Source organism: Eulemur rufifrons, chromosome 7 (assembly GCF_041146395.1).
Source record: "Eulemur rufifrons isolate Redbay chromosome 7, OSU_ERuf_1, whole genome shotgun sequence".
NCBI lineage: Eukaryota > Metazoa > Chordata > Mammalia > Primates > Lemuridae > Eulemur > Eulemur rufifrons.
In genome coordinates this window covers 128,946,742-129,068,637 of record NC_090989.1, presented here as the reverse complement: position 1 = coordinate 129,068,637, position 121,896 = coordinate 128,946,742, and the positions used below count along the sequence as shown (strand labels likewise).

At 38.0% G+C, this 121,896-nt stretch overlaps 3 protein-coding genes and 2 pseudogenes across 3 annotated transcripts; 3 read left to right on the top strand and 2 right to left on the bottom strand.

Annotated features, from left to right (window-relative positions):
• The first annotated feature begins 618 nt into the window (after positions 1-618).
• On the top strand, positions 619-23,389 carry PP2D1 (protein phosphatase 2C like domain containing 1). The gene is made up of 3 exons (XM_069473289.1): positions 619-833; positions 7,037-8,106; positions 22,558-23,389. The coding sequence occupies exons 1-3, from the start codon at positions 811-813 to the stop codon at positions 23,340-23,342; spliced, it is 1,878 nt and encodes a 625-aa protein (XP_069329390.1). The 5' UTR covers positions 619-810; the 3' UTR covers positions 23,343-23,389.
• Positions 13,567-14,349, bottom strand: LOC138386714 (large ribosomal subunit protein uL23-like; annotated as a pseudogene).
• A 106-nt stretch (positions 23,390-23,495) lies between the features above and the next one.
• On the bottom strand, positions 23,496-53,609 carry RAB5A (RAB5A, member RAS oncogene family). The gene is made up of 6 exons (XM_069473288.1): positions 53,203-53,609; positions 49,912-50,167; positions 30,217-30,368; positions 29,815-29,937; positions 28,252-28,345; positions 23,496-24,988 (listed from the first exon to the last, which is right to left on the bottom strand). Exons 2-6 carry the CDS (start codon positions 50,072-50,074, stop codon positions 24,873-24,875), a joined length of 648 nt encoding a protein of 215 aa, XP_069329389.1. The 5' UTR covers positions 50,075-50,167; positions 53,203-53,609; the 3' UTR covers positions 23,496-24,872.
• Positions 53,610-59,118: 5,509 nt separating this feature from the next.
• On the top strand, positions 59,119-109,179 carry EFHB (EF-hand domain family member B). The gene is made up of 13 exons (XM_069473286.1): positions 59,119-60,057; positions 73,200-73,262; positions 74,052-74,195; positions 74,952-75,132; positions 77,446-77,556; positions 82,051-82,180; positions 86,534-86,617; positions 87,205-87,272; positions 90,792-90,946; positions 98,383-98,590; positions 102,326-102,538; positions 104,920-105,101; positions 109,006-109,179. Exons 1-13 carry the CDS (start codon positions 59,119-59,121, stop codon positions 109,177-109,179), a joined length of 2,652 nt encoding a protein of 883 aa, XP_069329387.1.
• LOC138386711 (small ribosomal subunit protein uS2-like) lies at positions 69,294-70,170 on the top strand (annotated as a pseudogene).
• Positions 109,180-121,896: the final 12,717 nt, after the last annotated feature.

Below are 121,896 nucleotides of genomic sequence, written 5' to 3'. Positions count from 1 at the left end.
GTACAGTAAGGATAGTCTGCTACAATCACTAGTCTGAAAGTGACACAACTTATCAAAAAAAATATTACTTGATAGTCACAGCCGGGTGCAGTGGCTCACACCTGTAATCCTAGCACTCTGGGAGGCCGAGGTGGGAGGATCACTCAAGGTCAGGAGTTCGAGACCAGCCTGAGCAAGAGCAAGACCCTGTCTCTACTAAAAATAGAAAGAAATTATCTGGCCAACTAAAAATATATATAGAAAAAATTAGCCGGGCATGGTGGCGCATGCCTGTAGTCCCAGCTACTCAGGAGGCTGAGGCAGGAGGATTGCTTGAGGCCAGGAGTTTGAGGTTGCTGTGAGCTAGGCTGACACCACGGCATTCACTCTAGCCCAGGCAACAGAGCGAGACTCTGTCTCAGAAAAACAAAAAACAAAAAACTTGATAGCTTGATAGTCACTTCTCATACATTTTTATCCAACTACATGGGCATAAGACTATATATTTAATGAATGATCCTTCTTTCAGAAATTCCAAAAGCAAGTTTGTTACGTCATACAACTTGTGACCTTATTGCTTTACAGTCCTTCTGAATCATAAAGTGAGTTCTGACTGAGGTTCCAGGTGACATGGTAAACATTCCACACAGGGAGTTCTACCACCAAGTCAGGGGAACCCCCAACCTCCGTCGTCACCGTCACCACTGCCTCTGCCACAGCGGTCACAACGACCTCTACCTCCACCATAACCATCACTACTGAAGGTGGAGGGACAGTGGCTGGGGAAAGGGGTAAAGGGAGGGCAAAGAACGGTAACGGTTCCAAAGGAATATGGAACTTAATGGTGCTTTAAGGTAAATTCTCTTAATTTCTGTTGGATAACAAATGTACTTGATGAACATTATATCTACAGTGTTTTTTGTCCTTCACTTTCTTTGTAAACAAATGAAACCATGGCTTCCTGTTAGGCTATGTACACTGAGGACTGATATTCCTCCACCTTTAGAAAAGAGGATTTCTCTTTCTCTCTATGCTCTTATTCAGTTATATTTGTATTTATTATGAATGAATGATGAATGAAAGAACATCTGAATGATGCATTACATCCTAAGAATGGCCCGTGTATGAGAGAGCTGTATTACGGCTATCCACGAAATACAGAAAAATGAAGTTTTGATGTAAGGGATTGACTTCAGGTCAAATCATAGTATTACTGTGCCTTTTTTTTTTTTTTTTTTTTTTTTGAGACAGAGTCTCACTTTGTTGCCCAGGCTAGAGTGAATGCCGTGGCGTCAGCCTAGCTCACAGCAACCTCAAACTCCTGGCCTCAAGCGATCCTCCTGCCTCAGTCTCCCGAGTAGCTGGGACTACAGGCATGCGCCACTATGCCCGGCTAATTTTTCTATATATATATTTTTAGTTGTCCATATAATTTCTTTCTATTTTTTTAGTAGAGATGGGGTCTCGCTCTTGCTCAGGCTGGTCTCGAACTCCTGACCTTGAGCGATCCACCCGCCTCGGCCTCCCAGAGTGCTAGGATTACAGGTGTGAGCCACCACACCTGGCCTTACTGTGCCTTTTATACTGTCCCAACAGTCCATCAAAGATCATGAAAACTGCATCTTTTACATGAATATTACCAAAAATTAGCAATTACAAATCTTTATATACATTTTGGTCAAAAGCACTTGAAAGGTTTGACAGTATCCAGTTTCCCCTCCTACCTCTCTGCTTGCCTATCCATTTCCTGTGCTGGGTCCTCTTCTTCCTTCTGCCTGCTAACTGGTCCTTCCCTTGGATTTTGCCTTGGACCCTTTGGTGGTATCTCTCAACTGTGAGTTTTTCTAGGTCAGTTTCTTAGGTCTCATGATGCCATTCCTAGCCAGATGAAGAGCTAGGTCCCTTGTTGGGCACTGTAATGGGGCTCTGTCCTTGGCTCCATCTGACCTGTTTAATCCTTTTATTAATGACCTGGATGAGCATATGGACGGCACTGTGAACTTTTCCCCTCATAGCTTCAAGGGCAGGATGCAATCCTCATCCATCTGTGCATCTCAGCACCTTGCACAATAGCTGGCCTATTGTAGGTACTGAAGAAGTGCTTGGATGCTGGTCAAATTTGTTGATGAGACTGAAGTATTTATGGGTGAGTAGATATGATTCGGGGATTGGCATTAAAATACACCAGCAAAAAATGTAACAAACTAAAATAACAAAATGAAGTAGATGGAGATACAGATGAAACAAGACTGAAAAAATGTTGATAATGGTTGAAGCTGGTTAATGAGTACATGAGGACTCATTATACTCTTCTACTTTTGTGTAATTTTTAAATTTTCCATTAAAAAAAAGAAACAAAAATCTGTTGGTGAGGTAAAGCCAGGAAGGCTTGTGAATATGCAAATAGTTATAGAAGCATTTATGAAGTGGAAATTTGTAAATAAATTTTACTCCAGGGATAAAAATACAAACAAAAAAGTGGCAAAACACTTTAAACTTATCAGAGTTTTGCTTGTCTCTTTAATTTTTAATTATATTGCCATGTGTAAACCATATATGAAGGTTGCTAAAGACTTTTTGCCTATCACAAATAAATAAAATAGTGTATCACTTTATTTATCATTTATCCTAGAAGACTGTCCTTTCTAGAAATAAGATTTTTGCATAATTTAGAGGATGCAAATTCTACTGGCAAGAATCTTAAAGATATGTATCTATTTTCTTATCGTCATTATTTTACTTATTAGTTCTTTTTTTTCCCCCCTTGAGACAGAATCTTCTCTGTTGCCCAGACTAGAGTGTAGTGGTGTCATCATAGCTCACTGCAACCTCAAACTCCTGGGCTCAAGTGATCCTCCTGCCTCAGCCTCCCGAGTAACTGGGACTACAGGCATGTGCCACCACCTCTCTTTTTGTAGAGAGGCAGTCTCACTTTTGTTCAGGCAGATCTCGAACTTCTGGCCTCAAGGGATCCTCCTGCCTCAGCCTCCCAAAGTGTTAGGATTGCAGGCATGAGACACCACATCTGGACTTATTCATGCATTTTTATTTTATTTTATTTTTCCCAAGACAGAGTCTCACTCTGTTGCCCTGGCTAGAGTGCTGTGGTGTCAGCCTGGCTCACAGCAACCTCAACCTCCTGGGTTGCTGGGCTCAAGTGATCCTCCTGCCTCCTGTCTGGCTCACAGCAACCTCAACCTCCTGAGTAGCTGGGCTCATGTGATCCTCCTGCCTCAGCCTCCCGAGTAGCTGGGACTACAAGCATGGGCCACAATGCTCAGTTAATTTTTTCTATATATTTTTAGTTGTCCAGATAATTTCTTTCTATTTTTAGTAGAGATGGGGTCTCACTCTTGCTCAGGCTGGGCTCAAACTCCTGACCTTTCGCCTTGGCCTCCCAGAGTGCTAGGATTACAGACATGAGCCACCACGCCCGGCCCATGCATTTTTAATTTACATATATTTTCCAAAATTGTGCTGTACTTTATTTGTCCAGTTTATTATTTATTAAACTGTGTAACATAGCTGTAATTAAGTGATAAGGTAAACAACTTAACTACAACATACTAATAAATATACATTATGCAATTCTGAAATATTCACATTTGGGTTCTGTTGTTAAAACAATTTGCTCCCATTGATCTCCTAATTTTTTTCTTAAATTGGTTTCACGTAAAACACATTTATCTCTAAGCATTGCAATTTCATGCCATTACGTAATATGTTTTCATTTTGTATCTTTCTTAGTGTCCTTTTCACTTAGGGTGGAAAGAGCAGACATTTTTTGAGTGTCCCCAATGTGCCAACTGCATCACCATTTATCTCATTTGATGCTGAAAGCAACCCTGTGCACTTTAAAGATAAGAAAGCAGATGCTCAGAGAGATTAAATGATTTGACTAAGTTTATACAGTTAGTAAGTGAAGACAGTTTTTTTAAAAATCCAAAGTCTACATTTTTCACAGTAGAGTTGGGCCTCCTTATCCTTGAGTTCTGCATCCATGGATTCAACCAAATTTAGATAGAAAATATTCAAACCCCCCCAAACAGCAAAAAATATGATATGATAACTAAAAACAATACAGATTTTAAAAATACACTATAAGAACTATTTACATAGCATTTACAATTATATTATATATTGTAAATAATCAAGAGATGATTTAAGGTATATGGGAGGAAGTGCATAGGCTATATGCAAATACTACGCCATTTTATTTTATTTTATTTATTTATTTTTTGAGACAGAGTCTCACTCTGTTGCCTGGGCTAGAGTGAGTGCCATGACGTCAGCCTAGCTCACAGCAACCTCAAACTCCTGGCCTCAAGGAATCCTCCTGCCTCAGACTCCCAAAGTGCTAAGATTACAGGCATGAGCCAATGAGCCCAGCCAAAGATATTTTCATTATTATTATTGTCATTATTACTAAATGAGCTCATTTCTTGTTTTTTTTTTCTTTTCTTTTTTCTTTTTTCTTTTCCTCATTGATTTGGTGAAATATAAATGAGCTCATTTCTTATCTCAACAATCACCAACATTCTTGGGTGTTTATTATATACCTGAGATGTTTTAGGTATTTATAGGCTCTAGGTATTACAGTAGCCCTCACCCAGTCATTACAGCTAACACATTAAAATGCACCCATATCAAATACAATTTATATATGAATTGAGCTGAAGTTGAATAGTTTTCAAAATGTCACATTTCATAAACATTTAAAGTTACTACTTTAATATTTTTCAGGTTTTAAAATATTTTATAACTAAAGCATTTCTTTTCAGGTCTCTAATGTTTCACAGGCCCTTGAAAAGATCTCATGCTCCAGAAATCATGCAGAAAATGAGATAAAAATGGCCCCACGTGCTGAATACTGTGCTAGATGCCTCTGATAAGAAGTGGTATAGAAAAGGGTGCCTGTTCTCCAGAGATGTCTCTTCCAACTCCATATCTTTTCTTTCCTGTCCTTGGCGCACCCCTGGGGACAGGAAAGAAAAGATGTAGTTTTTGTACTCATTGTAGTCTTAAAAAATTCTGCCCTTACTATCAGTTCTTTTCATTGTTCTGCTTAGTTATGGCATGGCCCATTCATTTTCTTGTGAACCCTTTAATTAGGACAAAAGTGTTTTAAGCCAGACAAAATGGAGTACAAAGGTAATTACAGCCATGCTGCAACGATGGGGATACGTTCTGAGAGATGTGTTGTTAGGCTATTTCGTTATGCGAACATTGGAAGGTACTTATGCAAACCTACATGGTATAGCGTACTACACACATAGGCTTTATAGTAGAGCCTATTATTCCTAGGCTACAGACCTGTACAGCATGTTACTGTACTGAATACTGTAAGCAACTGTAACACAATGGTAAGTATTCGTGTATATAAACATTGACACATTTAAAAAGGTACAGTAAAAATATGGTATAAAAAATATACAAAATGGTACACCTGTATTGGGTGCTTACCATGAATGGAGCTTGCAGGACTGGAAGTTGCTCTGGGTGAGTCAGTGAGTGAGTGGTGAGTGAGTGTGGAGGCCTAAGACATTAGTGTCCACTACTGTGGACTTTATAAACATTTTATATTTATATTACACTAAGTTTTAAAAGGTTTGTTTCTTCAATATTAAGTTAACCTTAGCTTACTGTAACATTTTTACTTTATAAACTTTAAAACTTTTTTTAGTTTTTTTGTCTCTTTTGTAATAATACTTAGCTTAAAACACAAACACAATGCGCAGCTATACGAAAATATTTTCTTTCTTCATATCCTTATTTGATAAGCTTTTTTTCTATTTTAAAATTTTTAATTTTTTTCTTTTTAACCTTTTTTGTTAAAAAGTAATACACAAACACACACAGTTGCCTAGGCCTACGCAGAGTCAGGATTATCAATCAATATAACTGTCTTCCACCTCCACATCTTGTCCCACTGGATGGTCTTCAGGGGCAATAACATGTATGGAGCTGTCATCTCCTATGATAACAATGCCTTATCCTGGAATACCTCCTGCAGGACCTGCCTCAGGCCCTTTTAAAGTTAGCTTTGGTTTGTTTGTTTGTTTGTAAATAAGTAGAAGGAGTACACTCTAAAATACTGATAAAAAGTATAGTAAAGACATAAAGCGGCCGGGCGCAGTGGCTCATGCCTGTAATCCTAGCACTCTGGGAGGCCGAGGCGGGTGGATCGCTCGAGGTCAGGAGTTCGAGGCCAGCCTGAGCAAGAGCAAGACCCCGTCTCTACTAAAAATAGAAAGAAATTATATGGACAGCTACAAATATATATAGAAAAAATTAGCCGGACATGGTGGCGCATGCCTGTAGTCCCAGCTACTCAGGAGGCTGAGGCAGTAGGATCGCTTAAGCCCAGGAGTTGGAGGTTGCTGTGAGCTAGGCTGATGCCACGGCACTCACTCTAGTCCGGGCAACAGAGTGAGACTCTGTCTCAAAAAAAAAAAAAAAAAAAAAAGAAGACATAAACTATTAACAGTCATTTATTATCAAGTATTATATACATAACTGTATGTGCTATGCTTTTATATGACTGGCAGCACAGGTTTGTTTACACCAGCATCACCACAAACACGAGTAACGTGTTGACTATGACATTAAGACAGCAACATCACTAGGCAATAGGAATTTTTCAGCTCCATTATAATCTTATGGGATCACTGTCGTATATGTGGTCTGACATTAACTGAAACTTTGTTATGCAACTCATGACTGTATGTTCATGTTAGAAATCAAAATCCTAGGTCTCAAACATATACTTTCACATGCCTGGGACATAATATTTTGCTAATTTCTCTGAGTATTTGTTTAGATGTCTAGCTGACTTTGTGGAGATTTTGCCTAATTACTTTCAGGTAGACACAGGTCAATTTATTGAGTACTTAATATGTGTTTTTTGGGAAATCATGGAAAGGTGAATGAGAATGTTCAATTCTAGGCCTATTCTAGACTGTGAGGAGCCAAAGCAAACTGCAATGATACAAGCCTTCTTGAAGAGGTTTTCATTGCATCATTCCTGGCATGTAAATATCTCTCATCCTGTTTGCAGAACGTTGTGGAAATCAAGAGAATGGAGTAGGAAAAAATCAACGTTTGATTCAGATGAGGAAATTCCAGTTTCATTCAGAAGAAAGCATGTTAGAAAGAAAAAGATAAGACCATTGAAAAGTGCTGGAAACCCTGAGGAGCAACAGGTCTTAGAGCAAATGATCACATTACCCTGTTCCATATGCAAGAATGAAATTCACATAACTGATATTTTTCTCCATAAAAAGGAACATGTAGCTCTAGCCACATTGGGTTTCCAGTGGATGGCTGGAAAGAAACCACAGCCCTTAATACTTGCTGTTCAGAGACAGTATATAATTTCTAAACTATTGTCATCCTTTATGTTCAATGAAAAAATCCTACAGAGCATTAATAATGCCTTTGAGCTGATTTGGAAGAAAGAAATACCAGCATACTATAAGATTTTTCATAACATTGACAGGAGTTCCATATATTCTCAAAAAATCAATCATCTGTTAATTAAAGGAGTATCCATTTGTGAAGACAGGAATTCTACATGGAAAGCTGACATGAATGATAAATTCACTGTAGTGAATAATTTTGGCAACAGACCCAATGTGTGCTTTTTTGGTTTGTTTGATGGACATCATGGTGCCTCAGCAGCAGAGTTGACATCAATGGAACTCCCAGTTTTACTTCTCCACCAACTTTCCAAATTTGATCCTTCCTACCAAATGACACTTGAAGAGAAACAAATAATTAATTCCTTTCATACTGTGTTTAGAGAAGAATACATAGCAATAGAAGACCTCTTTTCTTCCATAAACAAAAAGACAAGAGCAATGAGGAGTGAGTATGAGAACATACACAAGGCCTTTGCAAAAGCATTTTGGAGAATGGATAGGCTCTTACGTCTTGGAAGGAAAGAAGTGTCCAGGGTTCGATGGAGTGGCTGCTCTGCAGTTACTTGTGTATTAGAAGGCAGCATTAAAAGTCCTTACCCTCCTAAGAATTGGAGGAAAACTAATAACTATGACAGATTGGCAGAGAGCTCTCCTTCTCAGAAGATGCCAGAAATAATTTCTGGAATATTACATGTTGCAAACACTGGTATGTACATTGAATAGCACCAAATAACACCTTTACATTTTTGATTACTGGCAGCAAAACCTCCCAGGCTTCCAGAATTTTTTAGTATCCTAATATTTAGTGACTTAATAGTGCCTAGCAATCATATTGACCAATTTAAGAAACAACAAATAACCACAGTTTAATTGCAGATTGCAGGCACAATAATAATCATATTTATTTTTCAAGGAGGCACAGATATGAAGTAATGTGACAAAAACATTAAATTTTCCAAGAGGGATAGCAATAGAGTTGCTTATAAAGATAAAAAGCAAATATACCACATATGCTTAGATTTGAACAAAATGAAAAACGTATTACACACTTCCTTTTTTCAAAAGAATGGAAAGTTGTTTGATTATTGTTAGTATAGTTGTTGAAACTGGTAAGTTGTTCTGATAACTAATACATTTGCAATAGGTCTTTCTCATGCTCACTAGCCAAGTAGCATCAGTTTCATCTCAGAGAGAATGATAATTCATGCCTCAGTTTTATGGGCAAGTATTCCCTTCTCCAAAAAGGTGGTTGTATTCTTTTAACTTTATTTCAAGAAGCAATTCTTCTGACCTTAAGTGCTTGAAGTCTTGGCTTAGGAGCTTGCCAAAATGGAAAGCCCAGAGATAAAACTGTTTTAGCAAAGTTAACCTGAGTTCCATGATGCTTTTCTAGGGTTCTACTACCCCTTTCTTGTATAGAATTATTATTCATGATAGTGTCCACTTATTGAATATTGAACACAGAGTAATTTCCTCATTTAGTCTTATAAGAATTCTGATATCTAATGTTAACTAAGTATTGTTAACTCAATGTTTCATATGAGAAATGGAAGCTTGGAAATGTGAGATAATTTGTTCAAGGTCTCAGAGGTAATAGGAATTGAAGCCGGAAATCAGTCCCACTATATAATGCTACCTTTTAAGAAGATTGCTTCCAGAGCCTGAGGAGGCTGGGCCTCAGTGAGTGGGATATTGTGGCAGAGATGATATTGCAAGAGCCAGATAATCACAAAGACCATTTCAACGTCAAGGCCCCTGAAAGTCAGCTTGTTTCTGATCGAGCTTTGATTATCAGCCCAAAATAAGGAGGACTCCAGACTAAGCAATACCAAGAAGCTAAGCAATGTCAATTACCTCAGAGTCATTGTCATTTTTCTCAGACTCTGTGCTGAGGCTACAAATCCTTCATGGACATATTCATTTTGGATTTCAGGTCAATTTGGGACTGATCTATATTGTTGGAATTGCAATCCCTATGGAAAATACCATTAGATCTCAGAGTCCCTGTAAAGTTAAATGACAAATGATGAGATATTCATTATTCAGTAAGTGGCCACTATCGTTAATGTCTACACTCTCTCCTGTTTGTTTAGTTCTGATCTCCAGGTCTAATCTCCTGCCTCAGCCTCCCAAAGCACTGGGATTATAGGCATGAGCCACTGCACCTGGCCTCTTAGAACATTCTAATTCCGTTCACTTTCTTAACTTGTATTCTATTGTTGTATATTTTAATTCCACTTAAGCAATTTTACAAAACATTATTATTGGTTTATACATTTTATATTTGTTTATCTTGATTCACATGTTTACTGTTACTTGTATTCTTTCTTCTCTCATGTGGAATATTTTCTCTTCTGCCGGAAAGACATCCTGTAGAGTTTTTGTTAGTGATGGTTTGCTGGTGACAAATTCAGACTTTGTGTGAAATTTTCTCAAATGACATTTTTGTTTGGTAAAAATTCTAGTATGGCAGCTATTTTTTCTCAGCATTTTGAAGATATCTTTCCACTCTCTTTTGGCTTCTATCGTTGCTGATAAAAAGTAAACCCTTTGAAGGTAATCATTTTTTTTTCTTTTTTGTTGCTTTTAAAATATCTTTGTCTTTAACGTTGCACAATTTCCTTATGATGTGTTTACAAGCACATTTTTCAAAAATTCCATTTGGGATTATTTTGGCTTCTTGACTTTGTGAATTGGTGTCTGCCACTATTTTGTCAAATTTTGCCTCTGCTCATTCTTTCTTTTCATTCTAGTGTTGTGATAAGGCTTATCTTAGACCTTCTTACTCTAAGTTAAATTCTCTTATTTTTCCATGTTTGTGCTGCCTTTTAGACCATTGCTTAATATCACTTTTCCAGTTCACTAATTTTCTCTTCATATATTGAAGTCATTTTATTTTCCTAAACTTTTAAGATTTTTTAAATTTGTTGCATTTGGTTCTTTTGTTGGTTGTTGTTAAATCTTTTGGTCATTTTCCTGGTTTCTTGCTCCCTGCATACTTTTTTTTTTTTTTTTTTTTTTTTTTTTGAGACAGAGTCTCACTCTGTTGCCCAGGCTAGAGTGCCATGGCGTCAGCCTAATTCACAGCAACCTCAAACTCCTGGGCTCAAGCAATCCAGCTGCCTCAGACTCCCGAGTAGCTGGGACTACAGGCATGCGCCACCATGCCTGGCTAATTTTTTCTATGTATATTTTTAGCTGTCCATATAATTTCTTTCTATTTTTAATAGAGACGGGGTCTCACTCTTGCTCAGGCTGGTTGAGCTCAAACAATCCACCCACCTCGGCCTTCCAGGGTGCTAGGATTACAGGCGTGAGCCACCACGCCAGGCCCACTAATATCCTTGTAGGTCTGTTTCTGCTATCTGTTTTCTGCTGGTTCTTGCTCATTGTGTTTAGTTTCATTCTGTTAATTCATTTTTATAAATGTATATATTTCTGTGCCCAAAAAAAAATTTAGTTTTTTATTGGGCACAGAACATATATGACTTTAATTCTAAATTTATTGAGACTTTTATGGTCCAGATTATGGTCTACCTGCTAAATGTTTGTGTGCACTTAGAAAAAAATGTGTACTTTGCTATTGTTGGTGGAGTGTTCTATGAATATAAATTAGGCCATGTTGTTTTCATTATTATTCAAGTCCTCAATGTTCTTATTGATTTCCTTCTATGTTATTACTAACTTCTTGGTCTACTGGTTATTATTATTGTTACTATTTTTGAGACAGGGTCCTGCTCTGTTGCCTGGGCTACAATGTAGTGGCATTATCATAGCTCACTGCAACCTCAAACTCCTGACCTCTAATGATTCTCCTGCCTCAGCCTCCTGAGTAGGTGGGACTAGAGGCATGTACCACCATGCCTGGCTGGCCTATCAATTATTGCAAAAGTGCTACTAAAATCTTGACTATAATTATGAATTCTTTTTCCTGTTGAAGTACTATGAGGTTTTACTTTCAGTATTTTGAGGCCTTGCTTTAAATACATACATGTTTAGAATTATGTTCACTTGTTGGATTGGCCCTTTATCATTATAATATATCCTTCTTTATTGCTGACAATTTTTCTTGTTTATTTTTTATTTATTTATTTTTTTTGAGATAGAGTCTTGCTTTGTTGCCCGGGCTAGAGTGAGTGCTGTGGCGTCAGCCTAGCTCACAGCAACCTCAAACTCCTGGGCTTAAGCGATCCTACTGCCTCAGCCTCCCGAGTAGCTGGGACTACAGGCATGTGCCACCATGCCCGGCTAATTTTTTGTATATATATATTTTAGTTGTCCATATAATTTCTTTCTATTTTTTAGTAGAGACGGGGTCTCACTCTTGCTCAGGCTGGTCTCGAACTCCTTTTTTTTTTTTTTTTTTTTTTTGAGACAGAGTCTCACTCTGTTGCCCAGGCTAGAGTGAGTGCCGTGGCGTCAGCCTAGCTCACAGCAACCTCAAACTCCTGAGCTCAAGCGATCCTCCTGTCTCAGCCTCCCGAGTAGCTGGGACTACAGGCATGCGCCACCATGCCCGGCTAATTTTTTCTATATATATTTTTAGCTGTCCATATAATTTCTTTCTATTTTTAGTAGAGGTGGGGTCTCGCTCTTGCTCAGGCTGGTGGTCTCGAACTCCTGACCTCGAGCGATCCGCCCGCCTCGGCCTCCCAGAGTGCTAGGATTACAGGCGTGAGCCACCTCGCCCGGCCAATTTTTCTTGTTTAAATGTTAACTTTGTCCAGGATTACTATAGTCACTCTAGCTCTTATCACATTATCATGTTATATCTTCTCCCATTCCTTTACTTTTAACATACATTTGTCTTTATATTTAAAATGCATTTATTGTAAGCAGCATATATTTGGGTCTTGTTTTTTATTCACCCTGAAAAGTCTCTGCTTTTTAATTGGGTGCTTTTTCCCTTTATATTTAAAGTGATTGTTGATATAGTTAGGTGTACATTTATCTTGAAATTCTTTTTCTATATGTTTCACCTGTTTCTTCTTTTACTACCTTCCTTTGAGTTAGTTTTTTGTGATTCCATTCTATCTCCTTTGTTGGGTTATTATCTATAAATACTATGTTATTTAATGGTTTCTTTGGGATTTATGTTATACATATTTAACTTCTCCCATTCTACTTTAAGTGATATAATATTGTTTTACATATAGAATTCTCACAACAGTATACTTTTATACTGTTCCATCCCAGACTATTTTGATCACACATTTTACATATGTAATATATAATATATAGTGTATAATAAACAAACATATATAATAAATATAAATATAATGTATATTATATTACATAAAATGTGTATATATATTCTCTCTATATCACTGTTTTTTGTTTAAATATTCCATTATTTTTTAAATAGCTTTAAGGAAGAAAAAATGATACATTTACCCATGTAGTAAAATTTCTGGTAGCCTTTATTCCTTTGTGTAGATCTGTGTTTTTCTAGTATCATTTTTCGTCTGCCTGCTCTAGCCCAGGCAACAGAGCAAGACTCTGACTCAAAAAAAAAAAAAAAACATTTTTCTTCTGCCTGAAAAACTTCCTTGGTTTTTGTAAAATGGGTTTTCTTATGATAAATTCTTAAGAATTTATTTATGCCTGTTTTTTAAAAAATACATTCATTTACTATATATACATATATACACATTTTTCCTTTCAGTAATTAAAAATGTTTCTTCCTTGTCTTCTTGCTTGCATTTTTTATGAGGAGAAATCTGCTATCACCATTATCTCTGTTACTCTACATGTAATATAGTTTTTCCTATGTGGCTAGTTTGAAGATTTTCTCTTTATCATTAGTTTTAAGCAATTTGATTTTGATGTACTACATTTTTTCCCTCCTTACCCTCTCTTCTATCCCTAAGACACTCCAATTACGTACTTTAGGCACTTGAATTGTGCTATGGCTCTCTAAAGCTCTTTTCATTTAAAACTTTTTTTCTATGCTTTGTTTTATACAGTTTCTATTGCTTTGTCTTCAAGTTCACTAATCTTTTCTTCTGTAATGTCTAATCTGCCATTAATCACAGTGTATTTTTCATTTCAGATATTGTAATTTTCATCTCTAGTTTTTTTTTAAGTCTTCCATGTCTCCACTTAACTTTTTTTTTTTTTTTAAGGTGAAAAGATATATATTTATAATTAGCCAGCTGGACTCAGTTTAAATGATCCCAATTTTTTTGGCAACGTCCAAAGCATCATAATCAGGAGCCAGTCGAACATATGCCTTCTTCTCTCCATCAGGCCTGATCAGGGTGTTGATCTTGGCCACATCAATGTCATAGAGCTGCTTCACAGCCTATTTGATCTGGTGCTTATTGGCTTTTGTTTGAGACAGAGTCTCACTTTGTTGCCCAGGCTAGAGTGCCGTGGCGTCAGCCTAGCTCACAGCAACCTCAAACTCCTGGGTTCAAGCCATCCTCCTGCCTCAGCCTCCTGAGTAGCTGGGACTACAGGCATGCGCCACCATGCCTCGCTAATTTTTTTCTATGTATTTTTAGTTGTCCAAATCATTTCTTTCTATTTTTGGTAGAGACGGGGTCTCGCTCTTGTTCAGGCTGGTCTCGAACTCGTGTGCTGAAACAATCCACCCGCCTCGGTCTCCCAGAGTGCTAGGATTACAGGCGTGAGCCACTGCGCCCCGCCTGCTTATTGGCTTTGACATCCACAATGAACACAAGTGTGTTGTTGTCTTCTATCTCCTTCATGGCAGACTCAATGGTCAAGGGGAACTTGATGATGGCATAGTGATCAAGCTGTTTCTCCTGGGGAGCGCTCTTCCAAAGCGCAGTGCCTTTGGCTGCCAGAAGGTGGGTGATACACGGATCTTCTTTTTTTTGTGGCGGTGGACGCCTTTTAGCACTGCCTTCTTGGCCTTCAAAGCCTTTGCTTTGGCTTTGCCTTTGGGAGGGGCAGGAGCTTCCTTCTTCGCCTTCAGCACCATCTTGTCTCCACTTAATTTTTGAACACACAGAATGCAGTTATAACCTTTTATGTTCTCACCTATTAATTTGACATCTGTATCATTTGGAGGTTGGTTTTAATTCATTGACTTTTCACTTATCATGGGTAGTATTTTTCTGCTTATTTGCATGCCTGGTGGACTAGTTTTCTAAGGCTGCTATTACAAATTACCAGAAACTTTGTGGCTTAAAACAACAAAAAGTTACTCTCTCATGGTTCTGGAGGCCAGAAGCCTGAAGTTAACGTGTTAGCAGGGCCATGCTTCTTATGAAGTCCCTAGGGGAAAATCCTTTCTTGCCTCTTCTAATTTATGGTGGCTCCAGGCATTCCCTTGCCTGTGGCTGCATAATTCCAATCTCTCTCTTGATCTTTAAAAAAATTTTTTAATTTTTAAACCTGTTGCCCAGGTTGGAGTTCAGTGGTCCAATCATAGCTCATTGTAACCTTGAACTCCTGGGTTCAAGTGATCCTCCTGGGTTCATGTGAGATTACTGAGTATTTAGGACTATAGGCATACACTACCACACTCAGATAATTAAAAAAAAAAAAAAAATTTTTTTTTTTTTTTTTGGTAGAGATGGGTCTTGCTATGTTGTCTAGGCTGACTGGTCTCAAACTCTTGGGCTCAAGCAATCTTCTTGCCTCAGCTTCCCACAGCACTGAGATTATAGCCATGAGCCACTGTGCTCGGCCTCTGCCTGAATCTTCAAATGGCTTTTTTTCTGTTTTCCCCATGTCTCTACTCTGTGTGTCTCTTATATGGAGATTTCTAATCAGATTTACTGTCCACTTGGATAATCCAGGATGATCTCATTTTAAGATCCTTAATTACAACTGCAAAGACCATTTTTCAAAATGAAGTTATATTCAGATTCTGAGGGTTAGGACATAAAGGTATGTTTTTGGACATACTGTCTTGAGCTTTGTTCTGGGATAAAATTACCCAGATAACAGTTTGATTCTTTCAGATCTTGCTTTTATATGAATAATTTGCCAGGCAGGTCCTGAGCAGGGCACAATTTAGTCTAATTATTCCTCTCTACTGAGGCAAGATCTTCCTAAGTAAGCTACCCAATGATTCATGAATTATGTATTTTTTCAGACTGGCTGGTTGGGACAGGAATTGTTCCCATCCCTGGGTGATATTCCCTCTAATCCTTTTCAAATCTTGCCCCAGTGTTGAGGATTTTCCTTACACAGACACTGATCAGGACCCTTCTGAACACTTGAGGAAGACCTCTGGAGATCTCTGGGATTCTCTGTGCAGTTCTTTTCTCTCTAGTATTCTGTCCTAGGTAAACCCTGGACTCTCAGCTATCTTTCGAACACAGATGAAAGTGGAAATCCACTCACTGTTACTGTATCTTGACCAAAAGGGTAAGAAATTTCATAGATTGATGTTTTGGGGTATTACTTGAGGGTTTGGTGTCCAGAGTACTGAATTTGCTCCTGACTGGTATCTGCCTGTTGACACTATCAAGATGAACATGATGATCCATTTGAAGTTTTCAGACTACAAATACATGAAGGTTGGTGGTTTCAAGTTGTGTGGCTTCCTTTTTTTCCGCCTTCTTCCAACGGATCATGTTTATCTTGATAGTTCAGCATCAGAATTTGTAATAGTCCATTTTTTCTGTCATCTGAGTAATAGTAAGGGCATAGGTTTATTTTTGGTTCACTGTTTCAGTGAGGCCATGGTCCTTTGGGGTACCATCTTTGTTGAGGAGAGCCAATTAGTTTCCCCACCGTGGACAAGCTCTAGGTTTTGTCTCCTGTCCAAAAACCCTGTGAAAATTCAATGTTTTGTATATTCAGCTCAATACATCCTCTCAGGTAAAAGGTGGTTTTTGCTTTTGTATACCTGGATTCAGTCATTGCTCTTTTTACTTTACAATTTTGTACTTTCTGGTATATTACCTAGGGTATTTACTTGTTCTCAGTGGGAGAGTCAATCCAAGACCTCAGACTCCTCCATTACGGTTAGTTTTTAAATATGAATGTTTTAGTTTATCTGCTATTCCAAGATCTTTGTCTAGATTATACGTTTTTCTTTTCTTTTCTTTTCTTTTTTTTTTTTTTGAGACAGAGTCTCGCTCTGTTGCCCAGGCTATAGTGAGTGCCGTGGCATCAGCCTAGCTCACAGCAACCTCAAACTCCTGGGCTCAAGCAATCCTCCTGCCTCAGCCTCTCAAGTAGCTAGGACTACAGGCATGTGCCACCATGCCTGGCTAATTTTTTCTATATGTATTTTTAGTTGGCCAGATCATTTCTTTCTATTTTTTTTAGTAGAGACGGGGTCTCGCTCTTGCTCAGGCTGGTCTCAAATTCCTGACCTCGAGCGATCCACCCGCCTTGGCCTCCCAGAGTGCTAGGATTACAGGCGTGAGCTACCGCGCCTGGCCACATTTTTCTTAATAATTTCTTTAAATAAGGCTCCATAAACTATATTTATTTACTAGTGTCCTAGCTTTCTGTCTGTGAACTCACACTAGATGGAGAGACCAGGCACAACTTTACCCACTACTTCTCTATTATTCACAAATTTTTTTTTTTTTTGGCTGGTCAAGTGGAGCAGTGGGAGTGGAGAAGGAACAAAGGAATCTGTAACTGGTTGTGATCAATTAGTTGTAAACACCACTGCACTCGGACCAACCGATTCACAAATTTTTAATTAGTGGCCACCTTAAGCCCCCTTCCTTCTCTTCTCAAGTTCACCAAGTCACTCCTTTCATCTAATCCTCACAAGCTATAAGGATAATCACATTTTTAATATATGAGTGAGGCTCATCAAAGCATTATATAAGCTTACACAACCAGTAAGTGAGCCAAGACTCAAGTCTGAAAAACTTGAAGTCTGGTTACTTCAAATGAACAATATGAGCTTTCTACCGTTTTTTTTTGTTGTTGTTGTTGAGGCAGAGTCCCACTCTGTCACCCTGGCTAGAGTGCCATGGTGTCAGCGTAGCTCACAGCAACCTCAAACTCTTGGGCTCAAGCAATCCTTCTGCTTCAGCCTCTCAAGTAGCTGGGACTACAGGCATGTGCCACCATGCTCAGCTGATTTTTTCTGTATATTTTTAGTTGTCCAGCTAATTTCTTTCTATTTTTTTTAGTAGAGACAGGGTCTCGCTCTTGCTCAGGCTGGTCTCGAACTCTTGAGCTCAAACGATCTGCCCACCTCGGCTTCCCAGAGTGCTAGGATTACAGGCGTGAGCCACCATGCCCGGCCTCTACAGTTTTTAGTGTGTCTTCATTCCTGTGTGGTCTTCTTTCATTTATTACTGCTGCATATTTACAGACTTCATTTAATTGTTTCATTTTCCTGTGTAGATGTGATTGTCTCTATAGATTTGAAAAATTTCTGTTCATTCACACTGGTTTAATAAGTTGCTTTTAAATTTATTTACATCCCTACTCCTTTTCCCTAAAACCTAATTTAACTGCAGAATCTCCCTCATTTTATGCAGGAAAGAAACCATATATTTAAAATAACACTGACCTTTTTATATACCTCCCTTCCCCCTTCTCCCTTTTTCTGGTGGTGGTGGTGGGACTTACATGTGTTATCAACCTGATTCTGAGAACACATTTAAAAAATATTTTACAAACAGTTGAGACCCATGTGTAAAATACTGTTAGGCATTAGGTGTACAATGGTGAGCAATGTACAATGACCATGAGTTTCATGATTACACATCTTACAAAATAAACAAAATAATCTTTCAAACATCCAATGAAAACTAGTTCCATATTAGTGAGGCTCTCTTATGCTAATCATTAGCTGAAAGAGGCACAAAGCTGCTATCCATGCTTATGATTAAACAAATTCAGCCTCTTTTGCCTAAATTACAGCCCTGAATAAAAACTGGACATAGGCTGTTTCCCTAACCTTATTTAAATGCACGTTTACATTTACTTATGATCCTTTGTGACTGCTCCTTTTCTCTTCCCGATTAACTATTTCCTCTTTTCACAAGATCCAAGTTACCGCTACCTATTCTCTTGTAATTTTACTGCATAAAGATTTTCTTATAATTCCATTATAAATGGGTCTGAAATGTTTCCCTTCAGTTTCTCTTAGTTGCCTCTCTCTGCCTGCTCTCCCTTTCTTGGAACACTAAATAACTTTTCTAAGTGTCTGCCTACTATATTACCTTCTTGAAGTCTCACAATAACCTTAACAAGTAACACTGCAGATGAAAAACTGTTACTTAGGGAAATAAAGTAACTTAATGAAGGTCACACAGACAAAATGTTGGGATTAAAGTCTAACTGTCGGACTATTAAGTCTGTCTTTCCACTCTCCCAAGCTGTTCTTCCACCCCAAACCCTCTATTACACCATAGCAATCCTGTCCATCCTAGGTATCTTTTTTCTTACCAACACATAAAACTTCTCTTCCTCTTCCCTCATTCTTAAAAATTCCCTCTTCTAATCAACACTAAGCTTTCTGATTTTATCTGAGAAAAATCTTGATCTTGCCCACTCAGTTCTAGAATTCCCTGCTTGGGATTCTAGAGCTCACTTTCAAGTTTACTGGACTCTTCCTTCTCACACAAGTTGGAGATGACCAGTAATTGCGGGAGGAAATTGTATCATTGTCCTCCACATAAGAAATGGACTATGCCACTTTAAAAGGTTTAAGCATCTCGCGAAAGCAGCTTTTTAGTCCTCAGGATTACTATTCCTGAACTTGTTGCTCTTCCAGTAATCCTGTTCCATTTTCATTCTGATAATATTTTCTGAAGAGCACAATCTCTCCAACTACTAAAAGTTGTTACCTTTGTGTCTAGGAATTGAATTCGCTTATGCTCAGATTAAAATTTTTATGTAATGGTCTTCATCACATAGTTCACTGCTTGGTTAGCTATTCTCATTTCCTCCAAACAGATGTTACAGAAACCTTTCTTTAAAGCCAAACTGTCCTCTCTTTTAAACTGTCAGACTTGCTCCTCTCTCTTCCACTCTTCAGGCTACATTGACATAACACTGATCTTTTAAAACGTTCCTCCAATTTCCCATCTTCATGGGGGCCTTTTGTTCATCATCCCATTCAAGCTTTCAGCTTAATGGATGACTTCAACAACCTCATTTGCAGCTGACGGCATGCCACCCCATGTTCAGGTAATCAAGACTATTGACTCTGCACACCTGATTTTCTAAAAATCTCTGTTCCATTAGTACTCTTCCAGAGCCTGAATCTTATTTACCTTCTATTTTCTGGGTTACATGCATGAATAGTTGAGAAACACTAGCTATCTCTCCTTTACTTTTTCTTTCCTTCATACACCATTCATATAAGGATGTGAACCACGCAGAAGGCAGTATTTCTCTTTAACAGGATGGATATACTGTCGATTAAGTAACTTGCTTTAAGTCTTGACAGCAAGCCACTGTCAGAGCAACAACTGCAACAAGAGTTTAATGACTCTTCTAGGAAATTTTGTGTTGAACCTAAGGGATGTTCACAAGTAGTAAAATGAGCCAAAATGGCATTTCCTACTCTAGCACAGGGGTAAAAAAGGCAAATAGTGGATAAGATTACATTTATCAAGCTCTCTGCAGAGGCAACTAAAATCAAAATACCCATTTACCACCCTTCCACTTTAAGTTCATATTTTTTTTTTTTTTTTTTGGAGACAAGAGTCTCGCTCATTTGCCCTGGCTAGAGTGCCATGGTGTCAGCCTAGCTCACAGCAACCTCAAACTCCGGGGCTCAAGCAATCCTTCTGTCTCAGCCTCTCGAGTAGCTAGGACTAAAGGCATGCGGCACCATGCCCGGCTAATTTTTCTATATATTTTTAGTTATCCAGAGAAGTTCTTTCTATTTTTTTTTTTTTTAGTAAAGACAGGGTCTCGCTCTTGCTCAGGCTGATCTCGAACTCCTGACCTCGAGCGATCCTCCCGCCCCGCCTCGGCCTCCCAGAGTGCCAGGATTACAGGCGTGAGCTACCGTGCCTGGCCTAAGTTCATATTTCTTTTAAATTCTTTTCAAATTACATAGGAAGGAACCAATGTTTTTTCTTTTTGCTGAATGGGTTTTGGCTTCCTACATGCGAACATTTAGGAAATCAATGGATTTGACTATTCTGAGTTCAATTATGTCCACTGTGTTTTCAGAGCTAGCGCCACACTATTCATACGTATATACTCACACACATAAAAATTTTCCTACTTTAAAAGATGTAGTAAACTGTTATGTCCTCCTAACAGAACAATTATTTTTACTCAGTTGACATGCTAAATACTATTCCATGCCACTCTGCAGATACAGCAATAATTTACAGTCCATTAAAAGATTTTACTGATTTAGCTTCTTCAGAATGTTAAGAATGACCAGCAGTAATGACAAGTTAACACAAAACATTAATAAATGGAATATATTTCTTTAAATGAGGGGTTGTGTAGTTTTTAGAACTACCATTTATACAGTTCTCAAGTTTCACATACATCATCTTTTAGTCCCAATCCAGTAGCTCAGCCATTAATAATTCCCATTATGTAAATGAGCTAAGTCTCTGTCTACACCTGACACTAATGCTTTAACAACTTAGGCTTTCAAATTATACTAGTTGCATGGACCTCAGCCTTCTAAGCCCAAATTCCTTCACCTAAAAAAATTGAAGGCCCCAGGAACAAAATTCTGATCCTAGGTATAGCATCATGTTTAAAATCAGAATCTTTTTTTTTTTTTTTTTTTTTTTTTGAGACAGAGTCTCACTGTGTTGCCCTGGCTAGAGTGAGTGCCGTGGCAACAGCCTAGCTCACAGCAACCTCAAACTCCTGGGCTCAAGTGATCCTCCTGCCTCAGCCTTCCAAGTAGCTGGGAATACAGGCATGTGCCACCACGTCTGGCTTATTTTTTTCCCCATTTTTAGTAGAGATGGAGTCTTACTCTTGCCGAGGCTGGTCTCAAACACCTGACCTCAAGCAATCCTCCTACCTCGGCCTCCCGGAGCACTACGGATGATAGGCGTGAGCCACCACACCCGGCCAAAACCAGAATATTCTACCTAAAGTAAATTGGGCATAATATTCCAGGAATTTTAATTCTCAGAGATAATATTCAAACATCACTAACCCCATCTCAAAACAATTTACCTAACATTTTATAAATCATAAATGATTTGATATCAAGAAAAACTACTGCCTATGGTAAATATGTAATTATGTTCCTAACAACTTCGGGAAATTACATTTTTCCTAACAAACCAAAGACAGTTTTAGTAAACAACTATCCTCCAGTCTGTTTAGGGCATGTTTAGATTTTAAGATTTCAATGAAGCCAGGTGCACTTGCAGTCCTCCCGCTATTTGGGAAGCTGAGGCAGGAGGATCACTTGAGCCCAGGAGTCTGAGGCCGCAGGAAACTATGATTATGTCACGTCACTGTACTTCCACCTAGGCTACACAGCGAGATACCATCTCAAAGAAAAAGAAAAATATTTCAATGAAGCACACATCAAAGATTCATCTGAACCATGAATAAACTACAACCAACTTTTAAGATTTCAGTTTCCAACCAAAGGGTTTAATTTAATGTTGGCTGCCTATTATCCATTTAACACATGAATAATACATATTTTTCATTCACAGGACTAATTGACTTAATTTTTTTTTAAACCACACATTACAGGAACCTAGTAAGACTAACATTAATGGTGGCATTCTAATTTTTTCATTACTCGTGAGCTAAGTATGTTCAGGTTTTAACTTTTACCAGTTACAAAACTGTCAAATCCTATGCTTTATAACTGTTTCTAATTGAAAAAGCATGTATTTAAAAACATTTTAAAAATCTGCTATATTGACTATATATGTTGGCTATAAAAAAAAGTTCAAGTCTTGACTCTCCAATGTAAGTAATATTCTGATGCTGTTTGATATAAAATTTAGAAGTCATTTTTCATTATTTGTGGTTTTAATACTAAATGCAGTAATTTTAAACACTAAAAGTTGCTTAACAATGAGAGATAAATTCTTCTCAGTTTGAAATCTAAATTACTGTAAACTATCCAGTAGTGATAACAGTATTACACATATTTTTAAAATAGTTTTTCATGGCCTGTTTTTGTTTAGCATTGATTAATAAACACAGGATTATTAAAGTTATTAAAGTTAACAGTAGATTTTGATACAAGTGGTTATTTCTACGATAAAAAATAATTTTTTTTAAAATAATCTTTTAGGTAATGTGCAAGCAGTTTTATGCAGAAATGGGAGAGGTTTTTGCCTAACCAAAGAACACACTACACGAAACATAAATGAAAGACGACGAGTACTTCAGAACGGAGCAGGGATCAGTTCACATGAACCATATGGGCTCCTAGAAGGGCAAATAAAAACCACACGAGGACTTGGATTTCATGGAAATCTCAAACTGAAAAAATTCATAATCCCAGCACCTCAAACTATTTCTGTCCCTATAGATGACTTATGTCAATTCCTCATTTTAGCCACTAATGGTCTTTGGGAAGTTCTGGATACAAAGGAAGTCACTGCACTGGCAATGACAACGTTTCAGGTGTATAAGCAAATACACAATTCTATCATACGAAACAAATCTTCACCAGCAAACAGTGAAACAAACATTACTGAATCAGAAAGTGATATTCACGTATTGTTTCAGTATAAACCTGAATCCAAAGAATGTCTGTCAACTGCAAATTCAAAGGAAAATTCGTCCAATTCAAAATATTCTAATAATTTCATTTATAATCCTGAAAATATAGAAAGAGTTCCACCAGAAACGACTCATCATGTACCTTGCAGTGAGAAAGAAACTTACAGACCACACAGCATAAATGGGGTGCCAAAAAGTGAGAAAAAATCAGGCACTAAGAGTTTCTATGAAGGTGCAGCTGAGTATGTTAGCCATGAACTTGTAAATGCTGCTTTAGAGGCTGGCTCCAGAGACAACATTACAGTTATGGTAATACTTCTCAATGGAAGTGAATATCAGTTTCTGATGTAAAAAATAAAGTTCCAATTATCCAGGGCACCATAAAGACAATTCTTCAATAGGCCAGATTATTGGGATAATTCATCCTACCATGCAAATAATTTTTTAGAACATAGTAAAGAAAATATAAAAGCAGTTATTAGGTTAGATGCCATTTATGTATGTTTACTGTTTTATGTCAAAAAAGAGGAAAAAAAAAAAACAATACTTGCTTTTTATACCACTTTATTCCAACCTGAGCACCTCAATATAAAACTAAACACTGGTGAACCGTTTTCCTTACTAATTCTGCATTATCATAAATGTACAAGTTCTCCTAGCAGTCCAACACTTAAATAGATTAAATCATCTCTGACACATGGTCGATTTCATATAATGAAAATACCTAAAATAATTAGTGCAATATACCGAACCAATCAAAATAAAATGAACTTTGGAAAACAAGGCTGCAAGATTGTTACTAACATATTGTAATACTTATGTTACAAATTACGGGTACATTGTTTATTATGGTTCTAACCATGTTAAGAACTGAATCCCCTTCCGTTCAAAGGGGGGAAAGAGAATTAGCTGTTTTAGTAACTGTACATTTTGTATACTTTTAAGCAACTCTTAAATATTACAGTAAAGTAATACATATATGGAGACTACAATGGAGTACCCTATTTACAGTACAGCTGAAGATCAAATTTAAAATAATCAAGTTTGAGTATACATAATTGTTAGTGCATTGACTATATTATGTCAAAAGGGAACAAAAGCCCCCTCCCTGCCCCCAAACAACAAAACCTATGTAATGGCCAGCAGTGATTAAATAGAAATCACAGACACCTGGTTTGTTTCATTTTTGTTGAAGAGCTCACATGTTTGAAGGGAACACTATCCATTAAGATGCATTTATCAGTTTTCATATTCCTAAAACAAGATGGGGTTACATGTGACTTTTTTACCCCATTTAAAAAACAACAGGACTGGCTATTATTTTAGGTGCCACTAATGTTCATTTCCACCCCCTCTCCCCCCCGGAGATGTGGGACTGTTTTCCTATCATTAAATTTATTAAAATGTGGAATGTACACTTTAAATATAAGATACCATGAGAAATTATGACTTGCCTCAATACTGTAGCTAAGCATAAATATCTTTAGAATCTCTTTCTAAAAAATGAATTTTTGAAAATCCCAAATTAATAAGTTGCAAATCTTTTTCATAGTTGACTACTGTACTAGTGGAGAAACTGGATAGTTAACCATTTGTCTATATTCCTAGTGATGAGGAATGATTCCTCCAACCTTCCAATGAAACAAGTGTACATATAGTTCTCATTTTCCCTTTCTATTGCTGAAACATTAGTCAGAGGGACACATGCATGTTATTAAAAATTAAGTTCAAAACACTTAAAATAATTCTGTATTAGAAACTCGACTCTATCGTTAAGTCTCTTCTTTTTGGAAGTCATACTGGGCTGGTTAAATGCTCCAATTCCACTGTTATTAACATTTAGGAAGCAGAAGAATATTCCAGCTAGTTCAAACTGGAGATTTAGTTACTACAACACTGACTCCTGGTTGGTTGTGTGGGTTCGGTAAGGTCTACTCCTCTTCCTCTGGCAGAATTTGCTCCTGGATTCTGTGGTTCATTCTTTGGCAACTTTTTAGCTGAGAGATAAATTATCAAAATAAACAGAATTAGAACATATTAAAATTACTTCCATCTGCTTATTTATAATCTTTCTTTCCAGTTAGGTTACCCCCAAAATATCACATGACCATGTATTCATTCTTTCAAAGGTTCACTGAGACTTGAACTTTTGTATCCCCCATAATAAGCTGAAATAAAAAACAAACAAACAACAACAACAACAACAACAACAAAAAACAAAGGTTCACTGAGAATCTATTAAATACCAAAACATTGGTTGCTGTCTTAAGGGAGTTTAATTTCTTTGAGAGTTGTGTTGACGAGGAGTAGATGGAGACCTCTTGTAGACAAACAAAACTTCAATTTGACTTGAGCTATACATAATTCTTTACACAGATTGACTTAGTAATACCAGAAAAGTTGTACTTTATTTGCCACAGGCACTTTTTGGAACAAGTCAGGACAAAAGTATCACCCCAACAAAACTTGTCCTCTACTGTGCAATCTAAATATCACCCAAAATTATGACAGATCACATCTCCTATTTCCTTCCTCGTTTGCACAGCCTTCAACCTTCAAACACTCACATTTTCTCCTTTCATGGACTGATAAAGAACCCTAATCTGATTCACCAGAAGATGTCTCTAATATAAATGGAATTGTTCCTGAAACACCTCTCTTCAAAAAACTGTTTCCCAATTTGAGTCAGATGAGTATGGCTTGTCAGATTCAAACAAAGCCCCTCAACCGGCAGTTATGTCTTTAGCCCAAAAGCTCTATAGACTAATGGTTGTTCTCTGGAGTATGCGTCCCACTGATTAAAATTTACCTGTTAGATGTACAGATGCTCCTCGACTTACAATGGGGCTACATCCCAATAAACCCATTCTAAGTTGAATGTGCATTTTGACTCTTGATATCTTTTCCATTTACAATGGGTTCGTCCAGACATAATCTCATGAAAGTTGAATAGCATACTGAATGCACATCACTTTCGTGCCATCATAATGTTGAAAACATAAGTCAAACCATCATAAATTGGAGATCAACTATAGTTTTTTTTAATACATACCTGAGATCTTTGATGTATCAAATACATTTTTTTTTTGAAGGGAGCAGTAGTAATAGTAAATATGTCTTAGAGTACTGACTGTAAGAGTGGCTGGACACACTGGTCTCTAACAACCTTGGGGATGGACTACTATGGTTAAGAGTTTAATTTTACCATACCCTTGACTCAGGTTACTCAGTTGACAGTGTTCTACTTTGAAATCTGAATGCCTAGTTGCAGCGTGCATCTTTTATCCTTTATTTTTTCTAGACATTCCACTCCACATCAGCATTAACCATCTTTAGAATCCTAGCTGCTAGGTTGGGCAATGAGTCTGGGAGCCAGGAACACTGAAGTTTGGAAAGAAAGCCTTCACTTGGGCCACTTCTCTAGGACTGGCTTTAGGGATGGTACAATAAATGGTAATACGATGGTAAATCTCCAGTCAGATGTATTTACAAGCAAAGCCCTGCAAGTGCTGAACACTGGTACCTGGGACACAAAATAGGCTAGCATTATAAACTGTATGATAATTAATAACAATTCAGGTTCTGAATTGAGTGACTATTTCTCCCTTTAGCATACTTCTCTAAGGGTTTCCTGTATTTAGATCTGCGTGAGATTAAGAGGCTGAAGGAATTAAACCAGAATGAGGAACTTTTTAGTTGCTGAATTGTTATGAGTGCCCCGTGTGATTTGATTTAAGTTACTAATCTTGTGAAGGAAATAGAAAGACCACAATTCTATTTATACTCCTTTCAAGAAAGGAAACATTCTGATTTCAGAAAAAAAAAACTAAAAACTAATATGTAGGTTACTTTCTGACTGGAAAAATGACCTTATTCACACATCTGAATAAAAGGTACAAATTAAAGCCCAAGTGGTGAAGCCTCAATACCATAAGAAATGTTTAAATTCCAGTTTGATTTGAGGAACATATTACCCCCTTGCTTCCTGTTATTAACTTTCCAGATGCAATTCTGGGTATAATCTGTACCATTTGTAAAAAGAGTATATTGTCACATAATCCTTCACAACTGTGTTATTATTTCCTCAGCAAACTAAAAGCCTGGGTTTTTCAAGAAAACATTTTACACAAGTAGACAAGTTTTTTTCACTTCAAATGAACCATTATTAAGTTCTGTCACCTAATTAAAAATAATAGAAGAGTACTTGCAGTTTTTACTGGGTTTTCTTTAGCCTATGATTCAGCTATTGGTTAATTTGTATAAGTTCAATTTAAGAGTATTTATTATTTGGGGTTAGGATTGTGGACATCCCCGTTAAGTATCAGTGCTGTATAATAAAAGATGTTATAGAATGAGAAGAGTGCTGGGCATGTGAAAACTGTAGCGGCAGTAAACTACAAGAACCACCAAAGTAGATCCTGTAGGTAGAACCTGTACCTTAAAACCACTGGAAGATGATCAGGGTCAAAGAAATACCTTCACTTTTGTTAAAGGAAAAAGGCCTACTACTACTCCAACTTCATTACCTATAATCAAAAACTGTGAAATAGCAATTACCATCAATTAAAAGTAACTTACAGCAAAGGTAAGAGCACTGTGTAAGATCAAATGACCATCTGAGGTAATATATGGCATGGATGTTGTTTTGCTTCCCCTCTTTCTCCCCATGCCTCAGTGCTCTGAAATCTCCCTTACAACGTTCACATTAAAAGGATTTGCCATTCTGTATACTTATGTATCATGTACTTCTCTCAGTTATAATTATTAGTGATCTGACTTAAAAAGAACTTGAAAAAACCAAAAACAGTGCTCTGTTCAGGGCAAAGGAAATAGGTATTGATTAGCAAGAAAGAAATCTTATGCCTGAATGTTGTATAAATATTAGTGATCTCCCTTTTAATAAAAAGTATAATTTAACAGAAAAATATACATTTATCCAAAATTTTCAGTGAAATCTTTGGAAAATCTTTCTACTTGAACTGTCAAGTCAAAGCCCAGGCTTAACTCACCAGGAATAAACTTACCTAAACAGATAGTATTACAACCTAATAGACAATAATCTTTCAAATTTAACAGTATTACCAGCAAAGTATTGCTTGGTACAAGGGACCTAGAAAAGTAGTATACAAAAAAAAAAAAAAAACAAAAAAAACAAATAAACAAACACAAACACATTTTCTATTAAAGAGACCATCAAACCAAATATGCTCCACACTTGTTTTTCCTATATTTATCACTTGAAAAAATATATTAATCTTACCTATTGCCATGAATATTTCATTCACATTCATTGATGTTTTGGCGGATGTCTCCATGAATAATAAACTGTTATCATCTGCATAGGATTGTGCTTCCTGTTCATAGAACAAAAAATGACATATATTCCTTAGACATATACTATACCTGCTTTAGTTTTGTTATAGAAAAATGAAGGCTTACTTATTGCTACTCCAACTTGATTGTACTACAAAGGTAAGGGCACAGTGTAAGATAATTTTATAATGGAATACTTTCTTTTTTGCCTTAACTTCTTACACTATCCACCCTAATTCATCTGCTTTTACATTAAATCTGCTTTCAAATAATGAGTTCCAGGAGGGGGAAATTATCCTATTTTAAATATAAAACTATCTTTGATCTCAATGGCAATTTTTACTTATGCTTATTATCTGCAATGAAGACTAAAGGAAACCAAATATCTAACACTGACTTCAACCACTAAATGACACCCTCATATTTAATTGTGAATAACTTCTATAGCACCATTACAATTTTGAATCTCATGAATCATTCCTTTGAAAATTACATTACTGCCCTACATTTTTGTCATGCCTTTACAGTTTACATATATTATTACCTTTGTTCCTCACAGCTGTTGCGAGGAGCAATCAATTATCTTTCCCATTTGACAAAGAAATAATTGAGGTTCCTTTGAACTGATATGTGACAGGGCCCCTTTTGACTATATTTGCTCTACCACTCTATGCGGGGGAGATAACTATCTTGGAAAAAGTAACAGATGATACTACACCTCACATAGTTTTTACAAGAATTAAATGAAACTACTTGTCCAGTGTGCTTAGCTTAATACCTAATGGTACAAGAAACACTAGTTTCCTTTCTCTCAGTGCATGTACTCCCTCCTGCATTCCTTCTATTGCCACCACCATAAAACAAAATTATTGCATCACTGATATTATTATATACATTATGGCCACAACCAAACTTCTCTGACAGAGAAGTCAAAGAGCAAGAGATCAGGTGCAGTATTAAAAGATTTCCTTTATTTTTACATGATCACACTTGCTCTTTTTTGCACCAGGGAAAATTCTGAATTAGTTATTGTAGATGACATACAGACACAAATTGGATTTTTCACATCTTTATTTTTGAATGCCCTTTTAAGAATAATCACGAGTGTGGGTGTATGTATACATGTGGGCATGCATTTGTGTTGATATATATTTGTAAATGAGTAGAAAAAGGTTAGGAAAGACACTAGTTGAAGTACATGTCAGGTGGAGGATTAGGGCAGGGGGCAATCATTTTTTGCTTTATATATTTTTGCACTGTGAACAATTACTTCTTTTGTAATTGTTTAGATCTTCAAACCTTTGAATCAATTTACACATTATAATAATAGAAAGATATTTAAAAATTCAAGTTTATTGGAGGAACCATTACATGTAATACTTGACATTTGTTTTAAAAATCTGCATTTTCTATTATTTGCATGGCTTTAAAATTATAACTAATTCAGTGTTGACACAATAAAAAGACTTACAAAATATGTGCCTTTAAGTGCAAGTTAAATTCAACATACCTGAAAATCTACAGCTCTTTTATTTGCTAGGTCAGCCTTGTTTCCTGATAAAGCTATTACAATGTTAGGACTTGCTTGCCTCTGAAGTTCTTTAACCCAATTTTTTGCTCTTGCAAAGGACTCCTGTTAAACAAAGAAATAGCTATTTGGCATACGCTCAAAAAATGGCTAAGAAGCATCTTTGTGATACAAGGCTTTAAAAGACTGTCCAATGTAGCTCTGTGGGAAAGAAATTCTTAGGACTATTGTATTACTTAAGACACTTTCATCTTATTTTTTTAAAATCAGATTTTCTAACTCACAAAAGCTTCAGTAGAAAGGTGAAGATTGGCTACCAAAAATATTTTTTTTAATTTTTTATCTAATCAAAATTCTGAATAACAAAAATGCATTTGTACTTACCTCATTTGTGATATCATATACAACTATGGCTGCTTGTGCTCCTCTGTAGTACATTGGTGCTAGGCTATGGTATCGTTCTTGACCAGCTGTATCCCATATTTCAAATTTTACTGTAGTGTCATCAAGACACACAGTTTGGGTTAGAAAAGCAGCTGAAAGAAGAAAATGCCTGGAATAAGTTTGTCATTTTCCTTCAAATGTTTTCATAATATAGAAAACACCTGGTTATATACATTTATCAAAATACCACACTGTACCCCATCAATATGTACAATAATTATGCATTAATTAAAAACAGTAACACCAAAAAAAAAAAAGAAAAAAAAAAACAACCGGAAACCTGATACATTGCATACCCACAGTTATTAATGGCTTTAAATACTTGAAAAATCTGTGTTTCAAAGCTATATAAGATCTTTGTAGAAAAATCACAGATTATACTTGTAACTACCATTTACACCGTCAACACCATGTCCTGTTTAATTCTCCTTGTTTTTATTGCCACACTATGGTGATTTAGTCCTAGACCATTACTACCAAATTGACATTTGTTATATTATCTTTTAAAACATTATGATACTTTATTTGGTAATCATTCTTACCTTAACCTAGATTTGTTGAATGGATTCATTATTCATTTTCTACCCCTTTCATTCCTTGCCATAAGCATTATTTGTATCTGTACTTTTTCATCTGTGCTTTTCTCTGATTCTAATTTTAACATTAAGAAAGTACCATTATAAAATGATACCTTATTGTTAAAATTAAAAAAGCCCACACACAGTCACTTTTAGCAGTATGCTGGCTGACGGTCACTACACCTTGCGATTCCTCTCCTCTAATTAACTTTGGTACTTAGAAACCTGGTGCTGCTCTATCACAAATTTATCTACTGTAAACTGGCACGCTCTTCCCTTCTACTTTCACTTGAAGGTGTGATATTCAAACCCATTTTCCAAGTTGATACGAACTCAAATTACAAAATTTTCTAAAACTGTCACATCATGCAAAAGAATTATGGTCTATTTCTCTGAATTGTAGCAGTTTATCCAGTGATGTCGATCTTTCATGAGAGATTTGCCAATTAATATCAAATGTGCTAAATAAGCCAAGTCTAATCAGATATATCTTTTATATTAGATAAAATTTATTTTTCATGGTATTTTAGGTTAACTGATTAGTGACTTTAGTACCAGCAACTAAATTCTTCCGAGTCTTGCTAATATTATAACTGGACATATCTTTATTTTGGTCTAGATTCCAATTAACAATTCTGTGAATTCTCACAAGTAGACAGCCATACTTTACATATATTCTAATTCGGTTCAAATTTCTTTAGCAAAAACAATTAGCAGAACTATCCATTTTCTAAAATCCTGTATTTGTGGTAAAGGATATTTCAGAAAGCACTGTCACTTTTTCACTGTTGTGAAAAGTTCTCCTACAGCATCAAAAAAATTTTAAACACCTAAAATTAATCCCTTAAGGAAATTTATTCCTCTATGAATAAAAAGGAAAATGGGTAACAAAAATAAGCCTTTTCTCAAATATAGTTTGATGCAAACTTACAAAAAAAATGGAATTAAAGTTTGCATACACTTTTGTTTTCTCTTTTAAACATACTATGATCACAAAGTACAATAATATAAAAACATTTATACTTCCATAAATCAACTCTGGGTAAAGAGAAATAAATATAGTCACCTCTCAGTATCCATGGGGAACTGGTTCCAGGACGTTCTGCCATACCAAAATCCGAGGATGCTCAAGCACCGCATTTAAAATGACGAACTATTCGCACATCACCTATGCATATCCACCCCTCATACTTTAAATCATCTTTAAATTACTTACAATCCCTAATACAATGCCTACACATCACTTCATGTGGAGTCAGCATAGTACTTGGCACGAGACAAATTCAAGTCTTTCTTTTTGGAACCATGTGGATTTTTCTTTCCAGAATATTTTTGACCCACAGTTGGTTGCACCCACAGATGTGGAACCCCTGGATATGGAGGGCTGACTGTATTAGTGATGCTGCCTTAACGGAAACATGACTTGATTTTCAAACCAGTTAAAGATGTCACAAAAAGCCACCAATCTTTCTTATGAATATACGTACAAAAATGCCAAATAAAATACAGGCAAAGAAATTCCCACAAATACATTAAAAGAACAATAGCCTATGACCAAGTAGATTCTTTCAGAAATATACTATTACAGTAATAGCCTAATGAAATCATTTCTATTTAAAGTACAAAAGAGCATTTGAGTAAATATTCATTCCTAGTAAGCACATAGGATTCTTCCTTAAAATTTAGCAAGCGTCCCATCTTTACACCTGAAATCAGCATTATGCTTAACAGCATAGCTCTTAGGCATTCTCTCTAAATCTAAGAACAAGAGTATTTAACAGTTTCATATATCCTCATTATAATAAATTATTGGAAATTGACATTATTTGAAGGAGGCTAGACTGTCATGAAAACTCAAAGGCATGAGCTAAAATAAAACAAGTAATAATGAGTTCTTTAATTTGGCTGGAACAGACCTATGTCAACAGCCTTACACTATACCGGCAACGACCAGGTAAAAATATGCTGGAAAGGGAATGAATCCCAATCACATTAACAAAGACCATAAACAATTCATTCCTCAACTCTGCTTAGAAATCCTCCTTCATGCTACTCTAGTTAGTATCTCCTACATCTGTACTCCTAGAGTTCCCCGTGTAATAATATGTTTCACACTTTTTATAACCACTGGTTTATATGTATTTTGCTGCTTCTTGACTGGAAGTTCCTTGAGAAATGACTACAGGTTGAGTACCCCTTATCCAAAATGCTTGGAACCAGAAGTGTTTTGAATTTCAGGTTTTGGAATGTTTCCATATACATAATGAGATATGGGGAAGGGACCCAAGCATAGACATGAAATTCATTCATGTTTCAAATAAACCTTACAAACATAGCCTGAGCTAATTTTATATGATATTTTAAAATAATTTTGTACATGAAACAAAGTTTGTGTACACTGAATCATCAGAAAGCAAGGATGTCAGGTGTGGAATTTTCCACTTGTGGCGTCATGTTGGTACTCAAAAAGTTTTGGATTTTGGAGCACTTCAGATTTCAGATTAGGAATGCTCAGCCTGTATTAACTCTTCTCTATACCTAGCATATAATATAAATCCCAGTTCACACAGATGTTCAAAAACATTTACCAAAAGAATGCAGTCCATAAAAGCTAAGTAGAAACATTTAGGGGCTATTTTAGATAACATCCGAATAGAAAGAGAAAGTTCCCAAATGTGAAAAAATAGACCAAAAGGCCTCTACTCAAGTTGTAACTAACACGGTCTCAAAAATACCATATCAAGATATTTCTAACTTGGTAACACTGCATTATTATTCATCTCATACAATAAAGCATAATTTGAGGGAGGAGAAAAAGACCAATATTAGAGGCCTGGGGAAATCAGTTTTATAATATATCAAAAACAATGAAAAGTGTTACAGTGCCTCAAGGACAGAAATATTATTAGAGGGCCGGGCCAAGTGGCTCACACCTATAATCCCAGCACTTTGGGAGGTGGAAGGGCCGCTTGAGGCCAGAAATTTGAGACAAGCAAAAAGTTAAAAACAAACAAACAAACAAACAAAAACTTAGCCAGGCATGGTGGTGTGCACCTATATTTCCAGCTACTTGAGAGGCTGAGGCACGAGGACTGCTTAAGCCCAGGAGTTCAAGGTTGCAGTGAGCTATGATTGCGCCACTGCACCCCAGCCTGGGTAACAGAGCAAGACCCTATTTAAACTAAAAAAAAGAAAATAAAAGAAATATTACCAGAATAGGAAAGACCGTAATTATAATAAACTCTTGATATACACAATATACCCCAAGACTTTCATGGCTTCCCAAAGTTCTCAAGTTTTTACTATTAACTTCCTCCATAAAATTTGGTGCAGTATAAACTGACATTTAAGTGACATCTTCAAATCCTCAGTCCTCCTAAAAATAAATTACTAATCATTTATAAAATTATATAAATTCTGCCACTGAAAATATAAACTACTACATCAATACTGTAGCAACATTAACCAACCACAAACTTACCTGAATCTGCAAAACCACTTTAATTTATCCAAAACGTCTATTTTCTGGCTAAGAACCATCACTTTCTTAGACCTCTTCATTTTCTCTTCACTTCCATCACCAGCACTAGCAGTTGGTTTTCTTTTCGGGCCCACATTTCACAAAGAAACAGCTTTTACCACTTCGAGAGTTACTGCGTACGCGACGACAAGTAGAGAAAAACAAAGCTGCGTTGAGATGCGGGTGCTGGCCTGTCTGATAGGCTCTCTTTGAGCTACATGAACAGCTCCTGTTTGCACGCCTGGCAGCAAGCAACATTTCAGCCTCAGCAAAACTAAAAATTACTTTATCATAGACCTTGGGGTCAGTTGAGAATACCTGAAACTTTAAATGTTAAATCTGCAAATGCTAAAGCCCTACAACATGTAATACCCTAACAAATAATAATGAGAAGACACTGCAGTACAATGGGCAAGGTAAAGAATATCCAAACTGATGGCATTAAACCAAAGATTAACAATTAAAAACAAAGTTAATCCCTCCTACAACTAAAATGATTCTACATAAATTAAACAGGAGGAGGAAAAAATAGAAAAACTGAAGAACCAATACCACTCCCCCAAATTTTTATTAAATTTGATAGGAAAGAATTACTATACTAGAACTGACAAAAAATCCTATGGAAGACTATAGGTTTGATATGATCACACCAAAATTTGAGACTTCAGGTTTGCAAAACATGTGTCATACATATACAACACAGGGGCAAACAGAAAAATTTCTACAGTGAATGCTAGAGGATTAACATTTTTGATATGTGGAAAGCTCATAAATCTTAAAAACATTAGAAGCTTCAAGGATAAATGTGTAAAGACAATTCACAAAAGGAATAAAATAGAAAAGTGGTCAACATTACTAGTAATCAACAAAATCATCTACCTTCCAAAAATAATTATCTCCTAAATTAGTAAAATGAAAAAAATAAAAAGAGGACAAGGCAAAAACACAAGCACTGCCAGTGATACCATACAACTCTTCTGTAAAGAATTTTGGCAACAGGAAGGAAAAGCATGAAAATGCTGATACTTAGATGGGAGAGGGGAGGAAGGGATGGGTATATACACATGTAATGGGTGCGGTACGCACCGTCTGGGGGATGGACACGCTGGGGGCTCTGACTCGGGTGGGGCAAGGGCAATATATGTGACCTGGACATTTCTATCACCGTAATATGCCGAAATAAAAAAAAAAATTAAAAAAAAAAAAGAAAATGCTGATACTTAACCCAATAATCTCACAAAAATCTCTAAAAGATGGTGTAGGGGCAGGAGAGTAGGGAGAACAAGAATTTAAAAATATTTAACAGGCAGGGTACGGTGGCTCACGTCTGTAATCCTAGCACTCTGGGAGGCCAAGGTGGGAGGATGGCTCGAGGTCAGGAGTTCGAGACCAGCCTGAGCAAGAGCGAGACCCCACCTCTACTAAAAATAGAAAGAAATGATTTGGACAGCTAAAGAATATATATATAGAAAAAATTAGCCAGGCATGGTGGTGCATGCCTGTAGTCCCAGCTACTTGGGAGGCTGAGGCAGGAGGATCGCTTGAGCCCAGGAGTTTGAGGTTGCTCTGAGCTAGGCAGACGCCATGGCACTCTCGCTAGGGTGACAGAGTGAGACTCTGTCAAAAAAAAAAAAAAAAATTAACTATTAAAAACAATCTAAGTGTATAAATGAAAAATACTAGTAGTTACTTACGTATTAAGTAGGAATTAAATTAAAACTGTCTATAAAATGACCTATGACCAAAAGTAAAATATATATAAAAATTCCTGGTAAGAATAAAGTACATGTATGCAAAAAACATGAATAGAAAAGCATAGACAACAAGAAACTAAAACCGAATGGAAAGAAGGGAAGGGCCTTGTTCAAGATCTCAGAAGTAAACTAGGGGCTTGTGATCATAGAATTCAAGTTAGAGATTGTGTGGAAGTGATGTGTAGGGGAAGCAAAGGCTTTAGAGCCCAGGAATTCAATGAATGAGTTCAGTGGATCTGAATGGCAGGAACTGGTCAAACAGCATCAAGAACCAGGTACCAAAGTTAACAGCAAAAATCGAAATTGGTTTGTTGTGAAAATGAGTACTAACAGCAGGCATCTAACCTAACAGATTTTCTCAGATGACCACTAACTTCAGATGATAAAATTGTACATACAAAAGAATATATGGATGGTCTAGAACCAACAACAGGTGAAATAAAAACCGAGACCATTTTTATTTCCCATAAAACTGTATGTGCGCACAGGGAAAGCACTCAGTGGATAATGGCAGGAGAGATGATCATGTATGTAGTCAAGGAATAGTTACATTTCAATTAATGTATGGAGGAAGAGAAGAAATGCGATAAAAATAGAGTAGGGCAGAGAGTAAAGCATACACATTGTGCCTAAACACAAATAGCAAAAATTCCGAAATCCTGGCAACAAGGTAAAAAAATTGCTATACAGATAATGTATAAGAAAGCAATCTTCCCAAATGTAAATGCATCTTAAAAGGTGATCTATAGACACTAATTTATCTAGGATTCATTCTTAAAACTCAATGAGCATCTGGTAAGGGATTGGTATCTACAATATAAGGAACTCTTGCAACTCAGCAACAACAAAACCTGATTAGAAAATGTACAAACGATTGAATAGACATTTCTTCAAAGAATATATACAAATGGCCAAGAAGCACATGAAAAGATGCATAGTATCACTAATCATTAGGGAAATGCAAATCAAAACCATGAGTTATTACTTTACTGCCATTAGAATAGCTATTATCAAAACAAGAGAAAATAAGTGTTGGTGAGTATGTGGAGAAACTGAACTGCCATGCAGCTGCTGTGGAAAACTGTATGGAAATTCCTCAAAAACATTAAAGAGAATTACCACATGATCCTGTAATCCCATTTCTGGGTATATGCCCAAAAGAAGCAAAAGCAGGGCAACGAACAATATTTGTACACCAATGTTTACAGGAGCATTATTCACAATAGCTAAAAGATAGAAGCAACCCAAGTATCCAATGATGGAGGGAGGAAGAGATGAACAAAATGTAGCATATACATACAATGGAATATTATACAGCCTTAAAAAGGAAATTCTGACACATGCTACAATATGGATGCACTTTGAAGACACTATGCTAAATGAAATAAGTTAGTCACAAAAGTACAAACACTGTATGATTCTACTTACATGAGATACCCAGAGTAGTCAAATTCAGACAAAGAAAATAGAATAATGGTTACCAGGGGCAGCAGGGGTGAGTTGGTGTAGTTATTGTTTAATGGATAGAGTTTCACTTATAGAAGATTAGAAAGCTCTGGATGGACAATAAAGTCAAAGTACTTAATACCACTGAACTATACACTTACAATGATAAATTTTGTGTTATTTTACCATAATTAAAAAAAATCAACGAGCAACATCTAAAGGTCATAGTTGCCAAATGCCAATTTGAAAAATATACACAGGGAAGAGTCTGCATGAAGAAAAATGAGGTAAAGAATAAAAATTAACTAGTATCGCTACAACATTGTCGAGGAGAAAGGATACTATTAAAAGTCTAATTCATATAAATTTTTCAGAAATAATCCAAGAGCAAGGGAAGACAATGCTTTTTACCATCACAGCTTGACAGCTACTCTTAAGGGACATCCAAATCTAAGTGACTTCACTAACCAGAACATAAGCTAATCACATGTGATCAGCTAGGTATTTCTGATAGCACAGTGGCATTTTGTTTCAAAATTAGTCTTAGGAGTTTGGTTAGTACTAAGTTAGTGCCCCAAACCTGATCACTCTGGAATGAACTGATAAAACCAGTATTTGAACCTAACAGCCTGTGGTTACTTCACCAAAGGGCATAATCTTAATAAAGTCTCTGCTTAGTAGATTGGATTTATACAATAGGAATGTATCAGAACTTAACTAGGAAGCAGAATGAAGGCACCTATTACAAAGAGGAAAGGTAAAGAAATGAGAGAAAGAGAAGAGGTTGTTATAAGTTACTAACTAGTATTAGACAAAGGCTCCCAAATCCCAACAGAGAAAAAGCTAATGAATTTAGCTTTAGGGCAGAGGTCTTCAACCTTTGTGGCACCAGGGACTGGTTTCAGGGAAGAGAATTTTTCCACGGACGGGAGGGTGGGGGATGGTTTTGGGATGATTCAAGAGCATTACATTTATTGTGCATTTTATTTCTATTATTACATTTTAATATATAAAGAAATAATTATACAACTCACCATAATGCAGGAGGCGGAACTCAGGTGGTGATGCAAGCAATGGGGAGCGGCTGTAAATACAGATGAAGCTTCACTCCCTCATCGCTGCTCACCTCCTATTGTGCACGTGTGGCCCGGTTCCCAACAGGTACGGACCACTACTGGTCAGCGGCCTGGGGGTTGGGAACCACAGCTTTAAGGGATATATATAAAAATTGTCTATGAAAAACACTATCTACAGACAACAGATACTTTACTAAACAGTTCAACAGTACTCATCAAAACCCTAAAATGTGCAAGGACAGAGCCCACGCTATTTGCAAAGGAGGACTCCTTCTCCCTTCTTCTTGGTAATACATCTTTCTCCTAGTTCAAGAACCTAGCACATAATGCTTCCCAGCCCTGAAGTGCATCTTCTAGACCTTTAAAACATTACTGGCCTTCAAAGTGATTCTTTCCTGCTTAGAAATGACCCTATTTATTATGTGAGTTTAAAATTTCTAATATATGAGACGTTTACAACATAGGAAAAGAGTTTAGAGGAGGAAGATATAAGGAAAACTTTAAAACCCAGATTAACATTTACAAAAAACCTATAAACCCAGAACCTAATTATTAATATTTATGCCAAGCAACTCCCAAAGAAATCTGGAGTATCACTTAGGGAGAAAAAATTGATGCAGACTGGAATCCTTTTGATCTCATAATCACTAGATAAAATTCCTTTTGGTTTAGTACCCACCTCTGGAAATCGATCTTACATAAATCCGGGGGAGAAAAAAATTCCAAGAGGATATCCCCTATGAGATGATTACCTAAAATGTCAAACAAAACTGCAAACATTAAATGCCCAATGATAAGGGAATGGCTAAAAAATAATAAAAAGGCCAAGCGAGGTGGCTCACACCTGTAATCCTAGCACTTTGGGAGGACAAGGCGGGAGGACTGCTTGAGGCCAGGAGTTCAGACCAGCCTGAACAAGAGTGAGAACCTGTCTCTACTAAAAATAGAAAAAATTAGCCGAGCAACTAAACATAGAAACAAAAAATTAGCTGGGCATGGTGGCGAGCACCTATAGTCCCAGCTATTTGGGAGGCTGAGGCAGGAGGATCACTTGAGCCCAGGAGTTTGAGGTTGCTGTGAGCTATGATGATGCCACTGCACTCGAGCCAGGGCAACAGAGCAAGATCCTGTCTCAAAATAAATAAATAAACAAAATAAATAAAAATAATAAAAAGGTGAGAGTACCAGATATTAAAACAAGTATGAATGTAATACAGATATAATGAGAATTATCATTAACAAGTAAAATGGGACACAACTGTATGACTATTATAAAGGAATCTATATAAAGATATGAAGTTACATACAGCTAACAAAAAAACTAAACACAGTTGGCTCTAAAATTATGAAAACATTTCTGACCTCAATTATTGGTAAAAAATGCAATTTCACCTACAGGGATAGCAAAGATCTAAAAAGTATAACACTTAGAGTTGGTAAAGTAAGGTAATAGGCATTTTGTGCATTGCTAGTTGAACAGTAATTTGGAAAATTTATCAGAATACAATCTCTGACACAACAATCCACTTCGGGGTATTTATACTGCAAACATACTTGGAATATGTGAGAAATGGCAATATCCTATGCCCTGTTATTCACTGTAGCGCTGTAATAGTCAAAGATACAAAACAATGTACACATTTAAAACTAGAGGACTGATTAAATATATATTAATAGGATCCACGCAAGGGAATATCGTTACAACCAAGAATAATGAGGAAGCTCTTTTGATACGGATGGATCTTGTGGCAGATTGTGTTTTCCAAGGGGGCTGCAACATGATTTCCCATACCACATTCTTCTTACAATGTGATATTGACACTCTTCCCTTGAACCTGTACAAGCCTGTGACTAGAACAGAACTGACACTATCTATGTGACTTTTGGGGCTATGTCATAAAAGGCCACCCAGCTTCCATCCGGTACTTTTGGGACACTCATTCTTGAACCCAGCCAGCATGCTGTGAGGAAAAACCCAGGCCAGGTGTCAAGGCCCAATGTTGATGTTCTAGCTGACAGCCCCAGCTGAGGTCCCAACAAAAAGCCAGCACCAACCACCAGGTATGTTAAGATGATTCCAGCCCAGGCACTAACTGCAAAAGCACAAGAGATTAGAGTGACAACTACGTACTAAGCCCACTCACCAGAACCATGAGACAATCAAATGATTTTAAGTCCCAAAGTTTTGAAGTCATTTGTTTCTTGGCAATAGATAACTAGGATAGTATAAAAGTAAAAAATACAAAGTATTTTACAGTCGATCTGGTATGTTTCAAATTTTGTAAAAAGGAAGACAGAAGAATATATAGGTTTGAGTGTAACAGCAACTTTGCAAGGATATACAACAAAGTGACAAATTCTTTGGAGAAAAGAACTGAGTAGACTAGAAGATGAGAGGGAGACTTTTCACAATAAACCTTTTTTAAATCTCTGGAATTTTGATTCACATGAACAAATTAATGAAATTAAAAGGTGTGATGCATGAGGATGGCAAAAAAATGAAAACAGTGGTACCAATTCAGTAATATGGACAATTTAAATTTTTATCTAATATTCTTTTAATTTTTTTCCAAAATAGTTTCACAGTATTTTCATTGTGATATATGAGGGCCCATATTTGTCAAATACTATATATTATAAAACAGAATGCTTGTCATGTGTACCCTAAGATTTTTTAAAGACTCAGCCCATAGAAACTAACTCTGAATCAGATTTTCTAGTTTTATAATTTCTTGCAAGAAAACATACACTCGATTCCAGAACATAAATGGCACTTTAGAAAGATCTATCATTAATGCCAGCTACCACCAAGTTGCAAAACCTCACGCAAACTCCTTAAGCTTTACTGTCTGTTTCATCATCTATAAAATTAGTACTTCCACATATAGCCTTGATAAGGTATAGCTGAGACTTGTGAAAATGCTATTTAAGTTCTAAGAATATCTCACATAACATGTAACCATTTTAAGTATCCTATCTTAAAATTACTGTATTTCCTAGAATTCACATTTTTCTAGAACTTACAAATTACTTATGAATGCAACAGGAGAAAGAATTCATGTTACACCGCAAACAGAACTGATAGTAAATAAGTGGAACATATTCTACTGGCTCTAGTTTTATGCAAAGATACAGAACAATTTTTTTCCTTTTTTGGAATATGAAGGGGGGAGGGTTGTGAGGAGGGTTCTTCAGTTTCCTTCTTTTTTTTGGTGGTGATTGTTGAGACAGAGTCTCACTCTGTTGCTCTAAGTGGTGTCACTGCAGCTTACTGCAACCTCCAACTCCTAGACTCAAGCGATCCTTCTACCTCAGAGCAGCTCTGACTACAGGTGTGCGCCACAACGCCTGGCTCATTTTTTTCTCGTTGGTAGAGATGGGGTTTCACTCTTGCTCAGGATGGTCTTGAACTCCTGAGCTCAAGCAATCTTCCCACCTTAGCCTCCAGAGGGCTAGGATTATAGGCGTGAGCCACCTCACCCAGCCCAGAACAATTTTTTTAACTGAGAAAAGCCAAAGGTATCTGATAATTATGCAGTGACTGGAGTCACATATCAGATTATCTTCTTCTTTGAAGTCCAAAGAGTATGTGCTATCATCCTCAACTGTGGAAAATGAGGCCAGGAAATCTTCAGTGACTGGTTCCTCATCCTGCTTTTCTACCCTTTCCTCACCTATATTACCTTGAAAAGAGGATGAATGCTGTTCAGAGATCCTTCAAATATTGTTTTGCAACATTTGTAAAGCACTAAGTATTATTTCTTATTTTCAAAGTCCAATATGTGACTTCAATAACACTAACTTTCATCTTGAGGAATTTAGTAATTAGGTAACTAGAGTTTACATTTTTAACAAGGTGGTCAACAATTTAAAACAACAAAAAATGAAAACCTCTGGAATTACTCCTGCTGTTTTTCTTGCTCTTACATATCCCCATTCTCCTCCACAAAGAGGCTTACTGAAAACGCTCTCAATATAACACCAAATGGTGATATCCTATCATAATTTAACTCAATGTGCTTCATAAGCAGGATTATGTACATGTGACATCAGATTATTAAGGCATAAGACATAAAAAAGGTAAAGGAACAGTTCCTCAGAATTTCCATGTTTTTGTCAAGTAGAAATCTTATTTACTCCATATTAAAAGCAAATTAAAAAAAAAAAAAACTTCCCACCCCATACAGAGAACCAGAAAGCTAGTAAATATGGACGAAATGCATCCAGGATAGATCGCACAAAGTCCACGCACCAAAGCTTATGCAAATTTACAGATTTCTTCAGAGTGTAACTGTGAATACACTTTCTTTTTTATGTATATCCTCTTTTGGGGAGATATATATATATATATATATATATATCTCTCTCTCCAATAAATGACAAGATGGTAAGTTGCAGATTTAGGCTTAATTTAAAAAGTGGTATGTCATACCAGTTTTACAAACCTTTACTTTAAATACTTTAGATTATGTTGTAGAGTTTACTTAATCTGTCTCTCACACTAAACCAAGAGGTCATCTTTGATTTCTAGTACTTCATACAGTGTTAACAGCTCAGCAAATTTGTTGAGCAAAACAATTTTAGACAATATTATTTCCCACATACATAATAGAATAAAAGCAGCAAATTAGTGATTCAATATAGGCAATTCACTAAGTTAGAGCTCTCTGGCAAAATCATTCTACCAAACAACTCTGAACACTTCAACAGCACCAGAGAGCACTGACAAATTAAGCAAGGCAGGGCAAAAACTGATGCCCATAACTACTTCAAATCTTGAAATAAATTTTAAAAGGAAAAAATGGTTAAATCGAGGAGGAGAGTACACACTTTACAACAACATCTGCTCTACAAGGATCCTGACCTAGTTCAATACTCACATTTTGTAAATGTGAAATCGGGGTTCACGTAAGTGCTTATAAAAGGGTAAGGATTAGAACCAAGCATAATGACTTTCAACTCACAGGAATGTTTAAGTAGCCACATATGATAACTTTTTAAACTAAGACAGCCAGGCATGGTGGCACGTGTCTGTGGTCCCAGCTACTTGGGAGGCTGAGGCAGGAAGATCGCTTGAGGCCAGGAGTTTGAGGTTGCTGGGAGCTAAGCTAATGCATGGCACCCTACCCAGGGTAAAAAAGTGAGACTCTATCTCAAAAAAACAAAAAACAAAACCTCACAAACCAAAAAACAAAACAAACAAAAGAAACACAGAAAAGAAAAGGAAAGAAAGAAAGAAAGAAAAAGTAAGACATTGGAGGATAACTGATATTAAGACTACTGAAAGGTCATTTTTTTAAGGTTGTAAGTGGTAAAAACTGATACAAAATATCAAATCTTTACCAATCTTTTTTTTTTTTTTTTTTTTTCTGGAGACAGAGTCTCGCTCTGTTGCCCAGGCTAGAGTGCTGTGGCGTAAGCCTAGCTCACAGCAACCTCAAACTCCTGGGCTCAAGCGATCCTCCTGCCTCAGCCTCCCGGGTAGCTGGGACTACAGGCACGCGCCACCATGCCTGGCTAATTTTTTCTATTTTTAGTTGTTTGGCTAATTTCTATTTTTAGTAGAGACAGGGTCTCACTCTTGCTCAGGCTGGTCTCGAACTCCTGACCTCGAGCAATCCTCCCGCCTCGGCCTCCCAGAGTGCTAGGATTATAGGCGTGAACCACTGCACCCGGCCTTCTACCAATTTCTGAATCACATAACCTGTCAAACTCTGAATATGTACTTTCTAGGTGGAAAATAGTATCAAGTATTTTTTCACTTGAAACCAAATTATTTTCTACAAATTTTAACTATCAATGTATCAGAAAATACAACAAATAGTTCAAAAACCATTTTTCTCATGAACCAAAAAGCATATATGCTGGTGGTTTGGTCTCTGGGTCTTTTGTACTTTCTCTAAAATACTTTTAACAATGTGCAGATACAAAAGGATAAAGGCACATTAAATAAATGAACAGATTACAATTACACAAAGAAGTTGTTCTGAAGGCTAAGTGAAGGGCAATAGTAAAAAGCCTTCTACTAGGAACACATGAGTTATTCAGGCGAATATATTCTAGTTTGCTTTTATTTAGGAAGCAATGTTATTTCTCCCCACCCCAGCTTAAGGCATTATCAACAAATATGTATGCATTTGATATACAATGTGTTTTGAGTATATCAAGCTAATTAGTTACCCATTGCCTCACAAACATATTTTTTTCTTATGTTGTCTTGGGTAGGGTGCAGTGAGATCATCACAGCTCACTGCAACCTCAAACTCCTGGGCTCAAGTGCTCCTCCTGCCTCGGCCTCCCAGAGTGGATAACAGGTGTGAGCCACTGAGCCTGGCCTCAAATTTTCTAAGTCCCAAATTAAATGCTATGCACCAGGTATAATAGTCACCATTCCAAAATAATGCTGTCATGACAATACAACACAAATAGGGAGTGATAAAGATGACTCGGCAAAAAGTAATGGTGGTGGCTGTTGTTGTAATAGGTAAGATTGAGTAAACATTTTCCTCTGTGCCAGGCATTGTGGCAAGGACCTTACAGGCATTATTTAATTTAGTCCTCACCAAAAACCTTTCAAGTTAGGTACTGTTACTTCCATTTCAAATAAGAGTAAAATAAATTTGAGTGTCACTTGCCTAAGATCAAGCAGCTGGTGTGTGATGGAGCTAGAATTTAAAATCAATGTGGATACAAGCTGGGTAAGATGGCTCATGCCTGTAATCCTAGCACTCTGGGAGGCCGAGGTGGGAGGATCACTTGAGCTCAGGAGTTGGAGAACAGCTAGAGCAAGAGCAAGATACCATCTCTACTAAAAATAGAAAAGTTAGCCAGGCACAGTGGCAAATGCCTGTAGTCCCAGCTACTCGGAAGGCTGAGGCAGCAGGATCACCTGAGCCCAGGAGTTTGAGGTTTCAGTGAGCTATGATGATGCCCTTGCACTCTTAACAAGGCCAACACAGTGAAACTCTGTCTCAAAAAAAAAAAAAAAAAATCAATCTGGATACACAATCTGCTCTTTTAACAATAAGGCTTTGTTCTTGAGGAAGACCTGACCATAAATTGTTAAGGTAAAATACTCTGCTAATAATAACTTTGGAATAAGCCTTGTTTTTCTTAATTATAACAATAATTTTTTTCCTTGTTACATGTTTTAAAAGAAAAACAATTGGTTAGTTGCACCAACTAATTAAATGGATGTTAACTGTAGAAGTTGAAGCAGTACTCACCTTAACGGTTAATAATTGCTGATAATACCTTAAAAAGAAGGCACCTAATTTTTTAAATTAATTTTGAGTATTATCAGTCCTTGATTATTTGTGGCAATAAGGGAGAGCAGCATTGGTATAGATGACTGAAAACTAATGATACTCCCTAAGTAGAGAAAAAGCAAAGTATTTTTGATGGGACAAAAAATGGGGCCATTGCTCTCTTAGAGATGCCTAGTAGAAGACTAACAGATTAGTAGTAGGAAAGGGTTCTCATATAAAGAGATACAGATAATACGTGATGTGAGCAGTACACACTACTTGTAATCAAACTAGAGTACCTGCATGAAAAATATTTTTTAAAAACCAGTTAAAAAAAAAAAGAAAAGCAATTATTCCATTTGTGGGAGAACCAACTTTAGTATAAACAAAATTGACCACTCAGGACACACAAAACAGTGGTTCTCAAACTTTAGCATGCATCAGACCCATCTGCAGGACTTATTAAAACCTAAATTGTTGGCCTCACCCCATATATTCGTTCAAATGAGAATCTGCATGTTAACAAATTCCCAGGATGCAGATTCTTCTGGAACAGGGAACAATCTTTGAGAACCGATGCTCTAAAATAAAGCTCAAAAATCACAGCACCAGCAAGAGTAATGTTGTTTATATTCTCATGTACAGTTCCATCACCTAAACTTTACAGTCTGTAAGACATTTCTTTTTTGATTAGCGCAGACAAAATTAAAACTGCAGTATAAGCATCTCTCTGAAAAGGAAAAAAGGTCTGACTACATGCTATTTCACTGTATATTCTAATCTATACTTAGGATTCATTCATTTATAAATATCACATAAATGTCTTCTTAAAAACAAATATTGTTTTTTGACAAGAGAAACTCACGATAAATCTTTGAAGTTTTTTCAGGTATTCAAGGTGTTAAGTGAAAGATGGCCAGCCCTATCATCCAACAAGTATTTACTGAAGAGCTGCTGAGCCTGGAATAGCAAGTGAAGAAGACGACCCTCTGAGCCCAATGCTCCTTGCTAACCTCTGGGCTAATTTTAGACAAACAATAAGAACATAAATGTCACGCAAACTTTAAGCCCCTATGAAACAAGCTAGAACTCTCCAAATTGCTAAAGCTGTTACATCTAACCTCATCAAGAGTGCTATGGAGTCATGAGATATGAGGTATGGTGAGGCAACAAGGAGTCTTAAGTTATTTTTAGAAAGAACCACACAAACTATAGAAGTCGTCTTGATATTCCTGACGAATACAGAATCCACAAATTCAAGAGTGTGACATATGATTTCCACCTTAGAACACAATCAAATAGGTATGAAAATTTTAAGTAAGCTTTTCAGAATGGTAACTCATGTTACTAGATATAAACAGTCAAGTAAATAAACCACTGAAATGCAAAAGATTTGGTCAGGTTCATTAGTCAGATAACTTCTACCAAACATGAGCCAAAACAAAAATACATATTACCTACACATTATGGACCTTTGAGGTTGATCATTAAATAAATAGCTCAAACCTTGAAATCCTTAAATGCTTAAGTCTACCATAGTTCTTCCTCAAACTCCTGGGCTCAAGTGATTCTCCTGTTTCAGTCTCCCGAGTAGCTGGGCCTATAGGTATGGGCCATCATACCTGGCTAATTTTTCTAGTTTTTGTAGCGACTGGGTCTCGCTCTTGCTCAGGCTGGTGTTGAATTCCTGGCCTCAAGTGATCCTCCCATCTCGTCCTCCCAAAGTGCTAGGATTACAGGCATAAGCTCTGAGCCCGGCTTATTATAATTCTTAAGGGTGAAGGGCTCTTATTAAAGAGCATAAAAGAACAGTGTAATCATAATGGTACTGTATATTTATATGTATATTTATGATCTGAGATATGTATATTTATGATCACTGATAGGAGATTAAATTTTTCTTTTAAACATTCTTCTTGAGATGTCATAAAAAAAAAACTTAGAAGTGGATTATCCAAAATAAAATAAAAATTCTAGTCTTAGGCTCTTGCAAAGCTTCCCAGGAATTAAGCTGGGTTTTTCTGTTTGTTTAACTGAGACAGGATCTTCTCTGTTGCCCACGCTGGAGTGTACTGGCACTAACATAGTACACTGTAGCCTTGAACCTCCCAGCCTCAACTGATTCTTTCCAGTAGCTGGAACTACAGGTGTGTGCCACCAGGCCTGGCTAATTTTTAAATTATTTTTTGTAGAGAGGGGGTCTTGCTATGTTGCCCAGGCTGATCTTGAATTCCTGTCCTCAAGCAATTCTCCCACCTCCCAAAGTGCTAGGATTACAGGCATGAGCCACCACATCCGGCCACCAGGAATTAGGTTCTCTACTTCGGTATTTGTTTTATTATTTTAATATGTACTGCAAAGGAGAGGGAGGGTAATAGATAGCAAGTCCCAAACCTATTTGGTGCAGGTAAGTAACCCAGAATACATATATACTTTGGGAAGTGTTGCCATTGACAGTCACATGGTTTAAAGTGGGTGGACACGACCTAGCAGCCTTTAAAACTCTTCCTACTAGATAGCCCAGTTAGCTTTGCCCCAAGTTGCTTCTCAAGGAGGCTAAACCTTCTTGAGAGAGGTAGTATTTCATTATTAAACCAATATACTAAAGAAATCACAAAGGATGTTTGTGCATTAAAATCTTTTTAGATGACAAGATTTCCAACTCAAAAGTTCCATGATATGGACTGCTTTCTGATGCTCAGCCATTATAAAAAACATAAAACATTCAAACAATGCAACACTGTAACATGATATACAAAGGTGTATCAAGGCTGACAATCACCATTATACTGCTGAAACTATTAGAGTGGAAATACCACTTTCCTAGTATATTTCCTACATGTAGGAAAAGGAAGCAGTTGAGTTTTTAAATTTATCTTACTAGAAGGGTCTGAGATTATGAATAAAAATCTCAAGTGTATTTGCTTAAGAACACCCATTAAACACACAATATATGAAGTTTTGCTTCTGAAAGATGGATTCTAAGAAGTTGCCACTTGCCAGTGTGTATCTATGGTCTTATGTATTTTAAGAGTTTGACTTTTTAAAAGTATGGGGTTAAAATATATTCATGAGTACCTTAGAAAACACAGTACTGCTCTATAGACCACTTACAAAATATTGTGCATCTTAAAGCCATGTGGTTTCTCTGACATCTAATTTAATAGCATAATTTCACAGATGAAACAGTGGCCCAAAAGAAGCTGTTTTGTCCCTCTGCTATACATGTGTGTGTGGTGTGTTTTTAAAGAGACAGGGTCTGGCTGTGTTGCCCAGGCTGGACTCTGGACTTGAACCTCTAGGCTGGATCGATCCTTCTACCTTGGCCAGTCTTCTTTCAACAACACTGTATTGTTAGTTGTCTACTTTTTGTTCTGCATCTTATATTCCCCTCATCTCTGTCCCACCACAACCACCTCAGGCAGTGCTTATTCTATCTCTTCTTTCATCTTCTGCTCCAGGTCTCATTTTCCTATCATGTCCCTTTCCATTAATCATTCACTTTTTCTCTTCCCTTATCCTAGGAGCATTCTTAGATGTATATCCTAGTAGCATTTAACTAAATTTAACTAATTTTATAAATTGGTATAAATTAATTTACAAATAGTTGTTATATAGAATTAGAATTTAAGGTTAACTCTTTTACTACTCATCCTAAAGAAAACATAATTGAGCACAAGCACATACTGAATTAATCTGAAGAAGTTTCTAGTCCTTATCAAGAAACAGATACTAGATCAAACCTTATTAATTGATACACTGATTTTACTCAGGTTTGTATCTGTACTTTTGCTACAATACAACCATACTGGTGTTTAACCAGGAAATCAAAATGTAAAAAGATGTCACTCTAAAAAGAATAAAGATAGGTTTTAAAGTTTGAGGTCTGCTGAACAGCTCTTTTCTTTACTCCATGATATATTTAGTTATTCATAATCACGCAATTAGAAAGTGAAATATTTTTTGTCAATGTATGATTCAATTAAATGAAGCAGGGAAAAAAGAAAATCTCACCCCCAATGGTACTTTCTTGAAATTCATGAAATTGGCCTTTCACAAAACGAAGCACTAGGCTTGATTTACCAACAGCAGACTCTCCCAGAAGTACTAGTTTGAACTGGCATATTTTATTTCCAGTATTTGGCCCGTTGGGTCTTGTTGCACCTCGATTAGCCATGTCCAAATTTGAAAGAAGTCCCTAATTTCAGATTCTTAAATGATCTTCCAGGATGCAAGGGGTCAATTTTTTTCTTTCTGGAGGTAAAGAAACCTGTAAAGAAACAAATATGGATATATTTATAGGCCTTCTCGTGGAGGAAAAAAAAAAACAAATATGAATGAAATATACAAATCAGTAAAACAAAGCAAATCCAATATTAATCACTTTAAATTTTGCCTATATTATTATATGATAACTATAAGCTCTGCTAGACATTCAACGGCACTGAGTTTATTTTACTACCTTTTAAAAGAAATAATTTAAAGGGAATAAGATTGGAGCCTAAAATCACTTTGCAATTTTCAGGGTTTTTCCCCCCAATACTTCAGTTGCCTTTATTATTATTTTTTTAAAGCTAACCTTTATTAAAACCTCAACTTTGCATCATGCAGTGCTTTAAGTACTTAACCACTCAACAATCATACAAAGTTAGATATTATTTACAATCCTTATAAATGAGGAAACAGGCATAGAGAGATTAAGTAACTTGGTTGAAGCCACATAGTTACTGTGACAGAGGTGACACAGAGCTGAGTTTCAAACCCAGACAACCTAAGAGGTGACTCAAGAGTTCAGGTTCTGGAGCCCAACTACCTGGGTTAAAATTGTTTTGAGGAAAATTAAGTTAGTAAGCTCTTAGAACAGATCCTAGAATTTATTATTATTTGAAACCTCTGTTAAATGGCACGTGTTTCATTTAACTTATGGTTAATTATGCAGCAACAAATATTTTAAGGCTCCTAGGTTTATGTGCCTAGTGGCTGAAAGATTTAAAACTGTTTCCTCATCTGCTTAAGAACACCACACAGAAATGCTAGTAATTGTTCTCTATGTTGTGGGATTATTAGTGACTTATTTACTTATAGTGTAATTTACACTAATTGTAACTTTCTGGTAGTTTTTGGGCTAACAATATGAATGCCACTGTTTTCTATTTAACAACACATTTGGAAAAAAATAGCCTGAATGGCAGCTTCAGTGTCTTATCTTATTTTCTAATAATGCTAATTTTTAGTTTCAAAGGAGTTAGAGAATATTTGAAGAACCCTTTTTCAATCTATTCAAAAATCAATCCTAATAGTTTACTTCCATCTTTAATCAAAATCTGATTATATGTTGATACATTAAACCTGATGATACCCTCCCTAAAAACTCTGCTCTATTTAATTTAGCTATCTCATATAGGAAATACGCCTTCCCCATAGAATTTCAGTTTATTTAAGAAATATTCTTGATAATGAACTCATTAATAAACATATCCACAAGAGCTTAGTTGTCAAAAGCAATAAAATCACCTCTTTGCCTTATTTAAACACCATCTTTTTAGACCTTATCTTTTACCAATACATACTGAAATATTTACAGATTGATATGATGTGTGAGCTGCTTCCAAATAATAGGGTATAAATAAAATTACCCTCCCACCCCTTCCAAAACCACACCAGGTTTGGGGGTCTAATCCTGGCAGTACCAATTCCTACCTGAGCAAATGCTTTAATTTCCAAGTCTCTATTTCCATAATGTCTAACTTGTATAGCTGTTGTGAGAATTAGTTCCATAGTATCTAATTTGCATAGCTGCTGTGACAATTAAATGAGACAACGTATGTAAATAATCTCTAATACGGTGCCCACCACACAGTCGGGATTGAAATTGGCAATTAAAGTGGCCCTTTGATGAGATAAAGATTAAGTATTAACAGATCATCATATAGACTGAAAATGTACCAACACATCTTCAGATTATTACACACACAGTATCAACTGAAACACTAATTGTCTTTCATCTATAAAACAGCAAATTACTTATCAAGGACAATATGCTCTGAATTTCTACAGTACTTCCAAAATTTCAGGGAAAACATCAGATTATCATTTAAAAAAACCAAACAAGATTCTGATTTAGCTTTGCCTTTTATGGTTTAAAGCTATTGAATCATAGTTACTCTAAGGATCTCAAACAGGAAATAACTAAATTTAATTTTAAATATACAGTTAGCATAACATTACGGTTAAAAACTATGTGCATTCATTTGTATTTACTACTTACTGAAACTTTTGTTATGCAAAAGAATTTTGCATAATATACATTTTCACTCTTTTGAAAATAACTTGTATTCTATAGTTGAAGTCCTTCTAAGGGCTCTTTGATCAAAAAATTTACCGGGCACTTATTTTATGCCAAGTACTGCTCCACTTACTTTGCTTACAACCCTATTAGTTCATATTACCTCTATTTTACATTAAGAATAAAGTTTATTAGCAGATGTGATTATTTCCAGAGGTGTACACGTTTCTTCCTTATTAGTTATGTGAAAGACAACTGATTTAACATTTTGATTCCACTTAAGCAAAGACAAAAATCATGCATGTGAACTATGGCGTTCAGAGCTTAAAAGTTTCAAAGTCTGAGAATCAGCTTCCAGGGACGAGAACACCAGAGCAGGTTTCACGGTCTCTACCCACTGAGGAAGTTCAGCTGTCCTGTTATCTTGAATTTCTTTAAGGCTGCAGTTCGCTACCTTCTACAGATGAGACAAAGTTTCTAGACAGCCTATTTTGACGAGCCTCCCACCCCTTCTAGTCTTTGTAAGTTGAGGGTAGGCGGAGCTCCTCAAATTCACACCTGCAGTAGGCCCGGGCTCCTCCTTGGAGAGCACCTGGGTAGCTGTTAGCCAATTCCGTATCGCCTCAATAAGCAGTATACGCCGGGTTCCTAGGCCTTTCCATCCTCCTCCCCCGACCCAGCTGGCTTTGACTGAGACCCCCAAGACCGTCAGGACCAGGGCAAGGGCCGGGCGGAACCACGGCCTCCAGTACTCTTTCCACGGCGCCATCTTGAGAAGGGAAGAGGGTGACACCCGTCGCTCCCTCAGTTAGTCCCCAAATCCCGGTCTCCAGAGCCCCTTGGGGGATGAGTCACCGGGCCGGCAGGACAAGAAGCTGGGTTCGACAGCTCTCTGGTCCAGAACACTGGCGCGCGCGAGGGATAAGGGGCGGGGGACTCAGGGCCGCGGACAGGTTGGGGACCGCGGATAACCTGGGGTCCAGGCCCGCACTGCTCAGGGGGAGGAGCGGTTTGGTTACCTGTGACCGAAGCAAGCTGAGCCGGGGGGCCGAGGCTTCCTGGCAGCAAGGCCCAGCGTGGGGGCCCGAAAGACTAGAGTGAATCTGTGTCGGTGGCAGCGGCGGTGTCTCCTCCTCGCGCCGCTCCCCTCACACTGGACTGTGCGGGACTCGTGCCTTGGTGCCGCCCCTGTCGGGATCCGTCTCCGCCTCCCGCCGCTCCGCCTTCTTCTTTCCTATCTCCTCCTCCGCCGCCGCCCGCGCTCGAGTTCCGACTAATTCTTCCTCCTCCTCCCTCCTCTGCCTCCTCCCCTCAGGCCGGCCGCCGGCTCCTTCACTAACCAAAACACAAACACTCAAGTCCCAGCGCTGGAGCCACTTCCGCTGCCCGGCGCCGACCCCGCCGCCACGTCGCTGCACGCAGCGAATTACGCCCCTTCGTCACTTCCCGTCTTCGCCAGTCCGCCCGCTCCATCTACTCCCCCGCCCCCTCCCAAAACCCTCCCAGCCCTGGCAGGTTCGCCGGGGCGGGGCGATGCGGGTGTCACGTGACCCCTCGAGCGGCGGGCGTCGGTTCTGGCCGCCGCCCTCCCCCCCTCCCACACCATCGGCGCGCGCGGCCCCGCCCCTGCGAGCACCATTGTTATCTGGGCGGGGTCGCTGGGTGCTTGGTGTCCGGGAGCGGGGAAAACTCTCACTACTTTGGGGCAAGACCGAAAGAACATGGTTTTGATGTGCCCAGCCCCTCTGAGGCGGCGAGGTTCCCTCTGTGAATATTAGCTCATAATGCCCTTACCCTACCCCTCAACACCCCAGTCCTGGCAACCTGGTCAAAGGGATTTAGAGAGGGAACTTGTCTGATAAGAGAGACTGTCTCTAAACATGTGCCTGGGCATCGGTGGGTGGGTAAAGGGTGTGGGTCGCCTTTGCACCAAGGAGGCAAAAGCTGTCTTAGGCGGCTAACTTAAATAACTTGCTTTTATTGAGAGTTTACCTGGTTTTGGTAGGGAAAGGCACATCCTAAAATAATAGCTAGCTTTTATTCCGAATTTCCCTTCTCAAGTTACCGTACCAAACGCTTCACAGGAATTAACCCACTGAATTCTTAAACTAGAAGTCTTTCATTTTGAAACTAACTTGTTTATTGTCAGTTTCCCTACATTAGGATATTAACTTTCCATAGTGGTCCTTACCCCTAAAAACCTGTGTCTAGCACAGCGTCTGGCAGGCAGGAGTCTTAAGTAATAGCTGTGGAATTAATGCATGAGGTGTGCCTGCTTTACAGGTAAAGAATTTGAGGCACAAAAGATTGAGTAACTTGTCAAAGATCACTGCCTGTTTAGTGATGAAGCTGGATTCTAACCTGCAGGCTGGCTCCAGAACGTGAGCTCTTAAACATAATTAGGGTGAAAGGACAACCGAACACATTCATTACCCTCCACAGCAGACCTACTTCGTGGGTTGAATCCCATGCTATAGACCGTCTCCGACGAGGCATGTGAAACAACAACTACCCGTGCCCAAAATTCTTTTAGTAATTTGGTAGAATAATGTTAAATTGATTTTCTCTCAGAATAAGGGCTACTTTTCAATTTGCAGTTTATAATTTATAACCCTATTGTGAGGGCATGAATATTGTCTTTGAAGCATACCGGCTGAGGTATCCTGTAGGTGCTCAGTCAACATTGTACAACGAAGATGATTTGAGCCTTTGAGTAGCCAATCTTTCAGATCAACTCTGCAATTGCCAGAGGAGCAAATGTGTCATATGTAAATGGTATCTGTGGCAATTTATCCTCAAGGGGTTGTTCCAGTATGAAATATTAGTCATGGTAATAGCTCTTGGATAATCCCAGGAGGAATCAGGAAATAGAATATATGACATCAGTTTTGTCATGTCAACAGCCTGTCCAAAACCAAACTGATTCCACTCCAAACCTGCTTCTGCTTAGTGACTGGCGTTAGCAGCCTCCCAGTCAGCCATACTTGGAATTTCAGAATCATCTTGAACACTTCCTTCTTTTCCTCATAAACCATTGTTCATTTTATCACCAAGTTCTCTAATCCCCAAATTTGGGTCTAATCCCAATACCTGGTCCATGGTAGTATTCATACAAACTGGAATTAATATATACTTCTGGCTGGGCGCGGTGGCTCATGCCTGTAATCCTAGCACTCTGGGAGGCCGAGGCGGGTGGATCGCTCAAGGTCAGGAGTTCGAGACCAGCCTGAGCAAGAGTGAGACCCCGTCTCTACTAAAAATAGAAAGAAATTATCTGGCCAGCTAAAATATATATAGAAAAAATTAGCCGGGCATGGTGGCGCATGCCTGTAGTTCCAGCTACTCGGGAGGCTGAGGCAGGAGGATCGCTTAAGCCCAGGAATTTGAGGTTGCTGTGAGCTAAGCTGACGCCACGGCACTCACTCTAGCCCGGGCAACAAAGCGAGACTGTGTCTCAAAAAAAAAAATATGTATATATACTTCTGCCCTCTCAATACATTCTTCACCTTTTAGCCAGCCATTGTTCTACTCAAAAATATTCAATGATATTTCATTACTTGCTAAGTAGAGTCCTAAGTTCTTCAACTCTAGTCCCAACTCATGTTTCTTTCATTCTATTTCTATAGTCTCCCTGTCCTCAAACTCTTGCTTTGTTCTCTAACCACAGGTGTCTATTTTGTGTTCCCATCTTGGTATCTTTGGTCACTTTGTTTTCTTGACTGCTAATTCCTCAGGACAACATCTGTGGATACTTCTACTGGATTTAATTTTTTTTCTGTAGTTTCACAATACTTTGCTTTACTCTCTATCTATAATGGGTCTCCTAAAATCTGCCTTATTTTGTAGTTTCTTCTCAGCTTTTTCTTCTGAACTTTTCTTCTCAGCTTTTCATTCCTCTTAGAATTATAAAGTTTTTGAGGGTTAGGACCATCATCAATCATTTCATTTTCTCTTGTTGTTGTTGTTACTTTCAGTTTCATTCCACAAATGAATAACCATTTCAGTTCTTCACAGAAGAACTCTGATTGCTGTAATAGAGACCCTCAAAATATTTGTGAACTTAATTATGTTTAGAATGAACAATTGACACAAGAACTCAAAACTATTAATAAAACATGAGATGCTGAAATTTATAAATTGCTAGCAACACCCCATTTCATCATTCTAGTATATTGCTTCCTCATTTATTTCTGTCTACTGATTTTGCCTTTTAATTCACCTCCTTCATGAATACATTTCACAATATTTTACAGTTTAGTCATAATGTTTTCCTGGGAGAGTGCTGCCTTAGTGGCTGGCACCATCTAAAGATCCAGTAGTAATTTTAGAAAAATTGAAATGCCACAGTAAAGCTTTGCTGTTGTATTGCCAGTCACAATATGCCCGTTTTCTTTTTCATAACCCCAGATAACTGAGGACTGATAATTGTATACATTTTAGTGTCAAATGTGGGATTCTACTACTTGATAGAATTTGTTTAAGAAGGTACAAAATGAATAAATAAAGTCATAAAGACTAAACACTGCCCTTATTGCTTATATTGCCCTCAAATCTCCAAATGCCCAATTACAAATTCGCAGCACCTGGCCCCTCTCCACTACTCACAGCGTCCCATATAATCTTCCCTCTCTTCCAGGAAATCTTTCCTCCCTTATGTAGTTGAAGAGTGAATTTTTGTGTAGATAGTAATGAATGGTTACATTTACTTTTAACTGGGACGATCTGGAGACGATTCAAATTTTTTTCTGGAGACAAACCAGTGGTAATTCTAATGTAAGGCATAGTGGCAAGGCAGTGAGAAAAAGTCTGTAGAGGCTGGGCGCGGTTGTTCACACCAGTAATCCTATACTCTGGGAGGCCGAGGAGGGAGGATAGCTTGAGCTCAGGAGTTTTAGACCAGCCTGAGCAAGAGCGAAACCCCTTCTCTACTAAAAATAGAAAAAATTAGCCAGGTGTGGTGGCACACGACTGTAGACCCAGCTACTTGGGAGCCTGAGGCAGGTGGATCACTTGAGCCCAGGAGTTTGACTTTGTTGTGAGCTAGGCTGACGCCATGGCACTCTAGCCCAGGCAACAGAATGAGACTCTGTCTCCAAAAAAAAAGAAAGAGAGAAAAAGTCTGTAGAAACTTGAGCTAGTCAAGTTTAAAAAGCTTGTGTCTTTGGAGGATATCATTCAGGCCTCAGCTTGAATGTCACCTAGCTAAGGGACTTCTAAGCCCACCAATTCTAAACTTCTTTCTTATACATCAAAGTGTTCTGTTTTCTTCATAACACTTACCACTATCCGAAATGATTTTATTTCTTATTTCACTTAATGGTTATCTATCTTCACTAGAACTAGAATATAAGTTCCATGACTATACAATCATCCCATCTGTTAGGGATTGGTCTCCAGGACCCCAACTGCCACCCCCCCAGCCCACACCCACCCTCCACCATGGATACCAAAATCTTCAGATACTCAAGTCTCATATAAAATGGCATGGTATTTGCATATAACCTATCCCTTTTACTTTGTCTTCTTTAGATTACTCATAACATGAAATACAATGTAAATGCTAGTAAATTGTTGTTACACTGTATTGTTTTAAAATTTGTATTATTTTTTATTTATTTTTTTCTCAAATATTTTCCACTGAATATAGAGAGCCAACATATTCCATTGCATTCCCACCACTGACACAAAGTAGGGAGGGACTCAATAATATTTGTAGAATGAATGAATTGAATGAGCCCTTATACAAATATACCTTGATTTTGGTTTCCACACTAAGTCATTTAAAGAACTTAAGAGGTGGAGAATATTTATATTAACCATTTAGAAAGTTATAATAAACAATTTTTACAAATGTGAAGTAGTATCCCCTATTCACTTTTTTTAAAATTTGATTTTAAGAGGTTTTCATAGAGTTGTTGTAGACTGGAATGCTGTAAATTCGATTCAAATTCTAAGATAGGTGTTTTATATCCCTATGTGTATAAACGTGACAAATATTCACCAGATATACTTTCATTAAAATCTGACATATGTAAACCCAATTTAAAGAAAATCTACTTAAAAACAATAAAGTTTGAGTTTGCCACAATATTTTCTTTTCTTCCTTTCTTTTTTCTTTTTTTTTAAGACATGGTCTTGCTCTTTTGCCTAGGCTGGAGTGCAGTGGTACAGTCATACTTCACTGCATCCTTGAACCCCTGGGCTCAAGCCCTCCTCCTGCCTCTGCCTCCGCCTCCAGGGTAGCTGGGACTATGGGTGCACGGGCACCATGCCAGGCAATATGCATTATTGTGTGACATATCTCAAACTTTAATATATTCACTTTAAGTGCAATTTAAAGTCTAGTTATGAAAGTGTGTGTTCTCAAGGACTCTTAGGATGTTTCTGTACCACAACTGTTCAACATAACTCTCCAGAATTTAAAGTAGTTTTTTAGCGCTAAAGTAACTATATGCAGTGCAGAGGTACTTGGGCAAGGAAGGACCTAAAAAAAGTAGTCACCACCAGAAAGTTTATTAGTTCATCACCAGTAAAATTAGAAGGCCAGTGGCCAGGAAGAAGCCAATGGTTGAAACCATCCTAAAAGGACTGCGTTGCTTGGGAAACCAAAGAATGAGAAGTTGGTAAACATTTGCTCTAATGCCTAAGGCCACATCACTCAAGTTTTCTTGCCCTCCAAATCTAGTAAAGAAAGAGAAGAGGGGGCAGGGGGCGGGAAGGGAGGATGGGAGAGAGAGAAGGGGGGGCAGAGAGAGGGAGGGAGGGGGGAGGGAGAGAGGGAGGGGCAACGATTTGCCCAAGGGGGAATTGCGCGCCAAGCCCCGCCCCTGTTTCCTAGGTAACCGGGTAAACAGACTCCATCTCCTGTTCCTCTGTGAGCTCTGCTAAGTGTTAAGAGGCAGGCAGGAAGCAGTGGGCAAGCAGTCCGAGTGGGGATGTGTTCTTCCGTGAGAGTGGGGTCCCCCAAAGTGCCAGGGCCCTCCAGGGGATTGGAAACTTCCCTCGAGCCAGGTACAGTTTTCCCCGTAGAGATGAGTGCCCTTGGAGGACTGAAGGTGTCTGGGGGGAAATCTCCCCTAAGTATGGAGGAGGCACTCACCCAGGAACGAAAGGATGATTTAGGAGACAAGAGGGTCTTCATGGGAACACGATCTCCAATAGAATTGGGGCTCCGAGTGGGATTAGGAAAAGAAGATTCCCCATGGGGGGAGAGGCCTGTGGTTAGTAATAAATACGAGGACACGAGGGCATCACCAGAAACAAAATCTCCATTGAGGAAGGAACTTGAAGTGCGATTAGAAAGACAGAACATTTCTAGGACCCGCACGGAGAGAGGTAATTTCGGAGTCAACAGGGTCTCAACCTCACAGGGAACAAAACCTTATCTGGATATATTGCCAGGAAGAATGGGGTTAGGAAATGAGTGTCTTCTGGCAGGGTGTAACCATGGAAGGATAATACAGCCTCCCTTGGGCATGGTGTGTGGAAGTCCACAGGATGTAGGGACCAGAAGAGGTCCTGTGGCTAGTGGCCCTGAAGGGATAGAGGCATCAGTGGAAAAGCAGCATGCTTTGGATGTGGAACCAAGACAGGAACTAGAAAAAGAGTCTACCTGTGTTGTGATGAAACCAAGCACAGAGATGAGGCCTCCTGTGGGGGTGGACATTGGACTACCCCAAACAGAGGAGCCAGATGAAACTAAGAATACAGAGCCCCAGATGGGCTTGGTAATAGAACCTCCCCAGTGCCAGTTTGCCCAACATCCTGAAGAGAAAAAGGAAGCTGGAAATATTGAACCAGGAGTGGAACCTCCAGATCGCATCAGACCCATATACTCTGGGAAATTTTTTGATCGGACACCTTGCTGGCCAAGCGTAAGTTTTTTTTTTTTTTCCTAGTACTTTCCTAGGAACTGAACTATGTATAGTCATGTCTTTATTGAAATGATAAAGCGATGAGACTTTTTTGGTTTGTGGAGACCAATCATAAAGATTTCATTGGGGCCGGGCGCAGTGGCTCACACCTATAATCCTAGCACTCTGGGAAGCCAAGGCAAGTGGATTGTTTGAGCTCAGGAGTTCGAGACCAGCCTGAGCAAGAGCAAGACCCTGTCTCTACTAAAAATAGAAAGAAATTATATGGACAACTAAAAATATATATAGAAAAAATTAGCCGGGCATGGTGGTACATGCCTGTAGTCCCAGCTACTCGGGAGGCTGAGGCAGAAGATTGCTTGAGCTCAGGAGTTTGAGGTTGCTGTGAGCTAGGCTGATGCCACAGCACTCTAGCCTGAGCAACAGAGTGAGACTCTGTCTCAAAAACAACAAAAAGAAGATTTCACTGGGAGTCTGATATTCCTTGCTCCTCTAGACACTTCCCAGATGTTCCTTTCATTTCTGATTCTTTGCATCCTTTCCTAGACATCAGCTTTGTTTTTTGTGCACACCAGTGGTTCCTCTTGATTTTTGTCTCTTTCCTCTTTTAACCTTCATTTTGTTCTCCAATCTTCATTTTCTCAACCCTCTCACATGTTTACATACATGGAGATACATGTGTCCTAATATTCATGCTATGAATGGAAAAAGAAATGCTGTTTTTTTCCATTCATTTTTTATTCTGTGAGTTATTCATTCTTTTAGCAAAGTCTGTAGTGCCTGTTGTGCTGGGTATAGGGCAATATAAAATAAAAAGTATATGGTCCCTACTAAAGCAATATTATATAGATATCTAAATGAATAGAAAACAAGTGTGATTCTTCCTTCATAGAAGTATTCTCTAAATGGAGAGCTCATAAGGAAGTGAGTGTGTGTGTGAAAAAAAAAAAAATAAATGCAGAGCTCAGTGGAAAGATTGTACAACTCTGTTTGGAGGAGATGGGAAAGGCTTAACAGAGGACCTAATATTTGAGCTAACATTGAGAAGTGTCAGTATTTGTCAGATGGAAGAATGAGGTTAGAGCATTTTGGACAAAGAACGGCACAGAGTATGACCACAGCTTCTTATTTCTGGAAGTTGTAAGCAATTCTGTTTAGCCAGTAGAATGTTGAGAGATGAAAATGAAGAAAAAATATGTAGGAAAAATCTAAAGGTCCAAAATCCAGGTGTAAAACATATGGATACAGGATCAACGGTGGATCTTAATAAGGGTAGAAATAAATAAAATTTGCCTTTTGGAAAGGTAATTCTGATATCAGTAGTAATGATGGACTGGAAGGGGGAGATATTGAATGACAAGTAGGAAGTTGGAATGGATAACTTAGGAGTTTCTACGTTGATAATGATCTCTTTGGGTTTGGTGGCTAAAGAATATCCAGTGTTGGCTATCTCAAGTTTGAGATATCAGGTGAAGAAGCCAGGAGACAACTGGTAATATGAGACAGTTGAAGCCATGAAAAGTCTAGGCAAGAGCTTTGGGAAACACTAACATTTATGAGATAGTCAGTGAAAAAGATGTCAATAAGATGAGTTCTTGAGATCAAGGATTATATCTTGCTTATTGTTTACCTTCATGGCATATCACAATACTTTGCATATGGTGCTCATGTCCCATAGTAAATATATGTTTGATAAATGGAAGGCTGGATGGTTAAATGGGAGAAAGAACAGTCAGAGAAGAAAGAAGTAATCTGAGAGGGTGATATTGAAAAACATAAAGGAAGCATCCTTAAGATATTCTGGGAATAAAAGATTCCACACATTGAGATTTAAGAGTAAAATTCAACTGAAGAGGTCACAGGGCTTCTGCAGAATTTTGTCTGGGTTTGCAGACTCTTGTTCCCCTTAAGACTCAGGGTGTTCTTTGTCTTTGTCCCACTTTGCTTTCTGGTTCCCTCATTGGATTTCTCCAGACACTGTCTTTATACTTGGCCACACCTGCTTCTCATTTCTGAATTGTTTCTGCACTTTATGGGTTCTGATCTGATCTCACACACATGCAGACACCAGCTTTCGGTTTTCAACATAGGCAACTCCAAAAAGTCTTCCCTCCACGTCTCACATCCTCCTTTCTAAATGTGATTGGACAAGGAAGAGAGTGTCAAGGAGAGAGTGACCAGCAGTGTTAAAGCATCTCTGATAGGGAAAATAGAATGAAGATTAGTTAACTTTGGACATTAAGGAAATCACCAACATCGTTAGAATGACACAGTGGAAGGAGAATTCAGATTACAGTATACTGAAGAGCAAATGGGATATTAGAATTGGAGAAAGCTACTGTGAAATTTTTTTTCCTTAAGAAATGTGACAGTGAAGAGAAGGGCGTAAAGATTGCATTTAGGAATCATTACTTATTTAGTGAACCAGTGGAGGAGTTTGAGATAACACAAAGGAGAAAATGGGTGGAACCAGATCCTAGATAAGCAGGCAAGAATGGAATTAGGATGATAGGCAAGAGGAGGGCTTAGACTTGATTAGAAACAAGGCTTCCTTTTAAAATAGTTTTTTAAATGTTAAAATATTTAGTTTCATTATAAAACAAGAATAATAACATTATAGAAAATTTAGAAAACGGATGAAAATACCCACAATCTTATCATCCTAATACAATGCCTATTAGCACTTTACTGCATTCACATTAATTAACACTCACTACATTAACAACATTATTCATAGACCTTTGCAGGTGTTAATTCATTTGTTCTCATAACAGCTCTATGGGGCATCTATTATTATGAAATCCCATTTTACAGGTAAGGAAGCTGAAGCAAATTTGACAATTTGGCCAAAATCATACAGCTAGAAAGTAGTAGGATTTAAAGTCATATATTCCTACTTGAGAGTCTGAGTTCTTGATTACACTACACTTCCTGTGACACTTTTCTCCAAATGCATTTTTACACAGTTGTTATTATATTTAGCATAAAAATTATCTTGATTTTCATGTATTTTTTAATAAGCATTTCACTGTTTTTTTTTTGCATTTCACTGTTATTACAGACTTCATAAAGCTCTTATAATGATAAAAATACTTCTTTAAACCAATATATGATTCTTAAGTTAACTCATTCCCTCTATTATTGGGAATTTAGTTTTTTTCTGGAATTTTCTATAAAAAAATAATTTGTCTAATTTTTATTCATATGTCTTTTTATATGTATTGGAATATTTCTTTAGGATAGAGTTTAGCAGAAGCCAAAGGTATGGATCTCTTTCCAGTTCCCATTGCCAAATTTCTTCCTAAAAGATTGTACCAATAAATTTTTAAAAATCATATCTTGGATCAGAATTTGGGCTGGAGTGAATATAAAGAAAAAAATAAAAAATGATAATGATTTGTTAGGCATTAATTCACATTTCTTTGATTTAAAATAAGATTGGAAATTGCTCCATATGTTTTTTTTTATTGTTTGTCCTCATATCTGGTCACCTTGCTGAATTTTTAAGTCATAATTGCTTAGTATTACTATTTCCTTTAGATTTTCTAGGTAGACAATCCTATTGACACTTTTGTCTTTCCCTCTTTAGTATGAGTACCTCTCATCTTTATTTCCTATCCCATTGCATTGGCCATGATCAAAAATATAATATGAAAAATAAGGTCTCTTTTCTGATTTTAATGGAAATGATTCTCATGTTTTACTCTTGAGTATGGTTTTTGTGGAAGAGTTCTGATATATCAAGTTAAGAACACTTCTTAGCATGCAATAAGTTTATTAGAAAAAAAAAGTTAAGAACACTTCTATCCATTCTTAGTTTGCTAAGAGTGTTTAAAATCAGTAATAAACTTGAATTGTGAAAAACTTTCACTCTATTTGCTGAAATATGTTTTTTTCTGAACTAAAATGGTAAATTTTCTAAGGATAAACCATCTTCATATTTTTGGGCTAAGCTCTACTTGGTTGTGATATATTATTTTTTAGAATATATTCCTGGATTTGATTTGCCAGGATTTTACTAGGAATTTTGCATCTATGATTCTATGTAAGTTTAGACAGTAGTTTTTCTTATTTATTTATTTAAATTTTTTTTATTTTGAAAAAATAACTTTTTTTTTTTTCAGTGATCCACTATCATTCCCAAAGTAGTTTTTCTTTTTATGTTATCTTTCTCTGAGTTTGGTATTAGTTTTAGCATTAGCTAGTATGTAAAAAAAATTGAGAAGCCTTCCATCTTTTCAGTTGTCTTTATGCTTTGTTTATATATTATGTGTGTTATCAACTTCTTGTAGGCCTGGTAAAACTCACGCAGCTGAAAGGGGAAGGCTGACTCATTCCCTCTACTGTTAACTCATCTCTGGCCAAGAGATGGGATGGTAAAATATTTGATGTCCTCAAGTTCATCCAGTCTCAGAGTAGGAAGAAAGTGCATTTGGGTGAGGTTAAAACACAGTGTCAGGCTTGGCTGTGATGAGATTTTGCATGGAAATCCTATTGTGAATGGCCTGTAAAGATCAATCCCTGAGGACAATCGTTTTGCATCAGGATACATTCAGGGAACTGAGAAAGCTCATCTCAATGAGAGGACTTTCCGTTGTTGGGGGAGGGAAAGTAGATACATCACATTGTAGGGACACTCATCCTGTGGTTTAAAGTTGCTGTCCAGAGTTGGTGTTGAGTTGCAAGTGCAGATTTACTCTGATGGATTTATGAGACCCATTAGGCAAGTTCTTCTAATAAAACAACCATGGGTATGAAACCAGTGCAGCAAGAAAGAAGTTCCAAGAAATGGTAGCCTGAGGAGAGATTTTCTGGATGTCCTTCAAAAACCAAAAAGATTCTGGTAAAAACATGTTCTCTCTGTGTAGAAGCCTGGTAGCCCTTTGAAAGGGTACTTGGCTCTTGGAAACACTCTGTCAGAGATCAAAATCTCTATGATGGTCATTTCCCTAAGACATCCTGAGACTGTCCCTCGATTTCCATCAATGCACTGACTATGGTAGAAATTCTGAGGTTATTAAGACAAAACAACTGACCCATGCAAACTGCACTGGTAAATTATATTGAGCCCTGGAGTAGAAAGAGGAAGAAGGAAGGAAAGCTTCAAAGGAAGGTCAAAAAAAATATAGTGTCTACGATGACAATGGGGGTAAACAAATGAAAAATTACACAGTACCTGCATTCAAAGAGATTAGAGTCTAAAGACTTGAGACCAATAGACAAATTATTTTATAATATGGTACATGGCACACAAAGTGGTGCCTTATTTTTCCCTGTTCTATACTACTAGAACCTGATAGCTATTTTGGGAATAGGTAAAGGAAAAGGGGCCACCTTATTTATGAATCTTGTAGTTATGCAGGTCCTAGTATTGGAGAAAAATTCCAGGTACAAAGATTTGTTTTGTATCAATTTGCAAAGCTAATCTCTGCAGAATTCTGGGAAGTGGTTGGTTTCATTTGCATAATGGGTTCAGAGTCTTCTGAGGAAAAAGGAATGGGTACGGTCACTTTTAATTCTCCCTGAGGTATTCAGAATTGAGGTTCTCTATGAGTAGAACAGAGTGATATTGCCCAAGGACCAGAGGGAGAGATGGGACCATTATGCTAACCCTCATTGAATTTGGAAGGTGGCATGATGATTATGGGTCTGTGAATTTTCAGCAACTGAAAATGGTCTTATATCAACCTTCCTGAGTTGACTTCAGCCTTGGGAATCAGATGAATGAGAAGTGAAAGAGCTACTTGATCACTGAAAGCTGTAATACTGGGAGGCTGAGTGAGGAGGTGGCCAAGTAAGGTGGCAGTGGTGTGATTAGGGACTGAGCAAAGAAGTGGGTGGTGCAGTTGGGAGTTGGGTTGTAAACAAAGGGCCTGAGTAGATAAATAAATATATTTGGGACAATAGTGCTAAATTTTTCACTGATGGAAATAAGTGTTATAAATAAGAAAAGGAGAAGGATAGAATGAATCCTGTTGTGTTGGATTATATTAGAGGTATTGGTGGAAATTCATGGCCGAGTGCGGTGGCTCACACCTGTCATCCTAGCACTCTGGGAGGCCGAGGCAGGTGGATCATTTGATCTCAGGAGTTTGAGACCAGCCTGAGCAAGAGCGAGACCCCGTCTCTACTAAAAATAGAAAGAAAATTAACAGGACAACTAAAAAATATATAGAAAAAATTAGCTGGGCATGGTGGTGCATGCCTGTAGTTCCAGCTACTCGGAAGGCTGAGGCAGAAGGATTGCTTGAGCCCAGGAGTTTGAGGTTGCTGTGAGCTAAGCTGACACCACGGCACTCTAGCCTGGGCAACAGAGTGAGACGCTGTCTCAAAAAAAAAAAAAAAAACTTCCTTGCCAGTATAATGTCAATTAATAAATGTAGAAAGAATATTGGAATTAGAAAGTCACCACTTGGTAGCCATTATAATAATAATGATTTAGGCAAGAATAATCAGTAGATATTAAAACATTAGGTGAAATTTTGGTGAGGAACTGGATATTTACGTAGAATATTTATTAATTATTTACATAGAATAATTATTAATTATAAAGGAAAAATAGCTTTATAATGGAGAAACTTAGCAGACATCTACAGTGTATGCTCCTTGATAGAACACAACACTGTTTTTGTGATATCCCTGCCAAAAATGTATAATATGAATCTAATCAAAAGAAAACATTAGTCAAACCCAAACTGAGAAATATTTTACAAAATAATTGGCCTATACTCTTGACAAAATGTCAAGGTCATGAAGGACAAGGAAGATTAGGAACTATTCCAGACTGAAGGAGATAAAAGAGGCATGACAATTAAATGCCATGTATGTGTGGTGGCCATGGAAGTGCTTGGCTCAGATCTCTCTTCAAGAGGACCTGCTGTGGGGAGCACAGCTGACTGACAGCCTCCACCTGCTGACCTCATGGATCTACTGCAAAGTTCACCACTTCACACTCCCAGTGACTGAGCACTGTAGGGATACTAGAACTAGATTTTTTTTTTTCCCAACATGGGATTCCTGTGATGGAAACCTTAGTCTCAGAGAACACACATTAGCCTGACTTAGATCTTCTCAGAGCTATGCTTTAGTGAGAAACTCTTCCTTTTAAATACTTCCTTCCTTCTCTCCTTTTATAGGAGAACTTACCACGGTCTTAAAGTTTTCCCTGACTACTCCTCCTTTATCTTTCCCAGGTATTTTTCTTAATAAATCTCTTACATGTCTAATCATATCAGGATGCCTGCTTCTTGGAGGACCCAGACACAGTGTAATCTTGGATTTACTGATTTTGCTGTAAAGGTCATTATTGGACAACTGTGGAATTTGAATGGAGTCCTTACATTAGATGCTAGTATTGTATCAATACTAATTTCCTGATTTTTGAGGCCTGTAATAGATTGTTTTAAAGATGACAAACCATGAGAAAAAAATAGGAGACAATAGCCGTTAATAAATTTCAAGAAATTTCAGAAAATAGGAAGATAGGCCGGGCATAGTGGCTCACACCTGTAATCCCCGCACTTTGGGAGGCTGAGGTGGGAAGATCGCTTGAGGCCAGGAGTTTGAGACCAGCCTGGGCAGCACAATGAAACCCCATCTCTACAAAAAATAGAAAAATTAGCTGTGCATGGTGGTGCACACCTGTGGTCCTAGCTACTCAGGAGGCTGAGGCAGGAGAATTGTTTGAGCCCAGGAGTTCAAGGCTACAGTGAGCTATGATCACACCACTGCACCCCAGCCTGGGTGACAGAGACCCTGTGAAAGAAAAAAGAAAAGGAAAGAAAGAAAGAAAGAAAGAAAGAAAGAAAGAAAGAGGAAGGGGAGGGGAGGGGGAAAGAAGAAGGGAGGGGAAGGGAGGGGAGGGGAAGGGGAAGGGAGAAAATAGGAAGATGGAGATATGGCAACTGGTTTAGCAGAGGAGGAAAACAATAAAATTTGAGGGAAATCAGATGGCAATTCCCACCCAAAATGATCCAGTTTGCCTGGAATAATTCCTAAGAAGCTCAGCACTTAGAAGGTGTGGTAAAGCTTGGGTTGGAAAATAGGATTGGTTGAAAGTTCAGGGCAGTTGAATATCCAGTTGTTCTCTTTCCTATATTTTTCCACACCAGCTTCCAACTCCTTTCACCAAAACTGTGGATTTATTTTCCCAAAGAGGTTTTTAGAGTTATCAAGCCCAAGGTCAAGCAGAGGTGCAGTTCCAGGCTGGAAATAGGGACATTAATAAGTAAAAGTATACTTTCTGTAAGGCAGTTCCCCTAGCTTCCTCTCTCACGAGGCCCTTGGGGAGCCAGCAGCCAGGAGTCAAGCCAGCCCTCTAGACAATGGGCAATGCTTAGAGAGGTAGTAGAACATCATAAATAAGAATAGAGATTTGGAAGCCAGACTACTTGAATTCAAATATCTGCCAATAAATTAGCTATGTCAACCTGTTCCTCAACCTCTTTATGTCTCCCTTTGCTCACAATGGAGATGGTGATGATATCAGTATCAACCACATGGAGATCATTATGAGTATTAAATGAGTTAATGCATATAAAATGCTTGGAACAATGTCTAGCACATGCTGTGTGCTTTATAAGTGTCAGCTGTTGTTACCATTCTCTGGAAGTCTGAACAGCCTAAAGGCAAAAAAAAAAAAAATGATATTGGGGACCCTTCCCAAACAAAGGCTGCCTCATCATCTGATCACGCTATAGCAAAGCCAAAGAATAAACAAGCCTTACAACACACAACACACACAGCAACACACAACATACTAATTACCTTTGTAGTGTCTAATGTTTTAATACGAATTACGAGACTCCAGTTTGAAAGAGAAGGGCACAACAAGCTAACAGAGAATATATGGACAGCTTTCCGTGATACCAAGGGGTAAGCAGGCTGGGAGCGGTGGCTCACGCCTGTAATCCTAGCACTCTGGGAGGCCAAGGTGAGTGGATCGTTTGAGCTCAGGAGTTTGAGACCAGCCTGAGCAAGAGCGAGACCCCGTCTCTACTAAAAATAGAAAGAAATTATATGGACAACTAAAAATATGTAGAAAAAATTAGCCAGGCATGGTGGTGCATGCCTGTAGTTCCAGCTACTCGGGAGGCTGAGGCAGGAGGATTGCTTGAACCCAGGAGTTTGAGGTTGCTGTGAGCTAGGTTGATGCCACAGCACTCTAGCCTGGGCAACAGAGTGAGACTCTGTCTCAAAAAAAAAAAAAAAAAAAAAACAAGGGGTGAGCTTTCATAATGTCTGGAGCCCTTGATGTCCTGCAAATGAAGGAGAAGTATGTCCTCAAATTTCTTACAGCAGGAATCTACTTAGGTGGCACCAACCTCAACTTCCAAATGGAAATGTACACCTACAAAAGGAAAAGTGATGGTACCTACGTCTTAGATTTTAAGAGGACCTGGGAGAAGCCTCTACTGGCAGCTCATGCCACTGTTGCCATTGAAAACCTTGCTGATGGCAGTGTCATATCCTCTGGGAACACTGTTTGGTAAGCTGTGCTGAAGTTTGCCTTTGCCACTGGCGCCACTTCTATTGCTGGTCACTGCACTCCTGGAATCTTCACTAACCAGATCCAGGCAGCCTTTCAGGAGCCGCATCTTCTGGTGGCTACTGATCCCAGAGCTGACCTCCAGCCTCTCACAGAGGTGTCTTATGTTAACCTTCCTAAAATTGCTCTGTGCAACACAGATTCTCCTCTGCCTTATGTGGACATTACCATTTCATGCAACAACAAGGGAGCTCCCTCAGTGGGTCTGATGTGGATGCTGGCCTGGTGCATGCATGGAACCATCTCCCATAAACACCTGTCGGAGGTCATGCCTGATCTCGACTTCTGCAGAGATTCTGATGAGAGTGAAAAGAAAGAGCATGCAGCTGCTAAAAAGGCTGTGACCAAGGAGGAATTTCAGAATCAATAGACTGCTCCAGCTCCTGAGTTTACTGCTACCTAGCCTAAAAATTGCCGACTGGTCTGAAGGTGTGCAGGTGCCTTCTATGCCTATCCAACAGTTCTCTACGGAAGACTGGAGTGCTCAGCCTGCCAGGAAAGACTTGTCTGCAACTTCCATTGCTCAGGCCACTGAATGAGTAGGAACAATCACTGAGGGGTCTTAAGCTGCTCTTCCACAGGCTCTTAAACAAGATGGAAATAAAGTTGATTGGAAATCTGATGAACATCAGTTTATGAAAAAAAAAAGAAAAGAAAAAGAAAAAGAAAACATACACACAGACATACACAGAGGGAACAGGAAAATGTAAACAAACAAAAGAGATTACCTGAGAGATATGAGATGTTGCATCTGTACAACAAGATTGGACCTTTTAAAAGAACAATCAGAGAAGAAGGAAGAACTTTTTAGAACTTAAATATGATAATCTAAATAAAAATCCCATAGAGGACTGGAAGATAAAATCAGAGGGACCCATGACTGGGTTAAAAGGGAGAGAGACTTTTCAAACATATTAAGACACTATAGACAGAAAACAGACATAAATGGCTTCTGTGCATGTGTCTCCAATAAAAACATGACAGCATAGAAACCTAATCACAACGACTGATTTGCAATCAAACTGCTTTTCATTGGGGCATCTCTATGTTGAATACCAAGACATTGCTGTCTAGTAGAATATTTGCTATGATGGAGATATAGGATGTCCATTGGCAAACAATTAGAAGGGAAGCTAGCCAGGAACAAATAAAATTATCTGTCAGGCCATGGATTTATCGATCCATCAATCAATCTATCCTTTCTTCTATCTATTTAACCATCTATCACCCAGATGGTATCTGCCTGGGTATCCCCAAGTTCTTCAGCCTTATGAAATTACCTTTCCATTGAATTGTTAGGGAGAAAACACATTTCCTCTACCCACTTTTGTTCAATTACTGGGGGCCTGTGAATTAAACTAACAAAAAACAGATTAACAGGAGAAAAGGCACATTTTTATTAATATTTACATGCAGAGGAGTTAACAGAAAATAAGTGAAACTCAAACCTACTTAAATGATTGACCTCAGGGACTTATATACCCCTTTAACAAAGGAAAGAGTGTTTGAGATTCAAGGGAAGTGAATAGGAAATATATAAGGGAACTAATGGAAGAGAAGGGTTATTTTAGGCCAGGGGCAGTGGCTTATGCCTGTAATCCTAGCTCTCTGGGAGGCCAAGATGGGAGGATAACTTGAGGTCAGTTCAAGACCAGTGTGAGCCAAAAGCAAGACCCCATCTCTACTAAAAATAGAAAAAATTAGCCAGGCATGGTGGTGCGAACCTGTAGTCCCAGCTACTTGGGAGGTTGAGGCAGGAGGATTGCTTGAGCCCAGGAGTTTGAGGTTGCCATGAGCTATAATGATCCACTGAACTCCAGCCCAGGCAACAGAGCAAGACTCTGTCTCAGAAAAAAAAAAAAAAAAAAGATAAGGGATATGAATATTTTGGTAAGGTCTGTTTATGCAAACTCATCTAGGTCAACTCTCCCTCTCAGATGATAAGAGTTGCTTTTCTCTTCCTGGTTTTTGGTGGGTAGAGTCACTTTCACAAAAGGAAATTTATTCTCTACTTTTAAGCACAATAAGGGGAAGCCAGAGAACTCTTCCAGCACCTGTTGATTCTCAGTTGCTTTCAGCTCAAAATAGTCCTTATGCCAAAATGGCATATTTTGGGATGGCATATTTTGATCCCTTTCAGAATATTTTAAAAAATGACTTGAGTTTCTATCCCAAGTATAGTGAGAGAGACATTCCCTGGTATCGTTGAGCTTTCTTATAATTTCTAGCCAAATTAAAAAAAAAAAAATCTCACTGTATCCCTGCCCCCTCTTCTCTGTCCTGCTTTAGCCCAAGTTATTCCTTTTACACACAAAGTTCTCACATAATGTAATTATGTGAGTAGAATTTACTCTCAGTCTGACATTATATCTAGGCTGCTTCTCACTGGCCAATTTCCCACCTCAGGCCCCCTGGCCTGTCACCCTGTTACTAGATATGGCCTCCCCTCACCTTCTCAATTTATCTGCCATATCCTGAATCCTTCCTTCTTAAGCTACCCCATCAGAAGTTCATATTTTCTTCCATTTTTTAGCAAAACAATTCAGTTCTCTGCCTGGTCATGTCTGAGGGCTTCCTCTTTTATACCCACAGATGTCATCAAGATACTATCTTAAACCCTGATGGCTCTCTCCCTAAGAAGAATTCTATACTCAATACTTAACATAACAAACCTTTCACCTACTCAGATAGATCCATTTGTTTGTATGTTCATTCATTCGTCCTTCCGTTTATCTAATCTATTCATTCCTTGCCAACCCACATCTACACATTCGTCCATCTGTTCCACTCAACTCTCAGTTTCTCTGCTTTTGTCTGCTTTCCGCCCCCTCTTTCTCTCTCCAGAGACCCAGAACACTATGGGAAGTTTCTTTCTCTTAGTTTTTTCAAAAGAAACTTACACATTGCAAAAGTAACTATCAGCTGTCTTGAAACAGATAAGGGAGAAATAGGTAACAGTTGCATTTCTGGGACTGAATAATTATAATCTTTGCCTTGGGCAAAGGAAGGACAGATAAGACCCAAGTTAGAATCAAGTGGACGAGGCCAAGTGAGATTTGGGGCATTCACTGAAGGGTCTGGGCTGGTACTGAGATGCCTGCACATGCAAAAGTTAATGTGTTGGTGGAAATACATCCACTTACAAGTACACCTGCACACATTCAGGCATACTGAACACTTTCTCTTGATCTTAGCTTGAATGTGGCCATACTTCCATTTCACTATTGATATAGGACAGTAAATAATTAACCTGTGAACTATGACAAGATTGTTTCTGAAAATTGAATTCCTCAACATGTCACAGAGGTCCTATAATTGGAATAATCACTAACATTGCCAGTACTATAAAAAAGTATGCTTACAATTATATGTATATTCAATATTTACTGTTATATGTTATGTTATATATGAAGATTGCTTGAGATTTACTATTTGTTCTTTCTTTTTTCTTGTATTAAGTAGTTGAAAGTAACTTTGTAGTATCAGAAGCATATGACCAGTTTGAAATAAATGTCATTCTTCAAAATGTTCCTCTTCTACCCTGAGAGTGATCAACTATTGTTTTTTGTTTTTTGTGGTTTTTTTTCCCCCTTAGGCAGGGAAAGTTATTCCAGTTGGTTACAGAGTTGCAACATGCTTGACTGAAAAACTTCCCAGGGTAAGCACATTCAATATGCTTTTATGTTTCTATGTTTACCTTGCATATGAACATCAAGATATAGGCAACTTTTAACATTCATTATGAAAGCAGTCAATTGGCCAATTTGGGTTTTTTACTGTATTTTGAGGCTTTCTATTGCTTTTGTCCAAGGAAGTGAAAATTCCAGGCTTGTAAGTTCTAGCTTTACAAAAACTACAAGGACAACTGGGCACGGTGGCTCTCACCTGTAATCCTAGCATTCTGGGAGACCAGAGCGGGAGGATAGCTTGAGCTCAGGCATTGGGAACCAGCCTGAGCAAGAGTGAGACCTCTTCTCTACTAAAAATAGAAAAAATTAGCCGGGTGTGGTGGTGCATGCCTGTAGTCCTAGCTACTAGGGCAGCTGAGGCAGGAAGGTTGCTTGAGCCCAGGCGGTTGAGGTTGCTGTGAGCTAGGTTGATGCCACGGCACTCTAGCCAGGGCCGAGGAGCGGAGAATCTGTCTCAAAAACAAACAAACAAACAAAAACTATAAGGGATTCAATTTATTTCAACAGGAATAATAGTATGCTTTCTAACCTGGATACTTCCTGGTTGTTTTCTAAATATAACATTTAAAATATGTTGTTTACTTCCATTAATAAACAAATAAATTTTAGGGGAATTTTCATTATTTATGGATAGTAGTTCCCCATGCATTTACTACACACATAAAATTAAGGGTGTTCATTGATTGGTATAGACCAGTCCTGTTAATATTTTAAAAACTATACTTAATAATTCTATTTTCTTGCCTCACTCTTTGTAGCTAATTACTCCACCCGAGGCAAAAAAGTATTTCAACTTCAGATATCCACCTGCCGGAGCAGAAAGAGTATTTTATGGCAGAGCAAATGATCCCCAAGTCTCACGTTATTTGACACACGGAATAAGATCTAAGATTTCATTATCGGTAACTTCTTTTCTTTGTTTTTTGCCTGTCTATTATTAATTTACCAAGATGAAAATACACAAATGAGGTATTAATGAAATGCATCAGTTCCAATATCCTTCCCACTTGTATTTTTACCAGCCTTTCCTCAATCTGTCCTTTAAAAGCGCTAATCTTGAGTAGTAAAAAAATCCAAGCAGCGGCAGCCAAGAGAGTGTGAAGAAATTAATGGTTTAAGCCACAAACTATTCTCCCTTCAGATGATAAAAGCTGAGTTGCATTCCATTTTCTCACAATAAAGAGAAATGCCGTCACACTTTGTTAGACTCTAAGGAGGACAGTCTTGGTGACTCTTGCCTAGAGCACTACAGAGTACTGAAATATACGTTAAGTAGAGATGGGGTCAGAATGAGTGGATAGTCTAGATTCAGAAGACCTAATCTATATATCTGGAGAGAACTTTTGGAATTACTTGGTTCTTGTGCTTGTCATTTTCACTTTTCTTGAATATTTGAGTCAGGTAACCTGGGAGCTCCTCTCATAGACCTTTTAGTACCATTGAAACCTTTTAAATCCTTTGAAAGTTCTTGTTTAGGCATGTTTAAACTTCATAATCCCAATTCCAACAGTTCATTTGAAGGTAAGCAAAGCCAATGATGATAATGCAATGTTTTTCCACAATCATAGTCTCCTCTCCCCAGTTATTGATTAGGGTTTCAGTTTTCAGATTCACACTTTTTTTTGTTGATGCATCTGTGCATTGTATGATTTCTTTAGGCAAAAACATTGATAAACCCACAGCCTATTACCACATTTCAACAGAAAATTAAAGATAAAAAAGAATCTATATATTTTAGCAATCAACGAGCACCATTAGGAAAATCTCATGATCAAGCACCAGGATTACCCAAAGGAATGGATATAATCAATACGACATTTGGGACAGCAGTCATCAGAGGTAGTAAAAAACATAAGGGGTGGGAGAGGGTGGTAAACTAAGTCTTCTTGGAAAATAGGATTAAATATCCCTTTGGTGTTGTGTTTGGTGATGGTATAAATGATGATCCAAGAATGGAAGATTAGATTATAGCAAGAAAGTTACCCTCAGAACCAAAATCCAGCTGGGCGTGGTGGCTCACGCTTGTAATCCTAGCACTTTGGGAGGCTGAGGCAGAAGGATCGCTTGAGGCCAGGATTTCGAGGTTGCAGTGAGCTATGATAAAGCCATTGTACTCCAGTGTGGGTTATAGAGTGAGACCTTGTCTCAAAAAATAAAAAAAAAAATCCTTAGAGATTATGTGTGCCAAGGCACGATGAATTCAGGTATTAGAATGAGACACAGTGAGCATAGTAGACAAGGTATAAAGACAGGACAGAGACTCAGAAAAGTTGGCTTTGGGACCAGCTGTGAGGGCCCTAATCCCTTCTCCCTGTACATTCATCTGTATGTTTTATTTCCACCAATGCATCTGATGTTTTCATGACTCCTAACTCTTTATGAAACAGAGTTTCATGACACAGATCAGTTTGGTAAATACTGTACACCACGCTCCATTCAGGCAGATCCGTGATGTACACTTGCATATTAACCAAACACAGGGCCAAGTGTATAGTTGATCTCCACTCTGATTTTGAGAGTGAGGAGGGGACATCGTTCAACAGATAACAACTTATCTTGGAATTGGTCACAGGCCATTCTTTCTTTTGTAGGCCCAGCTTCCTGCCATGGTGTTGGATGCCTTTCCTTACACCTTTTGAGCATTTCTCCTCAGGTCTCTTACGCCTTCCTCCAGGGGTGTCAGGAGATCTCAAATTTCATTTTTCTTTATCCTGCAGAGAAATTCAGTTCTCTCATTGTCTTTCTGTGTCAGTTAAGGCTCTACTCCAGGAACCCTATCTTCATTCACCAAAAGGCTCATTAAATTATTTTCCTTAAGGTAGTGACATCTACTCTGGAGATAAATTATGCTTTGGAATTCAAAATCTGCAGTTGTACCTTACTGCATCAGATCTAAAGTTAAAACTTGTACCATGAAAAATGTATTTTTTTTTAACTCCTGCTGTTTTGTTTTGTTTTGTTTTGTGTGGAGATAGGGTCTCGCAAGTACAGTGGTGTCATCATAGCTCTCTGCAACCTCAAACTCCTGAGCTCAAGCCATCCTCCTGCCTCAGTCTCCCAAGTAGTTGTGACTACAGGCATGAGGCCACCATGCCCTGCTAAAAAATGTATTTTAAAACAGATAAAATATCTTTTTCTTTTTTTAAATAGGACTAAAATATTCTATTTATGAAATGTTAGTAGCTATGGCATTACAGTAATTATATCATAACTACTTCCTAGTATTAGTTTATTTAATGTGGAAAGTATTCTCTAGATATACCTCATTTAAGTATATAAAAGAAGCAATTTTCAAAACATGTGTAAGTTTATTGGTAGGCGTAATGGTTTGTATATCAAAAAGAAGTACTGCTTGGCAGGATTATTTTGAGTGGGATTACCTTCTGGTGTAAAAACTATTAGTTTATAGACCTCAATTCTTGGCAGAAAGACCAAAAGAAAAGAAATACCTTAATCTATGTTGTTAGGTTGAAAGGGAAGAGTGAAATTGTAAATGGAGTTACATTTAGACATTATCATGTCACACGATTAAAATCAAAGTTATTAACTGTACACAAAACTGGCGCCTACCAGTCATGGGAAAGTATCTGTTAAATAAACATCTTATCTAGGTTTAGGACCAATCAGGAAATTCTTCTTCCTGATTCCAGTGATTTCCCTGTTACCTCTGGCTACACTGAGAATGGAGATTCAGATTTAAACAGACTCAAGGTGTGTGGTTCACTCTACAGTTGCCAAAATTTGCACCATGGCTGCCTCATAGGGCATCAGGGTTTCAAATTTGTGATTCAGATTTGCTTAGATCATCTTGAGAAGTCTGGCACAAACTAAAATAAAAATTGTACAGAAATTCTTAGGATCAGGAATTTAACTGGGCTTGGAACACGGCTCCTGAAGACTAAACACTTAACACATACGGAGTTCTAATGTTCTTCAGAGTTCTGGGGCATGAGCCAAATCAAGCACAGTAACACGGAGGCTATGTTTTGTCTTTCTTGATAAATCTTCTTTTGTGTTGGTTTTGTGATCTCCCAGATCTATGTAGCTTATGCAGTGAGCATACTTCATTTGTCATTTGTTCTAGTCAATATGAATACATTGTAAATAGATGAAAAAAAATCTTAAAACTGATTTTATTAATTCTTCCTTCAGAATTCTCTGCCAAAGATGTGGTGAATCCACCAAAACCCTATGAAGAAGTATTTAAAGAAGGAAAGGAAGGACATGATTTGTATGTTGTTTCTCACAATGATTATTATGTGGGTAAGTGTCCTCCAATGCAAAATGGGCCTGAGGATATAGGACTCGCAGATTTGTGAATTTGTGAGGAGGAATAAATGAGATAATGTGCATAAAGTTAAATGCCTGGCATGTAACAGGTGATCAGTACATGGTAATTTATTGTTATTCATAAGGTCATAAACCCTGATAGCTGGGAACATGTATACTGATGCATTTTGTATGTAAAATATAGAAACATATATCTTTAAAATGAAAAAGCAGCCAAGAAAGGTGAAATGTTACATAGTCTTGTTTTGCTTTAGTGATTTTAAGTTTGAAATTACTGTTCATATTCAAATGTCAGGCTTATTCTAAATGCTTAGTTTTGTATGAAGAATACTGGGTGATGGTCAGGTGCACACATTTTTGAATCTGATAGATCAGGTTCCAAACCTACCTCATTCATTTACTATCTTTTAAAACTTGGGCAATTTACTTATCTGATCGTTATCCGTTCTTATCTCTTAAATGGGCATAGTAATATTGTGAAGATCGAGTGCATACAAATGCTTAGTGTAGTGCCTAGAACATAGTAAATGTTCGTAACAATTAGCTATTATTAAGTGAGCTTGTCTACTAGTAGCATATTACTAGAATTATTCTGTAGTACAACTAAAAGGCATTAGATGTTTACAGTGCTGAAAATTACAACTAATTGCCAATATGCTGATGCTAAGTAGAATCTTGATATAATCAAGGATTGAGAATTAGACTCTGATAAATGGTCTGAGGAAACCCATGAGCTTCCCTTCACTGCAGTGTAACACTCCCTTTTTCTTGCTCTTTCTTTCTTATTTCTTTACTTTTTCTCCTCCACTGCTCTCTAACAGCATACTCCCTTTGTGTGCTCTTCCTCCCACTCTTCTGTTTATAGCTGAGGCTTATCTCCTACTCCCATTGCTTCCCTATTTGGTCGGCCATTCTTTTCTTTCATAGCCAATCTCTGCGGGTTCCCTATACTCCCTAATGTGTTCCCAGACCTGAGATTGTCTTTACCCTTCCATTCAGACCGTCCCTGTTTCTCCCCACTCCAACACCACATTCCTTCCCACAACCTTGACTTGTCTCCGTATCTTTACCCCTTCTACTTCCCTGGACCCCTCCAGCCCTTCCTCCATCCTTCCCTCCCTTTCTTCCTTCCTTTCTTGTTCACTCCCTCCTTCCTTGTCTTCTGAAAATATTTTATTTGTGTTTTGAAGAAGTTTAGCATCCAAAGCCTTTTTTTTTTTTTTTTTTTTTGAGACAGAGTCTCACTCTGTTGCCCAGGCTAGAGTGAGTGCCGTGGCATCAGCCTAGCTCACAGCAACCTCAAACTCCCAAACTCAAGCGATCCTCCTGTCTCAGCCTCCCGAGTAGCTGGGACTACAGGCATGCGCCACCATGCCCGGCTAATTTTTTCTATATATATTTTTAGTAGAGATGGGGTCTCGCTCTTGCTCAGGCTGGTCTCGAACTCCTGAGCTCAAATGATCCGCCCACCTCGGCCTCCCAGAGTGCTAGGATTACAGGCGTGAGCTACCACGCCCGGCCTCCAATGCCTTTTAATTGTTTTAAAAAGAACTATGTTAATGAATGTATATACCATATAGACCACCTATAATGAGATACTTTATAAGCATTTAGCAGTCTGAGGAAAATTAGAGTAGTTTTGTTATATTTAGAAGAGCTCAAATGGACCATGACATGACTGAAATTACCTTCATTTGCTGTTTTTTTCCCTTCCTTCCTGAGATGAAAATTTGCTGGTTTTTATGGAAGTTTCATTAGCCTCTTGAAAAATAATAAAATCTAATCTTTTTAATATTGCCTTTATTTTTTCTTATAGGGAAATTATGTTTATTTTTTATTATAAAAATACATAATAATTGTAGGGAATTTAAATATCATTAAAAAATGAAGAAAAAGTAAATGTAACCTAGAAATCACATTAGCCAGAGATAACAGTGGTTGAAAAATTAAACATTTTTTTCTAATCCCATTTATTGAGCCATCGAGCCATCAATGTTTAAATAAATAGGATAATATTCTCCATGCTTTAGGGGAACTTGCTATACACATTTTAGTTTTCTTTACTTAAAATAATATATCAACAACACCATTCAATAACAATAAACGTAGATCTGTAACATCTTTAACATAAAATTGGTTTTAATCATTACTAAAGCGATGAGTACATCTTTGATAAAATGTAAGCTATATAGAAAGTGTGTGATATACAAAAAAACTCCCACAATTCCCAATCCCCTACAGATGATACTTTCTTAGGTGCTTTTCTTTGCACATTGTGCATAAGTGTATGTGTGTGTTTTGTTTCACATCACCATATACTTTTTTGGAATATATTTTCATGTCAGTGTCTATATTGTATTTTTCACTATTACAAATATGTTTATCGTTTATGTAGTTTCGTAAATGTGATCTGTTCTTGCCTTAGGTTACATTTCTAGATTTCTGAGCATTTGAAAATTTCACTCTTAGAGCCAAACTGTCAGCTCGAATAACTGCCCCAATTTGTCTTCACACCCAGTGTATGAGAATTTCCATTTCCCCACACTTTTCCCAATGGTGGGCTTAGCCTATCTTCTTTATTTTCGCTTAACCGAGAGACAATTACAATTTCTCATTACTGTTTTTGTTTACATGTGGGTTACTAGTGAGGCTGAATATCTTTTCTCCATGAGTTTTTTACCCTCTCAGTTGTTCTCTAGTTTCAGTCCTGCTCTCTTATCTAGAAATAGAACACTAGTACCACATCAAGACTTGAAAAGAAAAAATCACAGTATTCGATCTTAAATAAAAGGATCTCTCTTTTGGGTTCTCAGCCCTCAATCACCCTTTGAGTGTTGCTAATATGAGGTAAATAATTACAATGAAATATGAGGGTTGTAATGTTCTGATAGTATCACTGAATCTCAGTGAGAACAAGTACAAAACGCCAGCCTCTCAAATCTTAGCATAGTGGAAAGTACTGCTGGGGTCCCAAAGCATTGCCAGACCTCGCCTGACTTTTGTAACAGCGGTGGGGCCTGCATTTTTCATTGTTAATATCTTTCTCCCACATCATTTCCCTTCTTATTCCCCAAATATTAAGGACCTTTGCCCATTTTTAAATTGACTTATATGTTTTCTTGCTGTAAAGTTGTATGACTTCGTTTTGGATGTTAACCTCCTATCAAATACATGGTTTGGAAATATTTTTCCCCAATCTGTAGATTGCTTTATCATTGTGTTGATGGTCTCCTTTGCTGTTCAGCAGCTTTTTAGTTTGATATAGTCCCATTTATTTATTTTTGCTTTTGTAGCCTGAGTTTTTGGCATGCTATCCAAGAGATCATTGCCAAGGCCAATGTTAAAGAGCCTTTCCCCTGTGTTTTCTTCTAGGAGTTTTATGGTTTCAGGTCTTAAGTTTAGGTCTTTTATCTATTTTGAGTTAATTTTTGTGTATGGTGTAAGATAAGGGTCTAATTTCATTCTTTTGCATGTGGAAATCAAATTTCCCTAGCACTGTTTATTGAAGAGATCATTATTTCCCCATTGTGTCTTCTTGGTGCCCTTGTCAAAAATTAATTGATTGTATATGTTTGGATTTATTTCTGGGCTCTCTGTACTGTTCCACTGATCTATGGATCTGTTTTTAAAAATTTTTCTGTTGCCTTTTGTTTGTTTGTTTTTTTTACTGTGTTTATTTTTATGCCAGTACCATACTGTTTTGATTACTATAACTTTGTAATGTAATTTTAAATCAGGAAGTGTGTTGCCTCCAACTTTGTTTTTCTTTCTCAGAATTGCTTTGGCTATTCAGAGTCTTTTGTGGTTCCATATGAATTTTAGGATTCTCTAAGATTGTGAAGAATGCCATTGGGATTTTGATAGTGATTGTGATGAATCTGTATGTTTCTTTGGGTAGTATGGACATTACAAGAATATTAATTCTTTCAATCCATGACCATGTAATATCTTTCCATTTATTTGTGTTCTCTTCAATTTCTTTCATCAGCGTTTTATAGTTTTCAGTGTGCAGATCGGTCATCTCCTTGGTTAAATTTATTCTTAAGTATTTTCTTTTGGATTCTATTGTAAATGGGATTATTTTCTTGATTTGTTTTTTGGCTAGGTCACTATTTTTGTATAAAAATGCCATGTATTTTTGTATGCTGATTTTGTATCCTACAAATTTACTGAATTCATTTATTAGTTCTAACATTTTTTTTAGTGGAGTCTTTGGGGTTCTTCCATATAGCTTTCCTAATATTGACACAAGGAATTCTTGTATGTAGCACCCCACCAGTCTCCCAACTCACATAGGGGAATGCTTCTGTCATCTGTACCCAAACCCATGTAATTCCTGCACTGCTACAATCTCATTCTCTGTCCCACTTTCATTTTCAATGTCAATGAGAACATAATGTGCTTCTTGAAAGATAAGGTTATTTGTGTTACTTAAGTCAGAAGTTTTCCTTTTCTACCCCCCGACAGGAGAAGCAAAGAATAGAAACTATAATCCATCAAGTTTCCATAGGTTTAACTTATATGGAGTCCCAACACCACATTTTAATGATGGACGAACCATGGCAAAAACTTTATATTGGCTTCATGAACTACAAATGTAAGTTTAATTGTACTGTGTCCAGGAACAAGTGTTCAGATATTTGACATTTGGACTTAAAATTTATTTTTTGAAGAGGTGATACATTGATATGGTTCAAATATAAAATTAATAGAAAAAATATACAATGAAATATCTTCCACTTCTGAAACCCATTGTGTCCAGTTACTCCAGACGTAATCATGATACTGTTTTTTACTGTTATCACTCTAAAGTTACAAGCAAATATAAATACATGTATTGATGTTTTAAATGTATGGGATCAACTCTATATGTTTCTTAAACATAATAGGCTTGCAAAACTCTACCAAGATGGTTATAATTGACCTGTCATTTATTATTCACCTTTTTAAATAGTTATTTGGGCACATGAGCATCTAACTCAACTTTTGCTAATTGTAACCTTTTTGTGTTTTCATTCCATATATAACTAGTTTCCTAGAAAATTAAAACGGGGTCCTTAGTTTTTCATTTCTTGCATTATATATCTGAGCCAACACTTAAACATTGGGAGATTGCTCATAAAAACCTAGATTTTCTGTAATGCTTAAAACATCAGAAGATTGTAAATACTGGTGTCCCCCAAAACTCCCTAAAAAAGATTGTCCATGTCCTAATTCCAGACCTTTGAATGTTACTTCATGTGGAATATGGGTCTTTGCAAATGTAATTAAGTTAAGGATTTTGAGATGAAGAGATTATTCTGGATTATCTGGTTGAGTCCTAAATCCAACGATAAGTATCCTCAGAAGGGCAGAAGGAGATTTGAGTCAAAAGAGGAAAAGGTATAAAGAAGAGAAGGATATGTGGAGATGGAGGCAGAGATTGGCATGATGTGCCTATAAACCAAGGAACACCAAGTAATGCCAACAGCCACCAGACACTGAAAGAAAAAGAAATGGTCTGGGCTAGGTGGTGTGCACCTGTATTCTTAGCTACTTGGGAGGGTGAGGAAGTGGGATTGCTTGAGCCCAGGAATTTGAGGGCAACCTGGGCAACATAGCAAGACCCTGTCTCTAGGAGGGGGAAAAAAAACGTAAGGAATGGATTTTCCCTAGAGCCTTTGGAGAGAATGTGGCCTTGCTGATACCTCCATTTCAGACACTGGTCTCCAGAATGTGAGCGAATACATTTCTGTTGTTTTAAGCCACCAGTTTGTGGTAGTCTCTTTATAGCAAACTCATGAAACTAATGCACTGGGGCTGCATTCCTGTATGTCAATGGTAGGGGTAGATTTGTTGTGCCCTCTATCCTTTATTATTTTTTTCCTTAGAGACAGAGTCATAGCTCACTGCAGCCTGGAACTCCTGTCCTCAAGTGATCCTCCCGCCTCAGCCTACCCAAGTGTTGGGATTACAGGCACGAGCCACCGCACTTGGCCTCTCTACCCTTTTTAAAGGAGACACTGGCCCTCTGGGTTTCCACAGACTTCACTGTGCACTCAAGGTGCACATTCCCACAGATATCCAACCTGTCTCACTCTTTTGCCTATTTTGTCCCCTAATAACAATGGCTCTTAATTATAGAGGCAAAGTTCTAAGCACTTTATATATTATTAATTTAATCTACCAAGAACTTCATGAAGTAGTATACTATGCTTTTTGTCCTTACCATTTTACAGATGAAAAACCTGAGGTACAAAATGGTTAAATCATTTGCCCAAGATCATGCAGCTCAGAAGTATGGGGCTAGGAATGAAACCCAGGCAGTGTGGCTCCAGGGGTTGCCCCTAACCACTACGCCAGGTTTATGGGCACTTGATTCTTGATCCCCTGTTTACAGTCTTCAAAAATGATTTCCATTCCTCTTCTACTCCTTTAATGTATGAGTTCTGATACTTGAATTATTCACAATAAGGATGGTAAAACACACATACAGAAGAAATTCTTATCATTTTATAGTAACCCTACATGAGATAGTTTTTATTTAGGATATGGAAGAAGCACTCGCGTAACAAATATTTCTTAATTTATCATTATTAAAATGGTGAAACCATGCATAAAGGAAAGCACGAAGATATGATTTAACTATTTAAAGACTATAGAGATTTATAATTAAATTTAATACATAAATTTCTCCCCCTCATGCCTTTCCAGCGTCCTCCACAACATAATACATAAATAGATACTTAAAGGGAGATGACAGAGATGGTTCATCTATTTTTGAAGGATTGGAAATATAAATGTGCTGTCAATTTATAAAAGATGATATAGACACATTAACAACAGCATGGTCCTCAAGAACATCCTAAGAGCAGAACAAATGTCAATGGTTTGGGATAGTCATAGAAAAATACACTAATTTTACAAGGGCAGGCAATATGTGGGACATGTTTCCCTTTAAATTGTCTACCTCCACAGAAACATCGTTTATAGAACAGTGTTTTATTGGATCATACTTCTTGTACTTTGAAAATTAATTGGAATATTATTGCTAAAGGAGTAGAGGAATTCTTTATTCCTTTGGTTTGTCAGATTTTAAAAAAGAACTCACTACTTCATCCTTCTGTGTGATTTCTTTTATAAACTTGGAGTCAAGCAGGTTTGTTTACAGTATAAAGGCATCTAATTTTCTATGCACTATTTAATGTAAATTTAGTGTACTCTCAACTTTTAAGTTTTCCTCTGTAAAACTATGTCTATTGACATTCTGTTTATGAACGATCAGTTTGAGTCATCACATGATAGACGTGTGTGGTGAGTGCATGTGTGTGTGCATGAATGAATGAACTCACTGGCACCCACGGTGCTTTGTCTGAGTTGGCCAGTGAATGCTGTGAGGTTGTGTAATGACGTTGCAGTTCCTGATTTTCCGACGTATATGGTGACCCACAGATACTTCCTGTCTCTGCCAGAAACATAATCCAGGCACTTTTAGACTAAAAAGAGTTGGATCTGTGTGTTACAACCTTATTCTTACCATCTCTGCATGTTCCTAATTATGCCCCTTGGAGCTGATTTTTAGATTGTCAACTCTGTTTGTTCAAGTTATGGCCCTTAAACTGCCATTGATTTATTCTGACTTTACCCACGCTCTTTTTTTCCCCCTAACAAATGGGAAGGAAATGAAAAAATAAGAGATTAATTACTTATATTTCTTTTTTGTTTCTCCACAGAGTGTCACTCTTCTCCAGAAATTTTTTCAGCTGCTCAGTAGCTCAATAGCACAGGAAATACTTTTAAGAGCAAATGGAATTTAAAAATTTAATGTTCATTGTTTTTAGTCTTAGTGAAAACAATAGAGAATTTATTAATTTTAATGTTATTAAACAGTAGTGTTGTAATTTTAGTTCTCAAAATAAATTTTATTGAATTAATCACAACAGTAGAAGTAACAAAATTATATTACAGAAAATTGGCAAAATAAAATCACTCGTAATTCTGTCACTTTAATTCAACCATTATTATCATTTTAACATTTTTCTTTCTAGTGTGGCTTCCTATGTAGATCTTTACATAGTTTTCACCACAGTATAATAGCATTTTATATCCTGCTTTCTCACCTAACATAAAACAATTATATATTGCAGTGTACTCTTCATAACCAACATTGAAAGTGCATGCAGAGTGTATCCTTGTTAATGTGACATAATTTAATCACCCCCATGATGGAACGTTTTGATTCTTTTCTTATTTTCATTATACTCAATGAGCCTACAAACCTATCTATCTATCTATCTATCTATATATATATAAAACTTTTTCACATTTTTAATTGTTTCGTGGATTATCTCCTTATTATTGGTTCCCAGATATGTAAGAAAAGGCATAGACATTTTTATGCTTTTAGATGAATATCGTCCAATTATTTCCAAAAGGATTGAATTTGTACCAGCAATCTACAAGTGTTTTACCTTTTTTGCCAATTTAGACATTCTCTCTCTGTCTATATATATATATATATATATATTAATATTTGCTTGGTTACTAGGTTAGAAGTGGCACTTTATTATTCCTTTATTTTTATAATTTATTACTGGAGAGTATGATAATTTCTCCAAATATTTGCTTACTAGGTATGAGTTATTGGTTTATGTCCGTTGGTTATTTATTTATTTGATGCTTAATTTTCTTTTAGCAATTTTAGGAGTTATAATAGGGATATTAATACATTGTTTTTATTTACTAAAATATTTTTGTTTGCTTACCTTATTCGTTAATCAAAATTTATTTTTATTATATAAATGATAGAAAAATGAACACATAAAGCTTTCTTTTTAGCATAGGATTTTTTCTGGAACAGATTTGTTCTCTGAATTCTCAATGATACCATAGTATTCCTTACCACATGTATATCTGGCAGCCCAAAATACTTTAGGTAATAGAGATACCTGACAATTTTCTAATTTTGCAGGAAAAGAGGAACTAAGGTTGTATCTAAGAGAGTTGATGATTTCAAAGAAAAGTTTCAACATAAACTTGGAAGAGTTTTAGATCCGTAAGTCAATGATTACCTTTAAATTGATAGCATCTTTGCATCAAGTTAAAAAAGTACTCTTGTGATAACTGTTGGTTTGTGTTCCATTAGATTCTATTAAATGAGAAAAGCATTCTTTTGCTGTTAATCAGAGGAACTCTGTTAGTGTCTGTAGAACTTGGGGTTGCAGGAAGGTGGTGACTTCTTCAAGATGGAGAGGGCATTTGGAGAAAAGAGAGGGAGAATTTTGCATGAAGTTTTATTTTGGGGATATCAAAAATTTAACTTACTGGGCTTACATTTTTCTCTGTCTTCCCAGTCTCTCTCTCTCTCTCTTGCTCTTTATTTATACTTCAGTAATTTTGCTTTGAATGTGTTCTGTTTTTCCTTTGTGAATCTCTGCTACTGAAAGGCAGCGAAAGCATTCAGCCATTGTTAATGCAAGTTGAAGATCATACAAAAGATCTGTTGGAGAACTTTTGTTTGATTTTCATAGTTTGGCTATAAGAAAAAATATAGGTCACTAGGAACATATGGCAAACATATTTTAAATTCCAGGGATGCCATTTGGTGGGTATTTTAACTAAAGGATTTGTTTTCTTTGATAGCATTGCAGAAACAATGAATGTTTCCCCAGACCACACATTTGGAGCTTATCTCCGTCCTGAGGAGTATGGTAAATATACAAACTTTCTCCTTAAAAAACAATCAAATAAACAACAAAAGCCCCACAAAGTTATGCAGTTTCCACCAGCTCCTTTCAATGCTTCTAATTTTAAAAGCTTAATATGTTGCATTAACATTACTGAGAAAAATATGTAGCACAGAAAGAAAAATTTTTTCAGATTATATTTGAAATAGATACAGTTTAAAGCCCTTGTAATGAATACCTGAAGTGTAGTTTAAGGCTATGAATTTTATTTAAGAAATAAATATGGCCTGTATTAAACAAGCCAAAGTGAATTTTGGCAGCTTTTTAAATGAATTCAAATATCGTCCTGGGCCCTTGCTACTCAAAGCGTGGACTGCAGTCTGCAACTAGCTTTCTCTGGGAGCTTCTTAGAAATGCAGACTCTCAGCCCTCACCCCAGACCTATTGAATCAGATATTGCATTTTATTAATATTCCCAGATGAATTGTAAGCACATTCGTATTTGAAAAGCACTGTATTCTGCAACCACATAATTATTAATAAGACTTACTCTTTCCTCCCGAGCCAGCCAATCAATCAATCCATAAAGTGATAAAAGAAACTTAATAGAATTTTATCTTTATTTCTAGGCAATCTAAACAGCAGATGTCCAAAAGCAAAAAATGTGCTACAGTTTATCAGGATTAGGCTGTATATCAGCGGTTTTCAACACCTGGGCTGCAGGCTACCTGTGTTAATATCATCCAGGGAGTTTATTATTAATAAGTATGCAGTTTCCTGAGACCCAGGCCCAGATATTGATTCATTAGGTTCTTAGGTATGCTGAAGTTTAAGAACCACTATTAAAAATGTTTTAGAGAAATTCCATTCACTGACAATTAAAATAAATATTTATTGAGTTTATGCAAGATGGTGTTTTGGAACATCATTAATCACTACATTAGGAGATTGTATTTTGGTTCTGTTTTTAGATGAACTGAATGTTTAGTGGATGCCTGTCTATCTTAGAGGCTCTTAATGTCTTTTGGAGCGGGTAAGGGATGATTAGGAAACTCATCAATTAGCCTTTAAAGCAAATAGGTAATCATGGTCAATTCTGCCTATTTGAGGGCAAGCTTCATGTTTGTGGGTGCTCTGCCTTGCTGTTTGTTGTTCAGCACATGATACCAATATTTATAGCATGAATTGATGAATTCAATGCACAGTTTATCATTTTGACAATTTAGCAACATTGACAAATTTCTTGACGATTTAGTGACATTATCTCTTTAGTTGAATGACAAGTGAAAAGTCTTATAAAATGAAAAGAAAGGACACTGACATTAACATTTTTAAAACTATGTAAGTGTAAGCCTTGGTGCTATGTGCTATAGCTGTGAAAAGGGAATAAGTCTTCTCTGAACTATTTTTGGAATTCATGGATGGACCCGGATTAACTCTACTCTGAGTTCTAGCCTTTTATAGATGCCATGTCAACTAATGGCATCTATTCTGTGGGAAGCTTTAGGGTTTGCCTGCTTCCCAGAGACATGCTGGGCCTGGATTTCTTTCCTATCCTTACATAGAAAAATAAAGGCAGCTGCACAAGGAACACCTCATCCCCAGGGTCTGGAGTTACTGATTACAGATGGCTCCAGGAAGAGTGCAAGGTCTGTGCCCAGCTCCCAGAATGTACCAGGGCAGAAGCAAAGTGAAGGAGAATCCAGGGCAGGTGGACAGTGATGCATCATGGGAGTTGGTTGCAGGTAGAGTACAATTGTGGAGCCCACTCCATTTTTCTGACTGACATGGTGTGGTAGCTAAATCATGGATCTCTCTTAGGACCAGAACTTATACTTCTGATTTCAGCTCTTTAGAAATGGCTCTTGAGTATTTGCAAGTGATTTTATATCAGCTTCATAAATATTCTCTCAGGCCAGGCCAGAAGAAGGTACTGACATAGGTTTCACCTACCAGGCAGTTAAACCTGGTGGAGTTGTGGTGAGAAAACCATATAGAGTTGAAAAAAACAACAACTCAAATGATTATTTTTGGATGTTAATGGAGAAGAGAGGCCTCTAAAGATAAAAAATACTCATCCAAGAGGCATCTCATAGAATAAGGAAGACCTTCATTACAAAAGATAGCCACACAAAGGGTTTATATCTGAGGAAGGAGAAAAAGAGAGGTCATGTTTGTCAGAAATCATCTCCTAGCAGTTTTGAATTCCACTCCCAGAGCCTGTCTTGTGTCCTGTACACTTTAGGATGGTCTGATAGTAGCTGACCCCATTTGATGGCCTTGGCCTGAGGTACTTGCCCTGTCCCTGAAACCAGCATTAGTTGTGGGCTTTTCACCCATATTCAGGGTCTGTCTTTATTTTATTTATTTATTTATTTATTTATTTATTTTTTGAGACAGAGTGTCGCTTTGTTGCCCAGGCTAAAGTGAGTGCCGTGGCGTCAGCCTAGCTCACAGCAACCTCAAACGCCTGGGTTTAAGCAATCCTACTGCCTCAGCCTCCCGAGTAGCTGGGACTACAGGCATGCGCCACCATGCCCGGCTAATTTTTTTTTTTATATATATATTTTAGTTGGCCTGGGTCTGTCTTTAGAAACAAGATTTTTATTAGCATGTGCATGATTAGCTCCTGATTTTATAATAAATAAGCAACTTACAGGTGCTATGAGTACCGACGAAGAGACCCTTGACTGAGCCTAATATCATGCCTTACTCAGAGTAGGTGTAAATATTAGTTGCCTTGAACTGAAACCAATGTTGCAATTTAAATTAATCCATCCAAGGTATCACAGTCAACCGCCAGCATGACCTTTCTCCAAGAAAGCTGAGAGTCCTGGCAGGAAGAGGGGGTACGTAGGCCAGAGGAAAAAGGTCTCCTCGGTGACATCCACCAAGTCACTGCATCCGAAGCAGCATGGTCCACTCTAGCTGGGTTTGTGGACTTTAAGTTCACGGAGCTGTGGATGGAGGCAGGCCTGCGGTGCAAGCGGTGGTACAGGGGAAGCAGGGCTGAGAAACGAGAACTAGGTGCAGACTGAAGGCCAACTGGAAACTCATGTTAGAAGGGATTAGGGAATTTGAGTTTAATTTTTACAAGTCTCTCTCAGAGGTTCAGTCAACGCTGAGGGACAATGAGTGGCGCCTGCCCGGAATCAGCCCCAGCTTTCAGATGCTCAGTGTTGTAGACAAATGTCATCCAAGAAGTAGTCAAGCAAGGGCTTCACTGTCTTAGGAAAAGACTTGATAGCTGGGTAAGGCTGGTGATGCCCAGAGGAAATTCATTTTCTTTTTTTTTAGATTTTTTATTCTTGAGCAGAGAAGTAACATAAAACAGAAAAATTAATTTTTATTAATTAGTATACTTTATGTACTTTTTTATACACAAGGATTTTCTGACATGGTGCATAATAGTGTCAGAGTTAAATGTGAGTTTTTTCTCATTCACAGAGGTTGCTAGATCTCTCTCTCTCTTTTTTTAAAAAGATAGAAATAACATGGACAGACTTTAAATTCAAATAAAAGACTTTTTTCTCTCTTCGATAGGAGTCAGTGATCTCATCCATAATAGACGTCCGGGTGAATATCTTCGAGGCAAGGATAGACAGCGAGCCCTGATCGCCGCAGTTCGACATCACTTGAAGAAAGTTAATTACGAAAACTTTGACACTTTGTTGGCAGCCTTCGGGCACTATGACAAGGTCAGTAGTAGAACAGACCTTTTTGCTAATGTGTGGGCTTACATATCCCAGCAGGCTGGTGTAGATCAGGGGTCAGCAAACTATGGCCTGTGGGCCAAATCCGGCCCATCACTTGCTTTTGTAAGTAAAATTTTGCCAGAACACAACCATGCTTGTATTGTTTTAAGTATTGTCTATGGCTGCTTCTGTACTACAGATGCAGAGTTAAATAGTAGCAACAGAGACTATATGGCCTGCAAAACCTAAAATAGATAGCCCTTAATAGAAACAGTTTCCTAATCCCTGGTGTAAATTAGTGGTTGTCAAAATGTGTTCTTCTACAACCATCAACATCGCTTGGGAACTTGTTAGAAATGCACGTTCCAAGGCCCGCCCTGAGATACACTGAATTAGGAACTCTGGGATGGAGCCCAGCAATTCTAACAAGCACTCCAGATGACTCTGATGTGCATTCAAGTTTGAGAGCCACTGCCATGGATTATTAAACTGCAGTGTGCTGGAAGCAAGGGGGTGGGGGCAGGAGAAGACTCAACAACAATCTATGCCTAAATCTGAATATGTACCCACGTACCTTCATTCTAGGTCCAAGTTAAGCTTAAAATATCTTTCCCCTGGGGAGCAGGGTGTGGTTTCAGTTTTAAAAGTGTAACATCATTCAATTTTCAAGCTTCTCTAAATTTTATCCTTTGAAAAAGTCAGATCAATCTTCGGCTACATAATTGCCTTACGTCATTTTAGGCCACCACAGAATTGCTTTTACCAGGCTACACAGCCTTTAGCTTACACCAAGGAGCAGTATAAGAAACTGCCATTGAAACATGGCATATTTTTTGTCAGTATACCCATGAGGCTTTTATTTTTGTTACACACACCCTGTTTACTAGAAACTCAGTCTAACTGAAGGAAATAACTGTACTTCATCTAAGTATCTGGTTTGTTTCTATCTCATGGAAAGCATGAATTTTGTATTCATTGTGCATACCTTTTTTGCGTTGGTTGCCAGGAAACTCAAGTCAATTCAACAAAACACATCTATATTGTGAACATGATCTTATAGCATACATTTTGTGTGCCCTCTCCCCTCCCCCCTTTTTTTTTGAGACAGGGTCTTGCTCTGTTGCTTGGGCTAGAGTGCAGTGGCATCATCATGGCTCACTGCAACCTCAAAGTCCTGGGCTCAAGTGATCCTCCTGCCTCAGCCTCCCAAGTAGCTGGGACTACAGGCATATACCACCATGCCTGGCTGTTTTTTCCTATCTTTAGTAGAGACAGGGTCTGGCTGTTGCTCATACTGGTCTTAAACTACTGACCTCAATTGATCCTCCTGCCTTGGCCTCCTAGAGTGCTAGGATTATAGGCGTGAGCCACCTTGCCCCACCTGAGCATTGTCTTGAAAGAGAATTGGCCTGTCCGTATTGACCAATCTTGGCCGCTTAATTGCAGGCATCCTCATCATTTCATCCAGTTGGTTGCAGTAGACATCTGCTGTAATCGATTGTCCAGTTTTCATGAGGCTGGAGTGGATAATACCAGCGCTGGACCACCAAACAGACACCATTAGGTTTTGTTGTGGTTTTGGACTGTGTTTCGGCAGTTCATCTTTATCCAACCATTGTGCCCAACAGTTGAGACTGTCAAAAAGAACACATTTTTCATCACACATAACAATACAGTGTAGAAATAATTCGCCTCTATGTAGTGACAGCAAAGAAAGACAAGCTTTGAGATGATTTCTCTTAAATCTGATGCTCGTTTAATTCATGCAGAACCCATCTATCCAACTTCTTTAGTCTGCTGATTTGTTTCAAATGGTCCAATATTGTTGGAACAGTAACGGCAAACCTTGCTGCTAATTCACATGTAGGTTGAGGTGGATTCGCTTCCACTACAGCTTTCAGCTCATTATCCACCTTGGTCTCAGGTTGCTCACGTAGCTCATTTTCAAGATTAAAATCATCAGAATGGAATTTCTTGAACCATTGACGTACCGTGAGTTCATGAGCCACATCCTTCCCAAACACTTCGTATTTTGAGCTGTCTGTGCTGCATTGTTTCCATGATGGAACTCGTATTTGAAAATAGTTCAAATTTTTGACTTATCCATGGTTTCACAAAAATTGCTCTAAAAAAAAATTTGAAAGATAATCACAAGCCACAACATGCATTTGAAAGACTGAGGATGTACCTTCACAGTAAACATAAAACAAATGTCAAAGTGAAATGTTAAAGATATTAACTGTCAAACCTAGTACTTAAGGAAATCGGACATTTCTTTCTTCTTCTTTTTTTTAAATGAAGGGGTGGAGGGTTATGAGGAGGGGTGTTCAGTTGTCTTGCTTGTTTTTGTTGAGACAAAGTCTCATTCTGTTGCCTGGGTAGAGTGCGGTGGTGTCATTGTAGCTCACTGCTACCTCCAACTCCTGGGCTCAAGCCATCCTTCTACCTTAGCCTCCCAGGGAGCTGGGAATATAGGCATGTGCCACAACGCACAGCTGGGTTTTCTTTTTCCCCTTTCTTTTTGGTAGAGACGGGGGTGGGAGGGAGTGGGGGGGTTTCTCTTTCTCAGGCTAGTCTCAAACTGCTAAGCTCAAGCGATCCTCCCCTCTCAGCCTCCCAGAGTGCTAGGATTACAGGCATGAGCCATTGAGCCTGGCTGAAATTGGACATTTCATATTTAATAATCTAATACATAGTGCTCTGCTTTTAAATATTCTTCATTTTAAATGTAATTGTAGGGGAGATGATCATCTTAATAGCTCTTGATTACTTAAGTAAACCACCAGGCACATTCCTTATGATAAAATTAAATTAAACAGGGAGGAAATTACAAAGAATTATTTAATGCTGATATACCTTTTAAATGGTTAATTTTTAATATGCACAATGTAGTGCTCAGTGTCCTTAAGGAGCTTTTTTTCTGAGAGGATAATAAGATGTGGGTCTAGTACAGCTGTACGATAATTTTTGATTATTTGAATCTTACATTATTGAATGCCCAGATTTAATTTAATGGAAAAACAAAACAAAACAAAGCAAATTTCCTAAATGAATGATTTCCTAATGAATCTTCTTGGCTTATAAAATTAATTCTATTGTTTATTGAACACTCATAATATATCAACCATTACTCCAGATAATGTGTAGACCTTCTTCTTAGAGAACTTAAAATCTACAGGAGGAGTTATACATAAATTACAGTAGCAGTGGTGTGTGAGAGCTGGCTTGAGAGAGCCTACTGTTGAGTTTTCAGGGAGCTCACAAGTCATTTTACAGCACAATGGTAGCCAGAAATTGTCCACGATGACAGAATTTATACCATGGAAAGTAGTAACTGCTACAAATCAGGGCTTCCTCCCCCCACACTGCCCAAAGAGCCAGTTGTTAAACATACACAGCACACCCCGGGGCGGAGTGAGGGCCAAGTGCTATGAGAAATTCAGAGCTGCAAGCAGGGATTTTGGCTCTTTGCTATCATAGACTATGTAATTCATGACAGATGTTCTTAGCAGTGCAAGTCAGCTGATGATTTTCTCTTTTAATTAATTGTCTAATTAAGCATGTGTAGAGCTCAGTAATTTGTGCTTGCTTAAGGAGCACATTTGTTGCCAATCTGTAAATATTGTAAACTTAAAACTACAATAGTTTCCTAAAATAAATTTTCCTCATAGGTCTTAGAGTTCTCAGTTAAGTTCAATAATTATATCTTAGTCTTTGTTTTTGGAGGGGCTGCATGAAAGCTGTCAGTCCATCCTGTTTGTCCACGCCACCAGCCGATGGTATTTGCTCACCTCATGGAATGACTGAAAATGAAGGTGGGAAAGACATCCGAAGGTGTTCAGTGTGGGAGGTGCAATAACAGGGTCATTCTCCGCTGTTTCTAATAGATTTCTCCGAAAAGTTGAAGAGAATGGCTTTCAAATGGTGGTCAGAACTGCCAGGCAGTCAGTTAAACTGAAGGTGCCTCCAACAGTTTGGGAGAGCTGCACCACGGTATTTTCCTTCCTGATGCAGTCTCCAGGGACAAACTGAAAGACAAACTATCGTAATGTCCCTCACTCCCCTGAACATCCTAGGACTAAGATGTTCTCTCCCCAAGAGCTTGTTTGCTGCTCTTCCTCCATTGCCACAAAGTCAGTGTGTCCTCTTCCAGAAGCTATAACTTCACCCTTTTCCTAGTCATCTCCTATTTTCACCTATACCTTTTGTCTGAAAGGTCAGGTGTAAGAAGAACAAAGGAATTCTTTAAAAAGTTCCAGAGACCTATTTATTCCCTACTTTGGCTACTACAGGAGGTCTTGGTGAGCAGTGTACTCAACCAAGTGGTTATTAACCTTATGGTCTAGGACCATGTCAACCCAGTAAGAGAATTGGGTGGCTGAAATGGAATTAAGTCCGAATTCCCTAGAATCCTTTTTGTGCCTAGTTGCTACCACGAAGGTGGACCAACTGTGTTGGCCTGGGTTGCTGTGAGGGGGAAAAAAGATGCATTATTTCTGGGAATGATCATGGCCGCTGAATTACCTACCTTCCTTCCTTCGTTTCTTCCTTCTTTCCTTCCTTCCTAGACAGGGTCTTGCTCTGTTGCCCAGGCTGGAGGGCAGTGGCACAATCATAGCTCACTGTAGCCTCAAACTCTCAGGCTCAAATTATCCTCCTGCCTTAGCCTTCCAAGTAGCTAGGACTATAGGTGTGCACCACTGTACTGTGCTCAGCTAATTTTTTTATTTTTATATAAATAAAACACAGTCTCACTATATTGCCCAGGCTGGTCTTGAATTCCTGGGCTCAAGTGATCCTCTCACCTCAGCCTCCCAAAGTGCTGGGATTTCAGGCATGAATCACCATGCCTGGCCCTGAATTTTCAAAATAGGTTTTTATAACCCCTGCCCCTTTTATTCTGATTACTATCCAGGAAGCAGCTGAGATGGGATGATTCTTTTCTGGGGGCAGCTGCATTGGATGACCAAACTGCTTTTCTAAGGTGTGTGGACCAGGAGCTGGTGTGGAAAGTACAGGATTTTTGAGGAGGCCATTTCAATGCTCAATAATACCATATAGCAATGAATGGTAGGGAGTGAGAAAGGTTCATTGAATACCTTGACTAACAGCTCATTGTCCAGTAGCTTTTGTGCTATGAAGTGTACCACTGTCAGATTAAAAGTGGTCCAGAAAGCAAACAAAACTCAAATTAATTTCATGGACCATACTGTTGTGATTGGAGCCAGATGATTGGTCTAGAACAGCAATTCCATAACTTGAAAGGTGTCAACATTGGTGAGGCACCACCAATAACTCTGAGAGGGGGGTCAAAGGTTCAATGTAGTCAGTCTGTCAAGAGCATGAGGGAAATCCTTATGTGTGTGACATGTCCCCCTCACCATGAGACAAGTGCGTCAAATTTTGGCAGGGGTCACAAGTTTGGCATGCAGTGGAACCAATGCCAAATCCTAATGCTTTGGCCTTAGGAGCATGGAGTCCTTTCCTTTGTGCTCTGTGTGTAGTGGTGGGTGTGTTGCCGTGTCTGGTACAGGGATGGTCCAGGTGGCAATGGTGACAATCTGGATGGTTCAGGCTCTATCAGCAGCTTGATTCCAATCATTCCCATCAGAGAATGGACCTGTATTGTATCTACGTGAATTACCCAGATGGTTCAATCAGCAACCATAATTTGTTTCCATAGTTTGCAGTCCCAAAACGGGGTGTCTTTAATCTGCTTCTCTGTAGTTTTCCAAGTGGCAAACCAAACAGGTAGGCCATTGGCTAGAGTCTGTAAAAATATAACTGGTTTATCAAGAGGAATATTGGCCACAGCCATGTGAATGGCCTTTAGTTGTGCCCAATGAGCAGAGGGACTACATCCATTTTTGGTGTTTCACATCTCACGCCGAGTTTGACAGTCACAGTAGCCTAGGGCAGAGTACTGGGTTTCAGCTCAGCCAAACTGTCAGAGAGCCAGGCCCAGGCATTTAGGGGAGCCTCCGTGAATTGAGGGTCCTCTTGAGCCAGTGGCTTTGCTTCCGGTGGCAAAGTGTTGAATAAAACTTTTCTCTAAAGGACAGCTATCCCTTTTCATGTAAAGCTGAGATGTTCCTGGGGCCAGGTTAGCTGCATTCTTGAATATACCATTTCCATTGCACAAATGAGCCTTGTTTGTTCCTTTTTACGTTGTTAGTCGTTGAGTCCAAGTTGGCCCACCTCAACGTGGTTATCAGGCTGGAGAGTCACAAGGCCTCCATGGGTCTAGTGTTCGGTTTCAACAAGAGTTCAGTAACACCATGATAGCTGCTTTTCAGAAGCCATTTGCAGCTCCACTGTCAAGATTATATGTTTTAAGTTCTCATTCTGTTTGAACATAAGGGTGAGGGAAATTTTCCAGAGCTGCAAGTCTGACTGCAGGAATTTATCTAGAATTCACTGGGTCAGTTTCTCATTCTCCAGGGGATCACTTCCAACAGCATTATAAATCTAATCCTGGACAGAAAGAGCCTAAGTACTACTCAATGACTCATTTATGATTTCTCTTGGGAGGTTTTCTTAGAACTTGGCTTGTAGCAGCCAGGATCCACTGCAAAAACAAACAATCAAACTCAGACCTTTACTATCATTTCTGAACGGATAAGGTTGGCTTGATAGACTGCAAGAGGGGCTGAGTGGGAAGATGTTCCAGCTGTCGCACTTCATTCTTAACTAGCAATAGTTGCTCTGCCCCCTCAAGGGAATCAGCCGAAGTTTCTGCTCCCTTATAAATTCCCCTCTGTTCATACTCTGTGTAGGTATTTCTGTCTTTACCTGTTGTTTGAAAGGAGGTGAGACTTTTCCCCTCCTCCGGTATCAGGATGAATCTTAGTGCTACTTGTCACAGTGGGGGCTGACCATCAGAGTTGTAGCACGTCTCTCTTGCTCACAGGTGTGTTATCAAAACCAAGCAACTGTCTCCGAATCCACATCCCTATACTTGTGGTGCAACTACCTCCTCCATTTCTTCTCACTAACAGGTGATGAAGTGAAGGACCATTTATTGCCCAGTTGAAACACAGAAGCTGTTAAAAAGACTTTATAAGCAAGGAAAATTGTAGAGAGCTGTCAAAAGTACACAACGTTGGTCAAATGAAATGTCAAGCCCACATTGTGGGTGTAGCTGCTCTATCACAGGGTAAACAGCATGGTTTAAATAAAATGATTAACATACAATGAACAGAGATTCTGAGCCATGCCCTGCTCCAACCAGTGTTTGAAATTACTGTGTGTGTATCAGGTTGACACAATGAGGATCAATCTCACTTAATATTTGACTTCTCTTATGTGAAAATTGAGACACATTCTTTGAACTTTTGTGATGGAGCTATTTCTTTTTTCTTAATCTAAATAATAGATGTTGCCTACTCTGCTCTTAAACACAATGTTCATTTCATCTTTTTTTGCCTCATGTCTAACAGAAGGGAGATGGGATGATAGATAAAGCCGAACTGCGGGAAGCTTGTGAGCAGGCCAACTTGCATTTAGATGAGAAGCTCCTGGACCAGCTATTTGACTACTGTGATGTGGATAATGATGGCCTGATTAACTTTGTAGAATTTGCAAATTTTCTTAACTGGAAAGACAAAATGCTTCTTAAAGAGTATGAAGAAAGGGTCATTATTAAAGGTATTTAATTTTTGTAGATTTGCTGAATTCTTTTTATTTTATCTTATTTTTTAATTTTTTTTTAAAGGGGAGAGTGAAGAGGGAGGTTCAATTTCCTTTTTTTTTTTTTTTTCCTTGAGACAGGGTCTTGCCCTGTCACCCTGAGTAGAGTGCAGTGGCATCAGCCTAGCTCACAACAACCTCAAACTCCTGGGCACAAGTGATCCTCCTGCCTCAGCTTCCCAAGTAGCTGGGACTACAGGCGTGTGCCACCATGGCGGTTAATTTTTCTATTTTTAGTAGAGACAGGGTCTTACTCTCACTCAGGCTGGTCTCGAACTCCTGAGCTCAAGCGATCCTCCCAACTCAGTCTCCCAGAGTGCTAGGATTACAGGCCGTGAGCCACTGCGCACGGCCTGGGTTTGCTGAATTCTTAAATGGACTTTTATATTTTCATCTTTATAGAATCGCTCAACTCTTGTAAACTTTAATGTTATATAAAAAAGAAAAAATGCACATACATATATAGTTATTTATTTGGTTGTTTATGCATAGAATATCTGTGGAAGGATAGGAAAGAATCTGACAACATTACTATTTCCAGAGAGAAGCAACTGGGTGGCTGAGAGCCAGGGTGGCAATGAGACTTACTTCTTTTTTTTTTTTTTGAGACAGAGTCTCACTCTGTTGCCCAGGCTAGAGTGAGTGCCGTGGCGTCAGCCTAGCTCACAGCAACCTCAAACTCCTGAGCTCAAGCGATCCTCCTGTCTCAGCCTCCCGAGTAGCTGGGACTACAGGCATGCACCACCATGCCCGGCTAATTTTTCCTATATATATTTTTAGCTGTCCATATAATTTCTTTCTATTTTTAGTAGAGATGGGGTCTCGCTCTTGCTTAGGCTGGTCTCGAACTCCTGAGCTCAAACGATCCGCCCACCTCGGCCTCCCAGAGTGCTAGGATTACAGGCGTGAGCCACCGCGCCCGGCCGAGACTTACTTCTTAATCTATGTTTTTGTATCTTTTGAGTTTGGAACCATGCATTATCCATTAAAAAAAATTAAAAGCAAAAAATATTTACACAGAAGCTGAAAATATGAAAGACATTTCCTCAGAAAGCTGTTTGAAAACCATTATGTGAGTAATTAGCTCCCTGCCCCAGGAATAGTCAATAGTAAAATAGAATTTGACATAAGAAAATTTGATTTTAAAAATTCTGTACACAAAAGAGGCCCAGCACAGTGGCTAACCTCTGTAATCCCAGCAATTTTGGAGTCCAGGATGGGAGGATCACTTGAGGTCAGGAGTTCGAGACCAGCCTAGGCAACCAAGTGATAGCCCATCTCTATTAAAAATAGAAAAATTAGCCGGCATGGTGGCACACGCCTGTAGTCCCAGCTACCTGGGATGCTGAGGCAGGAAGATCACTTGTACCCAAGAGTTTGAGGTTGTTGTGAGCGAGGCTAATGCCACTGCACTCTACCCAGGGTGACAGGGCAAGACCCTGTCTCAAAAAAAAAAAAAAAAAATTGTACAGAAAGGAAAAACACCATAATCTTAACTTTTGACTCAAATCTTTTTATGTCTACATATTATCTTTCCATATTATTTACCACATATAGATATATACATATGTGTATGTCTATATTTTAAACATTTATAATAACAATGAACATATTTTTATTTGGCTTTTTAAAATTTGGCTTTCAGATTTCTAAGGAGTGAAGAGATATTTTTATGGTTCCTGTGAACTACATTTTCAGTTCTCTCATGCTCATATAGTATGATTTACTAAACCATTTCTTCACCTTTTGAAACTTAGGTTGTTCCAGATATTTTTAAGGTAATACAAGTAATGGTGTAATGATTATCACCTCTCAAAAAGCTTTCTGTTTCTAATTATATCTCATTTCTTAGCAATGTTGATATTGTCCCAGAAGTAACTCTATTTTCATTTTCTTTTCTAAATGATTGTACCAATTTGCAATTTTATCAGCCAATGCTGTGAAGTTTTACTCCAGCCTTGCTACCATTGAGTGTTATTTCAAACATTCTTGTAATTTAGTTGGTATATAATGATACCTCATTTGCTTTACTTTTTTTATCTTGATTATTAAAGGATCAACTTTTTAAAATGATTGTTTACATTTTTTATTTCCTCTTGGAATGTCTCACCTCTAAAAAGCAAAGATACTACTGTTTCCACTTTTATTCCTGGGTCATGCCTTTCTAGAAGGTCAAAACCACATTTTGATTTTTACTGATGATGTGAGCCTTACCCAGCAGGTCTGGGACAGCTTTTCAATTTTGCCCACTAGGAAAGCATTAGAATCTTCTCTACCTAATGAAGCTTTTTATAGAAAACAACTCTACCCCAACCTTCTCAGAAACAAAGACGGATGACAGAGATTTTTCCTTTTTGGCACAACTCATGAAATAGTGGGGGAAAGCAGCAGCCTATTTTAAAACCAGATAGTTCTTCAAATTGTTCCTTGGTTTTGGATCTTGACTTCATCAGCCCTTTTCAATGGAGTTCTTGAGGATTTTTTTATCTTCTAAGATTTTAGGGTAGAAACTGCAAATTAGTGGCCAGTAGGTCTAGAAGGGGCCCTGGAATGTTTTGCCAGTTTCCCAGGAACTTTCTTTCTTTTCTTTTTTTTTTTTTTTTTTCTGTCAGGAACTCTCTTATATCAAATTCTATCCTACTGTTGACTTTTGGAGGAAAGGGGGTAAATATACCCTTTCAGTTTTCTGAGAAACTGTTTTTTAAACTTTGTCCAGACATCTACTTTGGGGCAGGGTGGGATTAGAGGATCTGGGAGTGTGGGCTTGAGCACTTTCAGGGCAGCGACTGGCAGGAGCTGAGAGAGGAAGGGGCTGGGTACGTTAGAGAGGCAGGTCTTTTCTGGTGTGGCACAGTTCCCACCCTTCTCTCAAACTGGTGTGCCGCTTGCCTTTGGAACCCGTGCTTGGGCTTCCCCAGAACCTTTGGAGGGCTTCTGAACAGTGAAACACCACAGCACCCTCTAGTGGTATCTGTGGAGTAACCAGATCTTTGAAAAAGCTATCTCAGGAATTTACTCCTAAATTTCAGAATTGACTCTGCAAAGCAAATCTACAAAAAAGGACAGAGTCTCACAATTTCATTTACTACCTTAGGGTTTTCTTTTAGACACTGACTTTTAGGAGCTCGTTATATAATCAGTTCCTGAGCTCACAGTGGGTTCTCATCGCCTCTCTGGATGTTGCAATACATGCTCCCCCCTCATCCCCCATCAAGTATGTGTGGAATTTTCAACTCCAAACTTCTCCTATCTCTCCATAGGGCAGTGCTAGAATCAATTCTTTAGTTCAAGTTAAATATGAAAAATAAGCTCTAATTTTAAAAAAAAGGAAAGAAAAGAATGGTTTCTATGTTTATATTTGGTCTCTCAAATTTGAAGGCTTTATTCTAAAGTGAGTGGATCCTCGTTTGTACAGTGGTTAGTAAAAAAACCCAAACAAAACAAAACAAATAAAAACAACAACAAAAAAATAAAGTGAGTGGAGTGGCAAAAAGAAACATTAGGCGGTGTTCAGATTTCCTGGTGTATAACATGGGTCTGAACTTGCCGTTCCACGGTTGGGTGTTGGCATCCCTGGAGGGTTTGCACCAGCTCAGTTTCCACTAGCAAGAAGAGACTAAATGGGAGAAATCATCTTGTTGTAGAGCAGCAAGCACCAAGTAGTAATGTCTTCCTGTACTTTCTTTCTTAAAGGTAGAAAACCTGATTGTGCAAACCCTGCTGAGGCTAATGTTGAAGAATCTGAACCAACTCTCCTGATAAAACCTGAAGATATTGTCTTAAAAGAACCAGGGAGCTCAGAAAAGACTGTCCGGACACTTCTGAGACCAAGTGATAAAGTTTCTGATGATTATAAGACAACTTCTTCTGAGATCAGTGCAGTTGTGGGAGCCATTCCCTCTATTTGTGAGTATGTCACATTATATATTGAGTTTTAAAAGGATCAACAAACCTGGAAGTGAAGTGTCCTTGGTCTGTCTTTGCATTGTCCCCTGCCTCTCTCCATTAGACTCTAAGTTTCTCCAAAGCCTTGTACCTTTCATATCATTCTGAATTCTAAGCACCTGGGGTTGGAGGTTACATACACATGTTGGCTGAACTGAACTATTGCTAATCATGATCCAAGTAAAATGATTCTTTTTATATTAATGAGATGGAAACGATTATAGATCAGAACACTGATTTTTTTTTTTTTTTTTTTGAGACAGAGTCTCACTTTGTTGCCCAGGCTAGAGTGAGTGCCGTGGCGTTAGCCTAGCTCACAGCAACCTCAGACTCCTCGGCTTAAGCGATCCTACTGCCTCAGCCTCCCAAGTAGCTGGGACTACAGGCATGCGCCACCATGCCCAGCTAATTTTTCTATATATATTTTTAGTTGTCCGTATAATTTCTTTCTATTTTTAGTAGAGACGGGGTCTCGCTCTTGTTCAGGCTGGTCTCGAACTCCTGACCTTGAGCGATCCACCCGCCTCGGCCTCCCAGAGTGCTAGGATTACAGGTGTGAGCCACCATGACCGGCCTTTTTTTTTTTTTTTTTTTTTTTTTTTTTTTTTTTTTGAGACAGAGTCTCTCTCTGTTGCCCGCGCTAGGGTGCCGTGGCGTCAGCCTAGCTCACAGCAACCTCAAATTCCTGAGCTCAAGCAATCCTACTGCCTCAACCTCCCAAGTAGCTGGGACTACAGACATGTGCCACCATGCCCGGCTAATTTTTTCTATATATTTTTAGTTGTCCAGCTAATTTCTTTCTATTTTTAGTAGAGACGGGGTCTCGCTCTTGCTCAGGCTGGTCTCGAACTCCTGAGCTCAAACGATCCACCCGTCTCGGCCTCCCAGAGTGCTAGGATTACAGGCGTGAGCCACCACGCCCGGCCTGAATGTTATACATTGCAGTAATTCAGACTTCACCAAATATTAGGAGACTTTTAAGCCATGTGATTCTTAGCTCCACACATATCTTCTTTCAAATATTTAAAGAGCTTTTACAAAACATTTCTCTATGTATTCATTCCCCATGTATTAGTTTGCTAGGGTTGCTGTAGTAAAGTATCACCAACTGGGTGTTGTAACAGAATTTTATTGTCTCATAGTTCTGGAGGCTTGGGAGTCTGAGATCAAATTGTCAGCAGGGTTGATTCCTCCTACAGATTGTGAAGGAGAATCTGCCCATGCTTCTCCCCTAGATTCTGATGATTTGCTGACAGTCTTTGGCACTACTTGGCTTCTGCGGTATCACCTTGATCTTGGCCTTTTTAATTAATTAATTTTTTAAAGACAAGATCTCACTCTGTCACCCAGGTTGGAGTGTGTAGCACAATCATAGCTTACTGCAGCCTTGAATTCCTGGGCTCAAGGCATACTCCTGCCTCAGCCTCCTAAGTAGCTAGGACTACAGGCATGCATCACCACACCTGGCTATTTTTTTTTATTTTTATGGAGACGGGGTTACCAAATATTTTACCCTGGCTGGTGTTGAACTCCTGGCCTCAAATGAGCCTCCTGCCTTGGCCTCCCAAAGTGCTGGGATTATAGGCACGAGAGACCATACCCAGATTGATCTCTGCCTTTATCTTCGCATGGCATGCATGTATGCATGCCTGTGTCCAAATTTCTCCTTTTTATAAGACTCTAGCCATGTTAGATTAGGGACCCACCATACTCCAGTATACCCTCAATGTAATTAATTACATCTGAAATGGCCTCATTTTCCAAATAAGGTCACACTCTGAAGCACTGAGGGTTAGGACTTCAACATATGAATTTTGAGAGGATACAATTTAACCCATAACACCCGTATGTCAATATTGAGCATGATGAATATTAGTTATTTAGAAAGACTATTTTATGTTGGTCAAGAGCACTTCCTTGGACTAAGGACATGATCAGGGATTTACATATTTTTCTCAACTGGATTTTATAAACATGCTATACAGTGTAGTGTAATGAAATCTTGCTACCCTTCTTAGCTGTGCAATAGAAATATAATTGAAATCACCTGTGCATTTAAAAATTTTCTAGTACATGAAAACGGTCACATTAAAAAGGAAACAGGTGAAATTAAATTTTATAGTACATATCCAAAATATTCTCATTTAAATAACTAACCAATGTACAAATTATTAAATATTTCACTTTTTTTGTACTAAAATCTTTGAATTTTACATTTAGATTACATTGCAATTCAGACTCTGCACAATACAAGTGCTCAGTAGCTGCATGGGGCAGGTGGTTACTGTATTGTACAGCTTAGTTTTAGAATGTTTGTTTTCCTCCATCATCAACTTACCTAGGTTACCCCATCTATGGTGTTCCAACCATTCGATCTGATATTCCTGCCCCCCGAATTCGTCGCGTCAGTGATAGAACTAACTATGGTGAAGAGGGCAACGCTTATTCATTACTACATCCTACCATCTTTGCCCGGAAAGGAGTGTTTGAAAGAGACTTCTTCAAGACCAGATCAAAAGAAGAGGTACAGCATATTATTTCAAAAAACCTTGTGTAAACATGCAAAGATGGAAATGTTTGCTTATCAATGACTGCTATGACTTTTCAGAACTTGAGCTTTTTTATACTACAGTGTCTACAGAATCCCCAAACAGGATTCTTGATCAATAATGTTTAACTTGGTTGTGACATTCTTATACAATTCCTAAAGTTGAATTTATTCTGTGACAGGAAGAATTTCATTCATGTTATATATTCACTGTGGCCCATGTATTGAAAAATATTCTTCTAAAGCATTCAATACTATTCTTAGTTGAGAAATGGAACAAGGATTAATCCCTTCCTTTCTTGTGTAAGTATCCTTATGGCCTTGGGTCTCCAGAACCAAAGAATAAGCATGAGGAGGATCACTCTGCCACCCTTCTTGCGTACTGCTCTTATATGTCTCAGATTATCTGTGACAAGCATTGATTTAAAGTATTTTGTCCCGTTGCTACACCATATGTGAATGTGTGTGTGTGTGTGTGTGTGTATATATATATATATACACATATATATATTATTTTTTTTTTGACTAAGAAAACATGATCCCCACATCTCAGATGATCCTATTCCTAGGTGGGTTATAGAGTAGGTATAACCAGCTAGGTCAGAATAGCCACTGGGTGCTGAGGGCCAAGGACCAATAACTGTGCTCAGTCAGTCCAGCCTGTCTATATCTGTGCTAAGCAAAGCAGGGTGTAACTCAGGAGCACCTATTTCTTCAGAACCTTCATAGTCAGAGTTAGGAATGGTAGGAAGAGAGCTATGGTGCCCTCTGGCACTTCAGATGAAGGGTTGATGGATTGAAAACTTACTAAATACTAAGTGAATTAATGACAGATTCATTTCAACAATTTATTTCCATTGAGGCAGGAGAGGAAGGAAGGGGAAACTCAGAGGATGATGCCTGCTTACTGGCCTCAAAGGAGAAACCCAGTATGCTTCCCAGAGATCAGAGAAGAGATACTCCCAGACTAGGTTTTCCCTTCCTTCAATCACTCTACAGGGCTTATGAAGTAGGACTGCAGGGTTGCAAAAAGAAACAAAAATCTGCTTGTTTCACGATGCCTAACAATTCTTTTAATTAGAAAGTCATCCTTTTTCTTACAATTCTAGATAAAAAGTAAGAACTCAAAGGCCTGGTTGGAGTAATAATGTTAACACTACTGCTAGAATGATGATCTAGTGGAGGAATGCTTCCAGAAGAGGGGAAAAGGAAGCAGGAAAGAAGGTCTGGGATGCTCAAGACTAAATTAGGCCACTTCCTGAATTTACTCTGCAGGGGCTTTTTAAAAAAAATTTATTTATTTATATTTTTATTTCAGGAATATTATGGGGGTACATGTTTTGGTTACATAATTTGCTTTTGTACAGTTTGAGTCAGAGTTATAGGTGTGCCCTTCACACAGATAGTGTGCCTTGTGCCCGTTAGGTGTGAATTTACCCATATCCTACCAATCCCTCACTCTTGCTTGATTTCCATTGAGTTTTGCTTCCATATGTGCACATGAGTGTTGATCAATTAGTTCCAATTTAGTATTGAGTACATGTGGTGTTTGTTTTTCCAGTCTTGTGATAATTCACTTAAAAGAATGGTCTCTGGTTCCATCCAGGTTGTTACAAAAGATACTAGATTACCTTTTCTTGTGGCTGAGTGGTACTCCATGGTATACATATACCATATTTCATTAATCCACTCATATATTGGAGGGCACTTGGGTTGTTTCCACATTTTTGCAATTGTGAATTGTGAATTGTGCTGCTGTAAACATTCGAATGCAAGTGTCTTTTTGGTAAAATATCTTTTCTTCCTTTGGGTAAATACTTAGTAGTGGGATTGCTGGATCAAATGGTAGGTCTACTTTTCATTCTTGGAGGTATTTCCATACCACTTTCCATAGAGGTTTTACTAGTTTGCAGTCCCACCAACAGCGTGTAAGAGTTCCTTTCTCTCTGCATCCACAACAGCATCTGTTGTTTTGGAACTTTTTGATAAGAGCCATTTTCACTGGAGAAAAGTCATATCTCATTTTGGTTTTGATTTGCATTTCCCTGATAATTGAACATTTTCTCATATGTTTCTTGGCTGTTAGTCTATCTTGAAAAGTTTCTGTTCATGTCTTTTGCCTACTTTTTAATGGGGTTACTTGATTTTTTCTTTTTTTAAAATTTTTAAATTTTTATTTATTTTTTATGATTTTTTCTTGCTGATTTGCTTGAGTACTTTGTAGATTCAGCTTATCAGCCATTTATCGGATGTCTAGTATATGAATATTTTCTTCCATTCTGTAGGTTGTCTATTTGCTCTATTGATTGTGGCCTTGGCTGTGTAGAAGCTTTTTCATTTGATCAGGTCCCATTTGTTTATTTTTGTTGTTGCTATGATTGCTTTTGGGGTCTTCATCATAAATTCTTTGCCTAGGCCAATATTTAGAAGAGTTTTTCCAATATTTTCTTTTAGAATTCTTATAGTTTCATGCCTTAGGTTTAGATCTGTTATCCATTGTGAATTAATGTTTGTGAGTAGTGAGAGATATGGATCCTATTTCAATCTTCTACATGTGGCTATCCAATTTTCCCAGCACCATTTATTGAATAGGGATTCTTTTCTCCAGTGTATGTTTTTGCCTGCTTTGTCAAAAATCAGATGGTAATATGAGGATGGTTTCATATCTGGGTTCTCTGTTCCGACCCACAGGTCTATGCCTCTGGTTTTGTGCCAGTACGATACTGTTTTGGTTACTATAGCCTTGTAGTATAGCTTGAAATCTGGTAAAGTGATGCCTCTAGATTTGTTCTTATTGTGTAAGGTTGCACTGGCTGTTCTGCAGGGGCTTTCTTTCCCCACTACTGAGGTATTGAGGTCTTTTTACCTTATAGCTGCAGTTGCTAGCAACTCTGCTCTTCTGAGTTTCAGAATTTGATTTGTATTTGAACAGTATTTGATTATACTGCTAATTTCCCACAAGGACACATCATTTCTAGGGTATCTTTTAATTTTTGCTGAGATTCTGTTTAATAAATGCATTCTGCAACTATTCTATTTCTTTGACTTTCCTATTCACTGTCTAACCTTTCATGTCCCTCTTTTTTCCCCCTGTATGCTTGATAGAGAAGGGCACTGCTTTTAAATTCAGTTTCTTCCTTCTTTTAAATTTAGTTTCTTTTTAAAATTTTATTTTCACGTCTTTTATTCCCTCTACTCATTCTATCTTTTCTTCACACTACTAGTGCTTACTTTCTTTTCTTATATTTTTTCCTGAGACATAAGAAGCATGTTTTTTCCTCTCCCTTCATCTGTTTTAATAATTATCACTACAGAGAGATTATTAGTAGTCAAAGTTTCTTGGTTTTCAATGTGCTCAGCTTTAGTGTACTCCCTCAATGGGTATGATTATTTCTCCAGCATTTGCACATCCATGACCATAGTTAAAGTTTACAGCAGTCCCGTTAGATGCATTTTATAAATGTTCCTATTTTAAAGAAGAGAAAATTAATATTCAAGTGGCTTATATGGCACACACAAGATCATAATGATTATAAATGACCAAGATGGAACTCAGATCTAACAAGTCTTCTATCTTTAATTTTTTACTGTTTTTACTTGAATCCTGCTGCTGGTTTTAAAAAAGGATCAGATAGAATTGAAAGCAAGTTTATATATTGGCTAGTATAGTTAAATACCCTCATACGAGGGTATTCAGGATTCCTGAGCTGAAAGTACTAAAATTTTAATATTTTCCCATTATATTAATACATACACAAGCACACACATACACACATATTTTTGGGGGTAAATATACATAGTCTTAGATGTTACAAAATATTTTTAAATACAAATTCTAAAACATATAAATCTTGGTCTGACTTAAAATGCTTTTTTCTAGATTGCAGAGATATTACGTAATATTGGTGTCAAGCTTTCTGATGAAGAGTTTGAAAATGTATGGAATCTTGCATCAAAGAAACATCACAGAGGAGAAGTTTGTGTTGAGAACATCAGAAATGTTCTAGATGAGCTACAGCATGCAGACCGGATCAAGTGTAAAACACCTATGTGATATTTTTGGAGTTCATTCATTTAAGCAAAAGAATTATTAAATCTGTGTTTATCTAAAATGTTCAATCCATTCTGGTTTTGGATATTATGTTAGAATTCAGCAGTCACAGTGGTAGGACTCAGATGTCTGTTTGTATTGCTAATAAATTAGATTTTGGATTTTAAAATTTATTTTATTGTTTTCTGTAAAGCGCTCAAAGTCTTGAGACGTGTTTGAAGAGTCAGCCTTCAGCCTCACCAAAGGCATAGTACAGAATGTTGATAGGACTAAGAAGAATTCCATGCATTTTAGTTGGTTGTCTGAAATTCTTTTTTTATTTTATTTTTGAGATGTTGCCCAGGCTGGTCTCAAAAAAGATCGCCTCTCCCGAGATCTTCTCCCCTCAGCTTCCCAAAGAGCTGGGATTACAGATATGAGTCAAAGTGCCCAGCCATGAAATTCAATGTCTGGTTTGTGATGCCAAGTTCATAAAATTTTGCCTTCAACATTTTATTTACTTTCTTTGTTGGTTAAGCCAATTTGAACTGCAATTTCTATCACAGGTGATCAAAAATGTAGCAATACCCAAATATTAAAAGGATTCATATTTAGGCAGTGGACTGAAAGCTGGATCAGAAAAAGTGGATCCTGATTTATTTCTTCCTTTTTCATTAAAATTTTACTTATCTTTTTTTTCTGTATCTCAAGTCATCATGCAAAAAAATTACTTAGCTTTTAAAAATTAATTATATAGTCCAGGTGAGGTGGCCTCCGCTTATAATCCCAGCACTTGGGAGGCAGAGGCAGGAGAATCATTTGAGCCCAGGAGTGTGAGACCAGTCTGGGCAACATAGTAAGACCCTGTCCCTAAAAAGTAAATAAGTAAATAAGAAAAATTAGCTGAACGTGGTGGCACGTGCCTGTAGTCCCAGCTACTTGGGAGGCTGAGGCAGGGGGATTGCTTGAGCCCAGGAGTTCGAGGCTGCCGTGAACTATGATTGTGTGTGTAACTGCACTCCAGCCTGGGTGACAGAACAAGACTCTATCTCTAAAAAAGAAAAAAAATAATTATATAAAAGAACAAATGAGGAATACAGCTAGTGGAGCTCTTTCCATGTATTAAAACAACAACAATAACATAAGGATTGGGAAATAAGCACTTCTTTTCAAATGTTCTCCAAATTGATGTTCTCTTAATGCTCCTGGCTTAAGTAATTAGCCTGTGGTCAAGCAGGCATATGGCCACTGTCCTTGAGGGAGGAGATGAGCCATCTTTCAGGATGGTCCTGACCCATTTTTTAAAATCTACTCCCCCAGTAGCAACTTAGGCTCTTTTGTGCATCCTCCTTATATTACTTGGTGGGCTGTTTAGATTTTTGTCTCTGATAGGGTATAAAATGGGTCAGGATTATACATTTTTAACTTCAAGGTAACTCTATTTACAAATTGGAAAGTTAACTTTTTATTCTCTTATTCCAGCTTATACTCAATCATGTTGTCCAACATAGTGTACATGGAATTCTATTAATACAATGAGAATAAATGATAGCATTAATATACTCCAGTAATAAAATTCCAAATATACATGTAAATATATACATCTAAATTTGAATAAACTTTCTAGTATCAAATTCACAGGGAGAAATTAATGTCCAAATGTTAAATGTCTTTGCCAGTTAAAATCTGAAGATAAAATTCAAAGGAATTCAAGACTGAAATCAAATTCTAATGCTTAGTGAGTTAAAATATCCAAAGAAATCCTCTCTTCCTTTTGTGTTTCTGCATGGTTTCCATCAAGCAGTTCTGAGGTGTGATTTCTTTAGCCCCTGTATCCTGGACTACCTCTCATCAGAAAGACCACTGTTCCTTCTTGGCTCTCAAAGTCATATTCCCTTAACTCTAGGCCTCTGATGAACCTCAATTTTAGAAGGTCAAAGATGTAACAAGACACACAAGATTTCATAACACCCACCAAATTTAGGAAATAAGCCAATCCTCAGCTCTGAGAACAGTTATTCCAGTGGAAATTGTTTCTGAAACCCAGTATGTATATGTCACCAAAGCCATGGAAGAGACCTCATGGTATCTGAGTGAAGGAAGGAGGTGGAGAAAATCTTGATTTGAGCCTCACCAGCCTGCTCGTCGGTATGTGTGAGTTAGCTAGAATTCATGACCTCGGTATGTGTGAGTTAGCTAGAATTCATGACCTATAGACTTTAATTTGGGAGAAATGAGATTATTATTGGCACTATGCATTTACTATATCTGGACTAAAAATCTAGACTTTATGTATACTGTCTCCTCTTTTTTTTTATTTTTTATTTTGAGACAGAGTCTCGCTCTGTTGCCTGGGCTAGAGTGCAGTGGTGTCATCATAGCTCACAGCAACCCCAAACTCCTGGGCTCATGATCCTCCTGCCTCAGCCTCCTGATTAGCTAGCTGGGACTAGAGGCACACGCCACTACTATGCCCAGCTAATTGTTTTATTTTTTGTAGAGATGGGGTCTCGCTCTTGCTCAAGCTGGTCTTGAATTCCTGACCACAAGTGATCCTCCTGCCTCGGCCCCCCAGAGTGCTAGGATTACAGGTGTGAGCCACCACGCCTGGCCTGTCTCCTCTTTTTGGAGAGTGGTATTTGAGATGTTATTTCCTTCTTGAAATGTTTAGAAATTTGTGACAGCAGCCCAGTCACTTTTTATTTTTAAGTGTCTATTTTTCTTATCCAGCGTCTTCAACATCTCTTAACTTCCATTTCCCTTTGAGTTGCTAGGGATTGAAATGAGTGCAGGTGCCACCTAGCAGCCTGTTGTCAATGTTCCTTCCCTTCTACCCTTCAATCATGTGCCCAGGGGCTGTTTCCATTGCTTCTTGCTTTGGAATTGCTTAGGATTTAGAAACCTACCTCCTGTGAAGTTTCCTTTCTCCTGTGAATTAAACCAGCTAGAATTAAAATGAGACACCAGATGGAGACGATCCTTGAGCCACATGAATCCAAGTTAAGCTGATTGATGTTTTGCTCCGTGCCCTGAATACAAGATAGCTTTGGGGCAATGGACCTAATGGGTGCCTATCTGGGCAAACCCTGTTTAAAAGTTTGAACCTCACTACTCTGTAGCATAAGGGTATTTGAATTGACTTACCATTTGAAAGTTTCACTTCCTAATGTCTAGAAGTTTATGTACATGGAAAGACTGTCTTGTCTAGAATCAGATTTTTGCACCAGCTGCTTCTTACGTGGTCTTGGCTACATGCTATTAGCTGAGGTCACTGCCACCCACAGAGTACACCTACTGTTCTAACTGAAATTTACAGTTAAGTTGTAGCAGGCAGCACCTGGAGGCCTCCTCTGCCTCTTATAGGCCTGCTGGCTGGTGTTGCTGAGAACTTCACCAAGGCCCTCTTGGGATTTTATAAAGGTTGTATTTCCTAATGTCTGAGCAATTGGAAACTTTTCAGTTTATCTTTAGTTAAGGCCAGCATCTCTGCTGTTTACTTGGTGTCATTTGCATACACAGTCCTGTCACTGAAGAAATAGCCTTTAACTTGTGAACCCAGCTAGTGTGAGCTGCAGTCATTCTTGACCAGGGCGCAGCAAAAACCCAGTGGTCTCACTGTGAAACCAGCTGCATCGTACCACACAGACTACTGAAATAAAACAGGTGTGTGGCTGAGCGTGGTGCTCAGGTTGCTGTAAGGTAAGTGATACCAGGAATTGTCTTTTCATGTAGAATATCAACACCGGGTGCTTTACATTTCTTACCTTTGGCTGTATTAATAAAGTATGAAGAACTGTACTGTAATTTTTTTTTTTCTGAGACAGAGTCTCACTCTGTTGCCCAGGCTAGAGTGCCATGGCGTCAGCCTAGCTCACAGCAACCTCAATTCCTGGGCTCAAGCAATCTTTCTGCCTCAGCCTCCCTACTAGCTGGGACTACAGGCATGCACCACCATGCCCGGCTAATTTTTTCTGTATGTTTTTAGTTGTCTGGTAAATTCCTTTCTATTTTTTAGTAGAGACGGGGGTCTCGCTCTTGCTCAGGCTGGTCTTGAACTCCTGGCCTCTAGCGATCCGCCCACCTCGGCCTCCCAGAGTGCTAGGATTACAGGCGTGAGCCACTGCACCTGGCCTGTACTGTAATTTTAATCAAGTTTCATGCTTCAGTGATACCTAAATTATCATGCAGTTTTTTCTATTTGCTACAACAATATCTCTTTCCCAAATTGTGTTGCATCAGATATGTAGCGCTGGTTTCTAAATTTCCATTTGCAAGAATCATAGTTCCTTGTGTGACACAGTCGTCCAGCCCTTGTACTTTCCTTAGTCTAATTGCAAAGTGTTGTAATGCTCAGTAATTTTGGTTCACCAATCAGACCCCTCCTGAGGAGCAAACTGGGAACACTAGATATGAATAATAAATCTGTAATTCACTGGATTTATGACCTTGGAAAGACATCTAACTTTACAAAGCTGTGGCCTTTTTATTTACAAACTGGAGATGACAATGGCTGTCTTATCAACTTGTAAGTTTATTTGGATGGTTATGGATATAATGGATATGTAAGCACCTAGCACAGTTTTAGCTCAGTAAATATTACTCAAAGGGCCTAGTTCAAGTCTTAGCTCACTTCATCCACTTGTTAAGTACATGCCACTGTGTTCTTCATCTATTATTACCATCATTATGTTGAACACCTTTTTTTTTTTTTTTGAGACAGAGTTTCACTCTGTTGCCCAGGCTAGAGTGCCGCAGTGTCAGCCTAGCTCACAGCAACCTCAAACTCCTGGGCTCAAGCGATCCTCCTGCCTCAGCCTCCCGAGTAGCTGGGACTACAGGCATGTGCCACCATGCCCGGCTAATTTTTTTCTATATATACTTTTAGCTGTCCAGATCATTTCTTTCTATTTTTTTAGTAGAGACGGGGTCTTACTCTTGCTCAGGCTGGTCCCGAACTCCTTGCCTCAAGCGATCCTCCTGCCTCGGCCTCCCAGAGTGCTAGGGTTACAGGCGTGAGCCACCGCACCCGGCCTGAAAGCCTTTTGTTTTTCCTTCATCCACATGAATTTTAGTTTCCTTAGCTGGGTGTCCCTTGTTGACTTTGGTAGATGTGACAGTTCCCATTGGCTTACTGCTATCATGGCATTTCTATCACTTGCTCTAGGCTTTATAAACAACTCCACGTTCTATTTTTTCTTTTTTCTTTCTTGAGACAGAGTCTCACTCTGTTGCCCGGGCTAGAGTGAGTGCCGTGGCGTCAGCCTAGCTCACAGCAACCTCAAACTCCTGGGCTTAAGCGATCCTACTGCCTCAGCCTCCTGAGTAGCTGGGACTACAGGCATGCGCCACCATGCCCGGCTAATTTTTTTGTATATATGTATTTTAGTTGTCCATATAATTTCTTTCTATTTTTAGTAGAGACGGGGGTCTCACTCTTGCTCAGGCTGGTCTCGAACTCCTGACCTTGAGCGATCCACCCGCCTCAGCCTCCCAGAGTGCTAGGATTACAGGCGTGAGCCACGCACGGCGCCTGGCCTATTTTTTCTTTTTAAACATGCACACAATCTGCTGGGATTTTTATTGTGATTGCATTGAATCTAAAGATCAATTTGGGGGAGTTGACAAATTTTACAATGTTTTGACCTCCAAACAATAAATATGGCACATCTACACATTTATTTAGCTTTTCTGTATCTTAGCAATGCTTTTTAGTTTTCATGTTGAGATATTGTACATCTTGCATTAGATTTATTCTTAGGTATTTATTGTTTTTATATATTGTGATAAATAGTATCTATTTAAATAGGGTTACTGAGGTATCATCTACACAGAGTAAAATGCACTCTTTTTAGCATGCAATTCTACGAGTATAGACAAATGCATGTAGATTGTGTAACCACCATCACAAACAAAATATAGAACCGTTCCACCCCTCCTCAAAATTTTCTTGTGCTCTTTTGTAGTAAACATCTCTCCTTGCCCATTCCAGCCCCTCATAACCACTGATCTGTTTTCTGTCCCTATAGTTTTGTCTTTTAAAAATATCATATAAATTGAATCATGGAATGTGTAGCCTTTGAGACTGGCTTCTTTCACTTAGTATAATGCTTTTGAAATCTATCCATCCTATTGCATAGGTTAGTAGTACATTCTTTTTATTGATGAGTGGTATTCCACTGTATAGATATACTACAATTTGTTTATCCATTTACCAACTAAAGACATTTGGGTTGTTTCCAGTTTTGCAAAATTCTGAATAAAGCTGATATAAACTCTCATGTATAGGTTTTGTGTGAACACAAGTTTTCCTTTCTCTTGAGAAAATACTTATGGGTAGGATTACTGGGCTATATGGTAAGTGTGTGTTAACTTTATGAGAACCTGAAAGACTGTTTTCCAAAATGATATAGTCACTTTGCATTTTCACCAGCAATTCCTGAATATTCCAGTGTATCCTTGCCAGCATGTGGTATTTTTTTTTTTTTGGCAATGTTTATCTGCTTAATCATGTCAAGGTTGCTATCTCTGAAATTTTATTGGCCTTTCTAGCATGTGATATTGTCACATATTGTCAATTAAAAAATGTTTTTAGCTATTCTAATAGCTATGCAATAATAGCACATTGCGGTTTTAATTTGCATTTCATTTTTTTTTTTTTTTTTAGCGAAAATATCAACATTTTCGTTTTTTTCTTTTTGTCAAACAGATCCTTTAGATCGCCCAAAGGCTGGCCCCTCCACAGGGGCCTACACCTCTTTACGTTGGTATGATGGACCCAGGGTTTCACTTCTGACAATTTTAACGAGGTGTGAGTTGTTAGAGGCACTTCACAGGGTCCCCTCCACTTCTCTGCTTCTCCAAAGAGAACCAAATTCTCAATTGAGAATCAGCATCTCCCAATCCAAAAAGGGACGAACTGAGAACCAAATTCTCTCAGACAAAAGAACCAACATTTCTCAGTCCCACCTGGTTCCCTGGGATCTGCAAATGAGCTCAATACAAACCATGTTCCCTAGTTCCACTCAACCTCGAAACAAATTCAACAGGGAGGTGTGAAAACCCCCCATATGGGTGGAAACAGGGTGTCAGTGTCCCGGGGAACTTTACTTACAAATGGCCATGGCTGTCGTGACACTTCCCAATCTGTTTGCTTGTCCTCAACTCAGTTCCGGTTGCAGGGAGCTGTGTCTACTTCAGGGAGACAGAGAAGGGTGTTCCCTGGAGCTAAAACAGGCTCCAGCAGGTGCTGGGCCATCCTTTGCTCTCTCGCCCTGAAAATAAGTTGCTCCTACCCATGAGGACCCACAGGTTTGACCTGGGGCTGCTCCCTGCGTCTTCCAGCAGTTGTGCAGAACCATTCCACTGGGGCGCCAATGGGGCCCATCCAAGGATGCCAAATTCTGTTACCAAAAGTTCAGCACTTGTCCCCAAGGCCACATCAGAAAAACAAGGACAAGTGGTTTGAGGAGAAAAAAAGAAGAGTTTACTAATTTGCTAGCCAATAAGGAGGTTGACTGATGCCCATTCCAAAGTACCAACATTGCATTTCTGTAATGACAAATGATGTGGAGCATCTGTTCATGGGCTTATTGGCCATGCATATGTCTTCCTTGGCGAAGTTTCTGTTCCATTATTTTGCCTCTTTTTTTATTGGCTTGTTTGTTTTCCTATTATTGAATTTTGAGAATTCTAATTTATATATTCTGGATATATGTTCTTTATTAGATATGTGTTTTACAGATATTTTCTCCTATCTTCAGCTTGTCTTTTTATTTTCTTAATAGTGTCTTTCAAAGAACAGAAATTTTAAATTTTGATGAAGCCCAATTTATCAATATTTTCACTTATGGATTATGCTTTTGGTGTCTTCTCTATGAAAGATTACCTAATTATTAATTTTTAATTAAAAAAATTTGTTTTAGAGATCAATCTCACTATGTTGCCCAGGCTGGTCTCAAACTCCTGGCCTCAAGTGATCTTCCCGCTTTGCCCTCCCAAAGTTCTGGTATTACAGGTGTGAGCTACCATGCCTAGCACAATTAGCCCAATTAAAAATCTCACAGATTTTCTATGGATGTTGAATTGTTTCAGCATTATTTTTTTGAAAAAACTATTCTTACATTGAATTAATTGTCTTTGCATGTAGACCATAAATCAATTGACTATACTTGTGCGGTTCTATTTGTAGACTTTATATTCTGTTCTATTGATTTATATGTTTATTCTTTTACCAATACCATGCTGTCTTCTCCCTTATCCAAGATTTATGTAAAAGAGAGAGAGAGAGAGAGAGGGAGAGACAGAGAGAAAATACCACACTGTCTTGATTACTGTAGCTTTACTATAATTTTAGAATAAGTCTTGGAATTAGTTAATACAAATCCTCTAACTTTGTTCTTTATTTAGAATTCTTTTGTTTGTTCTAGTTACTTTGACTTTCTTTTTTCGATTTTAGAACAAGCTTATTTATTTCCATGAAAATCTTGCTTGGCTTTGGTTGGGATTGTGTCAAATTTATAGATCAGTTTGGGGAGAATTGATCTCACCTCGTTCTAGAGTAAGCTTAGCTCTAACTTCAGCTTCAAGCCACCAGTTCATTTTTTCTGCCTTCCACTGCACCTGTTCAATTTCTGGGATTTCTGTAATCTGTCACCTCCTCCCATTCACTGGCATTCTCTTTGTTTGGCAGTGCTTTACCTATCCCTTGGATCATTTTTTCTACTTCTAATCCCTTCTCCTATTCCATCCTGTACAATCTTGCCACTACTATATCTTAAAACTTTCAACAGTTTCCTTATTTTGTAGAGAATAAAATGTACATTCTTAGCCTAGCATTTTAAGACCTTACGTATTCTTCCTCTAATATTTCCTTTTGACCTCAATTCATTCCACTCTATCATTTACTCTTTGTTTCTAGAAAAACTGAACTACATGGTGTTCCTGTGACTGCTACCCACCACGCTCATATCCTTTTCCTGGAAATCCTCCCATGCTCCCTACCCCATCTTCTACATATCTAAATTCTACATGTTCTTAAAGGAGTATTTCAAAATCTAATTTTGTCACAACATTTTCCAGAGTCATTCTCTAGCTAAAAAAATAACCTGCCTTTCCAGTGAACTTGCTTAGTTCTCATTGTACCTTTGTAAGACAACAATTACTTTGTATTTCATCTGATAATTAGTGATATACTTGTCTCTTCTATTTAATTTATAGTATAATTTTTCTGAGGACATAATCCAGATTTGATAAATCTCTGGATTCATATTACTTGGCATATAGTAGTTTCTCAATAAGTCTTTTGGGGAACTAATGAAAAAATATACCAACTAAACAGTAACAGTAATATATAATCAATCAAAGAGTATTGGAAGAATAATGATTGGACCATTTATGTCAAGTCCTGACTAAACCATCTATCACTTGTGTAAAACTTAGATGAAAAAGTTAAATCCCCCATTTTTTCATTTGTACATTGGGAATCTAGGGTTAGTTCTGAATTCAATATTTTTGGGTTCATTCATTCAACAGACATTTATGGAGCACTTAGCCAAGAGAAGAAGATGTTTTAAGAAGGAGGGACAAATCAACTGTCAATGCTGTTTGGAGATAATGGTGAAACCTGAGAATTGACCATGAAGTCTGACAATCTGGTTGTCATTGACAATCTTGACAAAAGCTCTTCTGATGGCACCGGTGGGGTCACAGTTTCATGAACATGAGTTCATAAAAGATTAGGAGGTAAGTAGTGAAGAAAATGAGTATGGAAAACTCTTTAATGGAGTTTGTTATTAATAGAAAGGGGGACAGAAACGAAACTTTTTAAAAACATGAGAGATAGTATAGCACATTTGGTGTTGATGGGAATTGTACAGTTGAGGAGAGTAAAGTTGTAATACAGGAGCATGAAGAAATAATTGCAGGTGCAAAGTTCTTGAGTTGAGAAAGGAGTTAGGACATAGCATAGAAGTGGAAAGGTTTCCCTGGATGTCCATCCATTGTATAGGAGGACAACAGGAAGCAAGTTGTAGGTGTGGAAAGGGGCCTCAGCTGAGAGTGAGGAGTGGGGAGCATGTGTTGAGGTCTGGAGGAAAGGTGAGAAAGGAGAAATGATTTAGAGAGTAGGGCAGTGAGTTGACTAGAAATCATAGTAGGATTGCCAGCTCTCTTGAATTTTGTGATTATAAACTTAAAATGAGACTGATAACTTGGTTCTGTGTTTTTCTTCAGTCAATTTTCTTCATATACAACTGCTAGACTTTGGATCTGGAATAAATGGAGATTTGGATTTGGCTTGGGGTGGAATTTCACCTGCTGAATAAGATGGTGGGAGGGAGGGACAAAGAATTGAGTTTATTCAGGGAAATAATTCCAGTGACGTGCAGTGGAAACCAAGATGTGTAAGGACCAAGTTCAGAAATGAGATGGTACTGAAAAAATGGCAGGGACAATGGATTGGGGTAACCACATGGGTCAAAACATTGTGGAGAATGAACTAGAAAAAAATAGGAGTTGGTGACCATAGAGTAGAATGCTAGCACGTGAGATTCTAGAAGTGGGAGAGTTGTTGGTAATCACAAAGTTTAGGATGTGAAAAGGGGCCTCAATGACTGAAGTAGGTGAAGAACAGGATCATTGGAAGGACAGGAGTTCAAGAAGTGAGAAGTCTGGTGTTAAGTAGATGAATCACCTACTGATATCACCAAAAAGATGACAAGGAAGGTATTGGAAAGAGAAAGTGTTCCAGGTTATATGCGCCTTTGAAATAATGATGAAAGATACACACAATATCATTTTAGAAAAATGCATATACACATATACTTTTGACCATGTAATAGTCAATATCCCCTCCCCCATGGATGGATCTCTAGACCAGGTGAACATTAAAGTAGCTTCTAACTACAAAATTTAAAATTTATCCTCGGGTATGTTTACAATCTTCCTCTATCATCCATCCATCCATCTATTCATCTGTCCATGTGAGTGATCATTGTTTACCTGTGCTTTGGTTAAATATCCTCTTTGAATGGAGCGGCAAAGAAACGTGTTCCCCCACTTTCAACGCTAGGGGGCACCCTAGCATTTCCAAACTTAGCGATGAGCCTTAGCCCGCTGTGCAGAATAGCGAAAAGATGGTAAGCTGGAGGAAGGAGACGGTTTAACGCCGCAGTTTGCAAAATCCCCGATGATTCATGCAGTTTCTTCTTTTATTATTTAGTGGCAGTGATTAAGCTGAAAAGGAACATTTTAAATAGTAATAGTAAGCTAGAGGGGAGATTTGTTTGCATCATAAAGTGTCATCTCTTAGTGAAAGAAGTAAAGCAGTGTGAAACATTCAGGTGAGATATAAATAAATATCCAAATATGTCATAGTGTTCTCACCTAAATCATGTTTCTATAGTGTTCAGGACAGTCTTATTAATAGCGAAATATACTGAACCCATAAAAACTTTAAAAAGCCACTATTTCCTAGCTCAGGCAAATAAACTTAATAATTTTGTTCACAACATAGCTAACAAACCGAGGAAATTGTTGAAAATATTAACATTATGCTGGCCAATAAAGGGTAATTTTATTTTATGTTATAACCACTTATAAAAACTCCTCGTGGCTCGACGTGAAGAGCTGGGCTAGCTGGAGGTTAACACCTCAATCATAAACCAACAATGAGGATAGACTTGAAGGGCATTTCTTCTATTATAAAACATTTACAGTAACAACCTTGTAAAAAATAATGGGATGTATTTAAAGCTCATTTATTTCCCAACTAAGTGGCAATTTCCCATCACTCAAAATGTTAACACATCCTCCTGAAACGCTAGGGATAATCCAATTCATGTGTATTCATTAAAAAAAAAAAACCTGGTTAAAATAAGCAGGTGATTCTGTTTTAATAATATCTGTCCTGCTAGCAATAAGACAGTCTCAGTTGCAAATAAATATATCAACAAACAGATTTTCTTTAAAGCACACAGGGTCTCATATCATTCCCAAATTAGCCAATTAGCATGATGCTATTGGAAGAGCTAATTAAAAAGTGCGTTTAGACTAAGAAATGTTTCCTGAGAGTAATCTGGGGCTTATAGCTCTTATTCCACCTGTAATTACTCTGCCTGATTTTTCGCTCTGTAGATAGGGGTGAACATACCTTCAGCTGGGCAGAGAAAAAGACTTTTTCATTCTCTTGGAAAGAACTCATGTATACCCATACCTTGAACTGATCAATATACATTTATCTTTAAAAAAACTACTCCCCATACCTAGACGTTAAATCGTTAGAGGGTAGTTAACTGGTAATCTAAGTTAAGATTAAGAATGCTGTCTTTGTCCAGAGATCTAGCCTATAGTTTGTCTTGTAAGAAATAGTTTTATGATTAGAATCTTTGGTCAGGGGCAGATTCATCAAGTCTATGGCAGTAAAGATGTCTATCTGAATTCTGGAAATTTATACATAGAAAAATTTTGCTGGGAGAAGGTGGGAACTGGGGAGGACAAGGGATGAACACGCAATTTGTATTTGATATCTTCTAAGTTAGTGTCTTTTAAATTTTACTGTGCATGTAAATCACCTGTAGATCTTGTTAAAATGCAGATGCTGATTTAGTAGATCTAGGGTGGGGGGTGAGATTATGAATTTCTTTTATTATTATTATTTTTTTCCATCCTAATTTGTCCTATGAGATTATGAATTTCTAAAGCTTCCAGGTTATATGATACTGCTGATTAGGGATCTCACTTGAA

Bases quoted from the DNA above. Each gene is read 5' to 3' on its own strand.
- PP2D1 (XM_069473289.1), top strand. From the start codon at position 811: ATGGAACTTAATGGTGCTTTAAG. The intron at 834-7,036 runs GTAAATTCTCTT...TCCTGTTTGCAG, and splicing joins GAACTTAATGGTGCTTTAAG to AACGTTGTGGAAATCAAGAG. The intron at 8,107-22,557 runs GTATGTACATTG...ATAATCTTTTAG, and splicing joins ATTACATGTTGCAAACACTG to GTAATGTGCAAGCAGTTTTA.
- RAB5A (XM_069473288.1), bottom strand. From the start codon at position 50,074: ATGGCTAATCGAGGTGCAACAAGACCCAACGGGCCAAATACTGGAAAT. The intron at 29,938-30,216 runs GTAAGTACAAAT...TTTGTTTAACAG, and splicing joins TATATGATATCACAAATGAG to GAGTCCTTTGCAAGAGCAAA. The intron at 28,346-29,814 runs GTATGTTGAATT...TTCTATGAACAG, and splicing joins AAAGAGCTGTAGATTTTCAG to GAAGCACAATCCTATGCAGA.
- EFHB (XM_069473286.1), top strand. From the start codon at position 59,119: ATGTGTTCTTCCGTGAGAGTGGGGTCCCCCAAAGTGCCAGGGCCCTCC. The intron at 73,263-74,051 runs GTAAGCACATTC...CACTCTTTGTAG, and splicing joins TGACTGAAAAACTTCCCAGG to CTAATTACTCCACCCGAGGC. The intron at 82,181-86,533 runs GTAAGTTTAATT...CTAATTTTGCAG, and splicing joins TGGCTTCATGAACTACAAAT to GAAAAGAGGAACTAAGGTTG.